Source organism: Pleurodeles waltl, chromosome 8, assembly GCF_031143425.1.
Source record: "Pleurodeles waltl isolate 20211129_DDA chromosome 8, aPleWal1.hap1.20221129, whole genome shotgun sequence".
In the NCBI taxonomy this organism is placed as follows: Eukaryota; Metazoa; Chordata; class Amphibia; order Caudata; family Salamandridae; genus Pleurodeles; species Pleurodeles waltl.
Window position 1 is genome coordinate 50,209,951 of NC_090447.1, and position 144,179 is coordinate 50,354,129.

At 47.1% G+C, this 144,179-nt stretch overlaps 1 protein-coding gene across 1 annotated transcript; it reads left to right on the top strand.

Annotated features, from left to right (window-relative positions):
- Positions 1-27,553: 27,553 nt before the first annotated feature.
- LOC138249695 (uncharacterized) lies at positions 27,554-114,643 on the top strand. The gene is made up of 2 exons (XM_069203677.1): positions 27,554-27,664; positions 110,840-114,643. The coding sequence occupies exon 2, from the start codon at positions 110,925-110,927 to the stop codon at positions 114,387-114,389; it is 3,465 nt and encodes a 1,154-aa protein (XP_069059778.1). The 5' UTR covers positions 27,554-27,664; positions 110,840-110,924; the 3' UTR covers positions 114,390-114,643.
- The last annotated feature ends 29,536 nt before the right edge of the window (positions 114,644-144,179 follow it).

A 144,179-nucleotide genomic window follows, 5' to 3' on the forward strand; every position in this document is an offset into this window, starting at 1 on the left:
CTGCTCCCGCAGACCTGTGCACAGCACTTGCATCACCCTCTCTGTGCATGCACTGCAGGTAACCTGCTCCAGCAGGCCTGTGCACAGCACCTGCATCACCCTCTCTCTGCCTGCATTGCCAGTAACCTGCTCCCACAGGCCTGTGCACAGCACCTGCATCACCCTCTCTCTGCCTGCTCTGCCAGTAATCTGCTCCCGCAGGACTGTGCACAGCACTTGCATCACCCTCTCTGTGCATGCACTGCCAGTAACCTGCTCCCGCAGGCCTGTGCACAGCACCTGCATCACCCTCTCTCTGCCTGCACTGCCAGTAATCTGCTCCTGCAGGCCGGTGCACAGCACCTGCATCACCTTCTCTGTGCATGCACTGCTAGTAACCTGCTCCTGCAGGCCTGTGCACAGCACCTGCATTACCCTCTCTCTGCCTGTACTGCCAGTAACCTGCTCCCGCAGGCCTGTGCACAGCACCTGCATCACCCTCTCTCTGCCTGCACTGCCAGTAATCTGCTCCTGCAGGCCGGTGCACAGCACCTGCATCACCCTCGCTGTTCATGCACTGCCAGTAACCTGCTCCAGCAGGCCAGTGCACAGCAGCTACATCACCCTCTCTCTGCCTGCACTGCCAGTAATCTGCTCCCGCAGGCCTGTGCACAGCACCTGCATCACCCTCTCTGTGCCTGCACTGCCAGTAATCTGCTCCCGCAGGCCTGTGCACAGCACCTGCATCACCTTCTCTCTGCCTGCACTGCCAGTAATCTGCTCCCGCAGGCCTGTGCGCAGCACCTGCATCACCCTCTCTCTGCCTGCGCTGCCAGTAATCTGCTCCTGCAGGCCTGTGCGCAGCACCTGCATCGCCCTCTCTCTGCCTGCGCTGCCAGTAATCTGCTCCTGCAGGCCTGTGCGCAGCACCTGCATTGCCCTCTCTCTGCCTGCGCTGCCAGTAATCTGCTCCCGCAGGCCGGTGCGCAGCACCTGCATCACCCTCTCTCTGCTTGCGCTGCCAGTAACCTGCTCCCGCAGGCCTGTGCGCAGCACCTGCATCACCCTCTCTATGCCTGCATTGCCAGTAACCTGCTCCCGCAGGCCTGTGCACAGCACCTGCATCACCTTCTCTCTGCCTGCACTGCCAGTAATCTGCTCCCGCAGGCCTGTGCACAGCACTTGCATCACCCTCTCTGTGCATGCACTGCAGGTAACCTGCTCCAGCAGGCCTGTGCACAGCACCTGCATCACCCTCTCTCTGTCTGCATTGCCAGTAACCTGCTCCCGCAGGCCTGTGCACAGCACCTGCATCACCCTCTCTCTGCCTGCACTGCCAGGAATCTGCTCCTGCAGGCCTGTGCACAGCACTTGCATCACCCTCTCTGTGCATGCACTGCCAGTAACCTGCTCCTGCAGGCCTGTGCACAGCATCTGCATCACGCTCTCTCTGCCTGCACTGCCAGTAACCTGCTCCTGCAGGCCTGTGCACAGCACCTGCATCACCCTCTCTCTGCCTGCACTGCCAGTAATCTGCTCCCGCAGGCCTGTGCACAGCACCTGCATCGCCCTCTCTCGGCCTGCGCTGCCAGTAATCTGCTCCCGCAGGCCTGTGCACAGCACCTGCATCGCCCTCTCTCTGCCTGCGCGGCCAGTAATCTGTTCCCGCAGGCCTGTGCGCAGCACCTGCATCGCCCTCTCTCTGCCTGCGCTGCCAGTAATCTGCTCCCGCAGGCCTGTGCGCAGCACCTGCATCGCCCTCTCTCTGCCTGCGCTGCCAGTAATCTGCTCCCGCAGGCCGGTGCGCAGCACCTGCATCACCCTCTCTCTGCTTGTGCTGCCAGTAACCTGCTCCCGCAGGCCTGTGCGCAGCACCTGCATCACCCTCTCTCTACCTGCATTGCCAGTAACCTGCTCCCGCAGGCCTGTGCACAGCACCTGCATCACCCTTTCTCTGCCTGCACTGCCAGTAATCTGCTCCCGCAGGCCTGTGCACAGCACTTGCATCACCCTCTCTGTGCATGCACTGCAGGTAACCTGCTCCAGCAGGCCTGTGCACAGCACCTGCATCACCCTCTCTCTGCCTGCATTGCCAGTAACCTGCTCCCACAGGCCTGTGCACAGCACCTGCATCACCCTCTCTCTGCCTGCACTGCCAGTAATCTGCTCCCGCAGGCCTGTGCACAGCACCTGCATCACCCTCTCTCTGTCTGCATTGCCAGTAACCTGCTCCCACAGGCCTGTGCACAGCACCTGCATCACCCTCTCTCTGCCTGCACTGGCAGTAATCTGCTCCCGCAGGCCTGTGCACAGCACCTGCATCACCTTCTCTGTGCATGCACTGCTAGTAACCTGCTCCTGCAGGCCTGTGCACAGCACCTGTATTACCCTCTCTCTGCCTGTACTGCCAGTAACCTGCTCCCGCAGGCCTGTGCACAGCACCTGCATCACCCTCTCTCTGCCTGCACTGCCAGTAATCTGCTCCTGCAGGCCGGTGCACAGCACCTGCATCACCCTCGCTGTTCATGCACTGCCAGTAACCTGCTCCCGCAGGCCTGTGCACAGCAGCTACATCATCCTCTCTCTGCCTGCACTGCCAGTAATCTGCTCCCGCAGGCCTGTGCACAGCACCTGCATCACCCTCTCTCTGCCTGCACTGCCAGTAATCTGCTCCCGCAAGCCGGTGCACAGCACCTGCATCACCCTCGCTGTTCATGCACTGCCAGTAACCTGCTCCCGCAGGCCTGTGCACAGCAGCTACATCACCCTCTCTCTGCCTGCACTGCCAGTAATCTGCTCCCGCAGGCCTGTGCAAAGCACTTGCATCAAGCTCTCTCTGCTTGCCCTGCCAGTAACCTGCTCACGCAGGCCTGTGCACAGCACCTGCATCACCCTTTCTCTGCCTGCACTGCCAGTAACCTGCTCCCGCAGGCCGGTGCACAGCACCTGCATCACCCTCTCTCTGCCTGCACTGCCAGTAATCTGCTCCCGCAGGCCGGTGCACAGCACCTGCATCACCCTCGCTGTTCATGCACTGCCAGTAACCTGCTCCCGCAGGCCTGTGCACAGCAGCTACATCACCCTCTCTCTGCCTGCACTGCCAGTAATCTGCTCCCGCAGGCCTGTGCAAAGCACCTGCATCACCCTTTCTCTGCCTGCATTGCCAGTAACCTGCTCCCGCAGGCCTGTGCACAGCACCTGCATCACCCTTTCTCTGCCTGCACTGCCAGTAACCTGCTCCCGCAGGCCGGTGCACAGCACCTGCATCACCCTCTCTCTGCCTGCACTGCCAGTAATCTGCTCCCGCAGGCCGGTGCACAGCAGCTGCATCACCCTCGCTGTTCATGCACTGCCAGTAACCTGCTCCCGCAGGCCTGTGCACAGCAGCTACATCACCCTCTCTCTGCCTGCACTGCCAGTAATCTGCTCCCGCAGGCCTGTGCAAAGCACCTGCATCACCCTTTCTCTGCCTGCATTGCCAGTAACCTGCTCCCGCAGGCCTGTGCACAGCACCTGCATCACCCTCTCTGTGCCTGCACTGCCAGTAATCTGCTCCAGCAGGCCTGTGCACAGCACCTGCATCACCCTCTCTCTGCCTGCACTGCCAGTAATTTGCTCCCGCAGGCCAGTGCACAGCACTTGCATCAAGCTCTCTCTGCTTGCACTGCCAGTAACCTGCTCCTCCAGGCCGGTGCACAGCACCTGCATCACCCTCTCTCTGCCTGCACTGCCAGTAATCTGCTCCCGCAGGCCTGTGCACAGCACTTGCATCACCCTCTCTCTGCCTGCACTGCCAGTAATCTGCTCCTGCAGGCCGGTGCACAGCACCTGCATCACCCTTTCTCTGCCTGCATTGCCAGTAACCTGCTCCCGCAGGCCTGTGCACAGCACCTGCATCACCCTTTCTCTGCCTGCACTGCCAGTAACCTGCTCCCGCAGGCCGGTGCACAGCACCTGCATCACCCTCTCTCTGCCTGCACTGCCAGTAACCTGCTCCCGTAGGCCGGTGCACAGCACTTGCATCACTCTCTGTCTGCGCTGCTGTCAGTAACCTGCTCCCACAGGCCGGTGCACAGCACCTGCATCACCCTCTCTCTGCCTGTGGCCGGTGCACTGCACCCGCATCAATCTCTCTGTTTATGCGCTGCCAGTAACCTGCTCCCGCAGGCCAGAGCACAACATTTGCATCACCCTCTCTGCCTGCGCTGCCAGTAACCTGCTCCCACATGCCGGTGCACAGCACCTGCATCAACCTCTCTGTGCCTGCACTGCCAGTAACCTGCTCCTGCAGGACTGTGCACAGCACCTGCATCACCCTCTCTGTGCATGCACTGCCAGTAACCTGCTCCTGCAGGCCTGTGCACAGCACCTGTATCCCCTCGCTCTGCCTCTGGCCTTTGCACAGCACCTGCATCACCCTCTCTGTGCATGCACTGCCAGTAACCTGCTCCTGCACTTGCATCGCCCTCTCTCTGCCTGCGCTACCAGTAATCTGCTCCTGCAGGCCTGTGCGCAGCACCTGCATCGCCCTCTCTCTGCCTGCGCTGCCAGTAATCTGCTCCCGCAGGCCGGTGCGCAGCGCCTGCATCACCCTCTCTCTGCTTGCGCTGCCAGTAACCTGCTCCCGCAGGCCTGTGCGCAGCACCTGCATCACCCTCTCTCTGCCTGCACTGCCAGTAACCTGCTCCCGCAGGCGTGTGCACAGCACCTGCATCACCTTCTCTCTGCCTGCACTGCCAGTAATCTGCTCCCGCAGGCCTGTGCACAGCACTTGCATCACCCTCTCTGTGCATGCACTGCAGGTAACCTGCTCCAGCAGGCCTGTGCACAGCACCTGCATCACCCTCTCTCTGCCTGCATTGCCAGTAACCTGCTCCCACAGGCCTGTGCACAGCACCTGCATCACCCTCTCTCTGCCTGCACTGCCAGGAATCTGCTCCTGCAGGCCTGTGCACAGCACTTGCATCACCCTCTCTGTGCATGCACTGCCAGTAACCTGCTCCTGCAGGCCTGTGCACAGCACCTGCATCACCCTCTCTCTGCCTGCACTGCCAGTAATCTGCTCCCGCAGGCCTGTGCACAGCACCTGCATCACCCTCTCTGTGCCTGCACTGCCAGTAATCTGCCCTCTCTCTGCCTGCACTGCCAGTAATCTGCTCCCGCAGGCCTGTACACAGCACCTGCATCGCCCTCTCTCTGCCTGCGCTGCCAGTAATCTGCTCCCGCAGGCCTGTGCACAGCACCTGCATCGCCCTCTGTCTGCCTGCGCTGCCAGTAATCTGCTCCCGCAGGCCTGTGCACAGCACCTGCATCGCCCTCTCTCTGCCTGCGCTGCCAGTAATCTGCTCCCGCAGGCCGGTGCGCAGCACCTGCATCACCCTCTCTCTGCTTGTGCTGCCAGTAACCTGCTCCCGCAGGCCTGTGCGCAGCACCTGTATCACCCTCTCTCTGCCTGCATTGCCAGTAACCTGCTCCCGCAGGCCTGTGCACAGCACCTGCATCACCCTCTCTCTGCCTGCACTGCTAGTAATCTGCTCCCGCAGGCCTGTGCACAGCACTTGCATCACCCTCTCTGTGCATGCACTGCAGGTAACCTGCTCCAGCAGGCCTGTGCACAGCACCTGCATCACCCTCTCTCTGCCTGCATTGCCAGTAACCTGCTCCCACAGGCCTGTGCACAGCACCTGCTTCACCCTCTCTCTGCCTGCATTGCCAGTAACCTGCTCCCACAGGCCTGTGCACAGCACCTGCATCACCCTCTCTCTGCCTGCACTGCCAGTAATCTGCTCCCGCAGGCCTGTGCACAGCACTTGCATCACCCTCTCTGTGCATGCACTGCCAGTAACCTACTCCCGCAGGCCTGTGCACAGCACCTGCATCACCCTCTCTCTGCCTGCACTGCCAGTAATCTGCTCCTGCAGGCCGGTGCACAGCACCTGCATCACCTTCTCTGTGCATGCACTGCTAGTAACCTGCTCCTGCAGGCCTGTGCACAGCACCTGCATTACCCTCTCTCTGCCTGTACTGCCAGTAACCTGCTCCCGCAGGCCTGTGCGCAGCACCTGCATCACCCTCTCTCTGCCTGCACTGCCAGTAATCTGCTCCTGCAGGCCGGTGCACAGCACCTGCATCACCCTCGCTGTTCATGCACTGCCAGTAACCTGCTCCCGCAGGCCTGTGCACAGCAGCTACATCATCCTCTCTCTGCCTGCACTGCCAGTAATCTGCTCCCGCAGGCCTGTGCACAGCACCTGCATCACCCTCTCTGTGCCTGCACTGCCAGTAATCTGCTCCCGCAGGCCTGTGCACAGCACCTGCATCACCCTCTCTCTGCCTGCACTGCCAGTAATCTGCTCCCGCAGGCCGGTGCACAGCACCTGCATCACCCTCGCTGTTCATGCACTGCCAGTAACCTGCTCCCGCAGGCCTGTGCACAGCAGCTACATCACCCTCTCTCTGCCTGCACTGCCAGTAATCTGCTCCCGCAGGCCTGTGCAGAGCACCTGCATCACCCTTTCTCTGCCTGCATTGCCAGTAACCTGCTCCCGCAGGCCTGTGCACAGCACCTGCATCACCCTCTCTCTGCCTGCACTGCCAGTAACCTGCTCCCGCATGCCAGTGCACAGCACTTGCATCAAGCTCTCTCTGCTTGCCCTGCCAGTAACTTGCTCACGCAGGCCTGTGCACAGCACCTGCATCACCCTTTCTCTGCCTGCACTGCCAGTAACCTGCTCCCGCAGGCCGGTGCACAGCACCTGCATCACCCTCTCTCTGCCTGCACTGCCAGTAACCTGCTCCCGTAGGCCGGTGCACAGCACTTGCAGCACTCTCTCTCTGTCTGCGCAGCTGTCAGTAACCTGCTCCCACAGGCCGGTGCACAGCACCTGCATCACCCTCTCTCTGCCTGTGGCCGGTGCACTGCATCCGCATCAATCTCTCTGTTTATGCGCTGCCAGTAACCTGCTCCCACAGGCCAGAGCACAACATTTGCATCACCCTCTCTGCCTGCGCTGCCAGTAACCGGCTCCCACAGGCCGGTGCACAGCACCTGCATCACCCTCTCTGTGCCTGCACTGCCAGTAACCTGCTCCTGCAGGACTGTGCACAGCACCTGCATCACCCTCTCTGTGCATGCACTGCCAGTAACCTGCTCCTGCAGGCCTGTGCACAGCACCTGTATCCCCTCGCTCTGCCTCTGGCCTTTGCACAGCACCTACATCACCCTCTCTGTGCATGCACTGCCAGTAACCTGCTCCTGCACTTGCATCACGCTCTCTCTGCTTGCGCTGCCAGGAACCTGCTCCCACAGGCCAGTGCACAGCAACTGTATCACCCTCACTCTGCCTGTGGCCGGTGCACAGCACCTGCATCACCCTCTCTGTGCATGCACTGCCAGTAACCTGCTCCTGCAGGCCAGTGCACGGCACTTGCATCACTCTCTCTCTCTCTGCACTGCCAGTAACCTGCTCCTGCAGGCCGGTGCACAGCACTTGCACCACCCTCTCTCTGCCTGCACTGCCAGTAACCTCCTCCAGCAGGTCAGAGCACAACATTTGCAACACCCTGTCTCTGCATGCGCTGCCAGTAATCTGCTCCCGCAGGCCTATGCACAGCCCTTGCATCACCCTCTCTCTGCTTGCGCTGCCAGTAACCTGCTCCCGCCGGTGCACAGCACTTACACCATGCTCTCTCTGCTTGCACTGCCAGCAGTGTGGTACCACAGGGCAGTGCACAGCACCTGCATCACTCTCTCTATGTATGCACTGCCAGTAACCTGCTCATGCAGGCCGGTGCACAGCATTTGCATAACCCTCTCTCTACATACGCTGCCAGGAACCTGCTCCTGCAGGCCAGTGCACAGCACCTGCATCACAGGATCTCTGCATGCACTGCCAGTAACCTGCTCCTGCAGGCCTGTGCAGAGCACCTGCATCACCCTCTCTGTGCATGCACTGCCAGTAACCTGCTCCTGCAGGCCAGTGCACAGCACCTACATCACCCTCTCTCGGCCTGTGGCCGGTGCACTGCACCTGCATCACCCTCTCTGTGCATGCACTGCCAGTAACCTGCTCCTGCACTTGCATCACGCTCTCCTGCAAGACGGTGCACAGCACCTGCATTACCCACTCTCTCCTTGCGCTGCCAGGAACCTGCTCTAGCAGTTGGGTGCACAGCAGTTGCATTACCCTCTCTCTGCTTGCGCTGCCAGTAACCTGCTCCCGCAGGCCTGTGCACAGCACCTGCATCACCATCTCTCTGCCTGCCAGTAACCTGCTCCCACAGGCCTGTGCACAGCACCTGCATCACCATCTCTCTGCCTGCCAGTAACCTGCTCCCACAGGCCTGTGCACAGCACCTGCATCACCATCTCTCTGCCTGCCAGTAACCTGCTCCCGCAGGCCAGTGCACAGCACCTGCATCACCGTATCTCTGCATGCGCTGCAAGGAACCTGCTCCAGGAGGCCAGTGCACAGCATTTCCATCACCCTCTCTCTGTATGCGCTGTCAGTAACCTGCTCCTGCAGACCGGTGCACAGCACTTTCATCACACTCTCTCTGCTTGCACTGCCAGGAACCTGGTCCCGCAGACCAGTGCACAGCACTTGCATTTCCCACAGCACTTGCATCACGCTTTCTCTGCATGTGCTGCCTGTAATCTGCTCCTGCAGGCCAGTGCACAAAACATGTATCACGCTCTCTCTGAATGCCATAGCACTTTCTCCATGCTCCTGACCAATGGGGAAAAAAATATACATTTGCTTATCTAATATCTGATCCTGCAACAGCAGACTTGCAAGTCCCATACACAAGAGTAACCCGATTCAGGCCCCAATAGAAGTCAATGGGTAAATACATTCTCCCGATTTCTTTCTAGAAATTTCCCACTTTTCTCTTCTAAAATGTTGGCATGTATGCAAGATATGGTACCGGCGGACGGGGAACAGGTCCAGCTCCAAGGCTGGCGTCCTCCCAGCGTGAGGAAGGGACACAACCGTGAGCCGCATGAAGGGCACAGCCTATGGCTCGGTAAAGACTCCTGGTAAAAACAGCGGCCAGACAAACATGCTGCACGCTCGCTTTGCTTCTGGGCGCTGAACCACAATAAATCATGAAACTCAATTAAAAAAAATGTAAAGATAAAATGCCTAAAGCAGCATAAAGTAGCACATAAAACAGTGTGAAAACAATAATGTTTGTTCTTTGTTTTTGTATTTTTGGAAACAGCAGTAAATTAGCAGCACATAAGAGCAGTGGTAAAGGATTGGCTGCATATAGAAGTGTTGCAGCATGAGGCAGCTGAAACTGTAAATGGAAAGAATAAAAAACACATGGAATAAAATTAAAAATAAAAGAGTAATGCATGTAAAATATGAAGTATCAGAGGAAACTAGAATCGGACATAAATGCTTAGAAGATGAATAAATGAATAAACGCAAAGAAGAAGTTATAAATCCAGGATTTCAAACATGTTTTAACCTACAAAAATGTAGAGGTATAACTGATGTTGTAGGTACTTTGGGGCATATTTATACTCCGTTTGCGCCGAAATTGCGTCGTTTTTTTTGACGCAATTTCGACGCAAAACTAACGCCAACTAACGCCATATTTATACTATGGCGTTAGAGGCGAATAGCGCCAAAGTTCCCGGAATGTGCGTCATTTTTTAGCGTGAACCCCTTCCTTGCCTTAATGATATGCAAGGGAGGCGTTCCCGTCTAAAAAATGACTCCCAGGCCTTTACGTGGTATTTATACTCCCGGGCAAAAGTGACGCCCGGGAGTGGGCGTGGCTAAAAACGGCGCATTTGCGCCGCTTTTTAACGCCTGGGTCAGGCATGGCGTTAAGGGACAAGTGGGCTCAAAATGAGCCCAGAGTGCCCTCCCCTGCCCCCAGGGACCCCCCCTGCCACCCTTGCCCACCCCAGGAGGACACCCAAGGCTGGAGGGACCCACCCCAGGGACATTCAGGTAAGTATTTTTTTTTTTTTTTAAATAATTTTTTTTGGCATAGGGGGGCCTGATTTGTGCCCCCCTACATGCCACTATGCCCAATGACCATGCCCAGGGGACAGAAGTCCCCTGGGCATGGCCATTGGGCAAGGGGGCATGACTCCTATCTTTACAATGATAGGAGTCATGTTGATGGGGGATGGGCGTCGAAAATAAATGGCGCAAGTCGGGTTACGACGATTTTTTCGACGTAACCTGACTTGCCCCATTTTAAGACGCCCATGCGCCATTTTCCCCCTACGCCGGCGCTGCCTGGTGTACGTGGTTTTTCTCGCGCACACCAGGCAGCGCCGGTCTGCTTGCGCCGGCTAACGCCATTCAATAAATACGGCGCCCGCATGGCGCTGCAGAATGGCGTTAGCCGGCGCAAAACTTTTTGACGCTAAACTGCGTTAGCGCAGTTTAGCGTCAAAAAGTATAAATATGGGCCTTTGTTCCGCACCCTAGGAGCAAAGACTGAGAATCTTCCATCACCTCCACCAGCAAACTGAGAAGAGATTGACTGATTGAGCAACTGATTGATTGGGATTTTAAAGAGCATGGCTAGTAAGCAGGCGCTATGTAGTCCCAAGAGAAAGAGTCCCAAGTGCCCTATGTTTGGCAAAAGAGAAGGGTTTTTAGGTACCTATGGAAGCCCAGATGGACCAGTCCTTGTGGAGATGGTACCGCCGGTGGATACCACTGATGGTAGATCTATCTCGGGGTAAACATTCTTACTAGTCCATGTGTCCTTTCCAGGTGTGTTGATGCCTCTCCAGGAAAAAATTTAAGACAAAACATTTTAAAATGGATTTTTGCTTGGACTGGAAGAAAATGAATAAAAAAAAAAAAAATCTAACTCGATCATTCTTTTTGCTGCATGCAAGTGATTTGTCAGTCAATCAATCAGTACTTGTATAGTGCGGTTTATGACCTGTGAGGGTCCCCAGGCGCTGTGTTCAGTCGTCGAGCCATCCCCTGAGTCTCTTCCCGAAGTCTGTCAGCGAGGGTGCTGTTCGGAGGTGGAGTTTGTATGCTGAAAAGGCTGCATGAAGTGAATTATGTAATACAAAATGGAGTCAATGACGACTGCCCACTCCACTGCACGTGATTCTTGACGCAAAATGAAGAATTTCCTTTTACATTTCTTTGAAGAAAATAGCTTTTACAACCTGGATTATCTGACAATTTATGCCCATGCTGACCTCACAAGTTGTTCCAAAAAAGAAGCTGGACGTTAGCTCTGGAGATTTCAGATTTTAGTGCAGCAATCAAGTCCCTCATTGTAGTTGGACACCTTGACACAGGGATAAAATATTATTTACAGCCTGAAGTACTCAGAGGAACCCGCATGTCATCAGCATAGAACTGACGGCTTATGAGTTTTCCCACAGCAGATCCAAGAACATTCTTTCCCATATTAAAGATGGTTAATTAGTACCATGTATTAAAGATGGTAAATTATGTCACAATGTGCCTCAAAACTCAGATATCAGCTGACAGTGAAACATTCTAGAACACCTATTGTTGGTGACTGGTAGAGATGCAGAACTAGGTAAACAGAACTGTCTTTTTTCTTGATAGAGTATGTCCCCTGTAAAGACCGTGTTCCCACGTATTATAAGGAATAAAGTACTCCCTGCCATACATGATAAGGATATTGCAAGTCACCAAAGAGTTCCATAACCGTATAAAGGAACTCAGACTCATCAGATCTCATTCTTCTATATGGTCATGGATTTCCTCAGTGACTTCCAATACCCTTATAATGTATGTCAGGGGTTAATTTATCTCATATATTTCATCTGTAGCTGTCTATCAGTCCAAATATTTGGAAACTATATTTTGACTCTTGGACACCAGCCGTATGCTTTGGTCAATTCAGGGCAGATGCTATGGCTTTAAGGTGCACCAACAGGTAAAGACAAACCAGTCAGTCAACAACCATTCTTCTTACAACCCAATATTAATGTGCTGTTAGCCTTCAGCATGAAGAGCTGCCCAATCCTGCTCCAGCGCTTAAAGCATTTTGTTGTCAGGAGCAATGCTTGGTGAGTGTTTCATGTTTTAGTTCCAACTATTGACACAGTTAAATGTTCAAGGGCCTCAACTGTGAAAGTTGTTGGCCCTTCTAAGGGTATTCCCCTGAATTTTTGAACTTTTTCCTCCTCGTCCTTTGCTGACTCATTTTGCATGGCCTTAGGACACAGGGCACTTTCCCACTGTACTGCAGTGGGAAAGTGAAAACACACCCTTCCTACACATGCTACGATGGGGCGCTTAGATGATTGGTTTAGGTGCTGTACCTCGGAGTGCCCTGTAAAAAGGTACACTACATACCTGGGGCAGGGACATCCCTGGCTACCAGTGGGACATTGCCCTGAGTGTGCCACTCACTAGAATAGCTTGATAAGCATGTATCTGGTCTGCTAACGCAGGCCTGTGGAGGTGCAGTTGTGCTTGAGCTTAGTTTGGCACAACTAACTTTGTAGCCAATCCAGAGGAGACCTCCTCCTACCCCTCGAGCACGCCCAGGAAGGGCAGAGCAGGTACACATGGGTATTCGGTAGTGAAGAACCCCCACATGGGTTTTACCTACCTAGGGGGGCTGTCTCTTCCCACAGGGTTTTGCTGATTCCCTATGCATAGGCCTTAGGGCCCTGGGCACTTTCCCCTTGTCAGTACAGTGGGGAAGTGGGCATGCCTTCCTACAAATATGGGGAAGTGGCACTGGCTAGTGTGTGCACATGTGCCCACTGGTGAGCTCAACTTGGGCTGAGCCTGTCACAGCAGGCCGGTGTTGCAACTATGCTGTTTCTAAACACGAGTCCAGCCTGTCTTCCCTGCCCTGTTTGTGCGCACTAGCACCACTGGTGTCTTAAACATGCATCCTGACTGTCTCAATAGGCCTATGTGCGCACATGCACCTATGGTGTTTTTAAACATGTGTCCAGTCTGCCAGTGCAGGCTTGTGTGTGTGCAAGGGCACATATGACCAGAGAGTGAAGAATACCCATGCGTGTTTGCACTACATATGAGAGCTGCTTGGCCCATAGGTTAACATGGGGGAAGTGTTACAATTACCCCCAGCTGCGACAGTGGATTGCAGCGAAACAGCCTCAATAGTGTTTAGTATTATTGGATTGGTCATGACAAACCCCTTTCTATAGCAATGGTGGTTTTGTCAATAATCAAAGAGAAATGACACTTCTAGAAAGTGGCCGTATCCCTGCCCTAAAACACTTGTATGCCTTTTAATTCTACAGGAGACCAGTGTCCCCTGGGCATGGCCATTGCACTCTGTGCCATGCAGGGGGCCCCAAGTTGGGCCCCTGATGGCACTTTAATTTAAAATATATATATATATTTACCCATACTTACCCTACTTACCTGGGATGGGGTCCCCCATCTTCCGGTGTCCCTCGGGTGTGGGTGGGGGTAGTCCTGGGGCTTGAGGAGGGCACCGGTGGACCCATTCCATGGTGTTTAACCATGGAAATGGGTCCACAGGTTCCCTAAAGCCTGGTCTGACCCAGGCATTAAATAATGGTGCAAAGCATGCTTTGCACCATTATTTAGCTCCTTCTCCCACCCGTTTGCCATTTTAGCACAGGGGGATAAATATGGGGCAATGGGGTTAGCACCATTTTTTAGATGGGAACGCATACCTTGCATCTCATTGACGCAAAGTATGTTCACGCATGTAAAAAATGGTGCAAACTCCAATATTTTGACGTTAGACATGTCTAACGTCAAAATATAAATATGGACTTCGTTTTGCGCCGGATTTGCGTAAAAAAATGATGCAAATTTGGTGCAAATGGAGTATAAATATGCCCCTAAGATCTGCATTCCACGGCCCCATGGCAGAAATTTAGGGGAGACATCTGTGGTTCAAAGGCACACTACAGTATATCTATTGGTGCAACACAGCAGCAAACTAGAGGCGCACTTGCGGAGATGCAGGACTGGAGCTGCTGGACAGCATCGCGCACACTGCCAGAGGACTCTGTTGTGCACCAGGAGTAGTTACTGCCTGAGAAAGGGACCATACACTCCTCCTAAACAGTGGTTGGCCTGGACGGATTACCTGCTGCTTTGTGGCACCCCGAAGTGTGCTTTCCAAGTGTGCTTTCCAAGGGCTTGTTGTCTTACCCCGTGATCTCTTGTGGAGGTCTCAGAGACATCAAAGAGGGACCTACCCCTTCTACCTGTGTCATCTGGAGCCCTTTTAAGGATCCACATCGTCTGCTGGACGTCACCTGGTAGCAGTGATGTGAGTGTGGAACTAAGTACTGTGCCTGGAGACTGGATTTGCCTGGTGTGGAGCCTTCAAAGTTCTTCTCACATCCAAAGAGTGTGTCACATTTCTCTTGTGCGACACCCAACTGCATGCTCATTGTGCGCGGTGTCCGATTCACTAGCTGCAACCTTAGGACGTGGGGGCATACCCAGAGCCGGGTTGAATTCTACCTCATGTGGCTCCGCTGAACTTATGTCTCTGTGTGTATGAGACCCGATTTGTCTGGTGTGGCTCAAGTCATTGTGCAGCAGACATTGTGACTCATTCCAAGGAGGTCTGAGATTGGAACCCTTTGTGTGTGTTTGGAATTGTCCGGTGCGACGCAAGTGATCGTGCACCAGACATTGTGCCTCATACCAGGGAGGCATGAAAATTGGTAACTTTTTTGTGGATGATCAGAATCATCTAGTGCGTCTCAAATTGTTGCACACCAGATGTTGTGCCTCATTTGAGGGAGGAACGGAATTAGCGACTCAAGTCATTTTGTCCCCAACTTTGTGCCTCAATCAAGGGAGGTGCAGAATTGGTAACAACTATTTGTGTACTGGAGTGCCTGGCTGGGCACTATTATGAACAGCGTGTGTCCTACGTTGAACCTCCCCCCCCTGCTTGGCAGACCGGGGCCCACGTCGGAAGACACGGTGCAGAGACCTTGGCAAGAATTTCCAGAGTGGTGGCCAAACCTCCATACTCCGACTGGTGCCTGATTGGCCTGGTATCTCTTCTTTTCCCTCACCTTTCCCCTGGGACCCTGAATAAGTGTCACTCTGGCCATGATTGGCCTAATATCCATTGAAATGTTTCTTTTATCTTTAATACTTGAGGGTGGGGTCATAGGGATTGGGTTGAAGGGTGGAGGGAGGTTTGGGCCCACAGGGTCTGTGAGCATAGGCCTTTAATTATGGAAGCTTAGCGTCACCTTAGCGCCATTTATTTTAGCGCTAAAGCAGCAATAATTTAACTCCATATTTATATTTTGACGCTAGACCCGTCTAGCGTCAAAATAGTGGAGTTAGTTCAATTTTTAGGATGCGCCAATCCACCTTGCGTCAATGAGATGCAAGGTAGGAGTTCCCTTACTAAAAATTATGCTAGCACCCCAGCGCCATATTTAACTCCCAATGCTGAAATGACGTACAACTGGGAGGCGGGCCTAAGTAACAGTGCCAAGCCCATTTAGTGCCATTATTTAACACCTGGTCAGATGAGGCATTAAAGTGCAGGTAGGCCCATTTCCATGGGTAAACACCATGGAACGGACACAAAATGCCCACCCTAGCCCCCAGCAACACCACCACCCACACCACAGGGACACTACAGGAGGAGGGAGCCCATCCCAGGTAAGTGTGTGTGTGTGTGTGTGTGGTGTGCAATTGGGGGCCCCTTACATGGGGCCCTTTTCCTGGCACGGGGTATGTAGGGCTTGCCCAGGGGACACCGGTGCCCTGTCGTGGGCGTTTGGGTAGGGTATTGACTCCTATCTAAACTTAGACAGGAGTCATTTTTGGGCTGCTTCTGCAACAAAAAATGACACTAGGCTGACTAGCTGCAGAAATTTTGCCGCTAACCAGCCTAACATCATTTCTGACCCACTGGCGCCATTTCCCTTAAAGACATCCCTCACTGGCTAGCATCTATTTTTGAGACGCTAGCCATTCCTTAGCGTCATCGTGCGTCATTTTTTAAATATGGCGCACGGATGGCGTTAGGGAATGGCATTTTTTAAAAAAATTACGCACAACTGCATTAGCGCAGTTGTGCGCCATTTTTCATAAATATGGGCCATAGTGACCACTGACCTGCCGGACATCAGTGCACTACATTAGGGTGCTGGGAGCGAGTGTGTGCAAGTGCATGCCATTCAAGTCTGCCTAATATCTGTGGCACCGTGTAGCATTGTGGAGTGAGTATGTGAAAGTGATCACCTGTGATTGCCTACAGCGCACGGCGGTATTTTGCCATTCTCGTTGTGTCCTTGCCAAAAGAATATCATGATTGACATTGGGTTTTATCTGTGCGGCATAGACCGCGGAGCTATATACAAGTATAGAAATTCTCTGTGTGACCACATTGCTGCTATTTTTGTGAACCGGGGTGCACCCTATAATTGTGTGATATTGACTGGGGTAATCGCTAGGGTGGGTCTCTTGCTGACAACATTTCAGCACCGCATGAGGGTGCTGGGAGGGAAAGTATTATTTTTCTCATGTGTACGTACTGCAAATGTTGTTTTAACAGAATTGGGCCTAGTACTGTTAGTGATATTTTCTAAATGTGATTTATGCCCAGATTTACATGATGTTCTTATTGTATTAACTAATGTGTGTGTTGAATACAAATGTTATTTACGTACATCTCATATGAAGTCTCTTTTGTGATGCACAGTGTATTTGCGGTGTGGTAATGATGTGCCAATGCTTTACACATTTTCCCTTGGATAAGCCTGACTGCTCCGTGCCAAGCTACCCAAGGGTGAGCGCAGGTCATACAGTGAATGTAATCACCCACTCCTGATGGGAGTGGTAGGTTCAGCCTGGCTGGGGCCTCGCCCCAGCAAACCAGAACATACCGCCTCCAATAGTGTCCCTGCAGGATCCCCGTGAGGGGCTCTTTAATACTGTTTGAGACCACTTCTAGACCTGATGTAAGTCTTGCAACCCATGCTAAAGACACAACAGCATAAACACGACCGAGGGACCATTCTCTACTGAAGCCCCCTCTCTCTGACCATTAACTGTGGGACTCTCTCATACTTCTCAAAATGGGGTCAGCTCCTGTGGCCTTCCTTGCCCACGTGGGGACAATTCCTGGTGTGTGCGAGCACCTGAACTGACTTGCCTTGATAGCTCCTTCACATCATTTCTTGTGTCCCTTTTCGTGCGCTTCATGTTCAATTTTCTCCCCTCCAACTGCCTGCCCCTTTCCTGCCCACCAGACTTGACTCTACCCAACAATGCCTGTCGACCTTCCTCTCACTCTTTTTCCTCCTTTGTCACTTTCTCTTTTCACCCTTTCGCTGTCCCTCGACTGACACTCGACAAGTTAAGAGGTGGTCAGGATGCTGGGAAGTATTCACGTTTCCTCGTTCCTCTACATGGTCATGGAACTCCTTGGTGACTTCCAATATCCTTATAATATGAGGAAGGGTAAGTTGATGCTGGTCGATTGATCTTTGGCATTAGGAATATGTCCTTAATCATGCTTCGAAAATTGCCCATAAGTACATAAAAAATAGAATTCCTCAATACCAGAGTAGCACACCTGCCCTGAGGTTGAGGCACCCTTTGGAAGTTCTAACATCTCAGTGTATATCAATTAAATAAAGGCTTTATTCTTATGATGTAACATTCTTCATATTTTCTGTGCCAACATAACTCCTCTTTGATAACTTATCTTCTGGATTGAAGACTTTGGGTCATTTTGTTGTCCTCAGTAGGGTGGTAGTCCAGTCATCTGTAGCTGCCAGAAGCATATTTGGAGCATATTTACAAGGACTGACACATTTCTGCTCTAAGGCAGCGATGCATCAAAATAGCGTGCTGCAGTAAGACAGTTTACGACGCCATGGATGCGTCATATTTACAATATGGTGCATCATGTTGTAAGGCCCCAAGGATGCGTCAGAAATTCTGATGCATCTATGGGAAGGATGCAGCAATGCATCAGCTCTAAAAGTGGCACATTGCTGACGTTGGGCTTACGACAAGCACAACTTCAGCAATGCATCAAAAAAAATATGCAATGCGTCTGTTCTGACTGACACAGGTGCCTAATGATTGGAGACCGATGTAACAGAGTGTGGAATAGTGGAAAACCCACATTGGTCCTGTATGTTCTGCATACAAGTATGAAATGTGGCTATGTGTCAAATTACAGTGGGCAGAGTCTACTGATGTGTACAAAAATACCTAAGTATGTGTGACATATTGAGTGACACTTTAATGTGAGTGCATATAAATATATGTTGTAATGTTAAGTGCCAGTTCATGTGTAACCTACCTGTTGTGCTTTGGAGTATGCTTAGCTGGACTTGGTGACCCATTGCAATATGGGGATGTGGTAATCCTGGCCTGTCCCTTACATGGAGTACACAGGGTCACATTGCACTGCTGCAGTGGATGATAATGTATCAGGTGCCACATATAAATATGTATTAAAAATGTTTTTTTTAGGCTTGGCAAAGAAGTTATTTTGCCAAGTTTAATTAGTGGTTTAAAACTGCATTTAAGCTGTAATGGCAGGCCTGATACATGTTCTGAAGGCTACTTAAGAGGGTGGCACAATAACTGCTGCAGGCCCACTAGTAGCATTTAATTTACTGGCCCTGGGTATATGGTATACCACCTTAGTAGGGGCTTATAAGCAAATTAAAAATGCCAATCAGGTGTAAGCTAATTTTACCATGTTTTAGGGAGTGACCATGAGCAATTTAACACTGGTTAGCGGTGGTAAAGTGCACCAAGTCCTATGGCCAACTATGAATTCACCAAAACAGGAGGGGAAAAGGGCAAGAGATTTGAGGGAGGACCACCCTAAGGCTGACAGGCTTAAAAGACTAGGGGGCATATTTATACTCTGTTTGCTCAAAATTTGCGCCAAAACGTTTTAAGCAAATTCGTCGCAAACCTAACACCATATTTATACTATGACGCCCGACCCAGTGAACGTCAAAATTCCTCCGTGTGCGTCATTTTTTGGATGCGGGAAACCACCTTGCGTTAATGACATGCAAGGTACGTGTTCCCGTCCAAAAAATGACTTTAAGGCCTGTGTGCCTTATTTATTTATATATGGAATTTCTGGATACTGTTAATCCTAGAATACCATACTTTTATTGTGTGCCCAAAATTCACAAAGGGAAAATTCCACCCCCGGGTCGCCCGATTGTGTCTGGGATAGGATCTATCCTTGAACCTCTATCCACATTCTGTGACCATTTTTTGCAACCCCATGTGCAGCAGTCTTCCACATATCTACGGGACACTAAAGATGTCCTCAACCTTATAGAATCCATTAATTCTGAAGGTGACGTCCAGGCATTGATCACCTTGGATGTTGAAGCATTATACACCAACATCCCCCAACAAGCTACTTTGACAATAGTAGAATCAGCCCTCCTATCGACCACACTTGACTCAATCACTCCAGTGCATTTCATTATGCATTGTGCAAATTTAGCAATGAAAGAATTTTTTTTTCAGTTCGAAGACTTGTTGTTCCACCAGATTCGAGGGACGTCGATGGGCAGTACTTTTGCTCCTAGTCTAGCATGTCTCTACATGTATGATTTAGAGAAACGATTCATACTACCCGACTCTAATCCATATTTTGGGAATATTAAATTATGGCGTTGATATATTGACGACATTTTGGTCATTTGGCAGGGTCCCATTGAGGAGGTTACAGCCTTCACAACGTGGGTCAACAATCTTGATCCATTTCTGAATTTTACCTCCTCGGTCTCCACCTCTATGATCACCTTTCTAGATCTGGTGATCAGCATCGATAGAGGCATACTAAAGACCTGCGCACACCAAAAAATCACAGACCGCAATAGTTTATTACTCTACGACATTTACCATCCAAAAGCACTTAGAGATAACTTACCTTTTGGCCAGTTCTTACGGTTACGCCGTAATTGTAGTAATATTCACTCCTTTGACACACAAGCCACTGAATTGAAAAACAAACTATATGATCGTCACTATCCCACGAGAGTGGTTAATACCGCTTATAAGCGAGCTAAATATAGTGATAGAGATCTATTACTACAAACGATGCCTAGGTGCTCAGGAAATAAACTAACCTGTGTCACGACTTTCACACCACTGTCTAATACAGTTAAAAAAATCATTAACAAAAGATGGGAGATTCTCTGCAGTGGGGGTGAGAATATCTCCAAACCACTGTTTGCCTTTAGAAGGACTACCAACTTGAGAGACCTACTGATCCATACAAGACCCAGACCCCGGGTGATGTCCAGCAGACAAGGTACCCTGTGGGAGTTACCACCAGTTGTGGGATATTTCCCATGTGGAAATTGTAATGTGTGCTCTCTCACCAAACGAACAGATTCATTGGAGCCAGAACCAATTGGACACTGGCGGTTACTTAGACATACCAACTGCAACACCCGTAACTGTGTATATGTGATCACGTGCCCTTGTGGCTTACAATATGTAGGGATGACTACAAGAGCGGTCAAATTAAGAATCAATGAACACCGCAGTAATATTCGCTGTGGTCGTACTTCGACTAAACTCAGTATTCACTACATCGAAGTACATCATAGTCCGGATGACATGTGGTGGGTTGTATTACAGACATGCCCACAGAGAGGAGCTGAGTCCCTTTTTGAATTAGAACAACGCTGGGTCTTTAAACTTGGGACCCACCGGAAGGGCTTAAATGATGATATCCCCTGGATTAATTTCTGCCTTTGATTAAGTGACACAGTGTGTTTCCACACATAAGAGTGGTGACGTCAGGATTTGATCCCACTCTCTCCGAACAATACTTGGGTTATTTTTTAATTATTTTTTAGCTACCAGTATTATTACTAACCCTGAGTTAACCTGACCTCACATTCTCTCTAGAATGACCGTACCCATATCACACTGCATTCATTACCAGTACTACATAACTTACATGTAGGAATGTCCAGGATTGGATCAGCCAGTTCTACCTTATCACACCCCATTATCGGTGTCCTACATGAGATTACTCAGATTACTTTTTCTTGCCACCTACAGTTTGACTTGCATTAGCAATAATCGAAATGTATACCTTCCATCATGGCCGCTGTGTTGTGAGCCGACATAATCAAACAAGTCCATCGTTTATTTTTATTAACGATTAGCACATTGCTGGGGGTTTGTGTTCGTTGCTTAGCAACGCGCGATTGAGCCGGCACCACGGACTTCCGGGTTCTGCATTATTTTATCCCTCGCCGTCGCGTTTCCCATGTCTTTTCGGGAATGCGACCAAGGGTAGGTGGAAGTGCCGTCTACCAGTCTTTACCAAGTAAGTGCTTCATATGGCAGTTGATGCCAGTATGTGATGGTCAGCTGACTCTGAAGCCGGCTTTACCGAGGTGCTGGTTCTCACACTCGGCACTACGAATAATGTTGTGTTTACCTCCACTAGTAACGAGTATATTTTCAATGTAAATTTGTAGTATTTGAGGTAACAAATTTATAGGAGAAGACAGCTCCAGTCTCCCTCTCCCCTAATTAGATAGATGCTTTTTATGGACAACAATGATCACTATTATACTTGCTAGTGGCTGCGCCGCCTAGTATTGGCAGCCTCAGGTGAAACGCTTACTAAACAGAGTTGAGAAAGCATGTTACATAGGGGAACGACTCCCTCATATTGTGGTTCTTTAAATGCTGGCAAATTCTCTCGTTTTTGAACTGTTTTTACTTTCCTGATGGGTGTTGGAGTGCGATTGTGTGACACTCATATCTGTTCTTTGATGATATCTTTTTCTACACAACAAACAGTGTGTTATGTGGACTAGACCTATGGTCCATACGATCCCATGAAGCCCGATCTCAATTTGGGGAGGGTAAGCACAATTTGTTTGTTTTATTTTTTGTTTCATTGGCATGGGTGTGTTACTTCAATCACTATCACCGTGTGCCACACAGCTTTATGTACATTTGATTAAATTTAATTAAATCTACATTTACTTGAGCATTAATCTATGTTGTGATATCTCTCATACATTTCCAGGGTGATGAATAGGAACGATTCACTGGGTCATAATGGACTCGTGTAAGTGACTGATGATACTAAACCCTTTTTTTGACTGTCAGTTGTTATAGGCAAGAGCCAATTGATTTTGTATATGGAGAAGCATCATTTTTTCACTAGGTCCTGAAGAAGCATCATTGGATCCTTTTGGACCACACAGACGCGAAAAATGTCGACCCTATCTTGAGGTGGGTCTAGCAGTTTCTTGACCACCTTGTTATGTGCGATACAGTTAGAGAGTGGTCGAACATTATCTCAATTTCACTCTCCTGATTATTGTTTTAACCTTGGCCTGGACCACGCATGAATAAAGATAATTCTTAGTGAGATTCTTTGAGCCAATTTTATCTCTTCCTTTTTGCACTCTCCTTTTTCCCTCTCTCCCTACTCACTTGCGGGAAAGTGTGGCATCATCAAAAAGAACTCCGGCAAAGAGCCCCCCTATGGGTGGTGCCCGTCAGACATTGCACCGCCGGTCTGACGAGGAGCTTGTCCGATGATGAAGCATGACACCCACGTGGGTGTGTGAGGACTCTTGCTCCTAGTAAATAGGACCCCCTAGTACTCACCCTGTTCTGTTCTTTTCTTGCTCTTCAGGAACAGTGTATTACATTATTAGCTATGGTTACTGGAGGGTATACACTGGACCTTTAATCCTCCAAATCCCCTGATTTTTTGATGCCTTATTTATACTCCCGCGTCACTTTGACGCACAGGGGGGGGTGGGCCTTAAAAAACGGCGCACAGCCTGATGTGCGCCATTTTTTAGCGCCTAGGTGAGGGCAGGCGTTAAGGAGGCCTGTGAGCTCACTTCCATGCTCTCTGGCCATGGAAGCAGTCCATAGGTGCCCTTCTCTGCCCCCAGGGACCCCCCCTGCCAGCCTCGCCCACCCCTGGAGGATACCCATGGATGGGGGGACCCATCCCACGTAAGTAGAGGTAGGTAGAGGTAAGTATAATTTTTTTATTTTTTTAAAGTGGCATAGGGGGGCCTAACTTGGGCACCCCTATATGCCACTGTGCCCAATGGCCATGCCCAGGGGACAGATGTCCCCTGGGCATGGTTATTGGGCAAGGGGGCATGACTCCTGTCTTTGCTAAAACAGAAGTCATTTCAATGGGGGTTGTGCGTCAAAAAATGGCACAAGTCCGGTTAGAGCCATGATTTTTGACTCTAACCTGACTTGCACCATTTTTTGACGCACAACCCCCATTTTTCCCTACGTCGGCGCTGCCTGGTTAGAGTCATTTGTTTTTTACTCTGACCAGCCCGCAGCGCCGGCTAACATCAATCCTTAAATAAGGCGCCCGCATGGCACATAGGAATGGCGTTAGTCGGCGGTACATTTTTTCACGCAAACCAGTTTTAATGTCAAGTGCTCTAAACACACCTATGACGTGTATGCATTTGCCCATTCACTTTAGAAAGACATCGATCTTATACAAGGCATCAAAACATCCTAACAGTCTAGGAGTCCAATGTGTAATAATCAAGCCATGTATATGGTTTTTGTGTTCTTTCAGCAACCTGCTTAAAATTATCAATTACTTAGATCTGTAGAGGCATATGTTAGTTCAAAGAAAGAAAACGTAGAGTAACTCAGCTGGGCCTAGAAATCACTCAGTAATGTGACATAAATTCAACATAACAAGCAGAGCACATTAAAGGGTGAACAAGAGACCAAACATAAGGAGCACAGCTCTAGTCACGGATGGGCAGGAATGTACGTGTGAATGGATCAGGTTCTGTTGTCTGATTGATGTTTGGGTTGGAGATTCTCTTGAACATGGTTCTGGTCTGCATTCATTGATGCCTTCTTCTGCTGTCACAGGTTTCCAGAAAATGTACATCCCAGTGCAGGGGGGAGCAGGTACACACTCACAAGGTACACTGTAAATTCATGATTCTTGATTATGTGATTAAAAGAGGTGTCTGAAACGTCACTATCACTTTTATCTAAGATGCTGTACAACGTTGTATGGTTCAAATAACCATCACACCCCAGTGCTGCTCACATCACCAGTTCTTCACTAGGTGCACACTGTGAGGCACATTTAAGAGCCCCTAGCGCCTCGTTGAGCCACATTAGTGCCATTTTTTTTTTTTTTATGTGGTTGAACGAGGCCAAAATCACTGCACCAAATTTACAAAGTGCAGCAATGCATACATTGTGCCACTTTGTAACCCCTTGCGCCACATTGTGCCTGCGGCAGGCATAATGTATGCAAGGGGTTGTTCCCCTATTCTGGGGGGGCAAAAAATGGCACAAAGAAATCTAAAAGATTTATTTGCGTCATTTTTTTTCGTATTTTTAACGCCTGCATCTATGTACTGTTCAGGGTTACCACCAAAATGTTGGCGCTAACCCTGAAGTACATCAATAGCATCAGAAATTCTGACACTATTGCCCCCTACCCTGCGCCGCGGTGCATCATAATTTAAATACGGCGCACACATGGTGGTGACAGGGGGGTGCAAGTGGCCACAAGAAAAGTGGCGCTACATGCAATGTGGCGCTACTTTTCTTAAATCTGGCCCTATGTCTATTCTTTGATCTAAGGTTCTCAGTTTTCCGTTTTTTTCAGATAAATATGACAGAAATCAATGTGTTTCCTGTCTGTATTTATCTTTAAAACTTGAAAGATGCAGAAAATTTGGCATATTTTCAGTGACTCTACATATTGTTCATGAATTCCAGCCATGCAGAATTTTTAAAAAAGAACGAGATTTCCTTCAGTAACTGCACATCTGAACATATGTTTGTGCTATTATGCTAATGTATTCATGTGCATTTATTATTATATTATATTTGGCCACTTAATGTGCTTCAACTGGACAGGCATCAAAGTATGATTGCACATTTATTTGGTAAATAAATGTGGAAATATACGTGTTACTGTTTCATTTATTTCAAAAGCACAGAATAGATATGGATAAATACTGATAAAATGACTAAAAAAATAAGAATAAATACAGACGGAAATGTTAAAAAAATAAATGCCATAAAACCTGGGAGCCCTATTTATAACCGTGAAAGAACATTAGTAGGTGTGCCTCAAAAATGGTGTTAACTTCTTAAGGAGCGTTTTATCACTCATTTGGAAATGATCACCTGCTCCTGGTAGGTGCACAGCCCATACACTGCTTCCCTTTCTGGAGCTCTACTGTAGTGGTTCCCAACCTTTTGACTTCTGTGGACCCCCACTTTATCATTACTGGAACCTGGGGACCCCCACTGAATCATTATTGGAATCCGGGGACCCCCCACTGAGTCATTACTGAAATCTGGGGACCTAATCTGTTAATATTATTTAATTTTCTAAGCAGTCGCGGACTCCCTGAGGACGCTTTGCGGACCCCCAGAGGTCCCCGGACCACAGGTTGCGAACCACTGCTCTACTGCATTCTCCAAGCTACTCAGGTTTGGGCTGAGCAGTAGCAGTACGTGCAGAGGGATGAACCTTGGGGAGAACATTCATTCATAGATCTCATAAGATGTACCTCAGGTGTGCTGAGAGCACCTCTCATTGTATGGGTGAAACTGGCCTTGCAGGGAATCTGGGAAGAGCCGGGCATTCCCATGTACAATCAACTCGTCTGTAGCATTGGTCTGGAAGTGGCGGGGGGAGGTATTGCTCGGTGCTAGGGTGCCTGTCTCCCACTGACCCCTGAAACATGGTGCAAGCCACGCGCATTGGTGCATTCTAGCAGAGCATTACCTGTTTGATCCAGGGTTTTCCTAAGAAATCTGATACAATTTTGGGGTCCGGAGAGACACTGATAAGAACCCAACCCTTCAAAATACAAACATGCTATGTATCCTCCTTATGTACCACCCAAAGGTAAAAATCCTGGAACAACCTCTCACATCACATCACAACCTCCCCATCCCTGCTCGAGTTCCACAAGAAACTAAAGTCCTGGCTTTTCAGCTACGAGCCTGATTGCCCTACTCATCTACTCCAGTGCCTAGATATCCCCCGGGTGATAAGTATGCTTTACAAATCCACCTAACATAACACAAACAAATAACCAGCAAATATATGTCTGGGTTGTCCTCAGTTTTGTTTCCTATGATCAAAAAGCCAAACTGATCACTAGATGCTCTTATGTGATGAATGATCTTTACAGTCTCAGTGTTAGATTGTTGACGTTTCGACCCTGGTCGAATAATTCAGTGGGTCTTATTCAGGAGAGTAGGTTGACATCTGGCTCTGTCACGTACAGCTGCCACAACAAGTCTCAAACAAGCATTTACAATGCAACGGGTCTCGCGTTTGCTCATGTTAGAGCTGATCGCGTTGTAAACTCCTAACCCGACTTTTCACCTATCGGACAAAAGTGCTTTTATGTACGTAACCCGAAAAAGTTAAATTAACTGTGTAAAGCGCTCGACTTCTGCCAAGCGAAATCGCGCTAAGAAAATAGAGAAAAAGTAGTCCATGATCCGACAGAAAACAGCGAACCTCGCATGTTTTCTGTACTTGGACGCTGCGCTCGAGGAGGGCTAACCAATGGAAAAGGCATGACGTGGGCATGCCTTCCACTAATGAAAGCAAGCAGATTTTACTAGGCAAGCCCACGAACCAATGAAACACACTGACGTGACGTCGACAGGGCTCCGAGCCCTTTTCTAATAACTAAAGCGTCTCGCTGCGATACGCATGCGCGAGCGCATGCAACGCAGGCTCAACTCTAAAAAGGGGTGAAAGGTCCGGATATAAGTATGATAAATGCTTCTCTACTAGCTGAGGATGCTGGGAACATTGGCCATGATGGGCATGGATCCACGGCTGGGCCATAGCAGACCTCGGTTTGTGAGCTGCCGACCAAAAACCATCTGGGATGTCTTCTCGTCCTCCTCTTCCCATTGGTTTATAGAAATTAAAGGGTGTGTTGGAAACCCTGCCAAAGTGCTTAGGTCCTGTCCGGGTTTCCTGGCCTCCCACCACCTGGCATCTTGTTATGTGAGCGTGGTAGCTGGAGTTAGTTGTGGTGTGGGGGGCACATTGCCTGGTCTATCTGTGCTGTGCGGGGCGGGTATGAGAAGGAATCTTTTCACCTGCTTTAGTGGTCAGGCGAGGTTCCCCTTGTGCCTTCCGCACATTAGCTCGAATCGAGGCGCTATATCTGTAATATGGTCCCAGCTCATTAGCAATAAAAAAAATAGAAAGACGTTGGCAGCAGAGCTATAGAAAAAAACCGAACCGCTCTTAAAAGGGTCACACCCCTGCCCGCCCCTCCTGTGTTGGCCAGCTCCTCGAATCTCCATCCAGGGGACTGGGTTACCCGCTCCTCCTGGTCTGTTTGTGTCGGTGAGTAAATACCCACCTCCTGCTGCCCTCTTCTCAGGGTGTGGGGCACCGGTGCCACCTGGGTGAAGGGCAGAGGCGGGCAGGCGCAGATGGCGAGCCGGCGGGGGGTGGTACTTGGAGAGCACGTGTGGGCGTGGGCGTGCGTACCTGGCAGGAGGAAGCCGCCCTGGTTGTCTGTGGTAACCAGAGGCACATCCTGGACGAGGGAGGGAGGGACAGGTGTAAACAGAGCCCGTGCCCCTGTCTGTGTGTGCCCGGAGAGGGAGCGAGCGGCAGGTGCCCTGAGTCACCCACCCTGGGAGAGGAGCTATACATCCAGGTGAGTTACCTCCCTCACCCTGGGAGAGAGGGGGGTGGGGCGGGCAGGTTTAGGGGTAAACAGAGGCTTGCCCCTGTCGCCTCCCTGTCTGTGCGTGCATGGATAGAGGGGAGAGCTTTAGGTGCCTTGAGTCACTCACCCTGGGAAGTGAGCTATGTGTTCACGCTAGAATGGGGGCGGGGGGGTCAGGGTTATACAGAATCTCGCCCCTGTCTGTGTGTGCCCGGAGAGGGAGAGAGCTCCAGGTGCCTTGAGTACACCCACCCTGGGAGAGGAGCTACATGCAGGTGAATTACCTCCACTCACCCTGGGAGGGGGGACAGGCTTAGGGGGAAACAGAGTCGCTTCGCCGTCTCCTCCCTGTCTGTGTGTGATCTGAGAGGGAGCGAGCGGCAGGTGCCTTGAGTCACCCACCCTGGGAGAGGAGCTCTATGTGCGGGTGAGTTACGCCCACTCACTCTGAGGGAAGACCAAGGAAGCGCAGGTGTAAACAGAGGCTGTGCCCCTGTCTCCTGTCTGCCCCTGCCCGGAGGAGAGCTGCAGGTGCCTCGAAGTACCCTCACCCTGGGAGAGGAGCTACACGCAGGTGCGTTAATTATACGTGTCCTGGAGGGGGAGAAGGGCTGCACCGGGTTGAGGAGTTGACAGGCGTGTACCCAGTTTCAGCAGATAACAGAACTCAAGTGGATGTGGTGGTCGGCAGAGGCATAGACAGGTTAGCCCAGGATCACACAGTTTTCGGTTAAGTGGCGATGTCCCGACGGGATCACAACCTCGTTCAAAAGGAACCAAGGTGTTCACTACGCCTCATCTCTGAGGGGCGGAAGGGGTTGGGCATTTTGGACAGAATTCTTTGAGAGCCGGACCTCTGCCCCTGAGGGTTATAGGAAACGTGGTAATAATAACGTGCCCTCTATTCATAGCTGACACCGCCTTGCATGTTTCCCCCTGTAAATGACAGTTGTTGCTTTTACCCAAGTCACCGGTAGCCTCCTCAGAAGGATGAAAGGTTGCCTCAGCACTACCGAGCTCAATGCATGGGTTGCATTGGACAGGATCTATTGGACAGGCTCTGTTTTATCAGCGTTGATCCTTCAATTTGCGGCTTGGTTTTATTAACAGCGACGTTTTGCATACATTTCCCATGTCTGATATGTCATCCATCAAGCGCCTCAATGCCTCGTCAGGGGTCGTAAGTGCTATATACATACATTTACAGTTTACATCTGACTATATCAGTCATCTTCTTCACATGGCCTAAAGCCAGGTCTGTATGATTGACTTTAATCGTCTTTTTGTAACACATCAATTTGACGCCTTTCAGCCACCCCTCGAGCTATTCTCACGTTGTTTGGACACCCTCTGGTTCCCCAAAAATATCTGTTGGCAAAAGTAAACCCCAAAATTATATCACTCCTAGTCTAGCTTTCTGTTGGATTCATTATGTAATGAGAGGACGTTGCACCTCATGGACACACCCAAATGAAATTCCCCTAAGTAGTAAGCCCCTCCCACCCTCAGCAGCTCCTGTTTTGGTTGACTCAAACCCTCTTGAACACAGTTTGCCTCATTCCAAGAGGGCTGGAGGGAGGAGCTAATTACCCAAAGTAAGCCAAACCCGGAGCACTGCAATTACCAGTAAGTAATTGAAGCATTACCTCCTTGTCCTCTCGCTTTGTTTAATTACGTAAGGCGACGCAATGAAAGAGAGCTGGACACCAGGATTTCCATGCTCAACTCGGTTTAGTTTGTGTGGAGTTGGTTCCTCCTTTGTTTCGTCACTGATGAAAGAACCCCTGATCCCAAAAAATCCTTTAGGCCCATCCCCCCTGTAATGCTCAATGAAAGTAGAGGGGCTTGCCCATGTTGCCGCCCTACACATTTCTGCCAAAGATGGTGCTTGTGGCTCTGCCAGAGAAGTAGACATGGTTGTGTTAGGTCTAATTTCCACCCCTTCTGGGAGGGAGCGTTTCGACTTCCCTGTCTGATAAATCTTTGAAAGAGTGCGCCCATCTGTTCTGGAGTGATGGCTTAAATCCCCTCCTTGCTGGGCCAAAATGTACAAAAAGAGAGGAAGAAACTGCAAACTTCAAGACCCTGACCAAGTAAATGAGAATCAAAGATTTCACATCTAAGGAGTGCAGGTTTTTTTCCTCAGGAGTCTGAGGGTTCGGACAAAATACTGGTAGGATTATCTCACGGTCAATGTGAAAGGCTGAATTTACCTTGAGGATATAAGACGTGCCTGGGAGAAGCACAACCCTGTCCTCAAACATCTGAAAAAAAGGAGTGTGTAACAGAAAGGGAGCCCAGATCCCCTAATATTTCCCCAGAAGTGATAGCCACCAGAAACAAAGTTTTCAAAATTAGAATTGTCAGGTTCGCTGAAGCTAGAGGCTCAAAAGGGGAATTCTTTAAAGAGTTAAGGACCAGGATAAAATCCCAAGAGGGATAAACAGATCTAGTGGGAGGCCCTGATGGTTCTAACATCCCTAAATAACCTCCCTATGAGCCCTTCTCATCTTAAAGTGTCCCCTAAGAGGCTCATATGGCCACTCACTGACTTTTTAGAGTCGACCCCTTAAGGCCCAAGGCAAACCCATCTTGAACAAATTCCATAAACTGTGGTAAATCAAAAGAGAGAGGCACTAGCTGTCTGGAGATATACCACCTTCTAAAAGAAACCCAATGAATATATATTAGGAGAGAGTTGAAGACCTCCTGGATGTCTGAATGTAAAAAACTACTCTTTCCAAAAGACCCCCCTTAGTTAACCCTGACCTCTCGACCTGTAAGCTGTTAGCTTGAGATTACTTAGGGCCAGATTTATGAACATTTTGAATCGCTTTTGCAACCCGCAACAGGGTGCATGTGCGACACAACCCTTAAGTGTAATTTATTAAGCCACGCAAGGCCACCTTCCGCGGCTGATAGACCTGCTAGCCTTATGGTGGTCTTCCCCAAACCTTTTGGCTGCTTGTCTCACATTATTTCTGATTTATTTTTGTTGGCCTTAGGACTCTTAGGGCCATATTTATACTTTTTGACGCACAACTGCGCCAACGCAGTTGTGCGTCAAAAATTTTACCCCCGGCTAATGCCATTCCTACGCACCATGCGGGCGCCTTATTTAAGGAATGACGTTATCCGGCGCTGCGGACTGGTATGGGTAAAAAAAAAAAGACTCAAACCAGGCAGCGCCGGCGTAGGGGAAATTGGGGGTTGTGCATCCAAAAATGGTGCAAGTCAGGTTTGAGGCAAAAATCATGTCTCAAACCGGACTTGCGCCATTTTTTGACGCACAACCCCCATTGAAATGACTCCTGTTTTAGCAAAGACAAGAGTCATGCCCCCTTGCCCAATGGCCATGCCCAGGGGACTTCTCTCCCCTGGGCATGGTCATTGGGCACAGTGGCATGTAGGGGGCCCAAATTAGGCCCCCTTATGCCACTTAAAAAAAATACTTCCCTTAACTTACCTGTACTTACCTGGGATGGGTCCCCCCATCCATGGGTATCCTCCAGAGGTGGGCGAGGGTGGCAGGGGGTGTCCCTGGGGGCAGGAAAGGGCACCTCTGGACTCCTTCCGAGCCCACAGGTCCCTTAATGCCTGCCCTGACCCAGGCGTTAAAAAACGGCGCACATCAGGCTGTGTGCCGTTTTTTAAGGCCTACCCCCTCCTGTGTGTCAAAATGACACTGGGGTATAAATAAGGCGCACAAGCTTTAAAGTCATTTTTTGTGTGGGAACGCCTACCTTGCATATCATTAACGCAAGGCAGTTTCCCGCATCCCAAAAATGACGCACACAGTGCAATTTTGACGTCCGCGGGGTCGGGCGTTAGAGTTTAAATATGGGGCAAGGTTTGCGCCAAATGTGCGTCAAAATGTTTGACGCACATTCGACGCAAACAGAGTATAAATATGCCCCTTAGCACCTTACCACTGCTGTCCAGTTCTAAACTGCATGAGCTCTCTCCCTAAAACATGGTATAATTGGTACATACCTAAGTGGTATATTTAATTTATCTGTAAGTCCCTAGTAAAGTGCAGTACATGCGCCCAGGACCTGTAAATTGAATGCTACTAGTGGGCCTGCAGCACTGCTTGTGCCACCCACTTAAGTAGCACTTCAAAGCATGTCCCAAGCCTGCCATTGCTGCCTGAATGCAGTATTACACTGTCATGTCAACTTGACATTTAAAACCCCTTGTCAAGCCTTAAACTCCCCTTTTGTTACATATAAGCCACCCCTAAGGTAGGCCCTGGGCAGCCCATAGAGGAGGGTGCTATGTAATTAAAAGTCAGTATATATACTTTTACGTTTTACATGTCCTGGTAGTGAAAAACTCTCAAATTCGTTTTTCACTACTGTGAGGCCTACCCTTCCCATAGGATAACATTGGGGAGGGTTAATAGGCTGTAATTCATGATTGGGAAGGCCTAGACCTGTCATGTTAGGACCTATGAAATTGTAATGATACATCCTCTTTATTGGTAAAGTCAGATTTATTGTTACAATTTTGAAAATGCCACTTTTAGAAAGTTGGTATTTCCTGCTCTTAGCCCTGTGTACCTGCAGCCTGTCTCCAATACACGTCTGGGGTGAGGTGCCAGCTGGACTTGTGCATTCCCTCTAGACAGCCACACATAAAGGGAGCTTAGGTGTGATTGATGGGCCATCAGCATCCTGATAGGCCATCCTGGGCAGGAAGGGAGGGAGGGGCTGGCACACCTGAATAGGCAGTGTCTTGCCCCCGCACAAAGGGTTGCATACCCCCCTGAAGTGAGTCTGGAGCCAGAGCAGGAAGGGAGGACCTCTGTGCACTTCAAAGCTCTTCTTTGAAGTCTGCCCCACTTCAAAGGCATGACTGGCTATAAGAATTGGACTTCTGACCGTACCAACTCAGTACATTTCTGGACCTGTGGATACTCTGCCAGGAAGAAGGACTGCTGCACTGCTACAAAGACTGCTACTCTGCTGTACTGCTGCTCTTGAAGAACTGCTTTCTTGCTGTGCTGACCTGCTGCACTCCTTGCCTGGGTGAGAAGGACAGGACCCACAACACTGGAACTCAGAACCAGATTGACTCCAAGGGCTTGCTGGCTTGCCTCCTGTTCTTCTGAAGTCTCGGGGATCGAAAAGACTTCAACCTCATCACCTACCGCACCTAGACTTTGCTTGCTGCATGTTTTGCTATCCAAGTGGTGCCAATCCAATCCTTGGAAGTGGGTATAAAGTGCTGCTCTAGTCCAAAATCCACGCATTAATGCTGTTGCACAGCTTGGAACTGGCGCATTTCAGTTGATGCCAGTGCATTGCCACTTCTGCAAGAATCTAGGACACCACATCGCTGTCGACACCCGTGCTTCGCTGCTGTTGTGAGGATGGGAAGCACTGCAATGCTGACTCTGCGATGCATCACATTTATTCCGAACGCACCCCTGACTTTGCACAGCTCGGAGCCGATGCATCGCCTACATCTGGGGGATTGATGCCAACGCATCACCTCCTGTGCTCCTAGCATCTTGTCATCAACATCGCCGCAACTCTGAACCAAAGTACTGCTTTCAGCGGGCCAACGCTGGTCCCTGCATCCAACCCGCACTCCATCATTGTTGGCCAGACTTTTCAGATTTGATTCAGTCTAGCGTGACCAGATAGCCCCAATTGGCACTTTGTGCTTCTAAGCACTACAACTAGGTTTAGTCCTTAAAAATTCATATTTAGAGTTCTACTAACTCATTAGCAATAAAACATACAAAGACGTTGGCAGCAGAGCTATAGAAAAACAACTAAGCGCTCTTAAAGGGTGCGCACGCACACCCCTGCCTGCCACTCCTGTGCTGCTCAGCTCCTTGAATCTCCATCCAGGGGACTGGGTTACCCACTCTCCTGGTCTGTTTGGGTCTTGTTTTACTCACACAAATATGGTCTATTTTTCTAACCTGGTGTGGAGTATTTTTGTGGTGTTTTCACTGTGTTTTTGCTTGAAGTGTTGCACAAATACTTAACTGCCTCTTAAGTTAAGCCTGCCCACTCTGTGCAAAGCTACCAGGGCTGAGCACAGGTCAATTTAGGGTGTGTTGGTAATTTACCCTGACTAGGATAGTGATTCCTGCTTAGACAAGGTGCATACTTCTGCCAACCACAAACCCAATTTCTAACAGTGGCCTTGATTGGCTTGTTAAATCCAGAGTGGCTCAACGCATCACACACTGCTGCGTTGCGTTACTCTGCCCCAGGGAGGCGTCCCATGGTTGGTGCGTGGGTGTTCCCAAACAGCATCCAAGGATTTTGACGCATTCCCAGATGTACCATTAGTGGTAGACCTTCCTGCACAAAACATTCCTGCATACAACGCAGGCACCTTTGAGCCATGTAGCAAGATTGCCTGTATTGGCACTAGGCAGCACATTGTGCACCAGCACTGGGGAAAGACAGGAATGTGTTGCAGTATATTGAATATGGTGCATTCCTACCCTTTCCCTGTCACGCAGCACAGCTCAGCAGTGTGGCTTGTTGCGCTGGGTCACATATTGATACATTTTCCCCTTCTCTTTTTTCTCTGTAGGGAAGGACACAACAGAGAAGAGGGAACCATCAGAAGGATCCGCTTCCCACTTTTCTTCATTGCCACAATTGGATGAAACCATGTAGAGTGGGGCCAAGCAGTGGTTTAATCCAAAATGGTCGCCCCTCTTCCCCACTGAATGTAATGAGTAGCCGCTGAGTCTCCCATATCTCACAGATATTCATTGGCCTGGGGCAGAATAGAGGCCCACTGAAGGATTGGGGGGCCCTTAAAGGTTGAGGACCCCCCTGAACTGCAGGGGCTGCAGGGGCTGCAGGGGCCTGTATTACACCCTGGGCCAAGCAGGAGCTATCAGGATTACTGTCAATCTCTCATGTCTCATTCTGATCAGAAACCTCAGAATTAAGGGAGGAGCAGAATTGAGACCTTTCACATAAGAATGGCAAAGCTCATCCACAGCCCAGGAATTGCTCTCTCTTGTCCTCAAGCAGAGGAGTGGAAGTAGAGCATTCTGGGCCAAGGCAAACATGTCCAAGAGTGGACAACCCCACCTCTAACAGATTGGAGCAAAGGTTTGTTGACTAAGGCAAAATTATCTGGAGGAAGGAATTTCCCTGCTTAGCCTGTGCTCTCTTATGTCCTCTGACTGCTGTTAAGGAGGCGATTCTGCTCTGGGTCCACAGAAAAAACTGATCCAAAACACTAGACAGGGCAGGAGATCTCATGCCCCCTGTTTGAAGATGTATACTTTGGCCCTATTTTCTGTTATGATAGCTACAGCTCTTCCAAACAGATGATGGTAAAAGGCAAGTAGTGACAGCCGAATAGCCTCCAAATCTCTCCAGTCAGGTATTTAATCTGCGGAACCCTTGATCGATGACCCTGGATCTGCTCGGAACCCATCCAACCTCCCACTTGGTTGCACTGGCATCGATTGTCAATATTGCTGGTTATTGATGGGGAGAACTGGACCCCCTTCAGAATATCTGAAGACTCTATCTGTTCTGAATGTTCCCCTCTTATGTCCTGTGTCATTAGGATGGTCAGAGACAAGTTCTAGATGACACAGACCAGTGGCTCAAGATGTGTTATACAAAATTTTTCAAGTGATATCTGGCCCATGGTACTAAGAAGATGCTCGCTGCTAAGTCACCCTGCACCTGTAACCAGTCTGGCACCGTTGGATTGTTAAATGAGCTCTGCCACATCATGAATTTTCTCGGGCAACGTAACTAGACCCTTTCTGACTCTGAACATGGCCCAGATGAAAGTTTTGTCATCGTGTTGGGATCAGATGAGATTTCTTCAGGTTCACTAGAAACATCAGGGTGAAATCACTCTTGTGACCTGGATCTCTGTGGTGTTTCTTGATGGCAAAGACACTAGACAATTGTCTAGGTACGGAAGACTGGAGATGCCCTCCTGACGCAGAATGGCCATCAAGGATGCCAGCATCTTGGAAAAAACTCTGGGTACTGATTTTATCTCGAATAAATAACAGCACACAATTGGTCCTCATGGGGTAAGTATATACCTAGACTTACACCGCATTCATTTTGGATACACCTCCAATAGATAGGGTAGGATATTAAACAAATTTACTATTATGGAAATAATATTTTTAATCAAACATACAGGAGAAATGAGGCCCACTTGCCTCCTGCGCCTGGCTGCCAGAAAACATCCAGTGCAAGCCAGGTGATTCAATCACCGACATCCCACCAGGAGACAGCTGTGCACCCCCAGAAGCTCCGAACTGAGATCAAGAGTTTCAGAAGCTTCTGAAGGGATTCACATTGTGGACCCTCCATCCCTTCCATGAGTCACTACAAGTAGAATTGCCCATCCCCCTGAGATACATTCATCCACTGATACCACCATTGAGTTGCTGGACCACTTGCCTCTTGTGTGTCTCCGGTCAGGTTTTGTAGTCCTGGTGATGTCCCTATGCTAAATTGCTTTAAGGTCGAAACATCGACATTTGTTTGCAATGAACTGTTTCTTGGGAGAAGCTATTTGAAGGATTTCATCAACACTTTCATTTTTTGATTGTTGGTTGTTTTTTTCCAAAATACTGTTACCAGGCATTTGCATATATTTTGGTCTTGTATAAACACTTACACACTTTAGTCTTCAATAAATCACTCGCACTGTGCCACATCACCAATAGGTCCACCTATTTCTGAGAAGTATTAACATTTTGATACATAAGTGATGTCTGATTGAAAAGATTATTTCCATAATATTAAATTTGTTTTATATCCTGCCCTGTGTATTGGAGGTATAGTCCAAATCATTGCTGTGGAAGTCTAGGTATATACTTCCCCCTTCAGGACCGGTTGTGTGCTGTTGTTTATCTTACCCAGGTCCTAGGGTAGCCCCTTATATTTTATTATTGATTTTAGCTCGAAGGGCAGAACCCTGAGATGGAAATGACTAGGACCAGTGGTATAAACACAGAAACTTCTGATAGCTCCTATGAATGGGGATGTGAAGATAGGCACCCTGAAGGTCTATCATGGCAAGAAAGTCCTTTCCAAAAAAACAACAGAATATCCTTCTGTAACAACAGTTTCCTAAAGTGAAGGGTCTTCACCCGAGAGTTTACCCGCTCCTTCAGATCGAGTAACTTCATTTTTTGTTGTTCATGAAACGCATTTCCTATTGTAATTAATTTCCCTCCTACGCGCATCCTGTGAATATGTAAATACTATTGCTGTTCCCTCCCTTACTGTTCAGTTTACTACTGAATCAATCAGGTATAGGATAGGCGTGCACAACCCTGAGTGAAATACATTGCATAATGCTTCAATTACTTACCGGTAATCTTTATTACTCCGATTCCTCCTTCCTCATCCCAATACTTACGCCCTCCCTCCCACCCTGCTGCCTTCATCAGCCTCTGGTCAGGGAAGGGTTTAGGGGGAGAGGTGCTTTATGGGTAGATTCTCTTCCTCAGTAATAGAAATAAGAGAAACAGCTTGGAAAGTGGTGGAACGTTGCGGGTGAGTGGGCACATTCACTCAGAGTGAGTAGTACGACGAGGAAGGAATTGAGGAGGATACAGAAGTACCAGTAAGTGAGAGGTCACCTCACAGCACTAGTCTTCCTTGGCCACTTCTCTTGCAATCCTGGAGAATCGCCCACTTCTACTCACCAAGCGGGAACATGACTCCTTCATTTATGCTTGCGTGGGCACCTTAGAAGTGTGTTGTGTTTGGAATCAGCAGTAAATTATGCAAGTGGAAAGTCTTTTTCCAGGCATAGGTCACACCCACGCCTGAGAACACTCAGAACATTTTTGTGAATCCTTTTTTCTGTTGCGCTGCATAGTTGAGTTAGTCCCAAAGCGCTTTCTCAAGGCTGAGTAGGTCGGTTGACATTTTGTCTTGTATAGCAGAGCTGCAGTTGCAAAAAAACAAACAATCACATATTTTAGTTTTGGGGGGGCTTGTTGGATTGATCTGGTTAGACATGACTAGCGAGCTTGATGGGTGGGTTTTGGAACTTTTTAATTTGTTAATAATTTTTCAAATTTGGATGTGAGATAACGGACGGCGCCAAAACACTGTACAATTAAAAACAATGGGAACAATATGAAATAAAAGCCTCATAAAGAGTAACCCTTATATCAAAGAGAAAATTATAAATCCAAACAAAGATGCCCTGAAAAACACAACAGTAATGAGCTTAGTGAAAGTTGTCGGCGGGCTTGGCGGTCCCTTCAGCCGGTCCAGTGTTGGACCAGCAAAGAGCGCGGACTCCTAGTCCCACTAGAAATAGACGACAGACTCTTTTCAGCTGCCCAAACCCTGGCAGCACAATTGACTGAAGACACTACCCCCATTGGACAAAAGTTGGGGAGGGACACCAAAGATGGATAACCAAAGGCAGGGATGTCAGAAGCTTTTTTTTAGGCCAGAGGCAAAATCTTTTACGAGGCCACTTTGGTTTCTAATCCAGGCAGCATCTCGTAATTGAAAAAAAATCAGGAAAGAGAAAATGCAGAATTTAGAGCCACGAGATGGTGGGGTTGCATTAGGTGTCCCTAGCAATTGGCAAGGCCTGTTTTATTTACTGTTAAAATGCATTTTGTAAAAGGAGCCCTGGGTGTCAAAAAGCACAGGACCTGGGACAAGCGCATCAGCCGGCCTCTTCTCGCCATGGCCCTGCCTCAAGTAGAGACGCATCTTTTCTGGATGATAAATTCAATCAGAGATATCCAATGTTAATGCAGGAGGGGGATCCAGGCCAGAAACTCGGGATTTCCACTTAAGACTAATCTACATACTGTAAATCTAAATGGAACTAATATATATATAACATAGTCAAGGGTCATCCTGAAGGTTTGGCATGGAATGGACATGGCTGGTCCTATGGGAGACACCTGAGTGAGAATATTGCTCCGCTGCCATCTTACAAATAAACAGCTTCTTTATGTAGGTTTTGGGTCGCCCTTGTGCCATGCAAGGGTGACGTAAAACCTAAGTCAGATTTATTAAGCCCTTGCATGGCTTGAATAATCCAGAGGAACGCAACACAGTGCAAATCTCTGTGTTGCGTTACGCTGCCCGAGGGAGGCGTTCCATGGGTGGAGCATGGGTGTTCCACACATCCCCCCATGGATTTTGTTGCATTCACATTACTGGTAGATCTGGGAATGCGTCAAGATGGTATGCCTCCACAGGTAAGGCGTAACAAGAATAAAAAAATTATTTTATTCTTCAGCACACATAAAAAGAGGAAAAAACCTCAGAGAATTGTTTTTGTGCAGGAAAATGCCCCTTCCTACACAAACAAAATCCTGTCTGCAACACATGTACCCTTGCACCATTACGCAGGCACCCTTACACCATTGTGCAAGGGTGCCTGTGTTGGCTCCAGGCAGCACATTGAGCGCCAGGAGAGGGAACAGACAGGAATGTGCCATTTACTGTAAACTATGACACATTCCTGCCTTCTCCCTGTCATGCAGCGAGGTGTGTTCCTGCACTGCATGATTTTTCAATAAATTTGCTGCTAAGGGGCATATTTACAACAAAGTGGTGCAGCCCTGCGCCAAAATTGGCAGCGTCATGCTGCATCACTTCAGAAATGCAGGGATGTGCTGTATTAACAAGAATACGGAGCACCCCTGTGTTTCGCTGTGCACCGGCGCTAAATTTGCTGCCTAACACCAACGCAGCCACTCTTGCGCCATGGTGCAAGGATGGCTGCACTGCGGAGGAGATTGTTTTTGTGCAGAAAGGGACACCTTCCTGCACAAAAACAATCTTCGATGGAGATTTGCTCTTTCTATGCGTGCTGCATAATGCAGCGCACATAGAAAGAGCAAAAAACTAGAAGAAATAAAAGCATTTCTCCTTGTTGCACCATGCTAGCGACACCCCTGGGATGGCTGTAGATTTTGGCGCTGCCTCAGATTAAAAAAAAATTGTAAATCTGGGGCAGCGTCAAAAGGCAATAGGTGCTGCTGTGTACGTCCACAGCCAGTGCTTAATTTGCGCTTGTTGTTTCCGGTGCTGAGCACCAGCACTTATTTTTGAGGCCCGGGGCTTATTCTTCTGCCTCAAGCATTTGCTGGGAGCAAAAGACGCATATGGGAAAGATGGAGGAAGGGAAAAACGAAAAAGCGTCACAAAGGGAGAAAGCTGCAAGAGTGAGCTGAAGGGGCAGGGAGTGGCTTTATATGGATTGAAAAGGCCCGAGATGGCTTCAGGTTTACTCCGCCTCAGTATTCCGTGTTACCACATTTAATTGCAACAGCCACATGTCTAAGAGGATGGCTTTGGGCACTAGCACATTTTTATTTAAAAATTAAGCACTGTCCACAGCAACACCTATGCATGCCCCTTCCATGCAAAGTGTTGCGTGTTAAGGAGCCATATTTAGCAGGTGGCGTTAAGCCACAAAAAGTGGAGTGCACAGCGCCACCGGAGTGTCACAAAAAGCTAGGGGCTTGTAAATATGCCCCTAAGTGTCGGATGTGAATGCCTACACATTAGGTCATCTTCACAAATGAGTTTCAGTTTGCCCAAGAATCCAGGAGTGTTTACATATTTACCTGAAACCAAAGTGCAAAGTTGGAGTTTCTCATTTGTTTTTCCCAGTGTGAGCCATCCGGGACTGTGGCCAACAAAAACACATGCAATACCAGCCTGGGAGTGGTTGGTCACAGACCAGTAAAATCTGCTGTCCCGCCACACCCACAGTAGTCAGGGTCTGGTTGTGCAATAGAGAAAATCCTCAAAGAACATCACAGTGAAGTCTGCGAAAATAGGATGTGGGAGAAAAATAGTGGAAATGTGCTTTGTGACGAGCAAAGGCACGTGTCCAGCTGGCAAGGTTACATAAACCATTTGTCTCTTACATAACTAACAGAGCAGCAGTTGTGCAAGGTAGGCCTAAGTTTGAGGCAAAGCCAGCCTGTTCTAGTTCTTATCACAGCGATGGCTAAGGAGTTCATTTGAGAAAAATGCATTCATGGCGTAGGGAATGAATGCATGCATACTCCTTTCCAAATGTAGAGTGTTGTTAAGGATAAACCGAATTAAATGGAACAGCATAAAAGTGTGACTGTTTGTATGGTGCAACACTTTCAGTCAAGTTGACATTTGTCAACTACAGAGTTGCCATGGTGATTGTCCAAAGTGAAGGCGCTGTGCTTGTACGTATTGAAACTGAAACACAAAAATCCAACTTTTCCTACCTGGAATGGTGAAGGAAAGTCCTGATTGTATACAAGACAAAGAGGAAAATATTTTTTTCCTAACTTGCTGCTACTTTTTAATATTGCAGCCAGAATCAAAACAAAAAGTAGATTTTGCATCTGGATCACAAACTGCAGCTTGAGGAGAAGTGAAATCACCAATCAACCATGAGCTTTGTATGTATCTGGCAGTCACCAGGAAGTTACAGACAAATTAAAGTCCACGGATGAAGCGGAACATCAAGGCATAAGGACTCCCCAGAAGACTCATCAGGGATGTCCGGAAGTCTGGAGGTGTGAGTTTCCTACTTGTCCTGTTGAGATGAAGCCATAAGAAGAACCAGACGTTGTAGCTAATAAAGCTGAAAGAAAGACTCCAGAACATTCGCAGCACGGGGCGTTTAACAGGAGGGAAGCAAAACATCTGACAAGATATAGACCATGAAGGGATAATATTTGCCTCCATCTTTAATAAAATCAGGACTTTCCATCACTAGTCTTGCTAGGAAAATATGCATTTTATTACAAGACCAGAGACTCCTAATATGCTTGTTTAAAGCCCATTCATTGCTATCACAGAGGTGTGGGCCACCGGTTTACAATAAAACGTCATGAATGTTTATACTCTGGACCAATCAGCAGATCTAAGAATGTCTTTCCACCTTGCATCAGCCAGAAAAGACCCGGAGGCCATGTCTCCTTAAGTAGAACGATGGAAGGTTTCTGTATCCTTTTCAGCCAAAGACATCGCCTTGGCCTATCTGACTAGAGTAGGAGAAGATAACAGAGCATGGGTTTTCAGAAAGATTAACGAATGAGGATAGGACGTTCTTAAATCAGTAGTCTTTATTTCACTGCAGGAGCATAAAAACTGAGGAAAGGCTATCTACTGAACCAACTCCACACTTCATCACAGGGCCGCGCAGCTTCTAGGAGCCCAGGTAGGATTGTAGAATGTTTCACTGTTGAGAAGTTCATCGATGCATTCAGGACACCAATGACTTTCCTGCAGTGATATTGCACCAATGAGCCTGTATTACTTACAATATGCAGTGGCATAACATGAACCCCCGCAGTCCCTTCGGTGCAGAGTGGCCCCACGAGCTCCAAGGGACCCCTGTAGCACAGTACACAGTGCACAGGAGGGAGGCCCATGGCCTGAGAACTTCTGACTGGGTCAGGGGGCCCTCCATTACTTTGCAGGGGCCCTTAAGTTTCATTACGCCACTGGCAGTATGATACCCTCTGTGATGCCTATGTCCCACAAGACTACCGTTTTTCAGGGGCAGCTCCTTCGCTATGGTGAAGGAGCGTCGCCCCACTGACTGAACCAAGAGCAGAAAAATAAAACAGTAGAGCAGTGCAGTGCGGTAAGAGGTGGGGCTGGGCCACGGGAGGCGGGAGGGGAAAGTGGACCTAAGTGCACATGTGTGTTTGACCGGCTGTCTCAGGCCGGCCGAACACACATGCACACTTAGGTTTCTCCAACCCAGCTGTGTTTAACAGCCGGGCTATGTGTTTAACAGCCGGGCTGGTGAAACTGCACAGACCCCAGGGCTGTGTCTGAGCGGCAGTCACTGACGCTTAGACTGACGCTAGGCTTTGCATGAAAGCAGTGCCAGGATTGCTGGGGAGCCTGTGGTGGTGTCCCAGCAGTGAATGCTGGGACACTAGAAGTAGAGGAGGCGGCAGGGACGGAGGCAAGGTAAGTGCTTTTTTTATTTTGACCTCATCTCTGCCCCCCCCTTGAGTAATGTGGTGGCCGCTGCTGCCCTTTTTACATATAAATTGTGTAATTGCCTTCAGTGGCGGCTGGCATCTTCAGAGGAAACGGGGGCGGACAAACGGGTGGATGTGAGCGCACGCGTGCAAATAAAATAGAAAAAAATAAATTAAAAAACACCTACTGAGTCACATTCTCCTCCCGCTGGACATCTTCTGCTGAGACTGAAGTGCCAAAGCAAACTCCCTTGACCAATCCTGCCGCCTCCTACATGCTGTAAACCAGCATGTGAACAGCACCCTGATTGGAGGGAGCGGCCTCTCTCAGCGCTCCCCAGTGCACTGGAGGCCTGCACTTGCTCTCAACCCAGCTTTCTTAAGACAGCTGGGTTGAGAGGTTTAAAGTGCACGTCAGGCTGGCCATAGCAAGACGGCCGACCAAAGGGACATGCGCATTTTAAACAGTGCACGGGGAGCCCTCTGGCCACCACACCTCCCTGCTGCCACTCAACAGGCCCCGCCCCGTCCTGACACTCGGTTCAGGACGTGATGATGAAAAATAAAAGGGTAATAAATTACCTTTTTATTTTTCATCTCTTGGGCTTTGGGGGGCATTTAAGTGGGGCGACGCTCCTCTGCTCCAATGGAGGAGCCACAACAGATTCCCTTTGGAAATCTAACAAAAGTGATTTTTCACAAACTAAGGAAGGCAAATGTTCCTTTAAGAAGCTTGCACTGCTATTGTCCTTCATGTTTCGGGCTTGGCAACTTAAAATCTGAGAGCAGGTATCATAATGTGTCATTTATGAAACATCACAGAAAGTGCACATCGGACTTGAGTGCAGGTCTGTGTGTTGGGATCTCAGAGGTTTGTGACCACGTGTTTTTCTGTTTTTGCTCTTAAACTCTGCCTGACATATGGATGTCCTTGCCACCTCCTCCTATGCTGATCTCCACTCATACTCAGTGCTTACAGGATCATTCCTTTCAGAGAGGGCAAAAATAAAGACAGATAGCACTTGCGCCCATTATAGTAATTGTAGCCAAACTCCCACACTCGTTCTACGCAGGCATTTACCACCAGCTTTTAGCTGTCAGGAAGGGGCCATGCAAACAATCCCAATGGCCAATCAGCACGCAGAATGGGAGCAAAAACTGTTTTCCACAGGTTTAACATATCGGCAGCACCACTGGAATTATGCAATTTTGCAGCTACAGCATTTTCCACGTAATTATGAATTTGCCACATAATCTACCACCTGCTACATAATCTGCAGATATAAAAAAAAAATCTAGCTCAATTGGATCAACATTTTCTACAAACTTAGTTCCACGTGCTGCCACCAAGTGGAAGGCCCTTTGCAAAGGGTGACCAGTCACCTTTGTGTTGCTTATTGCTGTACTTGGGTGTTAAACTGGAGAGGCACAAGCTTTCCCCAGGCAGGGTGTTAGTATGTGTACAATCACAACATAATAAAATAATACTATCGCAAAATGTGCAGCATTACAACCATAACTCACTTTTTTTGTGCCAGATTATCTAGTCAATCCTGCCACATAATTTGGTCCTCCCATGCCGCATAATTCAAGCGACCATCCAATAGGTGTTAATTGGAGAAAAAACACACACCTAGGTGCATATCGCATATCGGACGCACTTTCCAGATCTTTGGCGCAGCAAACTCGTAATTGTGTGTGCCCAGCGCAGAGTGGAATTGTGCGACCCCCATTGCACAAATGTGCTATTTCCTGAGGGGGCACAAACTCTGGGAACAGCACAGTAGAGGAAGGTGGACAAGCTGTTGAAACTCTGATCTGCCTTTCCCTGCAGGCAGTGGATCCAAGGAGCTCAGGGTCCCTCTACAGGTGGGCACCGTGTGTGTCTGCAGCCGGCTGTGGTACAATACCTAAAGTGGGTGGGACCTCTGTGCCCATCACATCGGGCGCCATCAACAAGTGCGTTGGCTGTGCTTAGCGTTTCATATTTTCATATTTTCAGCTTGTATTTGTTGCCAATGCTGGATTCTGGTGGTGGTTTTTCATTGCTTTCCAAAGTTTTGAAAAATTGTAAAAATGAGTGATCATCAGTTTTCACTCTTTTTTACTCCTTCAAAACATAGTTACAAAGAATTTGGCTTTATTTCAGTCATTCCCTCATTCAGTCCGTCATTCTTTCATGCTCTTAATTGCCCTCTCTTGCTTGTTCTCGAATTTGCTCTTACAAGTGACTTTTCATAAGAACATCAGCGTACGTGTTGTGGGTCTTCTGTTACTCCAGGCCTGTGTCATACTACTGCATGTTTTGTCTCGAGGTACAAAGAAATGAAAGAGCTAATAAATGTGGCGAAAGTGTCTATTCTGGGGCTATTTTCTGATCTATCTGGTGGTCGGAGAGCTGTCTGTTAAGGAATTACTACACATAATATTAGTTATGAGGTCTCTTATTGGTCGTAAACCACTGCTAAATTTGAGCTGGTGGTTTCGGGTGTGGAGCACCAGCCCTTATTTTTATGCCTCAAGCATTCACTGCGAGCGAAAGACGCATATGGGAAAGACGGAGGAAGACAAGAACGAAAAAGTGTCACAAAGGGAGAAAGCAGAAAGCTGCAAGAGTGAGCTAAAGGGGCAGGAAGTGGCTGTAAATGGACTGAAGAGGCCCGAGCTGGTTTCAGGATTACGCTGCCTCAATATTCCCTGCTCGCACATTTAATTACAGCAGCTGCGTGTTTCAGAGGAGAGCTTTGGGCACCAGCACATCTTTATTTACAAATTAAGCACTGCAGTAAACTCGCGATATAAAGAAGCATAAAGTATGCATAAATGAGTATTCACAACATGAATGGGATTTATTTTACATTGTTTGGCCATGGGCATGGCCTTTTGTGCTTATTAGAAAGCAGTGCAGCGCCCACAAACATTGATTCATACCAAGCATGTGTGCCATTGTTTACTTTGAAAGCAGCGCAGGGACTGTGATCCTGCCTGGCATGGGTAAGAGTTGCACTTTCCTTTGTGTTCTGTGCAGTGCTCACTTTTCTAGTGCATTTATTTTCTGGAGGGAAACAACAAGTGCAGTCCAATATGGTCCATTAAATGTGGTCAATGTGGTTTGTACCAGTGAGTTTGCCACGTGCCTAGCCTTGTTTCAGTGCCATACCTTCCAACCTTCACTTTGAGATGGAGTCAGTAGCAATGAAAGTCGAACTTGGTGATCCAGAGGCTGAAACATGAGCATGTACTTCTGTGTGCACGCCAGAATGGGCCAATGGGCCTTTCTTTGCCCACATGATGCTGCCTGCACCACATACTAGGAAACAGAGAGCAGGGCCACCTCTTCATGTTCATGTGGGGAAGCGTGGCACAATGGTTAGAGCAGCAGACCCTGATGCAGAGATCTGGCCCGGGACCAGGGTTCAATTCCTGCCTCGGTGACTAATCTAATTAATGGGTCCCACTCTGTTACTCTGGGCAATAGTTTGCTTAATCTCCACAACGGCCCTGACAGCGCTTGGATGCCTGGCTTCACCCTGGGGGTTGCCTAGGAGTGTGTGCCTCACAGGAAAAGCCAGAAGGGGTTCCACAGTGGTATGCGTACAGCGCCTTGAGACCCTAACAGGTGAGTAGTGTGCTATACAAGTGCGAAGTTTACAGTCTCTGAGCTGCCCTCTCTGCAGCTCACACAGTGTCTTGTGCATTGTAGACAACACTTCCAGCACCAGTTGTGCATGCATCCTCTCTGAGGTTGCGAATGGTTGCTAAAGATGTTCATGATATGGTCCATGCTCTCTGTGAAGGGATGCGGCCACTCAGGTGTGCTTTTCAGACCACCACAATGTAAAACTAAGAACAGGCACGTGCGTACAGTGCTGGATTGGAGGACATTGGTTTTAGAGGTATCTGTAGGCACAGTGATCCTTGTTGCCACAATCCTGATACCTGAGCTTTCATGAAGCAAAGCTTTATCCCACTCTCAGTGAAGGAGCATGACATCAATGCAGTGCCTCGTGCCCTGGGCAGAGACCAGGCTCATGGATGAGCTGTGAACCTGGTGGTCACTACACCGCATTGTGCAGTGGAAAGTGAGCTGGATCTTTATGAGATGAGCCATTCTCACGAAATGAAATGAGCCATTCTCACGAAGCGAGATGAGCCATTCTCACGAAACGAGATGAGCCATTCTCACGAAACGAAGTGAGCCATTCTCACGAAACGAGATGGGTCATTCTCACAAGATGAGCCATTCTCACGAAATGAGATGTGCCATTCTCACGAAATGAAATGTGCTATTCTCACGAAATGAGATGAGCCATGCTCACGAAATGAGATGCCATTCTCACGAGATGAGCCATTCTCATGAAACGAGGTGAGCCATTCTCACGAAATGAGATGAGCCATTCTCACAAAATGAAATGAGCCATTCTCATGAAACGAGATGAGCCATTCTCACGAAGCTAGATGAGCCATTCTCACAAAGCGAGATGAGCCATTCTCACAAAACGAGATGAGCCATTCTCACAAAATGAAATGAGCCATTCTCACGAAATGAGATGAACCATTCTCACAAAACTAGATGAGCCATTCTCACAAGATGAGCCATTCTCACGAAACGAGGTGAGCCATTCTCATGAAATGAGATGAGCCATGCTCACGAAATGAGATGAGCCATGCTCACGAAATGAATAGGTAGTTCCAGGTTATTCAGGGAGTTCAGGGACATCCGGGCTCATAAAAGGGGCATCCTAAGCAGCTTACAATGGTCTAAATGGGTCAGTGTAACAAGGAGCATCTATCACAGACAAGTACTTAGAGGTAAAGGCTGGACAAATATTGCTTTGACACCAGGAGGAACTGCAATAGTAAGAGTTTGCAGCAAAATCCAGTGTAACAATATAATATGTGTTTATTTGGCATGAAATATGATATTCTAATTGTAATTGTATTTATATAGCGCTTACTACCCCTAGCAAGGCGTTGAAGCACAGTACTCTGGAACCCAAAAGGATTAGTGGTGGATTAGTATAGGGAAATATGAGTACAGTATTAGTATTAGTATAGGGAGGTATGAGTTAATTTGAGCCGAGGACATGTGAGTCTGTTCATTGGTTTGAATAGAATAGTGGAGGGACAGAGGAGGGAAGAATCCAGAAGTGTTAATTGGGGGATCATAGTAGTACAATGAAGTTTGGGAAGAGTAAATGTGAGGTGGAGGATTGAAGAGTCTGAATCATAGTACTTAAATGGGGTTTGGGATGAGTCAAAGGAGAGATAAATGAGGGAGAATTTAGTACAGTTGTTTTGGAGTTCATAGTCGTAAACTGAGGTTTGGGGTGAGCCAGGAGTGGTATAGGAGGGAAGAGTCTAGGAAGAGTTATTTTGGAGATCACAGTAGTAGAATGGGTTTGGGATGAGTCAGAAAGTGCAGATAGAGGATAGATTGATAGAAGTATAGGGTGATGGTCAGACGGAGTAAAGCTTTCAAGAGAGTAATTTTTTTTCTTTTTTTGTCTTGTACAGTAGGATAAGAGTAGTAAATATACAGATACTTGATTACATACTAAGGGACTATGGGCCTGATTACAACTTTGGAGGAGGTGTTAATCCGTCCCAAATGTGACGGATATACCACCAGCCGTATTACGAGTTCCATAGGATATAATGGACTCGTAATACGGCTGGTGGTATATAGGTCACATTTGGGACGGATTAACACCTTCCTCTAAAGTTGTAATCAGGCCCATAATGTATTGAGATCTAAAGTTGTTTTGTATAAACACAGGCTTTTAAGAGTTACAGTATTTAAAGTTAATTTATTTGTGTACTTTTATAACATTATTTTATATTTTCTCAATAGTGAAATGCTTTTATATAAGTAGTTAAGATAATATTTATCTATTGTGATAGATAAAATGAAAACAGAGACTCATAAGCATCTCATTAAACAACTTATATAGAAACTATGCAATGACCTATGAACATGTCAAGTGTAGAATATTATACATAGAAACATACACATATACATAATATATATACACATACATACACCTACACATTCAAATATATACATATATATGTTTAATTGAAGTAAAATATACATTTGTTAAACAGGCCTAAAGAGTACGTATATAATTTAAGATAAAATAATTATTAGACGGATTTCTATAAAGAAATACACATATCTAGATCTATACACATATTGAAATCATAACATAATCATGGCTATTGTCTTGTTGAAGTGCCACCACATTTTTTCAGAAATGTCTGTTTCAGTTTACTCCAAACCTTCCCAGAGACCCTCACCCAACCTTCACCTGCAGAGTTCTGGCCCTCTTCTTTGTCAGTCCCCTAAGGAGACGAGGAGTCCTCCCCTCTGTCAGTTTGTAAACCAGTGCTTAATTTGTGCTTGTTGTTTCCGGTGCTGAGCACCAGCACTTATTTTTGAGGGCCGGGGCTTATTCTTCTGCCTCAAGCATTTGCTGCGAGCAAAAGACACATATGGGAAAGATGGAGGAAGAGAAAAACGGAAAAGCGTCCCAAAGGGAGAAAGCAGAAAGCTGCAAGAGTGAGCAGAAGGGGCAGGGAGTGGCTTTATATGGATTAAAGAGGCCAGAGATGGCTTCGGTTTTACGCCGCCTCAGTATTCCGTGTTCCCACATTTAATTGCAGCAGTCGCATGTTTAAGAGGAGGGCTTTGAGCATCGGCACCTTTTTATTTACAAATTAAGCACTGGTGTAAACAGGTTCTCCCCCTTGCCGGTGTTTGAGACAGGAAGTCTCGGATAGCTTATGGAATCAATGGTTGCAGTTTCTGACAGTCCAATTGGGCATTTACAAGTCAAAAGAGGAGTTGTGAAAGCTGCACTTTGTTCTGCCAGATAGTTAATACCTGCTAAGTGATCACTGGTTGACAATACCACTGCTGTCCTGCTGGTGGAGGCCAGGTCTGTTGCCTCCCAGGAGAGGGCTGTTAGGATTCAGTGAAGGATGTGTATTCACTGTCTGGAGCAGAACTGAGAGTCAAACCAATTCTAATCCAGTTCATTCTTCGGAAGCACAAAGCACACTGTCCTAAATTCACTTTTGCACAAAACATATTAGAAATCTACTTTCACTAGTGAATTCGATTACTTTAAATAAGTGGAAAATAACTTTTAATGGCTACTCTAATTCTTTCCCATGCTTACATATGGAAAGGGAATTTTTTATTTATCACTAGGCCTGTTCCTAGAAATACAGCTTTACCTATACAGTGAAAACAGCATTTTACAATTGTTCACGCTGAAGAAATATTTTTATAAAGATCACGCACATCACATTTTTGTATAATAAGCACCCAGTCCCATGGGCTTACAAGGTACACTTTACGGGTAACTCAGCTACATGGCAAAGGCACTACTCCTTGTCACGTGGCACTGCAGTGTTTTTTTATAATTTATTTTTTTGGGGGTGGTGTAAGTAGGCACTACAGTCCACCTATGTCATTTAATTACCAGTCCACTGGTGCATTTCCTGTGGCATCTAATGTGGTCTTACTCAAATGTCAAATAAGCACTATAGGTGATGCCAATACCCAGGACATGTTTTCGAGTGGAATACGCAGGTGGGTGCCCCTGGTTAGCAGTGGCATTGAAGCAGAGTCTAAAAGCCAGCAAACTCAGAGAGAAACAAGTGAGGGGTCACACTACAATGTGATATGAAGTGATGAGTTTTTGTCTTCTAAAGCTCAACATCATCCACCACAGTGGCCTCTTAGCACTGTTTGGGAAAGCAAGGAAAAGAAAACTCTCGAGCAGTCTCCAGTGTGGTATGACACAGTAATAATGTGTTTTACACACAGCTTCAGACCTCAGTTTTGCTGTCTGTGAGTGTTGTAAACAGTAGGGCCCATATTTATACTTTTTTGCGCCGCATTTGCGTCATTGTTTGACGCAAAAGCGGCGCAAACTTACAAAATATAATTGTATTTTGTAAGATTGTGCCACTTTTGCGTCATGCCACTGGCATGAGAGTTGATGTAGGCGTTCATGTTTTGCACTGATACGCCACCCAGTGGCGAGGGCAGCAGGGCTCTTCACTCTGTGGCTTTGCACCCACCTCTGTCCCTGTTCACGCTGCTTTAATAGCTGGTGTTGAAGGTCCACCAAGTCCTCTAGGCTTCTACAGCCAATGGCACTGCACATGATGGGAATGTTGAGCCAGGATATAATGTAATGCTGATTTATGTAGCGCTTCGGGCCCCTGACAAAGCTGGGAAGCACTTAGATTTGCACAGGTCCTGGCCACCTTTTCTCAGTACATGGTTTTAGTTTGGCCTACGTGAGATGTGCTGAGTGACATGTAAGGTTTTGAACATTGTGCAACATTCCAGTGGTGGTGAGTGAGGAAGAGGTATTGCAGAAAACTGTCAGATACGTTTTGGTCGCCCATGTGGATGCAGAGCTCTTGTTTCCTTTATTTTTCTTATTTTCAAGGTTGTCTGAGACATAGAGATTAGTGAGTTGAAACCACAAGGTTTTCAATATATAGTATGACTTGCTGAAGCCGTGAGGTGAGTGCAGCCAGACATGTAGAGCACAATGCTTGTGTACCAGCGAAGGTACCAGCTTGTGCCAACTGTGTCGTGTTATGTTACTTGGTGTTTGTACAGTACACTTCTGCCATTGTTATGACCTTACAGCACTGCCATCATGCCTCACCCTGTGTTTTCCAGGTAGCCTAGGAGCTTGAGAGGAGGTTAGTAACACACGTACATTTCTCACCCTGTGGTTTACAAGTAGCCTCAGAGCTTGACAGGCGGTTAGTAACGCACATGCATGCCTCACCCTGTGTTCTATAGTTAGCCTCAGAGCTTCACAGGCGGTTAGTAACACACATGCATGCCTCACCCTGTGTTTTGTAGATAGCCTCAGAGCTTGAGAGGAGGTTAGTAACACACATGCATTCCTTACCCTGTAGTTCCAGGTATCCTCAGAGCTTAACAGGTGGTTAGTAACACACATGCATGCCTCACCTTGTGTTTTGTAGATAGCCTCAGAGCTTGACAGGTGGTTAGTAACAAACATGCAGGCCCATAGTCCCCTGTAAGTAACATCACTGGTTTTCTTTTAAAGAAAGCACTACTTTAATAGCTGAATCCTGGAAGTTGGTCATAGAGTTCTTGATGAATTATTGCTCAAAGCTGGGCTAACTACATGGTGATCTTCACATAGAATGGAAGTTTGCCCAAAAACATGGAGTCCGTCTTAGGACATAATTACATTAAACATAACACAATGGCCCGTATTTATACTCCGTTTGCGCCGAATTAGCGTCGTTTTTTTCGACGCAAATTTGGCGCAAAACTAACGCCATATTTATACTTTGGCGTTAGACGCGTCTAGCGCCAAAGTATGGGCAAATAGCGTCATTTTTTTGCGTGAACGCCTTCCTTGCGTTAATGAGATGCAAGGAAGGCGTTCCCGTCTAAAAAAATGACGGCGACGCAAATGCGTCGTATTTATACTCCCGGGCAAAAATCACGCCCGGGAGGTGGCGGGTCAAAAAACCCCGCATTTGCGCCACTATTTAACGCCTGGGTCAGGGTAGGCGTTAAGGGGCCTGTGGGCTCAAAATGAGCCCACAGGTGCCCTCCCCTGCCCCCAGGGATCCCCCCTGCCACCCCTGCCCACCCCAGGAGGACACCCAAGGATGGAGGGACCCACCCCAGGGACATTCAGGTAAGTTCAGGTAAGTATAATTTTTTATATTTTTTTATTTTTTTGGGTGGCATAGGGGGGCCTTATTTGTGCCCCCCTACATGCCACTATGCCCAATGACCATGCCCAGGGGACACAAGTCCCCTGGGCATGAACATTGGGCAAGGGGGCATGACTCCTGTCTTTACTAAGACAGGAGTCATGAAATGGCGTCTGGGCGTCGTAAAAAAATGGCGCAAATCGGGTTGAGGCGATTTTTTTGCCTCAACCTGACTTGCCCCATTTTAAGACGCCCTAACGTCATTTTTTCCCAACGCCGGCGCTGCCTGGTCTACGTGGTTTTTTTCCACGCACACCAGGCAGCGCCGGTCTGCTTGCGCCGGCTAACGCCATTCCATAAATACGGCGCCCGCATGGCGCTTCAGAATGGCATTAGACGGCGCTAAATTTTTTGACGCTAAACTGCGTTAGCGCAGTTTAGCGTCAAAAAGTATAAATATGGGCCAATATTCATTAACAAACACACATGCGCCTAATTATGCTAAAAAAATCCAGAATAATAATCTACTTGCCACCGTCCTATGTAATCCATCTCTGAACAATGCATTAATGTTCCCCAAACTGCACAGCGTCTCACCTAAAACAGTACGAATCCCAGAAGCGTACAAGGCGCCAGATTCCAAGAGTGCTTTGAGGTGGACGGCGCTATTTGAAAGCCCTAACATAACATATTTACTTTGCTGTAGCACTGAAATATTTGCAGAGATGTCACCCCATCTAGAGCTCTCACAACCTTCCATAAAGCATGGACTTGCTGTATGTATCTATATGGTATTTCTATAGCGCAAACCTAGCCAAAAGGTAGTGGAGAGCTGTTAATGGTCAAAGGCTTAAAGCCTGCGAGTAATAGGAGGCGAAGCTGAGTTGGGTACGGCTAATGCATTCTAATGTAGCCTACTTTAAAGAGGTGCATCTTCAACTCTTTCCTAAATTAGAGCATCGTTGGGATGTTCCTGATGAACACAGGCATGCTGTTCCAGATCCCCGGTGCATAGATGGAAGAGGCCTGCTGTTTTTTTTTTACACTTCTTAGTCTGCAATCTGGTGCTGTCCTGGCTGCGGGTGTGCCAGGGACCACCAGAGATGGTGATCATGTCTACAGAAAAAGTAGGGGTGGAGGTGGTGATGGCTTTGTAGATGATGCAGCTGGTTTTGCAGATGGTGTGGAGCTGCAAGAGGAGCCAACAGAGGTCCATCAGGGTGGGCGGGGAGGGGGGGTGATGTGATCATATTTCTTCATACCCTGGATGAGTCATGCTGCAGATGGAGAAAGGCATTACCACCATCCTATATGCATACACATGAATATATATATATATATATATATATATATATATATATATATACAGTATACACAAAGGTTTAAACTAACACTATATTCCACATTCTCACCCTCACTCACACTCCGTGACAAAGCAAACAGCCATAGCCTAGAATATACATATTTGCTTGCTTGTTTAGCGCTGAACAAACATGAAACAAAAATATACTGAGATTAAAGTATAAGCCTTCATTACATAAAGCAGTCCCTTTCTACCCAGGTGGAAAGAAAAAGGTTAGATAGCGCATAACATATTCCTGCTTGCCAGGCTATTTTCAGCTGGCTAGTGAAAGACTTTCCACCTGATGGAACATGGCCTTGAATTTTGCTTCCTTTGCTCATGTTTGGGTACCTCTGGAGGCACACGGGTGCTCCCAGCTAACACCACCCAGCTGACTGATACAGATTTGGGGGCATATTTACGAGCCCCGTGGGCTGCCAGAGCATAACTGTTTTTTTACGCTCCGACAGCTCAGACTGCAGAACCATATCTATGCGGCCACGCAGAGCCACTTCGGGTAGCTTTTCAGCGCCTCATAGATACATAGTAAGGCAACGCAGCGCAAGTTGCTGCATTGTCTTACTCTGAGTCAGGGAGGTGTTCCATGGGCATTGTGAAGGCCGTTACCACGCAACTCCCATGGGTTTGGAGGCATTCCTAGATTTACAAGGACATGTAAACCTGGAAATGTGTAAAAAAAAAAACGTACGCCTCCGCAGGAGAGGCGTAACGAGGAGAAATATCTCTATTTCTCCTTGTTGTGTGCTTTTTCTGTGTGTGCTGCATTCTGCAGCACACATAGAAAGAGGACAACACCTCCATGGACTGTTTCTGTGCAGGACACTGAAACAATCCAACCCCACTCCATATCTATGAGGCCATGAAAAGCCATGCAAAGTGGCTTTGCTTGGCGTCATAGATATGGTTCTGCAGTCTGTGCTGCTGGAGTGTCATAAAAAGTAACGCTTCAGCAGCACACAGGGCTCATAAATGTGTACCCGGTGTGGTATAGGCAGAATAATACTGCACGCGGATTGGGTGCTGCCTGCCCATCCACTGGCCGACATCGAGGGGTGTGGACTTCGGCTGGCTTTCTGCTTGTGGGGAGTCCCGACATATTGTAATGGGATGGAATCCTCTGGCCCACTGTGTAACAAAGCAAAGCATGTTAAGATTTGTACAATGTTGTTTTACCTTAACTTATCTGTACCTTGGAAGTGGCTACTTGGAACTACTAAGTAATTCACTGCATAATCACTGGGTTAAAAGACATTTCTTACTCATCGTCCTGCGCGCCTGGTGAAATCTGTAGGTCTCAGGACTTAGGCTGTGGGACGTCTAAGTCCATAGAGGTCCCTTTTGTAATTGCAAATGGTGTATTATTTTCAAAAAGCAAAAACCATAACAACTAAATCCACAATGAACTTCTGACACAGTGCACACAATGAGGCTGTTAATAAAGGTGACAAAGAAATGGTCTAATGCTCAACAGCAATTCTGAGACTGGATTTCATAATTATTTAAACAGAGAGCACATAGATCTTAACATAGATAAATCACAGTATTCAATGCAGGTGATGTGATGTAACCTGAAATAAGTGGCAGAAATGTGAACAGTATTAGAACAACATAAGGGAAAGGAGACAAAAGAAAGGAAAAAGAAAAAAACAAGAAAAGATAGAGGAAACGAAAAAAGAGGAGCCTCCTGTAAGAGCAGGAGGAAGAAAAAGCATAGAAGAGACAAGAGAGAGGCGGCAAAAGATGGCTACCTTATTATAATGTCTACCACCTAATATACCAGAAAGAGATCAAGAGGGCAACTATGGGGGTTTTCATCAAAAGCATTCCATAGATGTCTTGAGCGAGAGGTACCATGTAGTTCAGCATAAAGAACAATGGGCCAGATGTATCAAAGTTCCATTTTGCATTACCTAAATAGCGAATTTTAGGCAATTGCCATTTAGATAATGCAAAATGGAATGTAACAAAATAGCGATTCCCTAATAGCGATTAGTTCAAATTTGCAATCGCTATTAGGGAATCGCTAATAGGGAATGAGACTCCATTCGTTCCTATGGGCCACAGGTGCGAATGGGTTTGCGTTTCCTAGTTTGCAAATTCCTTTTAGGAATTTGCAAATTAGGAAATGCAACACCAAGGGTGCTGAGAGCAAAGCCCCCCTATGATGCATCCCCCAAAACAATTGTGCACATAGGAGCATGTGTGCGCTACATGGCACTTTAAAAATGCATTTTGAATGCATTTTTTTTAAAATGCACATGTTTACCACCAAATTGGAGTTGGCTGTAATTGCATTTCCTAAATGCCCAGTTCGCCTTTAGGGAATGCATGATACATATGCATAGGGAATCGCAAATAGGAATTCCCTATTTACGATTCCCCTATTCGGAGTCGCAATTTTAGAGAACTGCAAAAAATTGTGATTCCCTAAAATGGGACTCTGATGCCTTTCATACATCGTGAAAGGCTATTTTGCATTTGCAAACGGTGGAATTTACGGATTTGCACCATTTGCAAATGCAAAATCCTTTGATACATCTGGCCCAATATCCGCTCCTCTAATAGAACATAGTAAATTCCACCATCTCTCAAATGAACTCACAGAGGTTAGTTTCCAGTCAGAAAGAGGGAGAGAAGAAGGTAAACCAACAATAAAGTTTGACCCGAAAGCGCCGTAGGAGGGTGAGCTGCATGAATGCCTAAAGAAGCGCATCGGCAGTGGATCTGAATGGGTACGCCACGTCTTACTGAGGTCCCTAACATTATTCTGGCAGAGTTTTCTGCTGCCCCATCCTTTCACCTTTTCTCTCAATTAATCCACATCAAGGGCCATATTTATACTCCGTTTGCGCCGAAATTGCGTCGTTTTTTTTGACGCAATTTCGACGCAAAACTAACGCCAACTAACGCCATATTTATACTATGGCGTTAGAGGCGAATAGCGCCAAAGTTCCCGGAATGTGCGTCATTTTTTAGCGTGAACCCCTTCCTTGCGTTAATGATATGCAAGGGAGGCGTTCCCGTCTAAAAAATGACTCCCAGGCCTTTACGTGGTATTTATACTCCCGGGCAAAAGAGACGCCCGGGAGTTGGCGTGGCTAAAAACGGCGCATTTGCGCCACTTTTTAACGCCTGCTCAGGGCAGGCGTTAAGGGGCCTGTGGGCTCAAAATGAGCCCACAGGTGCCCTCCCATGCCCCCAGGGACCCCCCCTGCCACCCTTGCCCACCCCAGGAGGACCCCCAAGGATGGAGGGACCCACCCCAGGGACATTCAGGTAAGTTCAGGTAAGTATAATTTTTTATTTTTTATATTTTATTTTGGTGGCATAGGGGGGCCTTATTTGTGCCCCCCTACATGCCACTATGCCCAATGACCATGCCCAGGGGACAGAAGTCCCCTGGGCATGGCCATTGGGCAAGGGGGCATGACTCCTATCTTTACAATGATAGGAGTCATGTTGATGGGGGATGGGCGTCGTTAAAAAATGGCGCAAGTCGGGTTAAGACGATTTTTTCGACGTAACCTGACTTGCCCCATTTTAAGACGCCCATGCGCCATTTTCCCCCTACGCCGGCGCTGTCTGGTCTACGTGGTTTTTTCCCACGCAAACCAGGCAGCGCCGGTCTGATTGCGCCGTCTAACGCCATTCCATAAATACGGCGCCCGCTTGGCGCTTCAGAATGGCGTTAGACGGCGCAAAACTTTTTGACGCTAAACTGCGTTAGCGCAGTTTAGCGTCAAAAAGTATAAATATGGGCCCAAATGTGGAAAAGACTTATGATCTGACTTTACAAGATTGGAAAGAAGTAGGATTAATATGATGAACATGAATATTTAAAACAGGATCATAAACATAACATTTGACATCTAACATAACATGTTCTACCTAATATTCATGTAAATCAAACAAAGTCCACAGGGACCACTGCTGGAAAGTCTTTAAGTATATAGACCAATTCCTGGCTCCACTAATTAGAAGATTACCATATTTTACTAAGAAGGTTACTGTAGTCTCTTAAACTTATTCAAAACATACCATTGAACCCTAATTATAAATTAATTACGATGGGCCTCTCTATACACAAGTGTGGTTCATGGGACTGCGAGTACTTTCTGATAGACCACGCCAGAAATTAGAAAATACAATAATGTTACTGGAAATGCTTTCAAGTTTATGGAATAAAAACTATTAAAAAGAAATTGGAGTCATTCACAAAGGTAACTTACACTTGTGAGTAATTTACACGTGTACGTTTGCTCTTGCACATTTAGGTAACTTTACTACTTTTGGCTATAGCTAGTCACCACTTACGAGTGTAAAGTTACTCAAAGGTGTACTCTTACATGCCTCATCCCACTGAAACAGGGGGTGGAGCCAAATTTACAAGTATAATTACTAATGCTGTTTAGGAACAATAGTACGTCCAGCATTACAGACTGCAAACCCTTGATACTGCAGCACCCTCCTATTGAAAATAATGGAGGCAGGGACTTAAAATGGAACCCCATATGAAGTCATGTTAACTGGCATTGAATTAGTTAAAATAGTTAAAAATATAGATCAATTTAATTTATTTTTTTACTTATCTAAAATAAAGCATGTTTTAAAAATTAATGTAACATTATTTTTAATAAAACATAATTAAATGGCTTTACTAAGTTAACACTGTTGTAGCATTTTATTTATTTTGTTACACATTTCAAAAAATAAATATATAAAATTCATTTACAATAACATTCAACATAAAATATGTTACTTATTATTTCAAGTTTAATAAACGTTTCCCTATACCTTACCATAGGCAAATCTCCACCTTGGTGGCAACTACATGATTGTTTTCTTCACAAATTTGTAGTTCTTCTCGTACCACATCGCTGTTAAGTTTGCCTTACTAGCAGCAAATGAATTTCAATAAATAAGCTTCTGAGGGATTTATTGACAAAGTAAATTTAATGGTATGTTTAGTACTACTAAAGTACTACAAAATGCTATTCACAAGCCTCCCAGTGTAAATCTCCACCTTTCCCATCTTTTCTATGGGAAGATCCTCACACGTGTACCTTTACTCCATATAACCGGATTCAGAGTTTGTCGTAACAAAGGTGCTATTTATCACACCTGATGAAAAACTATACTGCAGCTTTCGTTATTTACTGGATGTCATAAATAATGCCCATCACAAGTTTTTGGGGAATAACATGTGGATGTTGGTGCTTACCACACCAAAAACTGCATGGTAGAGTAAATACCGTATACATTACCCCTGTAAAATTCAGGCAGGTTTGACCCGCTGGAATAACTCAGGGTGAGATATTTAACGAACCAGTGATTTCTGGGTGTGTTAAATAACATCCAACTTATAATTCTGACATACTACTAATCAGAGCCCCATTAGTAAAGTAGAAGTGACTGGGGGAGTGGTTGGAAACTGGGGCGTATTTACTACACAATAGTTGGGGTTTAAGGAGGAGTAAGGAAAGGTTAAGGGGAGTTAAGGAGGCGTTAGGGAGGGACAGACACTCACACACAAAACAGGAACTGATTGCTGTTCACAAACTGCATTTCTAAGATTACCTCAGCCAAAAAGGACCAAAACATTAGTAAATGTACTCCTGCTCAGAGTTGGAGTAAGTCCAGCATCACATATGGCCACTGGTATTCAATACCCTCTCATAGAAAGCAAGGGAGGTAGGAACTTAAAACATACCCCTAGAAAATGTTAAATTAAATTAGGTGAACTTGTTAGAAATATAAATGCATTTGATGAAATGTAAAAAAATTATAACAACAAAAAGCAATTATTCAATCTTAAAACATTTTAATGAACTTTTTTAAATGTAAAAATAATGCAACACGAATTTTTAATAAAATATTAAATTACTTTTAATTAATTATATGCATTGCTTTTCATAATTATTAATGCATAAAATAAGTGTACATTTTTGTTTTTCTTTTTAATATCACAAAAATAATTACATTGATTTAATTTTTATAAATCTTTAAATTTATATATATGTATATTCTCACTGAAAAAAAAAAGGGTACTGGGGTGTTATAGTTAGGTACTGAATTTACTCACACAAAATCATAGAAATTCAGCAGCCCTACTATAACTTATGCACCCGCAATGCACTGCTTATGACCTCACATATAACACCACTCATGACATTGTCAGTGACATCACTATGACATCACTGATGACATCTCAAATTATATCACTAATGACATCATTCACCTAACCACACTCGCACCCCACTGACAGGCCTATATAAAGCTCTCATACACCCACTCACTCCCTCACACAACAAATCACATACCTATTCACACACGTATACAACTACACACAAAACACTCGCTCATTGTAAAATGCACTCACACAGCCATTTACTTTTTTCATATAGCCAGTCACACAATCACTCACTTTACCATACAATTACTCACACACTGACGTATACACCCATAAACCCATTCAGACAGCTAAACAGCTGTTAGAAATGAGGTCTCTGGTTGCCAGTCAGTTTGCACTCTGTCCAGTCAGGGACCTCACTCTAATTAGGGTAAGGGAGTTACACTCCTAAGACAACCCCTGCTCACCCCCTTGGTAGTTTGGCACAAGCAGTCAGGCTTATCTCAAAAGCAATGTGTAAAGTATTTGTACCAACACACACAGTAGTACAGTGAAAACACTACAAAATGGACACCGCACCAGTTAAGAAAAATAGGTAATATTTATCTAAATCAAACAAGACCAAAATGACAAAAATCCAACATACACAAGTACAAGTCAAGATATGAATTTTCAAAGTAAAAAGAGTCTTACTCCATAGAAAATAATGTAAAAGTTGATTCTACACAAAGTACCTAGCTTGCGTAAAAAATAGAGCCGCACTGGCGAGCGTGCATTGGAAAAGTCAGCGATGCGCTGATTCCTTACTCGCAGGTGAGGACGTGCATCATTTTCTTCTCCAGTCGGGTAGGCGATGGGTTGTTTTTCTCCCCTGCAAGAGAGCGATGCGTCAATTTCCAGACAGGGCACCTCGGATCTGTGCAGGTTCACAATGACTTTGACGCTCAGCGATGATGTGTGAGGAATCCAGTTGCACGGTGTTGGAAAACCGAGCTATGTCGTGTTTGCGTCGTTATCAGCAGCCGCAAGCGGGTGTTGCATCGTTTCTCCAGCCACGATGCATCGATCTCCTAGCCGCGATGCAGGTTGAGTGTCGATTTCAGCCGTGAAGGGGGTTGTTTTTCAGCCGCGTTGAAGGTAGTGCATCGAAGTTTTCCCCACGCGGCTTCCTGTCTGAATTTCTGTCCTTTTTCTACCAGCTTCACCTTTCAAGGGCCCAGGGACTGAATAGAGCACCACTTGGCAGGGCAGGAGTCTCAACAGAGAGTTCAGGTGCTGGCAGAGGAAGTCTTTGATGGCCCTGAGACTTCAAAACAGGAGGCAAGGTCAGTTCAAGCCCTTGGAAATTCTTTACAAGCAGGAATATACCACAAAGTCCAGTCTTTGTCCTCTTTCAGGCAGAAGCAGCAACTGCAGGCCAACCCAGCAAAGCACAGTCCCAGACAAAGGGGTAGTACTCCTCTTCCAGCTCTTCTCCTTGGCAGAGGTTCCTCTTGGTTCCAGAAGTGATTTAAAAATCTGGGGTTTTGGGTCCACTGTGTCGAGACGGTGCCACTCACCTGAAAAGCAGGATGTCTGCAGGGTCGATGGTAGACCCCCGACCTCCTGGAACACCTCTTGGCACTTCCTGGTGGACACAGAAACCCCGGCAGGTGTCCCAAAAGGAAAGGGGGAGTTGAATAGAAAGAGACAAAACACTGCCACGTCTTGCCGGTCCAGCCAGGCACCCTGTATCTTTGGGGGGTCAGGTCGTTGTTGACAGAGTGATAGTAGAGTTAGTGCACTCAACTTCCTTGAAACTGCATCTCTCTTTCTGATATGGGCACAGGAGCGGTAGAAGAACACCGGGATGCTCCTGCACTTTTCTTGGATAATAATAACTGTTGGCACAATTACTAACACTGCATTACCAAAAACCCAAACTGAGTACCATAACAATAAGTACTGTGACACTAGGGCTGGCTTCACAGAGATTCACTGTTGCACACTACAATTAGAACTGTGGTTGCACTTATCATGCACAAGAAAGACAAACAAGGGCATTAATTATATCACATATCACTTTCCTGCATGCATAGGGTTAAACTAAAAGGAACAAAAACAATCCAAGAAATACACATGTCCACTCTGGGTTTAAACAGTTAGGGTGGCACAGTTTGGTTTGGTTTCACTGTGTGTGTGAAAAACCCTTCAAAAAGCAAATTCCTCAAACCTGAAACACAAGCATGAATGACACAATTTAAATCCAAGAGTTATGCTATTAGAGAAAGAAAAGTCACGTAAATGTTCTTTTAAAATTGCACTGTCACTTTTTGTGGTACTTGAGCTCAAGCTAATTTCCTGAAGCACATTTAGGCAAGTAACCACAATAATAATGTAGAATGTTCAGAGATGCATTTGTCTCTTCAAGATAAGCACTCTGCCAAAATAGGTCTGAAATACACCAGCTGTTCTAGGAAAGCGCGGCGCTCAAAGAACAAACTCCCTGGAGAATACTAGTCACTTAGCTGCAGTCTTTTCCGGACTGCTGGAAGAATGCCTGGTGTCAGCTGGTACAGGAACGAAGAAGAGAATTGCCTCAAAAGTCCTGAATACGAGGATGACAGCAGGGGCTGGACTGCCAAATCAGATGCTGAGATCAGGAAGCAAAAACAAAGCCAAGCAGGGAGGCATGCTTCACTCTGCTATTTATAGCCAATCAGGAAAGCAGTTGAGTTTCCACATGTGGATGAGTCACCACACCCAATTAGAAGCACATGTCTACACCACACCCAATTAGAAGCACATGTCTACACCTGCTCACATTAGCAAACAAGCATTGATAAAACCAAATGTGTAACACAGCATATTATGTTTACTTAGAAACATGAAGGTTTAACCAAGAACAGAAATATGAGTTAACCCTAATCTCTAGGGATGCTGACAGATAACGCAGGAGGCACCTTCGGGATTCCTGACACACTGCTAATACTCCCTTTCTGCCTTTTAAGTAGGCAAACTTCAAAGGAAAGTCTCTGTTTTTGACAAAATCCTGCCTTGCCGAGGCCTGGCTCCAGACTCACACTAGGGGGTTGGAGACTGCATTGTTGGGAGCAGGCACAGCCCATTCAGGTATAAATGACCACTCCTCCCTCCACTCTAGCCCAGATGGCTCATCAGGCTATGCAGGCTACACCCCAGCTCCCTTTGTCTCACTGTCTAGTGGGGATTCACAAACAGCCCAACTGTCAGTCTGACCCCGACAGGGAATCCACAAATAGGCAGAGTCACAGAATGGTTGAAGCAAGAAAATGCCCACTTTCTAAAAGTGGCATTTTCAAACTGACAATTTAAAAACCAACTTTACCAGAAGATGTATTTTTAAATTGTGAGTTCAGAGACACCAAACTCCAAATTTCTATCTGCTCCCAAAGGGAAACTAAACTTAAAAGATATTTAAAGGCAGCCCCTATGTTAACCTATGAGAGAGATAGGCCTTGCAACAGTGAAAACCGAATTTGATCATATTTCACTGTTAGGACATGTAAAACACATCAGTACATGTCCCACCTTTAACATACACTGCACCCTGCCCATCGCACTACCTAGGGCCTACCTTAGGGATGCCTTACATGTATAAAAAGGTAAGGTTTGGGCCTGGCAAGTGGGTACACTTGCCAGGTTGAATCGACAGTTTAAAACTGCACACACAGACACTGCAGTGGGAGGTCTGAGCCATGTTTACAGAGCTACTTATGTGGGAGGCACAACTAGTGGTGCAGGCCCACTAGTAGCATTTGATTTACAGGCCCTGGGCACCTCTAGTGCACTGTACTAGGGACTTACTAGTAAATAAAATTTGCCAATCATGGAAAAGCCATTTACACATGCAATTTACACAGGAGCACTTGCACTTTAGCACTGGCCAGCAGTGGTAAAGTGCCCAGAGTACCAAAAACAGCAAAAACAGAGTCAAGCGCACAGTCAAAACATGGGAAGCAGAGGCAAAAATACAGGGGAGACCACGCCAAGGATGCCAGGTCTAAGATAGATAGATGTGTCTTAGTTCGTACTGTCAACAAGAGGGTTTGGGGTGATATAGAATCTTCACTCTTATAAGTGTTGTTTTCCAGTTTGTACAGTATTTTTAGATTCTCAACATCCTGTGTTACATTGCTCTGTTCCTCTTTCCTCAAGGATGTCGTGAGTCCTTATGGGTCGTCATCAAATGAAATTCAGATCATTTAAATTTCCTGACAAACCTATGTGTGTCGGTGTAAGTTTCTAGAAAATTGTGGAGTTGTTGAGGGTAGAAATGTAATCCTTTAGATGGCACGACCATTTTATTTTTATTTAGTTTTCTACTTGATAAATAATGTTATTATAATTTACTATAATTTCCTCATCATCGTGGGTCTCTTTTCTTGGTCCCCTTTAGTTTGTGTTGTTTCCTTTCTTCCTGCCAGGGTTTATCTCTAGTACTCTTTCTCCTCTTATTGTTGATTTGCCTCTTACTTTTGTTGTCTGTGCACATAAAGAAGTCTAATTTCATCCAAAAAAGGCATTGGTTGTGTTTCCTGTCTGTGCATTGTTGTGAATTATCACACCGTTGGAGTTTTCCGTTGATGAATCCCAGCAGGTCAAGCCTGCCAAATGTATCTGCAGTAAAGGCTCCGAAAAAAAGGCAAACCATGCAGAATTTGTATTAAGAACTGAGTCTGCATATTCTGTCCCATTTTCCATTTATTTATCCCACGTGGTAAATACCTTATCCTGAAGGAACAGTATTTACCATGTCTTGTAAATACCCCACCCTATTCCATGAAACTCATAGGAGTCTGTACAATAACTAGTAATAATGTTCAGCGCTCAGACCTTGTACACAATAATAATAAGAAGAACTATTATTACTACTTCAGCAGCCAAAATATAAAACTGAATGGCTACTAGACAAACACAAAACAGTTTATCTTGCACACTCTTGTTGTTTACAGAACTTAGCCCCTCATTATGAGTTTGGCTGGCAGAAGAGGCCGCCCATCACACTCATTCGCACGGAAGACCATCATGTGGGTCTTTTGCCCGCCGGCCCTATTAAGAGTTGTCTGCTGGGCCGGCGGGAAGAAACATTGTCTCCGCCCCCCAGCCCAGCGAGGAACAGGACCCTAACAATGTGGCAGTGCGTTGGGCGGCAATTTGGGCAGTAAAATGCACAACGGACTGTCCACTGGGGCCTCTGGCAGCCCCTTTCTGCCAGCCTTTGCATGGCGGGGCTACCGTCATGCAAAGGCTGGCAGAAAGGAGACTTGTAATCCCCAGGGCAGGGCAATCAGCGCTGCCCTGGTGTACTGAGACCACTAGCATCGCCACGCAGGCGGGTCCCTGGAGGACGGACTGTGGGGGCTCCACCACGGTCATAATAGTGCAGTCAGACCGCCCCTGTCGGCGGCGGTCCGAGCGCTACTGCGAGTCTGGCGGTCCACAGACCGCCAGAATCATAATGAGACCCTTTGGCCCGTATTTATACTTTTTTAGCGCCGCATTTGCGCCGCTTTTTGACGCAAAAGCAACGCAAACTTACAAAATCCAATTGTATTTTGTTAGTTTGCGCCGCTTTTGCGTCAAAAAGCGGCGCAAATGCGGCGCTAAAAAAGTATAAATACGGGCCTTAGTCTCAGCCGTCCCTATATACTATCTAGATTATTGTCAGCTTCCCAATTATGACTTTGGCTGAATTTTAAACGTCATCTATTTTGATATAATAAATGGAATTCTGCAATTCCCAGATAAAAAACAGTCTCTACTTTCTAAATAATAGGCAGCTTATGACGCATCCACTCACCTATTATAAAGAAACAATGGTTGAACTCAACTGTAATAGCTTATTGCAGGTGCTTACTGACATCACAATGCCTGCTGCCAGAGACAGCAACCGAGCAGAAAGGCAGGTCAGGTCATAGACCATAACGAAAGCGTGGCTTCTCTTTCTTCTGCTTTGTTTTTTTTAGCTGTACATTGACAAGGAGAAAGGAGATATTTATTATAGCATGTTTATTTTTTGCACTCCTTGGGTAATGGAAAGGTTAGACTCTTTCTGCATGTTTATACACATTCTGAGGTTCTGCGCCCTTTTTAAAAAAATGACTTTTATTAAACTGATCCTAATATCTTTTTGCAACAAACATCTAATAACTTTTTTGATGTGTTTAAAATTGCACTAGAGATTCTGGGCCAGATTTATCAAACTTTCACACAGTGCAACTCAGCATGACATCTTGCTGAACTGCGCACCTTGAAAGAGGGTGGGCAGGAATGCACCATCCCTACTCTGTCCTCTGCCTACATTGGTGCACAATTAGCATCCCAGCACCAATGCTGGCACCTTTGCGCCATGGACCAAGGGTGCCTGTAATACAGGCAGGATTGTTTTCATGCAGAAAGCACACCTTCCTGCACAAAAACAATCCTGAGAGGCATTTTCCTCTTTCTACGTGTGCTGAACAATGCAGCACACATAGAAAGAGGAAAAAATGTGCCAAGAAATAAACACATTTCTCCTTGTTAGGGTTCCCATGGGGAGGCATTGAATTCTGACACCTTCCGAGGTCTACCGCTAATGGCAAATCTGTCAATGCACCAAAATACATGAGTGGATGCATGGGAACACTCATGCTCCACCCATATAACTCCTCCCCGCTCTGTGGCAGAGTAGCGCAAGGCAGCCGTTTGTGCTACCTTGTATTACTGCAGATTTATCAAGCCATGGAGGGTCACATGGCTTGATAAATCAGAATTAGGTTATGTGTTGCTTTGTGCCCCCTTATGTGGCACACGGGCGACACAAAACCTTAACACATTCTGGCCCTCTATTTTTATTCTTCATGCTTGCAAACATTTTCTCCCTTTCATATGAAAGAGCTACACACCACCGATTTAAGTGGTTTGTAGGGACAGTGATGGTGTGGTAATGTATTATAAGGAATAAAGTATCCTCAGCAGCACATGATAAGGATATTGCAAGTCACCTCGGAGTTTTATAGCCTTCAGCCTTGTTCCTCTATATGGTCGCAGAACTCTTTCCTGACTTGCAATAACCTTATCATGTGCAACAGGGGGCAATTTATCCCATATATTATGCAAAGCCATGTATTATCCCCACATACCTCTCCAGCATTCTCATAAGCTACCAGTCTTTTTGTCTCCCCTCCTAAATTCTTACGTCTCTTTATACCTTCATCCTCAATGATTCTCAATGGAGAGGGGTGGAGTTGTGTGTGCAGCTTCATGCATCTGTTTTTCTGCATGAACCATGCCTCATTACAGACATAGCTGAAAGACAAACAATTGTATCAAGAACATGGTTCCTTCTACATTAGCTCTGTGCTTGACCAGACCAGCTGGGCGGCTTTACAATGTTGCCTAATGCACATAACTCCCTAAATAGCCAAGTGGAAGATTTTCTCTTTTCTGCATTTCTGTTATTTCTGTTAGTGCTACTAATGTCAGCCTGTTTATAAAAATGATGGCCATCTTGCACCCTCTGTTAACTATTATCACAGTCCCAAATATTAGTTTTGTCGGCTCTAAGTGTTTCGCATACACACCCTCCAGGATTGCTGCAGTCATTTTTAGCTCACAAGTAGCCCTCTTTTGTGAATTACATGCACATGTTGTCATGAAAAGGCCTGGCACTTACATTCTGTTATTAAAATTATGACCCTCAACATGACTTCGGCGGCCTTTTCCAAAGACTGCCGAAGCCATGTGCACTAAAATACCTCCAGTGCTGGCAGTCTTAAGACCGCCCTAAAACAACTGATCTCTGAATTCTTCCCGAAATTGGATGGAATTCCGAGACCAGTCGTGCTGGCGGTAGGCGGTGCAGAAGTGGTACGGCCACCGGTACCGCCACGTCACAAAGAGACCGCACACCTTATTACAACCCGTAATACGGTGTGGCAGTGTCCAGATGGTGAGGCGCTGCTGGCGTAGAAGCGCCAGGACCCGTCTCCTCCCGGACGACCTCCTCGACAGACGAGGTAAGTGGATCGTCTGACAGGGGAGGGTGAGTGTGTGTGTGTGTGTGAGTGCGTGTGTCAATGTTGTGAATGCAGGGGGAAGAGGGAGTGCTTGTGGGTGCGTGTCTATGTGCGTTGTCGGGAGGGGGTAAGTGCATTTATGCGGAGTAGGGGAGGTAAGTGTGAATGTATGTATGTGCTGGGGGAGTGAATGTATGTATGAGCATGGGGGTGTGAATGTACGCGCATGGGGATGATGGGGGAGAAGGGTGTGAATGTATGTTTGCGCTGGGGGAGGGGTGTGTGAATGTATGTATGTGCATAGGGGAGGGGGAGTGAATACGTGCATGAGTTCAGTGTTTGTGTATGTTTGTCAGTGTGAATGGGTGCATATGTTGCATTTGCATGAGTGAGTGGGGGTGTGTTTGTGTGTAGAAATGTGTGAGTGCATTTGTGCAGGTATGTGGACATGTGTGCAAGTGTATCATGGCGACAGGAATGCTTATTCCTGTCATCAGGGTGCATGATTGACAGCTTTTTCTGACGGTCAAAATGCTGGCGGTATCACGCCATCTGCCGTGCTGGAGGTGCTCACCTCCAGCCCGGCAGAACACAGTAATGTGGGGCGGGACGGGTGGAGGCTCGGCGGTTTGGCATCGGCCAAACCTCCAAACTCCTAATTTGCTGGGATTCACCGCCGCCCGTCAGCGGTGACACCGCCTCAGCAGCGCTGTCGGTCTTCCAACCGCCAGGGTCATGATGAGGGCCTGAGTTAGTTCATATCAAACTGCTGTGTTTATTACATGTATATAATGTATTTTTGTGTTAATGGAAAGGCACTAGAAGTATAAAAGGTAGCTCTGTGGGTTTGCATTAATACTCAGAGTCGTATTTATCAACATTTCATGCAACGCAGCAAGACAACTTGCTGTGTTGGGCTGCATGAAAGAGAGAGGACAGGAATGTGCCATTTATATCAGTATATGGCGCATTCCTGCTCTCTGCCTTTGCTCTTGCACAACCTGCTGCCTAGTGCCAACGCAGGCACCCTTGCAGCATTGTGCAAGGCTGACTGCGTTAGAGGCAGAAGGTGCCTCTTCCTGCACAAAAACAATCCTCTGAGGCTTTTTCCTCTTTTTACGTGTGCTGCAGAATGCAGCACATTTAGAAAAAGGAAAAAAAGGAGAAATATATATTTTTCTCCTTATTACTTCTGCCCTGGGGAGGCGTAGCATTCTGACGCATTCCCAGGTCTGCCACTCATGGGAAATCTGGGAATGCTTCAGAATCCATAGGTGGATGCTTGGGAATACCCACGCCTGCCTGGGGCAGAGTAGCATAAGGCAGTGACTTGTGCTGCCGTGCGTTATTCCAGGTTTACCAGGCCACGGAGGGCCATGCATGGTGGCCTTGTGTGGCTTGAAAAATGTCATCTGTGTTTTGTGTCACTCTTGTGTTACCTTGCGTGGTACAAGGGTGATGCAAAACTTTCATAAATATGCCCCTTAGTGCTTTCAATCATTTTGCTTCAGGGTGTTATTCTTCAGTGAGTAAGCAAAGCACCAAGGGGCATATTTATAATGCCCTAGCGCCACCTTGTGCCACATTAACGTCATTATTTTTTAAGTTAATCTGGCCCAACGAGCCCGAAATCCCTGTGCCATATTTACAGCGTGGCACAATGCATGAATTGCGCCACCCTGTAACCCTTTGCGCTACATTATGCCTGCGCCAGGCATAATGTATGCAAAGGGGGTGTCCCCGCATTAGGGGAGCCGGAAAAATGGCTTAAAGATATCTGTGAGATTCCTTGCGCCATTTTTTACGGCATTTTTAACACCTGCTCAAGAGCAGGCGTTAAAAGGGGGCTTCCATTCTTTAGAATGGGTCCCTGTTTACTCTGCAGGAGTAGCGCCAATATTTTGGCACTACTCCTGCAGAGTACATCAATAGCATTGTGAAATTGCGCTATTACCCCCTACCTTCCGCCATGGTTTTAAGTACGGGGCACACATGGTGGCGGTAGGGGGGTGCTAAGAGGCGCAGGAAAAATGTCGCTGCACCCAAGTTGTAATCTTCAGGAAGATAACTCTATTTCAGAAGCAGTTGCACTCTCGAGAGATAGATGTATGGTTGTATGAAAGCCCATTTTTCCCAAATTCAACTGACTCACATCTGCACACCTCTTTTATGAGTCTATGTATTACTTCATCAACAAATCACAATTAGTGCGACTGTACCCACTATTATGACTGGAGTCAATCCTGTGAAAAATATACCCGAGTGAATGTGAAGCAGATCCTAGTGGATGTTTAAATAATTGTAGCATTTGTGTTGCTGCCTCTATGTGTTTTATTACACCTTATGTGTTAGACGCATATATTTTCTAGCCCTTCATTAAATAAGATGGATATGTAGTGTCTAGTATCCATGCAATTTTGTTTGCACTATGTGCAATCTCTGCTTCCTAATAATCTGACTGATTTTAAATTAAATCCTGTTTACTAACATCGCAACTATGCTTGTCAACTTACTAAGACAGACTTCTCCAACCAGTCGCTCGTGAGCTTCTGGTAGCTCTCCAACTGCCTGTAAGTATGTCTCCTGTGTGAAGTCCAGCTTATTAAACCAGAAGCTTTTTTTGGTTTAATTGATATATGTATACCAAATTTAAAAAGCATGTTTTTAAGATGAAAAGGTGTGTATTTTCAGAATTGTTTCAGAAGCTGATGTTGAAAAAAATGGTTGACTTTGCAAAATATACTTAAAGGTGATATATAAGGGATAAATCGTGTGGCATCTTGTAAAATTATTCCTCATATTATTACCCTGGTGACGGGGCGCTGCAGTGATGAGTCTATGCATTATCCATGTGCAGGCTTTCCAGACTGATAAAGCCTTTTTTACGTTCCTTATAGCAGCCTTCCCTGATGCTCTGAGTTGATCACTGCTGACAATCTTGCATGCTGTGGCCACTAATGTAATCTTGCCTTTATGGTCACCATTACAAGATCTATATTATTGGTAGCTTGGGATTGTTTTCATTAAACATAAGTAGCTCTCACTACAGAAAAGGTTGGAGACCCCTGTAGTAACATTTGCACGCAAGCATTTATTGGTCTTTGGCCAACGGAGTGCACTCTTCACTTCACTTCTCCTGTCATTAGGTATATTACATAACCACAACATTCAATCAACTCAGTCACCTTTACTGAATCAGTCATTCTTTTTTTAAGCAAACAGCAATCTTCCCAGCTGATCCTCTCCCTCACCAAGGACTCCGCCAAGACCACCAAAACCAACCTCCACGAAGGAATGAAGGCCATCGCCGAATGGATGAAGAGCAGCTGCCTCAAACTCAATTCCGACAAGACGGAAGTCCTCATCTGTGGCTCCACCTCCTCCGCATGGGATGACTCTTGGTGGCCTGCCACTCTCAGAGCCGCTCCGACTCCCACCGACCACGCACTCAACCTAGGATTCATCTTGGACTCCTCATTGTCCATGACCCAGCAAGTCAAAGCCATCTCCTCCTGCTGCTTCAACACCCTTTGCATGCTCCAAAAGATCTACAAATGGATACCCAACAAAACCAGAAGAACAGTCACCCAAGCCCTCGTAAGCAGCAAACTGGATTAGGGCAATGCCCTCTACGCAGGAACCACGGCCAAGCTCCAGAAGAGGCTGCAACACATCCAGAACGCCTCCGCACACCTCATCCTGGACATCCCCCACCACTGCCACATCACAGACCACCTGAGAAACCTGCACTGGCTCCCAGTCAACAAGAGAATCACCTTCAAACTCCTCACCCACGCTCACAAAGCACTGCACAACACCGGACCAGAATACCTCAACAGACAGCTCTCTTTCTACAGCCCGACCCGGCATCTTCACTCCTCCGACCTCGCCCTCGCAACATCCCACGCGCCTGCAGAACTACAACCAACGGTAGATCATTCTCGCACCTCACTGCCAAAACGTGGAACACTCTTCCCACCCACCTGCAGCAGAAACAAAGTCCTCCTTACCTTCAGGAATCTTCTCAAGACCTGGCAGTTCGAGCAGTAGCAGCAACTGCCCCCATTTTCCCCCCCTCCTCAGTGCCTTGAGACCCTCACGGGTAAGTAGTGCACTTTACAAATTCCTGATTGATTGATTGATTCTTTAAACCTCCCAACATAAGAATCATTTTCATTGTGTCTAAAATCTTTGAAATGTTTGCTTGCGGTGACACTTGAGTTTACAAATATGTTCAGCTTTTTTGTGTTGCAGAGGTGTAACGTGAGGTTTGGAGGGTTCATCATGAATGAAGGCCCTTAGTTTAAGTCTGCAAATGAATTTAAAAACGTCAATATGTGTATGAGTCAGGTCCCACGTTGCCGTGGGGCAAAATGTTAGATCATGAGTAAGTAGTCCTATTTCCGCTGGGTCTAATTCCTATTGTGAGAGGTTAACCACTAGGTGGTTGAAGTGGGGGCCCACATTCTTGCTCCTTTCTTCTGACTCGTGTTGTCACCCCCAGAGATGGTAGGTTGGATTCGGTGCTCGCTCTGGATTCCTGGTTTGGATTTGTATTTTGGATGTTTGCGGTTCTTATACCTAGTCTGTGTCGCTGGACTTCCTCGAAAAAATTCACCTTGGAGTTTAATGGAATCATGCCTGGACCCGATTCCAAAGATTCTAAATCTGAACTGGAGTTGACTTCTGTTTGAGAATCAACCTTTGTTATGAGTTTGGACATGGAATCGTATTTTTGGGTGACTGTATAGACTCTACCAAGTTGATAGTCTTTTTGGTCTCGTCTGAATTTCCAATTTTTCCTCTTGATCAGGTCCTCCTTGAACTCACCGATGATACTGTTGAGAATCTCCTAAATCTTTTTAGTTATCTCTCTCCAGTTAGCCTCATCAATCAGTCATTGTCAGACCATCTACCTCCTGCTTGGCTTTTTCATATTCCTCATTCAAGATATCAATCAGTTGTCTGATCATCTTGTTTGAGGGTTCCATAAGGTTTTGTTCCCATTTGAGAATGTGTTCTGGATTTCATCTATCAACTGGAAAAAAAGACCAGGATTCTTAATCCTCAGGGTATTCTGTTGGCCTTTAGGTGTTTTTTTAAGGGATGTTGCGTCCCACCATTTTGAAGTCTCCTTTTTTAAGGCTTTCTCCAAAGCTAAAAAATGTGCAGCAGCCCGATGAAGGGTTGGGTTTTGAAGTGTTTTTTCTCATTGGAGATCTTCAACTGTAGAATAATGGACCCCGCAGCATCAGTCAGCATGCTTGGACCTCACAGATGCACATGCATTGGAGATATATGACTGTAGAATAATGGACCCCCATCGTCAGCCAGAGTGCTTGGACATCACAGATGCTCATGCATTGGACATCTTCAACTGTAGAATAATGGATCCCGCAGCATCAGGCGGAGGGCTCGGTCCTCACAGATGCTCATGCATTGGAGATCTACAACTGTAGAATAATGGACCCCGCAGCATCAATCAAAGTGCTTGGACCTCACAGAAGCACATGCATTAGCGATCTGAGGCTGTAAAATAATGGACCACAGCAGCATCAGTCAGTGCTTGGACCTCACAGATGCACATGCGCTGCAGATCTACGACAGTAGAATGGACCCCGCAGCTTCAATGGAAGTGCTTGGACCTCACAGATGCACATGTATTGGAGATCTACGACTGTAGAATGGACCCCGCAGCTTCAGTGGGAGTGCTTGGGCCTCACAGATGCACATGTATTGGAGATCTAAGAATGTAGAATAATGTACCCCTGCAGCATCATGCTGCGGGCTTGAACCTCACAGATGCATATGCATTGGAGATCTACGACTGTAGAATAATGGACCCACAGCACCAGTTAGAGTGATTGAACTTCACAGATGCACATGCTTTGGAGATCTAAGGCTGTAAAATAATGGGCCCTGCAGCATCAGTCAGAGTGCTTGGACATCACACATTCAAATGCATTGGAGATCTGTAGAATAATATACCCTCCAGCATCAGTCAGTGTGCTTGGACCTCACAGATGCACATGCATCGGAGACCTGTGCTGTAGAGTAATGGACCATGCAGTTTCAGTGGGAGTGCTTGGACCGCACATATGCACATGCATTGGAGATCTATGACTGTAGAATAATGGACCCTGCAGCATCAGTGAGAGTGCTTGAACCTCACTGATGCACATGCATTGGAGGTCTGTAGAATAGAGGAATAATTAACCCTGCAGCATTCAGTCATTGTGCTTGGACCTCACAGATGCACATGCATTGGAAATCTACAACTGTAGGATAATGGACCCTGCAGCATCAGTCAGAGTGCATGGAGATCTACGACTGTAGCCTAATAGAGCTCGCAGCATCAGTCTGAGAGCTTGGACCTCACAGAATCACATGAATTGGAGATCTATGAATGTGGAATAATGGGCCACGAAGCATCAGTCTGAGTGCTTGGACCTCACAGGTGCACATGCACTGAAGGTCTCCGACAGACTGTAGAACAATGGACCCGCCGCATCTGTCAGAGAGCTCGGACCACCCAGATGCACATGCATTGGAGATGTACGACTGTAGAATAATGGACCGTGCAGCATCAGTCTGAGGGCTTGGACCTGACAGATGCACATGCATTGGAGATGTACGACTGCAGAATAATGGACCCCGCAGCATCAGTCAGAGTGCTTGATACTCACAGATGCACATGCATTGGAGATCTACAATTGTAGAATAATGGACCCCGCAGCATGAGTCCGAGGGCTTAGACCTCACAGATGCACATGCACTGCAGATCTGAGGCTGTAGAATAATGGATCCCGCAGAATCAGTCTGAGGGCTTGGACCTCACAGATGCACATGCATTGGAGGTCTGTAAAATAAAGGAATAATTAACCCTGCAGCATCAGTCATTGTGCTTGGACCTCACAGATGCACATGCATTGGAGGTCTGTAGAATAAAGGAATAATTAACCATGCAGCATCAGTCATTGTGCTTGGACCTCAAAGATGCACATGCATTGGGGATCTATGACTGTAGAATAATGGACCCCAAAGCATCAGTCAGAGTGCTTGGACCTCAACAGATTCACATGCACTGGAGATCTGTAGAATAAAACACCCCTTGCAGAATCAGTGAGAGGGCTGTTTGATGCCATCTTGAATCTAAAATAAAAATGCTGATGGCAGAAGATGGAGATCACATGTTTGATGCAGGTAACAGGAAGTCTCGTCTTTGAAGCCTCCAGGTCAAGCAAAAAGTAAACTTTTCAAATTGTTAGTTCTTGCCTGGAAAGGAGAAGCCGCAGACCACGAAGCAGGCACGTATCCCAGGTCCTGGAGGGCTGGGTATCAAACCCCAGGGCCCCGGACTACAGGACAATGTAATTACGTCAGACACACTCCAGTTCACGCTATGACGCAGCACCCATTGGTCCACCCTAGAGGACTCCAAGCCCCACCTAACACCCAGTGTGTTGTCCAAGTGCTGTGTCTGTGGCCCCTTGTCACTCTGGCAGGGAGGCCGGCGTGCTGTGCTAAAGTGAAACAAGACGCCCGCCAGGGGTGCTCACCTCTCCCCTCCCCTACCTCCCGAGGTATGCACGGACCTGCCACAACCAGTGTGCCTCGCTGTGCCCCTGCCATGGGAACCGGGGCAGCCAAGCGCAAACACTCCACACACACCCGGATGTGACGCAGGAGCTTAGCTTCTGTCATTCCTTGAAGGATGACCAGGGAAGGCCTGTTACCCATGCTTGGGGAGGGTGTGGAGGGGGGGGGGGGGGTTGTGCAGTAGTAGAGCTCCAATGCATGTCCTAAGAAAGATAAATTGGGAAACCGCTGTGTTAAATGATCATAGGTATATTTATGAGAGCCTCGTGCCACTGGACACTTTTGTGACGCTCGGGGGGGGTGCCAGCTTCTCAACCATATCTATAAGGCCACACAGGCCACTTTGCGTGGCTTTTCATGGCGTCCTACATATGGAGTAAGGCAAAGCAGCGCAAGTCGCTGTGCTGTCTTTCTCAGCGCCAGGGAAGCGTTCCCTGTGCCTTGCGGTGGGTTTTTCCACGCAACACTCATGGATTTTGCGCTGCCCCAGATTTAAAAAATCACCTAAAGCTAGGGTTACGTGCAAACCTTACGCCTCCCATGGTTAGGCATTATGAGGAGAAATATTTTAATTTTTCCTCATTTTCCCTCTTTGCATGTGTGCTGCATTCCGCAGCACACACTGAAAGAGGAAGAGGCCTCTCAGGATTGTTTTCATGCAGGAAGGTGTCCTTCATGCCTTTCGACCATTGGTGATATCCGTGCCGACAAGAGTCGAGAGGCTTCTCGACGAGCACGATCCACAACGATGATCCATTGCAGGGATCCACTGGACCCCATTGGTCATCGGTTCTCCTTCATGCCCAAGTACATCTATAGTTAGGGCTCCCGGTTTTATGGTATTCCCGTCACTGTTTTCCTACATTTTTATTCTCGGCCATCTTACCAGTATTTATCCATATTTATTTTGTTTTAGGGAGTAAAGGAGGCTGTGACATGTATATTTCCACATATATTTACCTGATAAATTTGCTCTCATTCTTTGATGCCTGCTGATTTCAAGTACATTAAGAAGCCAAATATAACAAAATAATATACCCACATAAAATGTTTAGCGGCATACTACAAAATAGATGTACAAATGTGCAGTAATGTTAGGAAATCTCATCCTGTTTTACCTCTCCAGGCTGCCAGTCTGCTCAGCTGTTGGCCTGGAATTCATGAATAGCAGAATTTGAAACTCATTCAAAAGAATGTAGGAGCCATTCAAAGGAGGCTCAATTTTCTCTATTATTCCACTTTTAAAAATAAGTACATACGGGGGCGTGGCTTCGGGCGTCAAGATGGCGGTCGCACTCTGAGAGTGCTCTGGACCCCTCCGTCATCCGCCCTTAACCACTGTGGTCCAAAAGAGCGGAAAAACGCTGTACATGGCGCCCCGGTGTCCCGGGGACCCGTAGAGAAGTTTGTTGGGGCGAATCGATGGAAAGCCGGCGGCTCGCCCTCATACGGCGACCCAGCTGCTCCCGTGAAGAGGAGCTCAAGATGGCGGCCGCTGCGAGATGCACCCGGCGGATCTGAGGTGGGCTTGGGGGCCCCGACGAAGTTGACTGCCGCGGGCTGAGAGGTGGCGAGAGGCCCGGTGAGAGCTGGGGGCGTGCCCCGAAAGTGGTTCCCTGCCGCGGGGGCGCCGGCGGACCCCCCCCTCCTGTCGTGGAGGAGGACGCGGGGTGAGCGGCGCCGCACCGGCGCGCGAGGCGCGAGTGTGACCCGGAGGACCGGGAGCCCTCCCTGACCGCCTCGGCGGCTTGCAGTACCGCGCTGGGGCCGTGGCGGAGGCCCTGGCCCCCGAGATCCCCCTGCTGCGGGGAGTTTAAATTTGGAGGCGAGAGGCCCGGAGAGAGCTGGGGCGCGCCCCGAAGGTGGATCCCTGCCGCGGGGGCGCCGGCGGGCCCCCCGCCCTCCTGTCGTGGAGGGGGGCGCAGGGTGAGCGGCGCCGCACCGGCGCGCGAGGCGCGAGTGTGACCCGGAGGACCGGGGGCCCTCCCTGACCGCCTGGGCGGCTTGCGGTGCTGCGCTGGGGCCGTGGCGGAGGCCCTGGCCCCCGAGATCCCCCTGCTGGGGGGAATTTAAATTTGAAGGCGTGCTGGGGACCAGGACCCAGCTGAAAAGCGGAGTGGTGCCCAGGGGGGCAGGGAAGTGAATCGAAGACCGGGGGGGTGGAAGGAGAAGACGAGCGGTGACGCCCCCGCCCCCCCGTCCCTGCAGCAACAAGAGGGGACTCCGGGGCCTGGGGACTTGGCTCCGGCCTCTCTCGGGCCTGAGCCCAGGTGGAGCGCGAGCTGGACTGCGGCAAAATCTGGACTGCGAGCCGAGCGGTGGAGGGCAACACCTTGAGGCAAGTGGATACCCTGGGTTCCGGGTCGTGCTTGGTTGACTTTAGACCCTGGTCGGAACGACCTGAGAGATCAAGAGCGCGATCGCGACGGCACAAGGCCTACAATGGAGGCGCAGAGCCCTTAAGGTGGAGAGACCTGGGTCTGGGTCTCGGACGGGTCCCCCCCAACTGGTGGAGAGAGCGAGAAAAGGAGCTGAAAAGAAGGGGCCAACGGTGTCATTGCCGGCCGTCCTTACGTGATCAGACACAGCGAACCCACCCACAGTCCATGGTACTTAACAACGCACTAAATTCTCAGGCTTGAAACCGTGTTAAGGAAGGTGTGGCCCACCTGACGCCCGCCTCAAGTGCCACGATGGGGAAGGATAAAACGAACAAACAACCTCCGCCCTCCCAACAAAAAATCGACCAGTTCACGACTGCGACGGGCCAACGAGGAGGGGGAGAAGTGGCTGGTGGGGGTTCAACCCCGGACGGGGTGAGTGCCATTCTCCAAGCTATTCAATCATCGCAGATAGCCGTGGAAACGAAAATTGGTGAGGTGCGAGTGGACATGGGCCTCATCAGACAGGACCTTAGAAATGCTGTAACCCGAATTACGGAAGTGGAAACCCGAGTCTCCCAAACCGAAACTGATTTGTCTGACCTCAAAGCCAAAGTAGCCCAGCTGCAGTCCCGAACCGGCGAGCTTCACCGTCGTGCAGAAGATGCGGAAAACCGGGCCAGGCGCAACAACCTACGCTTCATAGGTTTCCCGGAGGGCATAGAGGATGACAAGGCCGCCGAATTCCTGGAGACGTGGATCAAATCTTGGATGCCTGACCAATCCCTCTCGCCCTTGTTTGCAATTGAAAGAGCCCACAGGGCGCTCGCGCCTCGCCCACCTCCGGGCGGTCCGAAGCGCCCGATGATCGCACGATTCCTTAACTTTAAGGACAGAGACAATATCCTCAGGGAAGCAAGGCGGCAAGATGGTACGCAGTGGGAAAACCACAAAATCCTAATTTTCCCGGACTACACCAGAGAAGTCCAGACCCGCCGTAGGTCGTACGAACATGTTAAGCAAAAACTAAGGGCAATGCAGCTCTCGTACATGCTCCTTTTCCCTGCTCGCCTCAAAGTCCTCATGACTGGGAAAGCTTACTTTTTTGATTCCCCGGAGGAGGCTTGGGACTGGCTGACGGAGGAGGGCATTGGAGCCCAAAAGGGTCCCCCCGGGACCACTGGAAGAACCCCACATGTCGGGCCCTCACCATCAGAGGGGCCCCGGAGGAGCAGGCGTTGCACCAGATCCCGGAGAGGCAGACAGAAAGACACGATCGCTCCTGCAGAGAACGAAGCAGCCCGGGACTCTGGTCCTCAGACTAAATCTAACATTGAGACTCTTCCGGTGGCCCGAACACCGTCCCAACCCGCCGAGGATGGGCGATTGAGTCAGTCTCCGGTACTCGGCTGACAGGAGATGTAGGACCCCTGCGCGAGACGTAAGGGGATTCGGGCTTCGCCTGATCCTCTCAGGCGACCCCTAGCGAGATTAACATTGATGACTCCGGAGGCTTCCTAGAGTATGGTGTTGAACGCTTGTTTTGTGACTACTAATTGCAATTGATCCGAAAGAAAGGAGGGGTCCACCACTCCACCCCAATGACAGTTTTACTGGCTGTCTGGTTTTGGTTGGGTACATGGGCGACAGATGCTTCCGGGGGGGGGAGTATGGGGAGGGGGGGAGTTTAGGGGGGAGGGGAAGTTCAAGTTAGGTTTAAGAGGCGACAAGTTGGTTAGCCTGGTTTGTAGATTTAAAATTTTACGGTCATGTCCGAAACGGTCATCCCTGGGCTTGCTCCCGCACATCCAAACATGCCCAACAGTGTTACACCTCACGCTTGGGCCTCAGTAACCCAGGTCCTCTCCTGGGATGTAAACGGCCTGTTAGACAAGATCAAACGATCAGCAGTATTTAACACCCTCCGCAGGTATTCTCCCTCAGTAGTTCTACTACAAGAGACCCATCTTCTTGGGTCCAGATGCCCTATGCTTGCGAGAGGAGGATACGATAGGGTATATCATGCAGGGTTTTCCAGAGGCTCTAGAGGAGTGGCCATTCTGCTCCACCGATCTCTGCCCATGGTAATCACTTCCACGCAATCTGACTCACAAGGTAGATTCATGGTGGTCACGGGGACTCTTCACGGACAACCGCTAAACTTGGTGTGCGCCTATGCGCCCCCGGCAAATCACGACTCCTTCCTACTTTTGCTCCACCGAGTAACCTCAGGATTACCCCAAGGAACTACCCTGCTGGGAGGCGACTTTAACGCGGTCCTTGACCCAAGGCTGGACATTTCTGGGGAAGCTACCATACATAGATCCAAGCGGGCCTCAGCCCTAAGTAGTTGGGCGGAGAGCCTTGGCTTGTGTGAGGTGTGGCGCACCTGGCATCCCAGGGAGCGCCAATACACACATACCTCGGCAGCCCACCAGACGCAATCCAGAATAGACCTGGTATTCATGCCCGCCCTAGATTTCTTAAAAGTAGCAGGAGCTGAGATTCTTCCACGGGGGGTCTCCGATCATGCGCCAATACGGATCCGGCTGGGTAGAGCAGACCCTGCCGGACGGCCTATGTGGCGCTTGAACGCGTGGCACTTACATGATACAGAGTACACCCAAGAGATCAGGTTGCACCTCGACCAATATTTCGAATTAAATGAAGGCTCGGTTCGATCCCCAGGAATGCTATGGGCTGCTTGCAAGGCCACTATTAGAGGACATGCCAGAAGCATTCTTCGGTCCCGTGAACAAGATCATAATTCCCAAATCACCGAGCTAGAGAACAAGGCCCGGGGACTCGAATGCCAACATATAAACTTGGCATCGGCCACGACCATGAGGAAACTGACCAGGGTAAGAGAAGATATTAAACATATAATGCTAGATTCAGCCAAGCACATGTGGAGAGCCTCAGCAAGCCGAATTTATGGATGGGGGGATAAAAACGGGAAACTACTGCATTGGCTGGCCACCCGCCCCATGGCTAACAGTATTATACCGGAGATCTTAGATGACTCAGACACCCTTGTCAAAACAGCAGTGGAAATCGCACATAGCTTCGCCTCCTACTACGCCCGTCTATACGCCAGGCATCCACGCCCTGCTGTTGAGAGAGAGTCCCCCCTACTAAATGAGATTACCCTTCCCGTGGTAACTCCAGAGGCGAGAGACAGACTGGACGAGGCCATCGTCTTGTGGAAGTCTGCAGCGCAATATCGGGACTGGCATCAGGCAAAACACCAGGCCCGACGGCTTTCCAGCGGAATTTTATAGTAAATGTAGCGATATTCTGGGTCCCCACCTGCTCAACATGTACGAAGAAGCGGAGAATCAAGGCCGCTTCCCAACAGAGATTGATCAAGCCACTATTGTGGTGATCCCCAAAACTCAACCCCCATCACGACAATGTTCAGCGTACCGGCCTATCTCGCTCCTAAATGTGGAAGTCAAGGTGCTCTCTTCGATCCTTGCTTCCAGACTGAGGGAGGTAATGCCCACGCTGGTGCACCCTGACCAGTGTGGTTTCATGCCCACTCGTAGCACAAGACACTGCATCAGACGATTACATCTTGCTTTGGCGCACCGCAAAGTGCTATCGCATACGCAGTTGGCACTGCTTTTACTCGACTTCGAAAAAGCCTTTGATACGGTAGATTGGTCCTTCCTCAATCAGGTCCTATGTAAAAACGGGCTCGGACCTAAATTCCGGGGACTGGTGAAACTCCTATACTCTAACCCGACGGCTCGAATCAGGGTGAACGGAGTAGTCTCCGACCCAATCCCCATTGGTCGTGGGACTCGACAGGGATGCCCGTTATCTCCCCTGCTCTTCGCACTAGTGATAGAGCCACTGGCGATATTAATGAGAGGCGACCCACTGATCGAGGGCTGGCATTGGCCCTCTGGTTCGGAAGACAGAGTGGCTTTGTACGCAGATGATGTGCTCCTGTATATCTCTAATCCATCCAAAAGCGGCCCACGCGTCCTAGAGATCCTTAGACTTTTCGCGGAAGCCTCAGGGCTGACCCTGAACCCAGCCAAATCTTTACTGATCCCCCTTCATCGCTCACACGACTGTATAGATTGGCAACGGAATATCCCGATACGGAGAAACAGCTTTAAATATCTTGGGATACATATCTCACTTCTCCCCGAGCTAGCGTGGGAACTCAATGTCACGCCGCTATCAAAGAAAATCAAAACCGACCTTCTGCGCTGGAGGGCCCTCCCCCTGAATCTACTTGGTAGAATAGCGCTGTACAAGATGATGATTCTCCCCAGGATCTTATACCTCCTGCAGAATTTTCCACACCCCTTCCCCGTGAGATGGTTCAGGGAGATGGATTCTTTAGCACGCCAATTCATATGGAGTGGCTCACGTACAAGACTGTCGCTAAAAACCTGTCAGAGGGATGTTTATGAGGGTGGACTGGGCATGTCGAATATTCAATACTATTATCTAGCGATGCATATACTTGTAATTAATGACTGGATGGGAGGTGGATGGACAGACCCCGCATACCAACTAGAATTGCAGACAATGGGCTACCCACAGATCCTTGACATACTCTACGGGAGCCCGATACCCCGGGATACTCCAGATGTGACCAAAATGGTACTTCTGGGATGGCGTACAGCCCAGAAAGTGACGGGGTGGTGGGGGCGCCTAACCCAACAAACCCCGCTATGGCAGGGGAAGCAGCTGATACATGTAGCAGGTCTGGAGGGCTTCCAGAAATGGGACACCATAGGGATCTCCACGCTGGGAGATATTTGGAGAGGGACACATATACGATCTTTTCAAGACCTCCAGAAACAATATTCCTTAAACAAAACACAATTCCATTGATATCTCCAACTACGTCATGCCCTACTAGTTCACCTGCAGACAGGAGACACCATACCTGAGCACAGCCCCATGGAAGCCAAGGCACTGATGGGAGTCCTGGGAAGGGGAGGGGTTTCTCAGATTTACCGCTCCTTAATCACCGCCACTGGGGGACCCCTGAGAGAACTTCGCCATAGGTGGGAGAGTTGGGTGGGACCCATGGAGGAGGCGGACTGGACAGAAGCACTAATGGCCCCACGCTCCCTGACAATGGCCACACGCTTCCGTTTAATACAATCCTATTTCCTTCACGCCGCATACCTCACACCCGCTATGTTACATAAGGCAGGCCTCCGCCCCACAGCGGAATGCCCCCGCTGCAGGTATCATACAGCGGATTTCTACCACATGGTATGGACATGCCCGATTATAGTGGCCTATTGGGAAAGGGTGGTGCAAGAGATATCTGAGGCCCTACAGAAGGAGGTAAAGAGGTCGCCATTGCCCCTCCTTCTCGGGGTGATGGGAGATACAGAGCTACGAAGAGCAGATCGGTCCTTCTTAGGGGTGGCATGTCTGGTGGCCAAAAGGGACATAATGGCAGACTGGAAGGCCAGGGTGGCTCCGGCACTGACTAAGTGGAGACGGGGAGTGGATTGGTGTGCGCAGCGAGAGAGACTTGTGTACGAGGCCAGAGGTTGCTTACACAAACACAAGAAGATATGGGGGAAATGGGAGGATGTAGCGGGCCTTTAAGAGGGGATGGTGAGTAACATTAGTGATGAAAGCAGCAGGGACCGAGGACTTGACCATTATTGTATTGTTTTGATGCCCGTTGGCATCATGTTGTGCTGTATTCATAATTGTTCTATGCAAAATTTAATAAAATTTCTTTATCAAAAAATAAAAAATAAGTACATACAGGAAACACATTGTATTCGGTCTGTATTTTTATGTAAAAATCATAAAAAACGGAAAACTGGAAGGCTAATTTATAATCTATATGAAACCCCTACTGGATCTTGTTGCGGAGTCCTTTCTGCGCTATCCTTTGTATGCCGACTACACGCAGAGCTCAATGAAGAGTATTGGCCCTCCCTCAAATCTGATCATCTTATTGGATGCTGAAAGGATATTAAAACATGGATGGTCAGTAGCTGACTCCAACTTTATGGAAACATAAATTTGGGGTCATAGTGTTGGGAACAAGAGCAAAGATTCCTTCCCTTATTTTCCACTTTAACAAATTTTGGGCACAAGCCCCTTGTTAAAATAGAGATGAAACTCTATGGGTAATCATAGAAGATGCACTTCATAAGGCACTTGAGGGACCCTTGTAATGGAAGTCTTTCCAATTGTGTTCCATCATTCAGCAAGTCCTCCCAGGTTTAGATTCATCTGGTCCACAATTAAATCTACCCTTTGCTAATGCAATGGGCTCCTTCAAAGAGCACCAAAGGGCAGGCCTGCCCAGTTACAGAGGGTTCAAGGGGCATATTTATACTCCGTTTGCGCCAGAATTGCGTCGTTTTTTTTGACGCAATTCCGACGCAAAACTAACTCCATATTTATACTTTGGCGTTAGACGCGTCTAGCGCCAAAGTCCATGGAGTTAGCGTCATTTTTTAGCGTGGACACCTACTTTGCGTTAATTATATGCAAGGTAGGCGTTCCCGTCTAAAAAATCGACTCCGAGGCATGTGTGTCGGATTTATACTCCCGGGCAAAAATTCACGCCCGGGAGTGGGCGGGTCAAAAAAAATGACGTACGGCCGCTTTTGCGCCGTTTTTTAGCGCCTGCAAAAGGCAGGCGTTAAGGGACCTGTGGGCTCTGAAGGAGCCCAGAGGTGCCCTCCCATGCCCCCAGGGACCCCCCCTGTCACCCTTGCCCACCCCAGGAGGACACCCAAGGCTGGAGGGACCCATCCCAGGGACATTAAGGTAAGTTCAGGTAAGTGATTTTTTTTTGTGGCATAGGGGGGCCTGATTTGTGCCCCCCTACATGCCACTATGCCCAATGACCATGCCCAGGGGACAGAAGTCCCCTGGGCATGGCCATTGGGCAAGGGGGCATGACTCCTGTCTTTGCTAAGACAGGAGTCATTTCTATGGGGGTTGGGAGTGAAAAAAAATGGCGCAAATCGGGTTGAGGCGAAAAAATTGCCTCAACCTGACTTGCCCCATTTCTTGACGCCCAAGCCCCATATCCCCCTACCCCGGCGCTGCCTGGTGTACGTCGTTTTTTTTTAACGCACACCAGACGGTGCCGGCGGCTAACGCCGGCTAACGTCATTCAATAAATACGGCGCCCGCATGGCGCTTCAGAATGGCGTTAGCCGGCGCTAATTTTTTTGACGCAAAACTGCGTTAGCGCAGTTTTGCGTCAAAAAGTATAAATATGGGCCCAAATCTCACAAGTCAGTTTGGCCAAGGGGGAGCGAAGAACCCTACATTGGCCTTGTTTTTTTTTTTATCTCTGCTTTGTCACTTTGCCCCTGGTCTTTGGGTCAACATCTGATGATGAAAAATATGTCCCGGTGACTAAGAATGAGTGTCGGTGGCCACCACCGGTATCCACCATTCCAGTTAAGCCCACTGCCCATGGAGCTCCACAGTTGTTTGTTGACACACCTTTTGTTGTCTTTTTTCAAAAAGATCTGATTAATTTCTAAGGTCATTGATACTTTGCATCATTGAAAGTGGAAAGTAGGAAAGACAATGGGATGGCTTCAGGCTTTGGCTTCAGCAACTGAGACCCGACAGATGATAAGTTTGCTTCAGCGATTGAGACTGGACAAATTCAGGATAGCTCAAGGCCTTGCTTCAGTGAATGAGACTGGACAGATTCAGGATAGATCCTTGCCTTTGCTTCAGCAATTGAGACCAGAGAGATTCAGGATAGCTCCTTAACTTTGATTTAGTGATTGAGAACAGACAGATTCAGGATAGCTCCAGGCCTTGTTTCTGTGATTGGGACCGGACAGATTCAGGAAAGATCCTTGCCTTTGCTTCAGCAATTGAGACCAGAGAGATTCAGAATAGCTGCTTAACTTTGATTCAGTGATTGAAACCAGACAGATTCAGGATAACTCCAGGCCTTGCCTCAGTGATTGAGGAAGGACAGATTCAGGATAGCTCCTTGCCTTTACTTCAACAATTGAGGCCAGACAGATTCAGGATAACTCCAGGCCTTTGCTTCAGCAATTAAGAACGTACAGATTCAGGATAGCTCCAGGCCTTGCTTCAGTGATTGAGAATGGACAGATTCAGGATAGCTCCTTACCTTTGCTTCAGCAATTGAGACCGGACAGATTCAGAATAGCTCCTTAACTTTGATTCAGTGATTAAGATCAGACGGATTCAGGATAGCTCTTGGCTTTTGCTTCACTGATTGAGACAGACAGTTTCAGGAAAGCTCCAGGCATTGCTTCAGTGATTGAGAACTGACAGATTCAGGATAGCTCCTTGCCTTTGCATCAGCAATTGAGACAGACAGATTCTGGATAGCTCTTTGCCTTTGCTGCAGCGATTGAGACCGGACAGATTTGGTTTAGCTTCTTACCTTTGCTTCAGGGATTGAGGCCAGACAGATTTGGGATAGCTCTTTGCCTTTGCTTCAGTGGCTGAGAAGGGGTAGATTCAGGATAAATTCCTTAGCTTTGCTTCAGCAATTGAGACCAGACAGATTCAGGATAGCTTCTTACCTTTGCTTCAGCGATTGAGACCGGAGAGATTCGGTTTAGCTCCTTGCCTTCGCTTCAGGGATTGAGATCAGTCAGATTTGGGATAGCTCTTTGCCTTTGCTTCAGTAGCTGAGAAGGGCAGATTCAGGATAGCTTCTTACCTTTGCTTCAGTGATTGAGACCAGACAGATTTGGTGTAGCTCCTTACCTTTGCTCCAGGGATTGAGACGAGGCAGATTCGGTTTAGCTCCTAACCTTTGCTTTAGGGATTGAGATCAGGCAGATTTGGGATAGCTCTTTGCCTTTGCTTCAGTAGCTGAGAAGGGCAGATTTGGGATAGCTTCTTACCTTTGCTTCAGTGATTGAGACCAGACAGATTTGGTGTAGCTCCTTACCTTTGCTCCAGGGATTGAGACGAGGCAGATTCGGTTTAGCTTCTAACCTTTGCTTTAGGGATTGAGATCAGGCAGATTTGGGATAGCTCTTTGCCTTTGCTTCAGTAGCTGAGAAGGGCAGATTCGGGATAGCTTCTTACCTTTGCTTCAGTGATTGAGACCAGACAGATTTGGTTTAGCTCCTTACTTTTGCTCCAGGGATTGAGCCGAGGCAGATGTGGTTTAGCTCCTTACCTTTGCTTCAGGGATTGAGACCAGGCAGATTTGGTTTAGCTCCTTACCTTTGCTTCAGGGATTGAGACCAGACAGATTTGGTTTAGCACCTTACCTTTGCTCCAGGGATTGAGACGAGGCAGATGTGGTTTAGCTCCTTACCTTTGCTTCAGGGATTGAGACCAGGCAGATTTGGTTTAGCTCTATACCTTTGCTTCAGGGATTGAGACCAGACAGATTCGGTTTAGCTCTTTACCTTTGCTTCAGGGATTGAGACCAGACAGATTTGGGATAGCTCTTTGCCTTTGCTTCAGTGGCTCAGAAGGGGTAGATTCAGGATAAATTCCTTAGCTTTGCTTCAGCAATTGAGACCAGACAGATTTGGGATAGCTTCTTACCTTTACTTCAGCGATTGAGACCAGAGAGATTCGGTTTAGCTCCTTGCCTTCACTTCAGGGATTGAGATCAGGCAGATTTGGGATAGCTCTTTGCCTTAGCTTCAGTAGCTGAAAAGTGCAGATTCGGGATAGCTTCTTACCTTTGCTTCGGTGATTGAGACCAGACAGATTTGGTTTAGCTCCTTACCTTTGCTTCAGGGATTGAGACAAGGCAGATTTGGTTTAGCTCCTTACCTTTGCTCCAGGGATTAAGACAGGCAGATGTGGTTTAGCTCTATACCTTTGCTCCAGGGATTGAGACCAGGCAGGTTTGGTTTAGTTCTATACCTTTGCTTCAGGGATGGAGACCAGACAGATTCAGGAAAACTCCAGGCCCATGCTTCTCTGATTGAGCTCGGACAGACTCAGGATAACTCCAGGCCTTTGCTTCAGTGATTGAGACCGGACAGATTCAGGATAACTCCAGGCCTTTGCTTCAGTGATTGAGACCAGACAGATTCAGGATAGCTCCAGGCCTTTGCTTCAGGGATTGAGACCGGACAGACTCAGGATAACTCCAGGCCTTTGCTTCAGTGATTGAGACCGGACAGATTCAGGATAACTCCAGGCCTTTGCTTCAGTGATTGAGACCGGACAGATTCAGGATAGCTCCAGGCCTTTGCTTCAGTGATTGAGACCGGACAGATTCAGGATAGCTCCAGGCCTTTGGTTCAGCAGGCAATGTGGAGATCTCCTTTCTTGCTCCATATTCTCCTAGGACACCCGAAGAGAGGGCCTATGGCACATGACAGCATCAATCTGCCCCTGTAGAGTGACAGCCTTTCATAGATGCAGGTTTACATCTATTTTACAATTCACAAAACTTTCTTGAGGTACACCGAGGAAGCTGCCCCAGTTCCAGACTTTTAGGTGTTCCTGAGTGGCGTTTTGAACTTTTGTGTTGCCTTTTCCACCCGTGTAAATGCATCTTTCTAAAATGCCTTTGCGTTTCTGCCAAAGCATATTTTTTAGCGCATGGACCCTATGGGAACCCCACTGACCTATATTGCCACCAGCTCCTCTATCGACTAAGGAATTGCATTTTCTCCTTCTTTTACTAGGAGTAGACTTTACTCCTGTCTTTACAAGTTGTAAGTCTCCGACTAATTCCGGGGTTTGAAGGGGGTCAGAAAGAAGCCCACAAACACTGGTCCTTCTGGGTGCACCAAAATGTCCTTGGAAGGCTCGTCCTGGAATACCCACCCCCCGCCCCGAGTGAGATTTACACACCTTTAACCGTACACCTCTGTGAGTAATACTGCTCGTCGGCAGCAGGATTTACCAGGGCACAGTAACCTTGTGTGAATGCCAAGTGCTCGTAAACCAGGGCATTTGCCAGTGGAGATCCGATTTACATGCACAGATGCCTCTAAATCGGTCCCTGACAGTCCAAGAAAAACAAAGTCTATCTCCCTAGGTCACGGGGGTCATTGTTAGTTCTAGGCAACGCTTATCAATGCCTCCGGTGCGTAGAAAGCCTCGGAGGCCTGGGAGCAGCAGCTCGCCACCTCCCGGCCATCTACCTCACCTAATTCATTTCTCTCCACAGCACGGATGTACTTAATTGAAATAACACTTGACTGACACATTATACAGACCTTCAAAGTCATCACTGCCTACGCTGGACTGGCCATATCGATTTAGACCAATGATACGTATGAGTAGAGAGGGAGCCGCGGGCCCTGCGTGACCCACATACATGAGGCATTTATGGCTCTTGGGAAAGTATCCTCTCCAAAGCCATGTAACACAAGGGGCTGTGTGCTAAAACTGGTAACTTGTGACATGCTGGCTATCCCAATGTGACACCGCTGACACAGTGTTAGTCCAGCCAGGAGGTGCATCAAGATGTGACACCGCTGACACAGTGTTAGTCCAGCCAGGAGGTGCATCAAGATGTGACACCGCTGACACAGTGCTAGCCCAGTCAGGAGGTGCATCAAGATGTGACACCGCTGACACCATGTTACTCCAGCCAGGAGGTGCATCAAGCTGTGACACTGCTGACACCATGTTAGTCCAGCCAGGAGGTGCATCAAGATGTGACACTGCTGACACCATGTTAGTCCAGCCAGGAGGTGCATCAAGATGTGACACTGCTGACACCGTGTTACTCCAGCCAGGAGGTGCATCAAGATGTGACACCGCTGACACAGTGCTAGCCCAGTCAGGAGGTGCATCAAGATGTGACACTGCTGACACCATGTTAGTCCAGCCAGGAGGTGCATCAAGAAGTGACACTGCTGACACCATGTTAGTCCAGCCAGGAGGTGCATCAAGATGTGGCACTGCTGACACAGTGTTACTCCAGCCAGGAGGTGCATCAAGATGTGACACCGCTGACACCATGTTAGTCCAGCCAGGAGGTGCATCAAGATGTGACACCGCTGACACAGTGTTACTCCAGCCAGGAGGTGCATCAAGATGTGACACCGCTGACACCATGTTAGTCCCGCCAGGAGGTGCATCAAGATGTGACACCGCTGACACAGTGTAACTCCAGCCAGGAGGTGCATCAAGATGTGACACCCCTGACACAGTATTAGCCCAGCCAGGAGGTGCATCAAGATGTGACACTGCTGACACAGTGTAACTCCAGCCAGGAGGTGTATCAAGATGTGACACCGCTGACACCATGTTAGTCAGCCAGGAGGTGCATCAAGATGTGACACCGCTGACACCATGTTAGTCCAGCCAGGAGGTGCATCAAGATGTGACACTGCTGACACCATGTTAGTCCAGCCAGGAGGTGCATCAAGATGTGACACCGCTGACACAGTGTTACTCCAGCCAGGAGGTGCATCAAGATGTGACACCGCTGACTCAGTGTTAGCCCAGCCAGGAGGTGCATCAAGATGTGATACCGCGGTCCTAGTGTCAGCCCAGTCAGTCGGGGTGCATCAGTTCGTGATCCAGCTGACACAATGTCAGCCCTCTCAGGGGGTGCATGAATATGTGATACCGCTGACACAATGTCACCCCAGTTAGGGGGTGCATCAATGTGTGATCCCGCTGTCCTAGTGTCAGCCCAGTTAGGGGGTGCATCAATATGTGATATCACCGAGCGTTGGGCTAGTGCCCCCACACAATGTCGGCCCAGTCAGAGGGTGCACTGGATTTGAAGGGAAGCACACTTTTACAAAGTGCATAGACTGGCTTAGGCCTGGTCACTGGGATGGAAACAAGGCGGGTGTGGAAATACAGTGGAGGAAAAGCAAACAAAACTGGGACCAAAATGGCCCCACGGAATTGCCAAGAATTACAGACCCGAAAGCATGAGACATTCGACGTGACAAGTGACAGCTAAAACACGGAGGCGTGTAAAGCCGGCTCTTTGTGCTGAGGTGTGTGTAAAATGAGCGAGGGAAACAGAAAACACACAGCATTGAAGTCTCTGACTTCCGCTTCCTGTGAGGCTCACCCCCTAACTCTATCTGCACCGACTCAACAGACCACACAATGAAAGGTCAGGACCTACTCGTCTGTGGCCAAAACTTAACATTCCCTGAACCCTGACCCATCACGATCCAACTATAGGGTTCCAATAAATTAGGAACAAAATTCTAAGTCCAGCTCTGAAAAATCTGCGTTTTTACGTTTGTTACCACCTCGCTGCAGAGTCCACACCTCATGCCACAATGTGTGTGGGCACTTGACAGCCGTTTGTAAAATGCCATGGTTAGACTTGGCATGCACGTTAACACGAATAACACGTGAAATATGCGTGCTTTCATAACAAATTACCGTGTGATATATGTTGTGGCCCACGGGCCTGCTGAGAGCTTGTCCTCCCCCCTCGACCACCCACCCCTACTCCCCAGGACAGGGTTTGTAGGAGGGGGGTGTGGGGCGGTGGCTGCACAGAAATTGGGGCATCTTCCCTCCTCCACAGGAGTCTCCATTTATCTTTCAGAAAAGCCCAGGAAAGGAGGCCCTGCGCCTGTCTACATTCTAGCGCGCGCCTTGTAAAAGTCACAAACAAATAAATAATTCAGATATGCACGTTGATGTATGAATATATTAACCGAGCCCCAGAATTCGGAGACAGAGAAGGTGGGGAGAAGGGAGAGATCGGCGGGTCCAGAGGGGTTAGGGGGCTGCCCCCATCAATAATTGATGGCAGAACGTGCAGCTCGACCCTCCGTGGAGGCTGCTCCAGTTACTCACTCCCGTCCCCCACCTGAGGGGCTCCTGCCCTACTTTCGCGCCAGCGGCTGGCACAGCTGCCCCCGCACCTCACAATCACCCAAAGAGCTCATTCAAAATGGATGAAGTGTGGAAAGAACAGGCATCCGGTGTCGGCGCCATGGCAACGGTGGGATCTCAGCTCTCCTCTCCGGCTGTGGGTGCTGCTTGCTTACCACTGTCGGCCACCTCTAGGGCGTGCTGCCTTGTGTCCCGCCACCAGGGCCCCACCCCTGCACAGGTGGACCCCACATCCATGGATGGACCACCTCACCCACAGCCAGACCTCCTCATCCAGAGCTTGACCCCTTACACCCACAGCTGGCACCACACCCCCACACCTGGACCCATGATCAACAGCTGGACTCCCTCACCCACAGCTGGACTCCCTCATCCACAGCTGGACCCCACATCCATGGATGGACCCCCTCACCCACAACCAGACCTCCTCATCCAGAGCTTGACCCCTCACACCCACAGCTGCAACACACCTCCACACCTGGACCCCTGATCAGCTGGACCCCCTCACCCACAACCAGACCTCCTCCTCCCCGAGCTTGACCCCTCACACCCACAGCTGGCACCACACCTCCACACCTGGACCCCTGATCAGCTGGACTCCCTCACCCACAGCTGGACCCCCTTACCCTAGCTGGACTCCCATATCCACAGCAGGACACCCTCATCCACAAGTGGACTCCCACATCCATGGATGGACCACCTCACCCACAACCAGACCTCCTCATCCAGAGCTTGACCCCTTACACCCACAGCTGGCACCACACCCCCACACCTGGACCCATGATCAACAGCTGGACTCCCTCACCCACAGCAGGACACCCTCATCCACAAGTGGACTCCCACATCCATGGATGGACCACCTCACCCACAACCAGACCTCCTCATCCAGAGCTTGACCCCTTACACCCACAGCTGGCACCACACCTCCACACCTGGACCCCTGATCAGCTGGACTCCCTCACCCACAGCTGGACCCCCTTACCCTAGCTGGACACCCTCATCCACAGGCGGACTCCCACATCCATGGATGGACCACCTCACCCACAACCAGACCTCCTCATCCAGAGCTTGACCCCTTACACCCACAGCTGGCACCACACCTCCACACCTGGACCCCTGATCAGCTGGACTCCCTCACCCACAGCTGGACACCCTTACCCTAGCTGGACTCCCTTACCCACAGCTGGACACCCTCATCCACAGGTGGACTCCCACATCCATGGATGGACCACCTCACTCACAACCAGACCTCCTCATCCAGTGCTTGACCCCTCACACCCACAGCTGCACCACACCTGGACCCCTGATCAGCTGGACTCCCTCACCCACAGCTGGACACCCTTGCCCTAGCTGGACTCCCTTACCCACAGCTGGACACCTCATCCACAGGTGGACTCCCACATCCATGGATGGACCACCTCACCCACAACCAGACCTCATCATCCAGAGCTTGACCCCTTACACCAACAGCTAGCCCCACACCTCCACACCTGGACCCCTGATCAGCTGGACTCCCTCACCCACAGCTGGACCCCCTTACCCTAGCTGGACTCCCTTATCCACAGCTGGACACCCTCATCCAGAGGTGGACTCCCACACCCATGGATTGACCACCTCACCCATAACCAGACCTCCTCATCCAGAGCTTGACCCCTCACACCCACAGCTGCAACACACCTCCACACCTGGACCCCTAATCAGCTGGACACCCTCATCTGCAAATGGACTCCCACATCCATGGATGAACCACCTCACCCACAACTGGACCTCCTAATCCACAGCCTGACCCCCCCACACCCACAGCCGGCCTCATTCCTCCACAGCTAGACTCGCTCATCCACAGTTGGAGCCCTTCATCCACAGCTGGAACCCCACACCCACAGCTGGCCCCACAACTCCACAGCTGGGCCCCCTCATCTGCATCCACAGATGGAACCCCACAGTTGGACCCCTCCCTCCACATCAACAGATAGGCCTCCACACCCATAGCTAAACCCCTCATCGACAGCTGCACCCTCTCACCTACAGCTGGACCACCTACCAACAGCTGGGCCCCTCATCCACAGCTTGAACCCTTAACCCACAGTTGGACCCCCTCACCCACAGTTGGACTCCCTCGCCCACAGTTGCACCCCCACATTTACAAATGGAACACCTCATCCACAGTCCATGGTCCCATGCAAGATTCTGTAATGTAGATCCACAGTACAAGAACTGGTAACATGGATCTGGTACGTCAGCTTGCATGGCACCACAGCACTATGGTAGGGAAGCTTGCTCCCAAACCATGGATCAAAAAAAAACGAATGGACTGCTGGATTCAGCTGTGCACAGCGGGGATTGGCCCCCCACAAAGGATTGGTTGCATGCAGGGCCGGGCCATCGACTAGGTTTTGCAGCCAGTGCCTTCTGTGTATACATCCAAAGGCCATTTGCAGAGGCGGTTGGTCGCTCATGGAGGGTTTGGTGCAGCGCCTGGTGGACCTTAGCCATTAACAGAGATGAGGTCCCACAAAAATCCATTTTAGAATATGATAAAAAAGCACATAAATTCACAGGAAAAGCTAAAGGTTAAAGTTACATTATGGTTAGGTTTGGTAATAAGACCTTAACATATGTTAAAATAACTCCAGAAAAAAATTAAAATGCCATTATGGTTACAAAACCAAACCTTAAACTAGTGAAATTCAGCAATTATAGTTCAGTGAACTAACTATCACTTGTGCCCCATCATGCACTGCTTATGACCTCACATATTCCAACACTCATGACATGTTAAATGATATCACTGATGATATCAAACATGATACTATTATTCACATTACTCCATAAACCCATACATCCTTTAAAAAAACGAACATTGGTGGTAAAGGGCCTACAGTCATATTCAGCATAAAATTACTGTGTACATGTGTGGTGCATATAATGTACATAGTGTACAATCTATGGCCAAGTGTGGCTGTGCATGGCAAATATGGGCCTTTATTTTTTCTATTTGGCAATAAATGCATGGGTGCTAACAGCATGAAGCTCTAACTAACCGTTATTCTGATCACATGATAAACAAATCAACAGTGCACCAAACATCTGGGGCCGTATTACACAAGTGCCCCGGGAGTGCAACGGGCACTTGCGTCTGCTTTGTGTGTCCTCTGGGCAATTTGTTATTACAGAAGGGGCTGCAAATGCTTGTGCAGCCCTTTTGTACTACAGATAGTGCTGGAACACATATAGCCCCAGTGCAATCATTAGAGGGCGTTACCTCATTTGCATGGGGGTGTGGCCCCCATGCAAATAAGGGAATCTCTTTATCTCTGTGTCTGCACTGTATTACTGACACTGGCGCAGAAGCCAACATGCCTTTAGGAGGTGCATTGAAAGTGTGCCACAAAAAGGTGGCGCACTTTCAGCGCGCCTTCTAAATGTAGCCCCCTAAAGGGATTGAAAGGGGGTCCCCCGAGACATCCCGTTGTATGCGGGTGCAGTCACTCACTGCACCCGCCTGAAAGGGGATCTCCAATCCCTATAAAAAGTGTAGCTGGGCTGCCGCCTGCACAGAGAATCACAGAGCAGCTTTTAAACAGCTGCTCCGTACTTCTCTTGAATGCGCTACCCTGGCGGCAGCGCAAGTTTGGGGCTACCCCAAGGGCAGTGCATTCCTCCTGATAGGGTGCATTTTCTATGTTTGCACCTGGCGCACCTGCTTTAAGATGCGCCGTGGCGCAAACATGGAAATCCCGCCTTATCTGTAATAGAGGTCCTGGTTCATTAAGAAAAAGGAGGTTATTCTGCTCCTGAAAGACCTTCAATTGCAGTTTTTATTTAATAACATTGCTATAGTTTATTTCAAGTGAATTTAAAAACTCTCCTTGCATTCTTCCAGGGCCCTTGTGGTGCAGTGTTCCCATTTTAACCCTAGGTGGTGCTACAGCTTTATTTTGGTGGCTTCTGCAGTGTCCAAAGCGTCTGCGTCAAGAGGAGTCCCCTATGTGTCAGCTCCTTAGCATCAGCCCCCAGGCCTGCTATTCCTTTAGTCTAGCATTATGGGCACTGGACAGGACACTAGTGTAGAAAGTGGTGCTGTAATAATTGTCACAGTAGGAGTGATGACATCAAGGTTGTGTAACTTAAGTGGGAGAAATTGTGAAAAATCCAAGCGTTCCACAAAGAACAAGTGCAGCAAATGAGTTGCCCTATTCAGCAGGAGGGTGGTAAAGATCTGGCACACGGTCACAAATATATTACTGAAGCATGGTGTGAGACCACAGCGTCATTTACAGAGAGCACATTTTCCATTGAAATGGCCACAATATTTGCACTGGTATACAATTGTATTTTGTACGTTTGCGCTGCTTTTGCATCAAAAAATGATGCAAATGCGGCACTAAAAAAGTATAAATATGGGCCTGAGTTCCTTTATAAGGTTGTGGAACGCTGAGGACTTGCAATATTCTTATTGTGTAAGTCGGGGATACTTTAGCCCATATAATACATGGTCAGACTATAACCTTTCCTACAATCCACTTAAAACCTTAGGGGCATAGTTACACCCTGTTTGCGCTGAATTAGTGTAATTTTTTTACGCTAATTCAGTGTAAACCCAATGCCATATTTATATTTTGACGCTAGACCCATCTAGTGTCAAAGTATTGGTGATAACGTCATTTTTCGGATGCGTGAAACCTCCTTGCGTCAATGAGATGCAGGGTAGGTGTTCCCATCCAAAAAATTACTCAAACACCCTAGCGCCATATTTAACCACCCGGGCAAAAAAGACGCATGGGTGGGAGGCGGGCCCAAAAAATGACGTTAACACCGATTTGCGTCAAAATTTAACACCTGGTTCAGGGCAGGAGTTAAAATGAGGCAAACACACCACTACTTAAGGAAAACACACAGAAGCAACATTACAACCCACAGGAGAAGACGGAGGTAATACTGATACATCTTGCAAGACGGCGCAGAGGACAGCAACAACTCCAGCAATCACTAGCACGACAACGCGGCCCACAAAGGCAATGCAGAAGGGAGGAGAGGGTCTTCAGAACCAGGACAAGCCTCCTTGGCCTCAGGGACTTGGACATAATTCGGATTTATAGACTCAACCTGCAAGCCATACTACATCTGCTGCACCACATTGAGCCACAAATTGCAGCCAGCCTGCACACCCCACACAACATACCACTTATTACAAAGCTGCTTGCTGTCCTGCACATTCTGGCAAGTGGCTCATTCCAAACAACAGGTGCACTGGTTTCTGGTGTTTCACAGCCGTCGTTCTCTGCATTCCTGCCAAAGGTGTTAGACGCCATCATCTCCCTGACACCCGCCACATCAGATTCCCTGATACCCAGCAAAAGCAGCAGGAGAGCAAACAGGGGTTCTATCAAATCCATGGCTTCCCGCATGTGCTAGGTACAATTGACTGCACCCATGTCCGGCTCGTATCACCTGCAGCAACAGAGCCCCTATACCAGAATCACAATCACACGCATTCCATTAATGTTCAGGCCATAGTGGACGACCGCGGATTATTCATAAACATTTTGGCCAAGTATCCTGAGAGTGTCCATGACCCCTACATATTCCGGCACAGTACGATCAATGAACAATTCCAGGATGGACAATTTGGAAATGGCCTATTTGTGGGTAAGTCTATAAATCTAGTAATGTACACACAAAACCCCAACCCTGTCGGACACACAAGACATACACCACTACAGTGACATATGGCCAGGATTACACACATGTGCATGTGATAACACATATGCACCGTGCCGTAGTACAGCATAATCAGTGCACAACACTAACACATACACTCACATGTACGTAACACACCCACAACTTGACAGGCACACCACAGGAAGGACAGGTACAGACATGTACCCTTAGAAAACGGCAGAACTACACAGACCACCACAAGTGTCCTAAGGTTGCCTACTATGTACACATCACACACACTACACTAAACAAACAATAGCACAGACATGTCAAAGGCATACACCATGCCCATGTCATGTAACTTCCAAATAGGCACAGATGTCTCAAGTCATGCCGTGCAAATCACTGTCAGAACAAATATCAAACCCCACACAACTTGTGCCTATATCAACTGCATCTCATCAACACATACCTAACTTATCTGTAGTGTGCACAGACATCTGCCTGACGCATTGGCTCACACACATAGGAATACAAGATCAATGCCCATCACATACCATGTGCCAGATGTGTGAGAAGTGGATCCACAGTTACTGTAATGCAACCTCACATGCAACACTCACTGACTCACAATACCATCATGGGGGTCATTACGACCTCGGCGGTCTTGCAAAAAGACCGCCAAGGCCGCGGGAGACAGAATACCGCCATTGCCGGCGGTATTCCTGGCTCCCTATTATGACATTTCCGCTGGGCCAGCAGACGGTAACAGTGTTACCGTCCGCTGGCCCAGCGGAAATGTCACATCAACATTGCTGCCGGCTCGTAATAGAGCCGGCGGCAATGCTGATGTGCAGCGGGTGCAGTAGCACCAGTCGCGCATTTCACTGCCCGAAATTCGGGCAGTGAAATGCGCGACGGGGCTATGCCTGGGGGCTCCTGCACTGCCCATGCCAAGTGCATGGGCAGTGCAGGGGCCCCAAGGGGCACCCCAAGTCCCCTTTCCGGCAGCCTTTCAATGGTGGTGTTTACCGCCACGGACAGGCTGGCGGTCGGGGACTCATAATCCCCAGGGCAGCGGTGCTTGCCCTGGGGATTATGAGCTTGCACCGCTGCCCTGGGGATTATGACCGCCAGGCGGAATCCTGGCGGGATATTGGAGGGGCCGGCGGTATGGCCGTGGCAATTCCGCCACGGTCATAATTGCTGGCGGAACACCGCCAGCCTGTTGGCGGTGTTACCGCCAACTTACCGCCGGCCGCCAGGGTCGTAATGACCCCCCATGTCTGTACCTGATACAATAAATGGCCTAACAGGGTGCAGAGGCACAGTAAGACAGTGCAGATCATGGATGTCACAGTGGGACCCAGTAGGAGACAACAGGGCATCACTGACCTCACATGCACAGTGCCAAGGGCCACATTTGCTAACTAGCTGAGCTACATCCCATAGCGTGCACTGTGCATGTGTCGACAGTAGAAATGCACATTAATGTTTTGGAAGATAGGAGAGACACTGCTAGTGGTGTTGATCATCCTGTGACAATGGGATACAAACCATTGGACACCTCATGGCTGACACAAACATTAGCTGCCACTCAGCAACACTAAGGGAACAATGTAATAGCCCAGAGTTCCATAGTCATGGCCTGCACTGTATGTACATCTTGGCAGATGACCATTTCATCATTACTTGAAGCCACGTTGTAAATTGGCCACCTTCCCATGCTGTATGTATCGTGGAAGGGGTGTGCAATGTTTCTCGCTGCAGGTCTGTCACCACAAGATACATTGCATGATGATGCAGACTCACATGTAGCTGCTCCCTCCAACCTGAGGAAGTGCCAACAACAAATACCACCCCAGGGGTGCAGTATGCAGGTTGCAAAAAGAAAGTAGACTGTGCTATTAACTCAGATGAATGTGGCACAAATGCATGCTGCACACGGCTGCACACAGAAAGAGCCAATTGGCCATCAAAAAAGCATATGTCCAGGGCGGTGTACTGTCCTGCACAGATACATCCACCTCCACCAGGCAGATAGCCTGGTGTAGTGTAGGTAGCGTTGGTGCACGGCTACACATGAGCAACTGGTGCAAGGGACAACAAAGGGTTGCCAAGTAACATGTCACACAAGGTGCATTCTTGCATAGTTGAAATGTTGCAGGACACATCAGCCAATTTAGGGAACATGTAGTGCATTCACACTAACCAATTTCACAGGCCCTAAGTGTCACACCTCATCTACAATGACACATGTCAAAAGGGATGGGATATCCAGGCACTGTAGTGCTACCATTTTGCCACCACATCTGACCCCATTGTGTTGTTAGGACGTGTCCTGTCCCCTCTAGTGATAGCACACTGATACAAAGGTGCACTACACAACGCATGGTACATACAGAATGACTATCAGTGTGGAATCCAAATCAAGTGTTCTAGGTCCTTGACCCAAACACAGAATTGTCATGTCCAACAACCTAGTGCTGAGGAAAGATCACAAAAGGTTAGGAACTCACACCAAAACACAAATACATACAAGCCACAACCAGCTCCTAATATCAACTGCCATGCTATATGACTTACATGTTGCTAGCCCTAACAACAAATTACTCCTGTAATCTTTTGCAGTGGATCTGGGTTATGGCATACAGCCATGGATAATGACCCCATTTCACAACCCAAGCACAGCATCAGAGCTTGCATATAATGAGGGACATCGGAGGACACGGACCATTGTGGAAAGGACATTTGGCATCCTGAAGTCCAGATTCAGGTGCCTGGGCATCACAGTAGGCACCCTCCTCTATGCCCACAAATGGTCTGCAAGATCATATTGACTTGTGCTATCCTGCACAACATATGTGTACAGATGAATGTACCATTATATGAGCAGGCCGATGACATGCTAGAGGAGGAGGATGGTGGAGAAGAAAGAGAGGGGGAAGACCACAACACAGCTTCTGGGATACGCCACAGACTGAACATTGTACAGAACTTCTTCACATAATCATCACATAACTCACCTTGTACATTTTGTCAATAAACATCTCACTTATTCACACAATCCGGCTTTGGTGTCTTCAATCTCTTAAACATATACTTTAGGATTATGAGTCTAACCTCAGGGAGCATGTCACAAACACTAATCTGAGGAGTACTGTAGCAACATCACATGTGAAGCGTAGGAGTGAACTGCTACCATCACACACATCACAATTAGCCCCATCACTTGAATGTAACAACTGAAGGACACGGTTTATGGACCACAACATATTAATTACATCCACGGTGTCAACTTGTATAACAATAGCGCATCACAAACAACAACATGTCGAAAAATAGGCTAAATAAGGGTCCCACACATGAGGCAGTGGATGTCAAAATATGGTGAGACTGTAATGTTTGAACAGACCACTAACACAACTCAGTGTGAGAGTTGCAATGGCTGCATGGAGCATGTGTGACAAGGTGGGGACATCATTGGTGACAATGCTCAACATGATTAGCCCAGGTATGACAAGCAATGGACAATATGGAGCATGTGCAGTACATCCCTGGAAATCGCTCCTGCAACTGCCATGGCGCCCAATCCTGTCACAGGGTACACATGACCTCACACTTTGCACGGACATGTCTATGGAATGCACATCAGAATGGATGAGAACATATGCAGCTAGGGCTCAGGTCCACCACAAAGTAATTGTAATCACAAAGTAAAATGTTATGATTTCCAACTGTCTATTGTGTTCAATACATGATATGGTTAGAATGTAGGCAGAATGTGTCAATCACAGCATGTAGCAAAGATGTACACGTCAGACATATGTGTCGTCCACACACATATGTATGTATGAAATGTGATGCTCTGTAAGACAACTACATACAGCACATAAGTGAACACAATTCACAATCACATACCATGACTCTTGCATAGTACTGACTGCCATACATATGTGGATACACTGTTGTCACCCATACAAAAATATGCATGATGCGTATACATCTGCATGCTGTTGATTCTGTAACACACACATTGGTTTAACACACCAATCACACAAAAATCACATTGTGCAATGAACTACCACATATGGCCATACACAAAATGCCATACTGCAGCCCCGCACATACAATATGTATGTTGATACAGGGTGCAAACATTAAGAAATGTCAAAAAAACGCAATCAGGAATTGAGTAAAAAAAAATGATGCAAATGCGTAGAAAATATCCGCAAACACAAAGTACATGAGCCATGGGCCCTTAGCGTATTTTGCACCTTCGCACTCATCACAATGCTGATTTACTGTTAATTCGACGCATAAGGGTAATGCATCAATATAAATAGACGCACGTAAGTAATGCATCAGAAATACTCACACAAATATTAGGGGCCATATTTATACTTTTTGAAGCAAAACTGCGCTAACGCAGTTTTGCGCCAAAAGAATTAGCACCGGCTAACGCCATTCTGAAGCGCCATGCGGGCGCCGTATTTATTCAATGACGTTAGCCGGCGTTAGCCGCCGGTGCTGTCTGGTGTGCGTTAAAAAAAACGACGTACACCAGGCAGCGCCGGCGTAGGGGGAAAATGGCGTATGGGCGTCCACAAATGGTGCAAGTCAGGCTGAGGCAAAAAAGTCGCCTCAACCCGATTTGCGCCATTTTTTTACGACGCCCAACCCCCATTGAAATGACTCCTGTCTTAGCAAAGACAGGAGTCATGCCCCCTTGCCCAATGGCCATGCCCAGGGGACTACAGTCCCCTGGGCATGGTCATTGGGCATAGTGGCATGTAGGGGGGCACAAATCAGGCCCCCCTATGCCACAATTTTTTTTTTTTTAAATACTTACCTGAACTTACCTTAATGTCCCTGGGGTGGGTCCCTCCATCCTTGGGTGTCCTCCTGGGGTGGGCAAGGGTGGCAGGGGGTGTCCCTGGGGGCAGGGGAGGGCACCTCTGGGCTTATTCTGAGCCCACAGGTCCCTTAACGCCTGCCCTGACCCAGGCGCTAAAATCTGGCGCTAATGCAGGTTTTTTAGACCCGCCCACTCCCCGGCGTCATTTTTGCCCGGGAGTATAAATACGACGCATATGCATCGGAGACATTTTTTAAGACGGGAACGCCTACCTTGCATATCATTAACGCAAGGAAGGTGTTCAGGCAAAAAAATGACGCTAACTCCATGAACTTTGGCGCTAGACGCGTCTAACGCCAAAGTATAAATATGGAGTTAGTTTTGCGTCGAATTTGCGTCGAAAAAAACGACGCAAATTCGGCGCAAACGGAGTATAAATATGCCCCTAGATGTGTCACAAAAATACATGCATAACAGAAAACATGATGCAAGGGCACAGGAAGTGACGTAATAGGAAATCCTGTTTACAGCCATGGTATAGTGGCTGAACTTTCACCTTCTCTTTACAATCTGTGCCTCTTTTGGCTGCCTGGTTGTGTTTTGGAGTTGGTGGTGTCTTCTTGCTCTTTATTGTATCTCGTGGTGTCCCTCCCGTTGTGTTTTCTGTTGTATTTGATTGCTATTAGTCCCAGTGTCTGTGAATTTGTGTGTCTAGTGTATTTTACCTTGTACCTATGCCGTGTGGTGTCTGTCTGGGTTAGTTCAATAGGTGGGTTAGTTGGATTAGTGAATTTTTGGGTGTTAAGTTTCCTTTCATTATTTCTGTTTCTTAATACTACATTTTACATTTTTTCAACCTTTGCCCCAGTGCAATGTCTGGCAGGGGGAGGCAGACCAGAATGGGGGAGGAGGAGCTGGGAGGCTTTATTTGGCTGGTAACCCACTACGTCCCATTGATGCTAGAGATTTGTGGCCGTGTAATCCAGGGCTACCGTACAGAGGCGAGGTGGCTGCGGTGGGGCAAGGTGCACCAACACCTGAAGAAGGAGTGCCACAGCAGTCGCAACGACCATCAGCTGAAGCATCGCTGGGCTTATCTGGTGGCCAGGGAGCAGGATCTTCTGGACCATCTTGGTTGGAGATTGGTGGCCCTGTTGGTGAGTACATCATTGGCTAACTTATTACTGTTCACTGCACTTGAATGACAGAAGCAGATGTGTTGGTGTGCTGCATGCAATGCTTGTGGACTGGTTACATGCAAGCAGAATGAAGTGTCACTGTGCCACTATAGACATGGGCTTCACATATCCTACCATTTTACCAATGTAAGTCAGATGTTAGAAGAGTCATGCACATCCATCACTGAGTCACACATTTCAGGGTTCACTGCAACATCTGTGCCCCAGCATTGTGGCGTGTATGATAAGCCAAGACACTGCCAGCATACCATTTGTAAGTGGATTGGGATAACAAAGTACGACAATCCATTTATGGTGCAATAATGTCAGATTTTCACATACATCACCCCTGCCATTATGTGTACAAAGGGTGCATGCCGGCCTTAGGGGGCACGGGCAATGGGCCATTTGATGCCATCACCCAAATGTGACACATCAGTCATGGATTACTCAATGCATGGAAATTGCAGACTAACTATTTAGCCGCTTTTCTTCCACAAAGTGCCTCTGTGTGCCTTACAGGACACGCCGGAATACCTGAATCAGTTGTCTTCCAGAGCACAAGGGTAGTGTCATTTATCTGTCACCCAACTCCCCCTCATTTCATGGAGTTCCATCTTCTACAGATTGGCCACACATGGTTGTTGCAGGGTGTAGCACTACATGAGTCTCAGACCCAGTGTAAGAGTGCAGATGTATGTCTCTCATTCACCAGAGTGTCAGTCTCATTGTTACTATGCAGTGGTGTGTCTGTTGCACTGTCCACAACCTGGATAATTACCTCACTCCTCTGAAATAGTATATACTGCCATATGTTGTCTACTAGTAGTGACAGTGATGTGATACTAACCATGGTTTTCCATCCATATATTTCAGGTGGACCTGCCCCCTACACCATAGGCGAAGTGGCAAAATTTGAAGACCCAGATGTATCCAGTAAGTGTCATTTTGTCTGCCCTGTGTAGTGTTGAAATGTTTTGTGTGAGTGAGTCGTGCGTTTTGCACCCAATGCTAGAAGTGATGAGCTGTAAAATGATCAGAAATCAAAGTAGGCTGGGTAGTGACACTGTGTCACATTTAAGTGGTTCCCCAGGCACATGCAGAGTCATATCCTGTGAGGCCTCTGGTGCTCAATGGCCAGCATTGTGTAAACAAGGTGATGACAAGCCACATGTAGCTATATATGTGAATTAGATGTTCACCGTTGTGTATATAATGGCACTGGAACACACAGTCATTCCCACAACACAGTGATGCACCATTTTGTAGACAAATTGGTGTGTCCCTGTATTGTAATGTACATGTAGGATTGTGTGCACATTTGTACCGCAGCATGGTGCCACTAATTTAGTAGTCCACTTACGTGACACTTACATAGAAGTAATAGGCGTGCATGCAGGTCAAGTCCAATCATGCGCTGGCATGGTTATAGGTGTGTGAGGAATGGTATTGGCTGATCAGGCATTGATGGGTGTCTACACCTGGACACATGAATGTAGAAGTGATAGACCTATGGATACCAGCTTCATTTTTGTCATCACCTAACTTATGGTCCACTCCCTAACTCCATGTATGAGTGGGCATGCATTGGTTGATGACCTGGACAGTTGAGATGTTGATCTGCATGGCTATACCCCCTGAGGCACAGGGGGTGGGAACAACAAATTTGTAGGTAGATGTGATGCTCACAGTGTAGGTGACAGTCATATTGATCAGGCTTGCATGTGTACCTATCAGCACTGACCCTTTATGGTTACCAACTGCATCCCATCCTCCCAATAAGTATAGCTGCAACATCCCTGTGGTAGGCAGCCACGTCTGCCATGAGGGAGACCATTTCCCAGTGCATGTAGTCCTTATTGTCCTCAGGTACACTGCTGCCAGTTTGGGAGGGCAGTTGTTGAGGCCTCTCCCTCATGGCAGCAGCTATGTCCCTCAGAAACTCCTGGACTCCACGCATTGGGGAGTGTGTGCGTCGGTCGGCTGTAGTCTGTTCTGTTGCTGTGACCATGCACGTCCGCATCCTCTCAAGGCTGGCTGCCATCATTTGCATCCCTACCCGCACCTCCTTGGCCAGCTCACACTGGACTCCTACCACTGCCCCCTCAAAGCTGATGCCCCGGTCGGAGTCCTCTGCTGTGTCGGTGCTGGCAGGGTGTACTATTGGGGTGCTAAGTGGGGCCTGTAGTACTATTTCAATACTCCTCCTTGCGACTGGAGGTGGGGTCTGCAGGTTCAAAGGACTTCTTGGAGGGTCTCTTGGCTGATAGTTGCCAGCTGGTCATCCAGGTCATCAGGGTACTCCAGGACAGGCAGATCCGCAGGAGAGCCATCACCCTCTGCAATGAGATGGTGTAAAATCAGTCTATCTGTGTTGTGGCAGGTGACAAGTCACGTCACTGACTTGCTATTTGAGGCTCATTGTCATAATAGGCCCATGTTGATGTAAATGTGGTGCAGCACAGTGCTGTGCAAAAGTAATCAGTGCCACACTGCTTCACTTTGGTGACACAAGGATGCACCATATGTAAGTGAATACGGGACACCCCTGTGTTGTCCCCCATGCTGGGGCAAGATTCAGCTGTCAGCGTCATCGCAGGCATTCTTGCACCATCATGCAAGGATGTATGGGTTGAGGGGTGTGACTGTTTATGTGCGTGAAGGTGTCCCTTTCTCCATATTAAGAATCACCAATGGCACTTTGGCACTTCTGTGTGAGCTGTAGAATGCAGCACTCTCAGAAGAGCCAAATCGTCATTTACAAATGATTGTTTATGTGCATGAAGGAACACCTTCATGCTCATAAACAATCATTTCTGGCATTTTGCTCTTCCAATGCATGCTGCAGAATGCAGCACACATTGGAAAATCAGAAATGAAGGAGGTATTAATATATTCCTCCTCGTTGCACCCTGCTAATGCCACCCAGGGGGCTGGCGTAATAGGTTTGGCACTACCTCAACTTCACAATATTCCACTTATCTGAGGCAGCATCTAAATTTAATGTGTGTTGCTGTGGCACACCGACGGCAACACCCATTGCACCACCTTCCACGCACAGTCATGATCAGGAGGCTACATATTTACAAGGTGACATAATGCCACAAAAAGTGGCTTGACGCTACCTTGTCAATACAGCGCAGTGCTTAGCGTCACAGGAGCATCACTGAAAGTGACGCTCCAGTGGTGCTAGGGGCCTATGAAGCACTCATTAGTTCCAAAGGATTGTTCCAGTATATCATAGCTGCAGTCTAGAGCCCTATGCCCACCTGCATGTCACATGAATGGAAGCCCAGTTGCCATTATTGGCTGCGTCAAATCTTCTAAGTGTGTTGTCTATCGTTATTGTGTCTTAATGCCCTCTTATCTTGTTCTACCATCCCTTTGCATCAATTTGCATGGTGAGGCCTTGCAAAGTGTGTTGCTGTGCTCATGCCACAGCACCACACATGGCAATTTTCACCTGTCCCAGTCTTACATGTTACACATACGCCCATGCTGTGCTGAGACCTTGCACCACTCCATGGATGGCATAGTCACCACACTGTGCTCTTGTTGCCATTGATGTCTCCTCATGTTGTCAACCTTGTTTGTGTGCTACTTTACATAGCACTCATGGACCTGGCAGAGTACTGTTTCAACTCCTGTCTGTGTATGTTGTTTGCCTTACTAAACACCTCTGTCCTCCCCCTCCAAGCAGCTCTCCTTGCACTATGATACATGAGTGCAGCATGGTGACAGTACAGCTCATGTGACAAAAGCACAGGGTTGAACCCAGGGATGGGCAATATGTGTATGAAATGTCTGCTGTGTACCTTATTCTGTATGTGACAGTCCCTGATGGTAAATGTGTCTATGGACATTGCCAATTCACACTGAGGTCAGGGCTTGAGGCAAGTTCATATTTCATGTGCATCAGTCCAAGGGGCACCTGACTGCCACTGTGTAATTGTTCACCCCCCTACAGCACAGGTGGTAGTGGCAACTGTTGTCAAGGTGTAATGCCCCATGGGCCAATGGCTTGTTACCAGCAGCTTACAGACTGGCTCTGGCATCTGCTCTGTGACACCAGACCAGTGATACCTTCAACACTACCCTCCAGGTATGTTTCCACATTTCCTCCAGTCTTTGCATGGCAGTGTAACCCCCATGAAATGGTTGTTGGTGAAGTGGTGTGGTGTGCCCATGGGGGCCCCTGTACAGCCCATGCATTTGGCATGGGCAGTGCAGGGTGTCCCATACCTTGGCCCTTTCCCCTTTCCACTGCCTGATTTGCAGGGCTGAGTGCACCGTGTCCTGTTACACCCAATGCAGGCCAAGACTGGCACTGACTCTATTTGATCCATCTATAATGTCTAGTGTGTGCCCCACAGATCTACCATGTGCAGACATATTACCAGCCACCATCCCAACGTGTGACTCATACTGCCAAGTGCAATGGGTACACTGCACTGGCAGTCTTACCAACACTGGGCTTGCCCATGAACCATCCCCTGCCTGTTGATGTGGGGTTAACCGCCATTATGTGACCCCATGTGTTGTATGTGTATGTTTATTTCCCCATTCCCTTGTGTCTGACATGGTTGTGTCCAAATAGCTGTTGGCTCAGCCTGTGACTGTTGGGACCTACTGTTTGCTATCTGTGGTACATATTTTGTGTATTGGCACATTTCAGTTCAGCATCAATATGTGTGGTTGAACACAACTTCAGTTTAATTGGTCTGGGTAGTGGCATGTTACCAATGATTCCAGTCCAGCCTGCTATTCTGCCAGCACCTATTGAGTTAATTGTTCCATGCAGCTAGGGGACACCCTGACTGCGTGATGTAGGGGTAGATGCCTCATGTGGATGCGTTGTCTAAGTGTGGTGGTGCTATCGGCACATGCCTGGGTACTGTTGGGACAATTGCAATGGCTAGTGTGCTGTGAGATGCAGCACACATGCATTTGGGCAATGAGTCAAGGCTCTTACAAAATTTTACAGCAAGGGACACCACTATGTAGTAGCCCCAGGAATGGTGTTGACTGACTACCTGGTCTCTCAGGTCTTGGTCGTGTTAGTGGCGTTGATGTGACTACATGCAAGGGATTTAGTGGTAACACAACCAGTGGGATAGCGATTATACATGCCATCCATCCCATGTGCTGCATTTGTACATGTGGGTATTTAGGCCTGGTTTTCTTAATATGTCCAGGTTGTGTATGTGTCAATGGTGCATGGCACTCCCAAGGCGTAGGTATATGGGTAAGCTTACGTTGGCATGGTGCAACTTGCTTAATGTGCACTCTATCCCTCTGTGCTCCTTTGATATACATTGTGTGAGTCCTATGTGCCTCCCCCTTCTTGGACTTGACATTTAAGCATATATTTCCCCCATGCAACTTACCCTGCATTTGAAGTGTTTCCTGGTATTCTTCCCTGTCCTGTTCTTGCATCCCTGTGACGCTTTCCTCTGGTATGGCCCCTGCAACCATCTCCTCCATCTCATCCATGTCCTCTTGCAGTGCTGCCTTCCTGTTCCGTGCCATTTTTTCCTTGGTCCGTCTCTTGCAGTCATGCCATTTTTTCTTGTACTCAGTCACAGTTCTCCTGACCTCTGCCACACTCTTGATCTTACCTATTATCTGCTGCCAGATTGCCTCTTTACTTCCAATTGGCAATTTAGAGGTGACGAAGAATTGATTTTGATGCTCCGTCACCTCTCTCACCAGTATTTCATGCTCCTCTGCGCTGAAGCAACACTTCCTCTTTTTTTTCTCCATCCCCTGGGTCTTGTCTGTGTCCTGCTGGCTGGTTCCTGGTTGAAATGGGTCTCCCTGGGGTCTCTCCTGGCTTCAGGGATCCATTTTGGGGCTCCTTTGCACTGTTTGCTCTGTTAGCGTCTGTTTTTGACGATATTGCGGGCAGAAATCGTGCATTTCTGTTTTGCGTCGTGTTTACATGTCGTAAACCGGATTAGAGTAACTTTTCCTCCGTTAACTTAATTATGACAATGCCCAATGGTTAACATCGGACTAAAGCCCATATTTACACTTTTTTAGTACCACATTTGCATAATTTATTGACGCAAAAGCGGTGCAAACTTACAAAATACAATTGTATTGTATAAAAATGCGGTGCTAAAAAAGTATAAATATGGGCCTAAGTCCACATAGGTGACCTTCCAGTCAGGGAGAGGGGCTGTGAGACAACAAAGGTGACCATGCATACAGGGTGAGGGGCATTGAGGTTACCAGACTCAGGAAAGGCTTTGAGTTCATGGACGTGACTGTGAGGTTAGAGGGAGGGGCTGTGAGGTCAACAGACTCAGTACAGGCTGTAAGTCCATGAAGGTGACCACAAGGTCAGGAGAGGTGTTGTCAGTCCACAGAATTGACCAGGAGGTCAGGGCAGGGACTGTGAGGCCAAGAGTAGGGACAGGCTTAAAGTGTAAGAAGATGACCATGAGATCATTGGGAAGTGACCATGCGGTCAGGGCTAGGGCGTGAGGTCAATGAGGATGATCTACATCATTTAGAAAATGGTGGAGTTACAGTACTTATGTATTACTTTGCTGTATGCTATATTACCCAGAGGTGGTTGCCACTGGGTAGTTATAGTTAGGTCAGCATTTTGAATGCCTTTTTTGTTTTGCTTATAACTTTGGCTTCATTTTACGAATCTTCACAAAATATTACAAAAAGGTGCTCTTTTTAGGCTAGTTCATGCATGAAAACTTTCAGGGTGATCTATCAAGTGGGGGCCAAGAAAAACTGGCGGTCCCAAAATGCAAAATCCCCATGCATTTTTTACAGATTTTGTCAGAAGTGTTTTTACAAAATTTTGTCAGAAGTGTAAAATCTTTCAGTATTTCTTGAGAAATTAAGGTTACAAAATAATTGTATTACAAGCTAAATTTAAACTACATAGATGGTTAAAACTGCTTTTCTCATGCTAAATGTTCAAAATTACATTGAACGTCAACCTAAAACCTTCCTACAAAGAATCTAGATTTGTTAAAATGTTGTTTCTTCCCCTCTTGTGTCCCAGTAATTTCTTCTTTCCATTCTCTAGTACCTCTTCAAGCAACAATTCCATGGTTGGCTCTTTACCCTCAGTGCATCCCAAGGATGTTGGCATCCAGGCCCCTGTAACTAGGTTAGATGCTATGCTTTCAAGAGGTGGCTGAGAGGCCCTTCCATATTTTACTTTTTTAGAAACTAACAGCTGCTATTAGCTTCTATCCAATCATGCTGCATTTCAACCTGTAAAGTGGTGATTTAGAGATCTAGAATTGTCCACTTTTGTGGCCCCTCATTCACCATTCTGCCTCGTGACCACTCTAGTGCAGTGAATGAATCTGTCCACTTCAGACCTCTCAGAGCACCTTAGGAGAAGCATAGTGCACCCTACTTTTGTTTGCTATACTTTTAAGATGCTGTTCATTTGGTTTAATTGATATGTAGAAATACAAGTGAAAAATTAAATGTATGTCTAATTAAAAATAAGAGTGACTCACTGTTTCCTTCTTCCTTCATAGAGTTGAAAATGATGGGATGTAACCTTTGGACATGAGCCGAAAAGGAAACCATCTTACCACAACAAAATTCAACTGAAGCTGAGAGATGGACTCGGCGATGGATGATTTTGCTGCTTTGTTGGGGAGCCTTAGCAGGACCTGCCAGGAGCTGGAAGAAATCAAGCAGGAGCAGGCCAAAGACCACCAAAGGATCTCCAAGTCTTTCGAGCGGGCCTTGCTGGGTATCCTGCACCAAGAGCAGAGTATCATGAAGCAGGTGGAGCAAGAGCACGGGCAGCTCAGGGCAAAACTCACATCCCTCCAGAGAGTTAATGAGCAGGCTCTCCAAGATGGAGTCTCTGAAATCAACAGCATGGTTGAACAAATCTCCAAGGTCTCGTCTCAGCTTCAGGCCATGAACAGCACTAAGTGCAATGTGGTCACCATGCAGGAGATCCAGGAGAAGGTTGCAGAGATATTTGATCGGAAAAAGAGCATCATTATCCGGCTGAAGAATGTTCAGTTCTCCCCCTGCCAGCTCCAGACCCCAGCGCTCGGTGAGGTTCACTATGAGGAACAGACCTTTGGCTTTTCCATCCCATATTTTGAGGGACAGGGATCTACATTTCTTAATGGCTCTGAAACATCAAACACACAACTCTTGAGTGAGGAACAACCACCATGGGATGTCACTTCGTCTGATTCTGGATCAACAGACAATAGTGGTATCTCTAGTCGAAAGAAGAGTCTCGAAGTAAGAGAAAGAAATATTGGTGAGCCCAAAAGAAAGAGCAGCAGACACCAACCTATCCAGAAGAGGTTGAGTAAGGAGAACACCATGGTAAGAGGAGAGCAGACCTTTGTCTTATCGCCCACAGCCAGCCTGGTTTCTGATTCTGAAACCAAGGCGTCAGGTCCAAGGACTGTGAACAAAATTAGGATTTCCGATTCTGACAGCAGCTCTTCTGTGCCCGAGTCAAATGAAAAAGCAGCACATGCCAGTGGAGCAGATCCAACGTTTCTGAGACGCAAGCCTTCAAAAGAAGACAGAACTATACACAACCGCGGACTGCCAATCCCTAGACGTGTTAGTGAAGAACCTGTTCTAACAAAGGCATCGCAAAGTGCAGGAAGGGGTGTTTCAACACATCCATCAGGACGACAAACTCAACAAAGAGATGCCCCAATTATGATTGAACAATCACACACCACTAAAAGTGCTTCATTATTTCCAAACAATCAGTCGCATTCCTCGATGAATGTCCTGAAAGATGTTATTGTGGGTAATGCCCAGTCTCACATGAAAGAACATCCAAATGGGACTAGGGTATCTAACCAGAATGTGATAGGCTCCCAGTTCTCTAACTGTCTGAATGGAAAACCACCTCAGTGTCTTGAAAACACTAACATTCATCTGTCATCCTCTAACTATTCTAAGGCTTCAAAGAGGGATCAGGACGAATGTGACTCTGAGACAAGACAATTCAGAAACGGAGAATCCACTGCACATATCACTAAGCAACAAGCTCAAACCAACAGGATGCAACCTCTCCCCATCACCGAAGAGAACCAAGATGGCAAAACCATGCATGGGATGCCACTGGGTTTGGCCCTAGTGCCTAACCAAGACTCAGTATTCCGGGCAACTACGGCCTTTGTGTATGAAGACGATTCTGATAACTCTGATGATGCACCAGATGGAAAAACTTTGAAGAACAGCGAGAAAGACCCCAAGGCCTGTAGAGTAGTCGCTATCCGGGCCAGCCGGGTACCATCAGCCAAAAAAGTTAGTAGCATTGAACAGTTGTCTAAATGGAATTCTATGGAGTTGATCAGTAATGTGGAACTATCCTCTCCAGTAGAGGAGCTTGCCTATGATTCAACTGCAAGTCCCATCGCACTGTCAGACTCCATCAGTTTCCAGGCCAACCTGCTTGGTCAAAACTATGCAGATCTGCTGTCTCAGAAGAAAACAACTCTTCTTGCACAACCAGAGCAAACAAAACCCTCAGAGAGATCCAGTACGCATGCACTTGACCAAGATTTTGCTGATGCAGAAAGGTCACCATCTCCAACAGAGAGCATTAAGTCATCCTACACATTCATCCTTGACTCGCCCAGAGAAGACAGTTCTCAAAATTCAAGCTCTCGGGCGAGCAGACTCTCCTTCTCAGAGAGGAAACGGTTACCTCCAACGCCCAATCAAAGGGCAACAGGGGGACGACCAGTCATTGCTTCTTGCACAGAACCTAAAAAGGATAGGACCCCACCACAAAACTCTAGAAAGAAGCAGATGGACAGAGCTCTTTCTGATGTTGCAAACAGTCAACATCCTGGTGCTTCTGTGGTCATCACTAAAAGAGACCACTATGCAAATTTTAACAGAGGGTCTCAAAGCAAATCACGGGACATTTCTCAGTGCAGAGTAAAGAAATCGGTGGGGAGGTCCAGTTCTATGCCGGTTATAGATGGGCTACCCAAATCAAAGATAGAATCATCAAATGCCTTTTGCTCGAAGTCTGTCAATGACAGGAGGGACTCCGTTTCCAGCAGCTCAAGCAGTAAGACATATTCAAGACCTTGCAGCAGAGCAACGGCATCAAGGGCTGTCAAATCCGCAATTAGCAAAGGCAAAGCTTCTCAGTATGGGAGATCGAGAACCCCATCTTCAGAGAATGTTCAGCGGCCCTTCCAAAGAATGAGAGGCCTCAGCAAAAGTGAGTCCAACCTCACTGGCTACCCTCTAGAGGAAGATGAAGGCCCTTACTTTAATAAGCTGATTGGGCAGTTTAGCAAGTATGGCTCTGGACGAGGAGAGTTGAATCTCCCCCATGGACTACACACAACGCTGATGGGTGCCCTGTATGTGGTTGATTACGGCAACAGGAGAGTGCAGGTGATGGATTGGAAAGGTTGCATAATGCAGCAAATCACCTTAGAAGCCAAGAACTACTTTGATATAGCAGTCAACAATAAAGGCCTGGTGGCACTGACCAACTCTTCAGACAGGACTGTGGAAGTATACAGCAAGCATGGGAAACTCTTGCAGGTCTTCTCGAAGAACCTAAATACACCTCGTGGCATCACCTCTAATTTTCGGGATGAGTTTATTATTGCAGACACAAAGTTGGGCACCCTTTCTGCCTTGACTCTAGATCTGACCACTGGGAGAACTGTAGAAAGTACCATTGTGCCAGGGTTCAACAAGCCCTATCTCGTCAGTGCTAACAGCCAAGGGTTGTTGGCTGTTTCCGAACGAGGCTTTGATGGGGGCTGCTGCGTGAAAGTCTTAAATGATGACTGGCAAGTCTTACGGGTACTGGGCCTAAAAGGTGGGATTGGCCCTGTGCTTTTCAACCCCTGGGGGGTGTGCATTGACAATCAAGGGGACATTCTAGTGGCAGACTGGGGACAGACTCACTCAGTTGTCCACTATCCCATACAAGGATCTCCGACGGCGGTGGTGACAGATGGACTCAGCAGCCCAAGAGGGATCGCCGTCTTGCAGGACCACTACGTGCTAGTAGCGGACAGTATGCACAACTGCATCAAAGTGTTCCAGTATAAATGAAAAAAACATATCTGCAGAGGAGCCTAACAAGATAGCTGGTGTGTGATTAGAAGCTATTTCACAGCTCTTCTTGCAAACAATTTTTAGAACAATATTAGAAGTCACTTCTATGTGTGAGCTGGTGTTTATCTTTACATTTATTTATTCAACCACTTTGCCTACAGTCCCTGATTTGAATTTAAAAAATAGCACCATATCAAACTGGGGAATGATTGTCTCAACTGGGTTGGATTAAAGTAATATGTAATACTCGATTCTATAAGGTGCATCTATTGGATTCAATTAGGTGGATCAAAGTAATATTTAATATTGGATTCTACAAGGGATTCTATAAGGTGCATCTATTACATTCTGCCAGGTGGGTCCAAGTAATAAGTAATATTGAATTTTATAAGATGCACCTATTAGATTCTATCAGATGGATAAAAGTAATATGTAATACTAGCTTCTATAAGGTGCATCTATAAGATTCTATTAGATCAATCCAAGTAGTATGTGATATTAAAGTCTATTAGGTGCATTGCTTACAGAGATGTTCTTGAGTACCCTCCGTTAGGTCATCGCAGATACTTTCATCAGACGTGGTTTATATAATGCCTGAAGCACGGCCTAAAAACACATTTTCATGGTTCCTGTGTTTGTGTAAGGCATTCTATATGTGAAATCACTGTGACGCATACATTCAGTAGTTTTGAAAACTCAGAAAAGTGATGTCTACTAGTTTGTCTCTTCAGCAACACATTTTTAGAGCAACCTCAAATCATAATGAGGAGATTGTGTTGGCCAAGATCACTCTACAAGTCAAGCATGTCATCTGATCTATTTAGTGCCTCGTATCACCCTGCCTGTCAAGTGCCCCACTCCACCTCGCCTACCTAGTACTCACCTTGTCTACCCAGAACACCCATTTAACTGTGCCTATCTAATGTTCCATCTACTGCCCCTTGTCAATTTTCCTATATAGTAGCCCGTCATCTTGTCAGCACTGTCACCATCTCTACCTAGTTCAGCATCCACCTGATCACCTATTTCACCTTATCCAGCTAGTACCCCACATAATCCCCTGTATCTAGTGCTCCATGTCTCTATCTAGTGTACCATGTCACAGCATCCATCATCCATCAAGTTCCACGTGGTACCTTTTCCATCTAGTGCCCCATCTCATCTTGTATACCTACTGCCCCATCATCTTGCCTTTCTACTGCCCCAAGTCATCTTTTCTGTCTAGTGCCCCATGTCACCTCGTGTACCTAGAACACAAGGTTGCTTTCTCCCTTTCGTTTCCCATGACACCGGCTCTCCTTAGCGTACCTTGTCTTTGTAGTGCCTCTTTTCTCCTTCTTTAGCGAATGCATGTAATGCAGTGTGTCACTTTCTGTTTCTATCTCTATCTAACATCTCGTGCCACCTTCTCTATCTCGTGCCCCATGTCAATTTGCCTGCCTAGTGCAGCATATTATCTCTTCCTTCTAATGCCCCATCCTGTCCAGTCTACCTGGATCCTCATCTCCTGTTGCCAAACTAGTGCCCCATATTCAATTATCCATATAGGCCCAGATTTACTAAGCCCATTGCATTACGCAGGGGCTTATGTGAGATTTACTAAGCCAGGCAAAGCCCCCTTGTGTGGCTGTGTGTGACTTAGTAAATCCAGAGTAACACAAAGCAGAGCAAACCAATGGATTTTAGCGCATTCCCAAATTTACTAAGAGTAGTAAACATGGGAATGTGTCAAATTGCTATGCCTTCCCAACAGAGGTGTAACAAGGAGAAATATGTTTATTTCTTCCCGTTATTTCCTCTTCTACATGTGCTGCATAGTGCAGCATACGTAGCAAGAGGAAAATGCCTCTGAGGATTGTTTGTGTGCAGGAACATGTCCCTTCCTGCACAAAAACAATCCTGCGCATAACACGGGCACCCTTACACCATGGTGCATATGTGCCGGTATTGGCGCTAGGCAGCACACAATGTGCCAGCGAAGGAAAGAACAGAAATGCACATTAGCTTAGTAAATATGGTGCATTCCTGCTCTCCCCATTTGACGTATCGCAGCACAGGAAGCTGTCTTGCTGCATTGCTTTACATCAAATGTTAGTAAATCTGTGCCCTAGTGTCTAAGTCAGGCTCCTTCATACAGAGTCCTAGGTTGCCTATACACTATCTCAGTGTGCCCATTCAGTGTGCTATGTCATCTCCTTTGTCTAGTGCTCTATGTCATCTTGTCTATCATTTGATCTAGGTAGTGTCCTACATCACCTTGTCCATCTGGAATCCTAGGTTGACTATACACCATCTCAATATGTCCAAGTAGTGTGACACGCCATCTTCTCTAGCTTGTTCTGCCACATCATCTCCTATGCGTACTGCCCAGTATCGCCTTGGATTTAATCTTCTGTCTAGGGACCTATGTAGAATTGCCTATCTAGAGCATCTTGTCATCTTCTCTGCCTAGTGCCCAAGTTGCCTTGCCCATGTCATCCCCAGTCTAGTATCTCAAACAGATTTGCCCCTCTGTTGTATCATGTCCCTTTAGCTATCTAGTGCAGAATGGACATTGTTTTTTGAGTGACACATGTCACCAACTCTGTCAAGTGCCTGTCCCTTTGTTTATCCACAGAATGAGACATTGCACAGAGTAGCCTTATTTTTCAATTTCATGCTCTGGTGTCCCAAGTTGTCTTGTCTGTCTAGTCGCCCAGTCTGTCTGGTCACCCAGCCTTTGTTGGTTTATGTGCACTGTTTGTAGGAGTTGTAAATGTGCAGAAGACCAGTTGGTTACAAAAGGAAGGGTCAACGTGCAGCATATAGCAGGATCGTGGTCAAGTCTGCGCACAGGGGAAAACAAACAGTTTCCAGTGAAAGGTTTAACGCCAGAGTAGTGTCACAATGTTGCTTGAGAAACTGGTTCTAGCAATTTCATTTTAATTTGTAAGGCCAGATTCACTAAGCTCTGGATCTGAAATCTGTTAGTTAAGATTACTCCCACATTTGTAGCAATTGTTTGACTTTCTTCAATTCACAATAAATCCTGGAAGTACACCAAAATATTTACACCACATTGGAGAGTCCCACAAATTTCCAGAAATACTTGCATGCATACATCTTATGCATGATTAGTTTTCACCGTGTAGAAAACTCTGTGTGTGTAAATCTGACGCAACAAGTATAATACTTCTCCTGGGGAATATATTTGTCTTACTAGAGAATACATTATCCCCTCATCCCACTGGCGAGGAAGTAAAGTTTAATAACATACAGGATAATCCAATCCATCACATTCAATCAGATTCTTGAAACTCATAGGTTAAAAAATACAAAATGTAAAACAGCTTAATAAAATGAATTAAATGCAAACATTTATTAAAACTGTGATGAGCCTTCTTTGTAGCAGGGTTGAACTACTGAATATCAATCCCCAGAACCTACAAGAATATTGTAGACAGTAAATTGAGGGGTAAAACATTGAAAGGTAAGTACGTATATGGATGTATTGATTTACTATTTCTAAATCCACATCTATCTCCCTTGAAGATATAGGTATATATTGCAAAGATACATATATGTAGAGTGAGGCAAAAATGAAGCAGAGAACTCTGGGTAGTTCCCAAGTTTAGGAGGAAAGCAGCTCCTGTATACTGTAGAACACCCTACAACACCCTAAATTTGCTCACCTCAAATGCCTGTTTTTCTATACAAAGGTTTTAAGCATAGGATTAGTGTAGCGCCATCCACACCGAGCTAGAAAGGGACAAAGTCCTATACCATTTATACAGCAAATTCTTTAAGCATGGGGCTAGTTGGTGCCATCCGTGCTGAGATGTAAAATGACAAAATCCTTTTACCACTCCAGGTACAGTATTACAGCTTTTTATTGGTAAAATACCATCCCAGCAAACCTGGAATTAAAAAAGCAATCCATGCCACGTGTTTTGGTGTCATTACAGCTCTTCAGAGAGGTTTAGCTTTGTCCAGACACAAGGTAGTACCCAGTATAAGTCAAATTAATATTCTTTCAGGCTTAGAGTGTTGCATAAATTACACAAAAAAAGCAGCAGAAAAATCTGGATAGTTCCAAAGTTTAGGTGGAGAGCAGCTCCTATAGAGAGCACCCTACAGGACCTGTAGCACACTAAATTTGCTCACCTCAAATGTCTGTTTCCTAGCAAAGTTTGGAAGCATAGAATTAACACAGCGCCACCCACGCCGAGCTAGAAAGGGACAGAGTCCTTTGACATTCATAAAACTAAGTGTTTGAGCATAGAGTTAGCTAGTCTCATCCATGCCGAGCTGTAAAATGACAAAAGCCTTTTACCACTCCAGGCACAGTTTTACACCTTTGGATTGGAGTTAGATATAAAAAATCTATTGTTAGTTACTTACCTGTCGATATTTCAGATTCAATATTTTGTCAGGGATATTCTTTGCTATGGATATTCTGAAGGTGGGTTAGGAGCACACTGCCTCACATCCCAGCACAGTTCGCCCATTTGCGTCCTGGCCATTGCAGTACACAATTAGTGCTTACTTCAAAGTTAGCTGTAGTTTTTTATCAAAGTTGGTGCAGACATTGCTGTATATTTCAAGACACCTGTTTCTGGGTTTAGCCCTTCATCAGTAGAGAGCAGAAGCAGTAGAGAGCAAAGAAAAATCATCTGGGGTTGCTGGAAATGCTGCAGAATTCCTCTCAGGTCACAGTACTACTCACAGGCACACAGATGCATCTCCAAAGGTCGTCAGCTTGCTGGGTCAAGGAAGCCTTTTAAACAGAAGGAGGGTTGGGAGCACACCGCCTCACATCCCAGCATAGTTAGCCCCTTTGCATCCTGTTAAATGCAGTACACAATTTGCACTTATTTCAACTTTAGCTGTAGTTTTTCACCGAAGCTGATGCAGACATTGCTGTACATCTCTAGACACGTGTTTCTGGGTTTAGCCCTTCATCAGTAGAGAGCAGAAGCAGTAGTATCAATATTCTGATTTCGATATTCTGGGTGCACATCGCATGACAGTGAGTCATTTTCCTAGTTTCTTTTCAAGCATACAACCCCTCTCAGGCCAAAGGGGACGGGACACTCCTGCTTCTCCTAATATGCTGCATGCCGTGTTTTCACCAGTGGAAGTAGTTTTTGAGCTTTTGCCCCAAAAATGATGGTAGATCGTCCTTTCAAGCAGTGGGATATTCCTAGTTTTGATCTTCGTAACCTATTCTCTTTTCCTTCTTTTCTACTGGAATAAAGGTTTCCTGGAATCAAGGTGAACGTGTGATATATAAATAAATGAACTCTACTGCATAATCGAGAATTAAATGTGCCTGTATCCTGTGCAGGTTTGCAGCTGGGGCTGCAGGAAGCGTATTTTCATATGTAAGCTACATGTAAACAGCTCCAACCCCAGTAAAAGTATCCTTGGGGTTTCTGCAAAATGTAAGAATCACGCAGTCTAGGGCCAATTTGAAATTCTGAAAGTGAAGTGATGTGATCGATAAAACTGCTCTGACATTTTTTGTTCGACTATCCTTCAGGTGACGCTTCAAGTGATTATTCCCAGCAAATATTGATGGAATTTTAAGGTTTTCCAGTAACTCACAAATAATGAGAGCCAGGAAGCAAGGCCACAAACCCACTCACTGGTTCCAAAACAGCTGAAATCCCTAGTTGAAGACCCACCAAGCTTTCTGAACTGGAAGGACTATAATAAAGCAGTTTTGAAAGGATGTAACATCCAATAGTGTCTAGGTATTTCATTGAGTTATTACAAACATAAGGAAATAACATAAGCCTCATAGACCTTGAAGAAGGTGCAACACATCCATCTCCATGGAGGCCACTGAAACCATGGATCCCTGCACTGTTCTTACAGTGAGGGTCACCTTAGACAACTATTAAAATTAACGAGTAAGCATTTGTATCCAGATACCACTTCTCAAGCCCCCTCAGGCCTGGTGTAGTCAGTGCCTGGATACCCTCATGGGTACAAATCCACATAACATAACATTAATTTAGGACCATTTTCGAACTCGGACCAGGAAGCTCACTCAACAAAATGACCTGTAAATCTGCATTCTAAAGCAGGGGTCTTCAAAGAAACCCATCGCTATTGAAGTGCAGGTATGGCTTCACTCCCAGGATAGATGACGAACCCTATCAGCCCAGGGCCGATTTGACACCTGGACATGCAGGAAATTCCATATTCAGGGAGGTGTGTGCAACCCCTCAGGTCAGTCACACCCCTGAGGTGAACTGCTCAAAGCATACACACATTTTAGAAATCTGCCATCTTGGTGTTGGCAGATTTTGGAACTCTGGGACAGGGTTATGCCCCCTTCTCATAGGAAGTGGTCATATAGGGTATGTAATGACCCCAAAGGTAAGTAGCCCATAGGCTACTACCTTGCACTACCCAAAACGGCATGAACGCAGTATTTAGGCGAGGCCCTGACACCAGGAAATCAGATTCTGGTGACCTAAGAAGAAAGACACTGAAGAGCCACAAAAAGCAAAGGAAGAAACAAGTGACTGGGAACCAACCCTGCTGGCCTGTCTACTGCTCCTGCCACAATGTACTAAAGTGGACTCATCCTGCAGCTGTTGTGCCCCCAAAGCCTGCAAGGACTGCCTGCCTTCAACAAAGACCCTGGAATTCCCATGGAGCAGTGGAACTACTTCCCTGCATTCCTGCAGGTACCCCAAGACAAAACTGCGAGAACCCTGGACCATCGAAAAACCAGACACCCGAAAGCACCACTGCACCTGTGCCTCACAGTCCGCATTGAAGTAGGCTAACGGTGCCAGCATGGTCGCCAGCCCTCCAGAGACAAAGCCACTGTGGACTTTCCCACTGTGGACCCCAATACATCACCCGATGCCTCTGCATACAGGCTTCCTAAACTGCGAGTGGTCCGGACTGCCAAAAATCCAACACCTGAAAGCACCTTTGCACCTGGCCCCTGGAGGAGAGGGCCTAAGTTGGCCAAATGTTGCCGGCAACTCACGACTGAAACCCTCTTGTTGGTTCCTCCTGAATGGATCCCCAGTCCTCACCTGCAGCATATTCTCCTATGGATCAATCTCCTCAAAGCAACATTGGGCACTGATGCCGTACTGCACACCTGCACCCGGCTGCCACAGGACCGGCCAGTGTGACCTGTTGGTGTGGTCCTGACTCGTTCCCAGAACCTATCTAAGGTCCCGGATATTGGCCTCATAAGTTGCTGTACCAAACCTGAATGCAGTACTTGTTGTTCTCGTCCTAGGATAACATTGCCACTTGTGATAAATGCACTAAGTATTGACTCTCCAAAGTTCCAAAGATTCTCCATTGTGAAACATACGTAACTGAACATGATTCCGGTGCCAAGCCATATATAAAAATACTTGTTATTTTTTGCAAATTGGTGTGGATCTCCTGCTTGAGTCGTGTGTCTCATTTATTGACTGTGCGTATTTGCAGATGTCTGACACTTCTCTCTGATAAGCCTGAGGCTGCTCGACCCCACTACCCCCCTAAAAGAATACCTTGGAATGCTAGAGCAAACCCCTGTCCACTACTAAGGAGAACCCCCGGACTCCTTGCACAGTATATCTCCTTTCGATATACCATATAAAGAACCAGCTTCCTACACACGTGACTCTCCAAGGATAGCAAATCTAAGCAGTCAAGAAACAGATTACTTTCCCTTGCCAAGTGTTTTATTGCTACAGACCCAGGATGATTGTACTGTAAACTGTCAATTTCTTTTTTGCTCTCTCAAGTTCTTCCTTCATTAAAGCTCTATTTCTGAATTTACCAAGCACACAATGTTATTAGGTGACTCCTGTATTGTGGGCTTCTTGAATACCCTTCTTAGGCCACACCCATTTTAGAGCCCTCTGCCCACCACACTGGTAGATCTGAGCAGTATGAGACCTAAGAGGATACGAACAGCTATGGGAAGGATTTGTTTGGATGTAACTTTGCATAATTTGCAAAGAGCAATGTACCATTCTACACAGAAGGCTTTGTGAGGAGTTCTTGGGATGAAGAATTGCGGAATTAACATGTTTACACATTTTTCAGTCACTCAAAGAAGCAGATTTGGAAAATGTTAGTTATATGTGAATTGAAACCTACCCTCGGTGCAAACAAGCCTCAATTGTAAGAGGAGGCAGCAGTGAAAGAGAGGAATGAAAAAGAAAGTCGAGGAGCCCCTTTTTCTGGCAGAGGAAAGAGCCCAGGTCACAGCAGGATAAAGAAAAATGAAATTAAGAAAAAATTGAAATGCAGTGAGGATTGAAATTCCACTGAGGTTGATTTGTAACTACTGCAACTCACCGGTGGGGCAGTTGATGTTTTGGCACAAAATTGTTTATAACATTGCAGTATTTGTTCCAATGTTTTTCTCTTTTAAATTTAGACCTGTGGGTGGGCATTTGTCGAACTATCACAGTTCTACCATTGGCACCGGTTAGCAATAAACTAAATATTTCTTGGTGCTAAATAGCCTGCAAAGAGTCTTACATTTTAAGAAGTGAACATTGGTTATTATTTTAAATATGGAAATGACCAAGGTGCTTATTGAAGCGACCGAAGAGAAGCTGAATAGAAAAACAAAGAATATGTTTATATATATATATATATATTTTTTTTTAATCATTTGATTTATTTGCACTGTGTGAGCACTTTTTGTTTAAATCTGTTTGAAAAACAATTATGGTTCAATTAAAGCAAGCATCCTTACTTTCGTATAAAGGTATATGTATGCCATTGGGTTTTGTGGAAAATGTGACATTTGTTGCTTAGTTACAATCTATAGGTGCAACACAAAGGCCCATATTTATGCTTTTTTAGTGCCGCATTTGCGCCGCTTTTTTACACAAAAACGGCGCAAACTTACAAAATACAATTGTATTTTGCAAGTTTGCGCCGTTTCTGCGTCAAAAATGACGCAAATGCGGCGCTAAAAAGGTATAAATATGGGCCAAAGTGTTTACAAATGATGTAGTTTGTGCATACTGCAGTGAACACCTGTTGCTCACACGTATTTATGGATCCAGGTTCATGTTGGTTCACAGGGCAGGCCCGGTTCATTTACAATAGGTTTGGTTGTGCCAAAACCTGCTTTTGCTCTGCTCTGTCCCAAAAAACATTGTTTACATTAACAAGGGGTGGCACGAGACCTTTTTCTCAGTAAAGTTGATTGCTGCTGCTCTTTGCACCACTTTGTGTTGCCCCAGCAAAACCTTTTCTCTGTCTGGCTAGTGCACTCCTTTGCTTGTGCTATGGCCTGATGCACTCAGCACTGTGTTTCATGAATCTCAAGGGTCCTGGTTTAAATGTGTTGCCTGCCTTAAAGCCTTGGGTTAGGGGTCCTTTCAAAGGCGAAAGTTGTAAACCTTGAATGTGTCTTTTGTCCCAGTTTGTGGTGGCACTTTGAGCAGAACCTAAACAAAGTATTTCCAGGTTTCTTCCTTTTATAAGGTGAGAAAGGTAGTGGTTGTATATAGACATCACATCCCATACAAAACACAAGCATGGGGCAAATACAAACAAGCAGCAAGAGTTATAAAGCATGTGTAGAATAGGGCATCCTACTGCCAAAGATACCTAAGGGAATGAGCCAAATCCCACTAACCACCTATAAATACAAAAGAAAATACCACTGCACACTCAAGAGTGAATGCAATAGTGCATATGAGAGTCTTGGTCAAATAAAGTTCCGTAGATCAAAGTTCCAAGAATTGTGGAAGTGGAGTAGGACTCTGTTCTGAACACAGGACACCACCGTTCCCGCAGGATTCCATGACTGGCCTATCACAGCCTAATCCGCTTCGCATTTTACTGATTGATGACGGGTTACTGGAAGATCTTCCAAAAGGATTGCTTCTACTCTGATTACCACCGAGCTACCTTTCCGGCAGCATTGCTCACATACACACCGTGGCATTTGTTACTTTCTGTGCTCCCGTACACTCCAAGGCGTCGTTATTGGATTCATGCAACTTGACTTAATTTGTGGAGGCATACTGGATCTCACTACATTGGACATTGTTATGAAACTTCTCTGTTCCTCCGCTACTATTCTAGGCTTGAGAAAGTCACCATACGTGACCAAACATATGTTGGCTTTTTCTTGGAACTTGACATATTCAGAAGAATATGTGCAGCTGGACTTGGCTTTCAATAAATCTTCAAAGCAAATCTCGGAAATTTGGTCTACGGAACTTTATTCGACTAAGACTGTCATATGCACTATTGCATCAATTGTTGAGTGTGCTGTGGTATTTGTTTTTGTATTTAAAGGTTGAGAAGGGGTCTAGAGATTACAATTGGCCCCAAAACATGCATTCTCCAGCCCGCATGGGGTGGAAAGCAAAAATAAATACCTGTCTCTTTGGTCTTTTCCATGTCAGCATCATCTGTCAGTAAGAGGTTCTTTGTCCACTGTGATCACGGATGATGGATTATATTTCTCTATGATAACTCTTCAGGATGAAGTTTCTGTTTTTGCCTCTAAACCAGTGGAAAAAAGGAACTGAAGATGGTGTCAATGGTACTGGGGCACTTTGGGCTTATGCTCAACATCATAGTTTTTTGGGCCGAATCTTCCTATGACCGACACCGAAAATCATAAAGTTAGGTTAAGCATTTGAAGATTTCCAGATCAAAAAACTAGGTGGCGGAATAATACATAGCATGTGAATCTAGAAAAACTTCGCACTTGTATAGCGCACTACTCACCCATTAGGGTTTCAAGGCGCTGTACGCATACCACTGTGGAACCCCTCCTGGCTTTTCCTGTGAGGCGCCCACTCCTGGGCAACGCCCAGGGTGAAGCCAGGCATCCAAGTGCTGTCAGGGCCATTGTGGAGATTAAGCAAGCTATTGCCCAGAGTTACAGGGTGGAACCCATTAATTAGATTAGGCACCAAGGCGAGAATTATCTGGTCCAAGGGAATTGAGCCCAAGACCTACCAAGGCGGGAATGGAACCCTGGTCCCGGGCCAGTTCCCTGCATCAGGGTCTGCCGCTCTAACCATTGTGCCACACTTCTCCGCTTCTCCAGAACAGATTTGAGCTGAAAAATTGTGAGCTTCAGAAGGGCCCTGATTAATACCACCAAGTTTAGGCAATCCCATTCTCATCCATGTTGCCCAGATGAGAGTCTTATGCTTCACTTACCATTGAAAAGCTTGAAACACTACAGTGGAAATCTCATCCCTCAGCAACCTTTGACCCCTGTACCATGGCTTTTACAGAACAAAGATAATGGATCAAAAAACAGGGTGAAGGAGAATTTCAGTGCTGCTCAGGGTGGAGCGACTATACTTCTATGTTGGAAATGACAGGTAGGCAAGTTAGCTCTTTAAATTTAACAAACCTTTTAGCCTTAAGGACATAAATCCCTGACCTTTCACCTGGAAAATCTGTTTGTATCTTTCCATGAGTCAGACTCTGGGGTGGTGTCAAGACTGATTTTACTGACCAATGATCCTTAAGGAAGTGATGCGACTCATCCACACCCAACATGACCGCGACCCCCACAAGGATCATATGAGTAAGTGTTGATGGGATTGCATGGAGTAAAGGGTTTAGCTATTGCTATTGTGGATTTTGTTGTACATCTGTTGGGTCACTGGGCATCTTGCATCTGTGAAAGGTGTCTGAAGAAGTGTCTAAGAGGCTGACATAGATGATCTGTTATGGTTTTTTGATGAATAGTTATGGTACCAACAATGCCTATATAATACAGAACCCCAAACATGCTTAACTCCTCTGTCAGTACCTTATTAGGTGGTATCATTGAATTGTCTTTAAAAGTGCCACCCGTAGACCCTATTGTCAGAGCACCTATTACACACAACAGAGGATTAATAGCAAATTATATACAAAAGATACTCAGGTTCACTACTGTTGATATAGAGTAATACCTGCACATTAAAATGTCTCTGAGTATTTGTAGAGTATCACTCTGGAGTTCAGCTATTGAAAAATCATGTTGACATTTTTCCTTTAGTTGGAAACATATACAAATCTACTCCTGACAAGGCTGCGAGTATGTGCATCTCCATGGTGGATCTGCAAATGGGTGAGTTTGTCTAGGCCATGGGTTTGAGCCAGGAGATGGCCGTGGCTGCTGTCTGACACTTGCTGTCCTTTTCCTTCAGATCTGGGACCAGGAGGAGTGCGGTCTTCTCTACTCAGTTGGTTCACGTGGTCATCTTGTGGGCCTCTGGGGGCACATAAGTCAACTAAGGAGTTTACTTCATTGATCTTTTTTAGGTCAGTTTGTGGGGCATGCCCTTTATCCCCAAGTGCCTGAGGGCACAACAGCATCTTGACGAGAACTTGGCTGGCACCCAGGTCATCAATATATTTTCTATTCTCATATTTCTACTCTTTCAGTAGGCCCTGGCTTGTCTAAAGCCTAGCTTTCACCTTGCACATTGGAATGCTGGCCATCTGCGTATCCTTGTGCTGAAAAACGTGGGCCCTGCTGGGCTCCGTATCTATCTAGGTTGGAAATCTGGGGTATTGAGATCAGCTCAGGACAGTTCCTCTTAATGTGCAGTTAGAATCCATCATTCTGAAGTTTTCTTCTTTCTTGGTAGAAGTGGAAATTCTGTTGCCATGCTGAGGTCTGTTCAGGTCATTTTATTGCAGGCTCTTAATTCTCTTAAGTGTGGCCTCCTCAGCACCCTGTCCTTTCTGCAATAATCAGTAGTTTGTGACCCAATTATCAGCTGCTATGGCCAGCTTAGCACTCTACAATTCCGCGAGATGCTGTTGCAACTCCCGTAGGGCAATCAAAAGTCACTCAAGGTAGTCACTTTCTTAAAGTCAGTCAGAATTAAATTTTTGTGCATTCCTGTGTCTTTGTCAAGCAGTTCTAGAATCAAATTATTCCCATTCAACAGAGCTGCTGCCTTCTGTTCCATCTTCTGGTCCTGACATGACCATGCAAGCACGTCTGTTCCAAAGATGTAATTCTGCACAAGCCAGAGATAACAGATAGTTATATTACATGGTGAAAACACGACATTCCTAGGGGCCGTGGTAGCCTTATCCAGGTCTTATGTCTTTACCCCTAGGTCATCTTAGCCCAAGCCTCTCTCACTCTTTCATTCTTGTTGCCCATGTCCACATGCATCAACTTAATCTCTGTATCCCAAACCCATTATGTAGCATTCTACAGTATGTTTGCCTTAAGCATCTCCAACTCCTGCTCCTTAACCCCAAGGGAAGCCTTCTCTGAGAATATTTGAATGGTAATAATTACAAGGCTTCCAACCAGCTTAATTTGTGGTTGAGGAGCCAGATCAGGGACGGTATTGTGACTCTCAGCAGGGTCCTGGACTATACCCTTCGGTCTGTGGTTTAAGAGACACCTCCTGCAAGCCTGCACTTGATAGTTTGCTTTATTGATGCTTCTTACATCTAGGCTCACGGCTCTCAAATCAAGATGGTTGGCATCTTTTAAGTGGCACAGAATTCTGGTCCACACCCTGTGCCCTGAACTACCGGGTCTTCCTTCTGATAGAAGCGGCACTGTGATGAATTAATATTCATCAGTGTCACTCAATCAATCAATCAACCAATCAATCAGGATTTATAAAGCACATCACGTTACCCGTGAGGGTCTCAAGCTGATAGGTCTGCTAGCTACTTTGAGCTGATATGTTAATTCGAACAGCCAGTTCGTGAGTCCTTTCCTGAATTCCCAGAGCCATGAAGCAGTCCTGAGGTGCAGTGGAAGGTCGTCCAAGTTTTGGCTGTCAGGTGTGAGAGGGAGCATCTTCTGCCACTCACACTCTGAGGGGACCAGATCCGGTGATACTTGTCCAGCCAAAACTCTCTTTGGGGACTTGACTCTCCAGTGATAACTGCTGAAGAATGGTCCCTCGAGTTTTGGAAGAGGCCTATCTTTGGTGCAGTAGGATGGATATCAAGCTCAATAATCATTAACTTACTGTCATGTCTATTCTTTAACAAGTGATTAACATTCTATTTACACATCAAAAAAGTAAGATGATTATAATAACGAAGAATAAGATAAACCCATAGGTTTAAGTGCCTTCTGAATCCTGGATATAAACACAAATATCTTCTGAGGACTAGAAGCAGCTCCCCGCTGAGTTATTATTCACAAGTTGGTCTCAACACAAATCCATGGGGGCAGCGACAGTGAGGACTCCACCTTCCCAAGTTCCCTTAGATTGTTGGCCGATGTCAACTTTGAGGAAGATTACAATGGTTCATCAATGATTACAAACGAATAGACTCATAGTCTCTGACCTTGATTCTAGCTTCCGTCACAACTCTAAACCACTTGCAGTATAACTCAGTGGGTTCAGTCACAACTATGCAGTCCGGGCCAGTCGCCCATCATAATTGATGAAAATGGTTGAAAACAGAATGAGACTGCTTCAGGTTGATGGTCCACATGCAACCAACGGCACCCACTGGTGCAGGGAGCACATGCTGAAAATCCAGGGGACCTTAGTTTTGGGTGCTTTATCTGGGAATAACTTTGTAGCAAGAGGGGTCCAACGCTCTTGAGCTCAGTGCGACCAAGGATAGCACATAAGACATCCTGTACAGAAAAGGAAACAGGAGTTCTACCCAGGCCGGACAACATGCCGTTGTGTACTGCCTGGACTTCCCTCTTGGTTCAACAAAGTGACCAAAAACCCAGGGGCCATCAGGGTGTACATGTGCTCTGCAGGACAAATAAAATATAACAAAAAAAACACAGCAGCCTGTTTGTATTCAGGGGTGCAGATGGTAGTATAAATACTTCTGGAATTCCAATGGATGTAGGCATTAGGGGCCACATGCACAAAGGTAATTGTTTGCGATTACCAAATAGCGAGTCGCTATTTGGTAATCGCAAACACCAATTTGCAAATGTGCTTTCACACATTTTACGATTACCAGTGAGTCGCAAATAGACCTACCTCATGAACATTAATAAGGTAGGTCTCGCTTTGCAACCTATTGGGAATCACTAAAATCACAGGGATGGTGGCCTGCTGGGGTCATCAGACCACAATGTCTGCGAATGCTTTTCAATAAAGCAATTTTTTTTTAATACAGCCCATTTTCCTTAAAGGAAAACAGGATGTGTTTAAAAAAAATGAAAAGATTTCTTTTCATTTTTTAAAGCTTTGCCTTTTAAACATTTTCAAAGGGGAAGGGGTCCCTTGGGGCCCCATCTCATTTGTGAATGAGTTACCACCAACTTTGAGTTGGCGGTAAATTGCACATGTTTTGCAGTCGCATATCGGTCGCTAAATATTAATACATACCACTGTGATTTGGTATTAGGAAGGGACGCCCTAAACACGCCCCTTCCTAATACCGAATCTCAAACTCAAATTGCAATTCTGTAACAGGTTACCGAATCGCTATTTGGGCTTGGTACATGCAAAAATGCATTTTAGAGTTTGCAAATTGGCCTGTTTGCGACCTCAAATTTGTACATGTGGCCCTAGGCTCTTTCTGCATCAGGAACGTATCAATAGCAAATATTTATCTGAGTTTAAGTGAATTTATAGTTTCATTATTAATAGTTTTTCAGAGAAATACTGAGTGGTAGGAGGAGGGAGTTGCTTACAGGAGTGGCAGCAGCTGTGCGCATTAACGTGTCCCAATTGTCGCACACGTCAGGTGGCATTATGGAAAGTCAAAGGCTGTCGACGTACAATGGTGTCACAACAACAGGCAGCGCTTGGGACGTGAAGCTAATGGAAGGTAAGCACAAAGGGCCAGATTTACTACGGGTTGACACTAGTGCGTCATAAAGGCTGCAAAGCACTGCAAACACCAGCAACGGATCAACTTTCACATGTAAAAGTTATTTTGCGCTGAAGGTTTAAACTTGCACTATGCCCAAAACCCTTTGAGCCTGCCCCTGCTAATGTATGCAGGGAGGGGCAAGTCTGGGCTGGGCCAGCGCAAAACCCGTAGTGGCATATTTATTAAAACATCACGCAGCACAGCAAATCACTTTAGTGCGTTGCGTGATAGGGAACGAGCAGGAATAAGCCCTATTTAACACTGTACGGTGCATTCCTGTCTTTTCCCTGTTCTGGCAGACAATGTGCTGCCAACGCAAGCATTCTCGCAACATGGTGCCAGGGTGTCTGCATTGTAAGCAGGATTGTTTTGTGCAGGAAAGGACAACTCCCTGCACAAAAACAATCCATGGAGGCGTGTTTTAACAAGGAGAAATGAAGCGATTTCTCCTTGCTACGCCTCACCTGGGGAAGTGTGGCATTTTAATGCATTTCCAGGTCTACCAGTAATGGAAAATGTGGGAATGCGCCAAAATCAGTGGGTGGATGTGCTGGAACACCTACACTCCACCCACCAAACGGCTTACCAGGGCAGAGAAATGCAACGCAGTAATCGTATGACCGCAACGTGCAAATCGCCCAACCTAAATGTTCCTCGCTGTAATGTTTAAGGAAAAGACTCCGAATAAGAAGTTTGTGGTGTTGCCCACGGTGCAGCCTTTTATTCACATCCACACATTAGACTTGCTCATTAAAAATCAGTCAAGAAATCAAGAATTCTTTTAGCAGACAAACATTTAGGAGATAACAATAATGTACGAGGGAAGAAGGTTACACTGGGTGAATGACCACTTACAAATTCCAAGTAACATCACCATCACCAACACGTTGTCATGAGATCTGGTGTGTGCATTGTGCCAGAAGGCCCCAGCTTGCAACATCCCTGTGGGTACCACCCAGGACATCCATGCACAATTAACAGAAGGCATTTGTCAGGCAAACATTGGACCCACTTTCCACACCCCTCCATCCAATAGGGGTCCTACCAATCCAGGCACCGCATAGCGCCCCAGCCTTGCCCGGTGCCTGAACACAGACGCAGCACCCAGAGTTCCAAAACCAGGCATCGGGGGTTTGGGCAGGAGAGTCCAGGACCAGCGGCAGGTCAGTCCCCCCTCCCGCCAGCCCTGCGCCAACACAAATAACACCACACCCAGGGGTCAGTCCAGTCCCAGTATCTGACATTCTTGGTATCCCCCACTAATTTACTGCCAGGGACCACACCAGACCAGAGATGGGTGGGTGGTGACGATTGATGCTGGCCAAACTGCACGGGACGTGCTGGGGGAACAAAGAGACCCTCCCCTCGCGTTGTGACGCCTTAAATGGCCCCCGGAACTCCAGCGTGCCTCATGAAGACATCGGCACATAACCCTAAAACGTTTGCACTTCCTGTGCAAGGGCGTGGCTCCTGTCTTTGGCGCAACGAAGGGCGCTTCGCCTCGAGTTGCGGGTGACGGCTGCTCATAATATGCGCACAACGTACAAATCGCCCACCAACCTAAATGTTCCCCGCTGTAATGTTCAAGGAAAGCAATCAAGATAAGAAGTTTGTGGTTTTACCCACGGCGCAGCATTTTATTCACATCTACACATTGGACTTGCTCATTAACAAACAGTCAAGAAATCAGGGATTCTTTTAGAAGACATACATATAGGAGATAGCGATAATGCATGAAGGAAGAAGGTTACACTAGGTAAATGACCACTTTCACATTTCAAGCAACATCAGGAACACGTCATGAGGTCCGGTGTGCACATTGTGCCAGAAAGCCCCAGCTTGCAACATGCCCCTGGGTACGACTCAGGGCATCCATGCACAATTACCAAAAGGCTTTTGTCAGGCAAACATTTGACCCACTTTCCACACCCCGCCATCCCAGGGAGGGCACTACCAATCCAGGCACCGCAAAGCGCAACGGTCCGATGGTGTACCTGAACAAAGGCGCAGCACCCCGAGTTCTAAAACCAGGCATCGCTGGTTTGGGCAGGAGAGTCCAGGACCACCGGCAGGTCAGTCCCCCCTCCCGCAAGCCCAGCACCCACATGAATATTGCCCCCCCAGGGGTCAGTCCAGTTCCAGAATCCAAAATTATTGGTATCCCCCCCTATTTTGCTGCCAGGGACCCCGCCACAGGGTGGGGAGCTTACTGGTGCTCTCAACCCTCCCCCCACCAAATGACACTGGCTGAGAACACCAATGGCACCTAAAATGATCAGTAGTAGGAAGGGATACCTTTAATCATCATATTAAAAGTGACAGTTATCCCGCCCCCCGGAAATGACGTCATTTCCGGTGGCTGGGACTTCCGGTGTCCCTGAAAGCCCTCCCCGGAAGTGACGTGTGTGCATGGGGGTGTCAAGTGGGATGTGCCCTCATGGTGTCACGTGTTAGCCCTGTGTCTGGGTCCTAGCCCCTGGGTTTTGGCCTATGAGATGTGTAAAAAGTATGACTTAGTGATGTGCACGTGGTTTCAGAGCTTGAGAGGGACTGGTCTGGACATGTCAGACATTCATGCCCAAGTGGCTGTTAGGGTGCCTCTGCATAGGGCTGCAAAGTGGGCGGTCTGGTCAAACCTCCACACTGTTGGCTAATCCAAAAAAAAGTGGGAATGGTCAAATGCTGCTTTTGTTAGAGCCAGCCTATCAATTTAGAGAGGTAAATATAAAACAGCTGTGTGCCTATAGGGTTTCCCAGGGACACAGTGGGGTCTAAATTAGAAACTGGCCCAGTAATTAAAAGTTTGAAACACAACAGAGGATGAGGGGCATAGCAAATCTAAAACAGATGTGTGCCTATAGGGTTTCCCAGGGACACAGTGGGGTCTAAATTAGAAACTGGCCCAGTAATTAAAAGTTTGAAACACAACAGAGGATGAGGGGCATAGCAAATCTAAAACAGATGTGTGCCTATAGGGTTTCCCAGGGACACAGTGGGGTCTAAATTAGAAACTGGCCCAGTAATTAAAAGTTTGAAACACAACAGAGGATGAGGGGCATAGCAAATCTAAAACAGATGTGTGCCTACAGCCTTTTCCCAGGGACACAGTGGGGTCTAAATTAGAAACTGGCCCAGTAATTAAAAGTTTGAAACACAACAGAGGATGAGGGGCATGGCAAATCTAAAACAGATGTGTGCCTACAGCCTTTTCCCAGGGACACAGTGGTGTCTAAATTAGAAACTGGCCCAGTAATTAAAAGTTTGAAACACAACAGAGGATGAGGGGCATGGCTAATCTAAAACAGATGTGTGCCTACAGCCTTTCCCAGGGACACAGTGGGGGCTAAATTAGAAACTGGCCCAGTAATTAAAAGTTTGAAACACAACAGAGGATGAGGGGCATGGCTAATCTAAAACAGAGGTGTGCCTACATTCTTTCCAGGGACACGGGGGGGGGCTAAATTAGAAACTGGCCCAGTAATTAAAAGTTTGAAACACAACAGAGGTTGTTGTGGCATGGCTAATCTAAAACAGAGGTGGGCCTACATTCTTTCCAGGGACACAGAGGGGGCTAAATTAGAAACTGGCCCAGTAATTAAAAGTTGAAACACAACAAAGGCCAAGTATTGCTAACCTATAACAGATGTCTATTTCCAGGTCCCACCAATCATAGAGCACAGGCATAATTACCACGGTGAGCATGGTATAAGAACCCCCCACCTTTACAGACCTCTTTTTTCTGAACTACATACTGACATTTGTGGCAAGCAGGGCTGTATCAGGACATCATGGCTGGAAACATGAAGGGCAGAGCTCAGACTGGTGATGCTGAACATCTTCTACTTAAGGTCTGTAACAGTGTGGTGTGTGTATGTGTTTTACTAAAGTTTAACAATGACATTAGCCCCAACCTGTTTAACTATACATAGATATGTAAAATGCCTGCTTTTAAAAAATAAATAAAAACAAATACAAATTTAAAAGCTATTAGTGTATTTTTGAGATACTGTAATTACTTTATGGGATGGTTTTGTTTAATTGGTATTTGTAGGGTCGTGGGCTATGAATTTGTATTTTTACAGGGGCGCACTTATTTTGGGGATTGTGTTGGTACTGCTTGACTTGTACCTGCTGGTTCTGGGCCTATGTATGGGACCTGTATTTTTGAAGGTCTGCACTTATTTTGTGGGTTGGTATTGTTTAATTGGCTCTAGTGGAGTCATGTGCTCTGTATTTGTCTGTATTTTATTAGCGTGAGCGCTCGGACTCTGTGGGGTGTATTGGTAGTGCTTAATTTGTACATGGTGGTTCTGGGGCTGTGTATCTGTAGGTATTTTTTAAAGTCTGCACTTGTTTTGTGGGTCGGGGTTGTTTAATGGGTACTTGTGGAGTAATGTGCTATGTATAGGCATGTATTTCAGCGCGAGCGCACTTGTGATGTGGGGTGTATTGGGACTGCTTAATATGTACATGGTGGTTCTGGGGCTATGTATGGACATGTATTTTTGAGGGTATGCACTTATTTTGGGGGCTGATGGCCATGGTTAATTTGTACTTATGGGTTCTGGGGTTATGCATTTGTATGTAGTTTTGATGGGCTGCACTTGTTTTGTGGAGTGGTGCCATGGTTTAAATTGTACTTGATGTTTCAGGGGTTGTGTATGGGCGTGTATTTTTGGGGGTCTGCACTTATTTTGGGGGCTTTGGGCCATGCTTAATTGGTACTTGTGGGGTCTTGTGCTATGTCTGGGCCGGTATTTTTGTGGGGTTGCACTTATTTTGATGGCTGTATGGTGGGCTTATTATGTACATCATGGTTCAGGGGCTGTGTATCTGACTGTATTTGTGGTGGAGCAAGGGTTTAATTTTTACAGGGTTGTTGTGGGGATCTGTATGTATTTTTTTTATTTTTTTTTATGTGTATTTATTGTAGGGCCACAGAATTCTGGGTTCTCACATGTAATGGCCGCTGTAGGGTATTTAGACGGAGAGCTTTGGGGGTGCAAGGTTATTCATTTTAGAACTCTGCTATCAGCGTTGCTGGATGCAGAGCTCTAAAATGAATAACCTTGCACCCCCAAAGCTCTCCAGAGCTGTCCTGTACTCTGGGGAGGCCCATTATTAACTTTTTCCAAGCTGCTCTCAGAGCCCCTAGGGGTTCTGAGAACAAATCGGTAAAAGTTAACAACGGGCCTCCTCAGAACCGCCCTGTACTCTGGGGAGGCCCATTATTAACTTTTTCCAAGCTGCTCTCAGAGCCCCTAGGGGTTCTGAGAACAAATCGGTAAAAGTTAACAACGGGCCTCCTCAGAACCGCCCTGCACTCAGGGAAGGCCCGTTATTAAGCTTTCCAAGCTGCTTTCAGACCCCCTAGGGGTTCTGAGAACAAATCGGTAAAAGTTAACAACGGGCCTCCTCAGAACCGTCCTGCACTCTGGGGAGGCCCGTTATCAAGGTTTTCCGCCTGCTCTCAGACCCACGGGGGTCTGAGAGCAGCTTTGAAACCTTAATAACGCGCCTCCCCAGAGTGTCGGACGGCTCTGGGGAGACGCGTTATTAACGTTTTCAGCCTTACTCTCAGACCCTCGAGGGTTTGAGAGTAAGGCTGAAAACGTTAACGCGTCTCCCCAGAGCTGGCCGGCACTCTAGGGAGGCGCGTTATTAACGTTTGCAGCCTTACACGCAGACCCTCGAGGGTCTGAGAGCCGCGTTATAGCTAAGGCTAAAGCGGCTCTCAGACCCCCGAGGGTCTGAGAGTCGCTTTAGCCTTAGCTATAACGCGGGGCTCCGAGGCCGTAGAAGCCCGGAGCCCCTCGTTATCAAGATAACGGATCTCTCTGCCTCTGAGCAGAGAGATCCGCTATCATGATAACGCGGGTCTCCGGGCTTCTGCGGCCATGGAGACCCGCGCCTCAGGGTTTCAACAAGGCGGCTCTCAGAAGCCGCTGGGGAATCCCCCAGCGGCTTCTGAGAGCCGCCCCGTGAGGTTTAATTACAGAGAATGCCACGTGTGTTTCAGCGGCATTCTCTGTAATTAAACCTTCTTCTGACCGGCTCACGGAGGCCTCGGGGAGTCCCCGAGGCCTAGGTGAGTCGGTGCTAGCCGCCATAGTGCGGTGTTTGTTTTAAAAAAATAAATAAATAAATAAAAGGGGGTAATGGCGCGTGGCCAGCGCCTGTGGGGCCCTGACCGCGCGCGCTAGGGCCCTAGGGGCCCGTACATATATATAAAATAAAAAATAAAAATAATAGCGTTTTGGGGGCCTTGGGACTCCCAGGGTCCCTTAGGGCAGCATTTTTTTTTTTTTTTAAATACAAATAAAGTTAGGGTGGCCATGAGGGCCCTGAGCACCAGGCTCAGAGACCCCAGGTCTCCATGGGGCATGCTTTTAAAAAATATATATATATATATATCAAGTGTGACCAGGGGTTTAGGAGACCCTGAAGTCAAGAACATTTTAAAAATAGAAAATCACATAAATTAAAAAATAAATAAAAGCTGTTGAAATAAATAAAAAATAATAATGATTAAAAAATAACTATCCCTGGTAGGGAGCCTCAGACCCCTCAAGTACCCCACACCACTCACCGTAGTTCAGGATGGCATTGGATCTGATTTTGTTGCCCTGAAAAACCCAGGACCTCACACATGTTGCATCCACATCCGGCCATTTTCTTTTTTTCTTCAAACAAAGACTGTGTGGTGTTGGAATTGGCTCAGCTTGGAGTTTAGACTGAGCTCCGCCCCCCACACATGGTTCACAGCCTTGTTCAGCTAAGGTGAAAACCAGGCATGGCTCCTAGGATCCGGTTTCCTGGCTATGTCTTATAGAGACAATCTTAGAGCTCGTATTATGCAAGAGCGCCACCATGTGGAATTTGTTTATTAAACCGTGTATAGTTTTTGAGAAAAGTTTTACAGTTGTCAATATGTATTTATACTTACAGAACATAGGGATTCAACAATTTGAATCTTGATATATATATATATATATATATATATATATATTTCTTTTTTTTTTTTTCCTCAAATAAAAAAATAATAATAATAATAATAATTTCAACACTCGGTGTGCTTTTATGAAGGGTTCTGACCTAGAAGATTAATTGTGGGGTGCTTAAAGGTAAATCTGTCTCTCTTGTACACAGGACTGTCAAGAGTCTGGGGAATCCCATGTGGAAATGGAGACCGTGCAGCAAGGTGAGTTACAGGCCCTTGGTCGTTCTGAACGACGTTGTCAGGAATGTTATTTTTTATTTTACTGCTAATGGGCACCCATGTGTTTGCATAGGTTATGATGCTGAACTCAGGTGTGCGCTTGCCTCTCTCCAACAAATCCTTCATGTTCAAGATGGGTCAAACACCTTGTCACAGGATAACGTTTCTGCAGGTAAATATTAGGGTTCTTTTTGTAACCCCTCTGAAAACCTAACAAGCCCTACAATCAGACCTATATTTGGTCATCTTAGTGAGTTCGTATAGTCTATGTATTATCTTGTATGTGTAACATTATTTTTTATGTTTTTTATCCCGAGGGGTCCCTATGGATGAAGCGATCCGGAATTTGGATGCAAAGCTTAAAAGCCATCCCCGCAAAAGGAAGTCCCCTGGTTCTAAGGACGGCCCGCCTATTAAGAAGGGCCCCTCAAGCCGAAAAACCAAAGGTGATTTTTAGAAAATGTAGAGTCTGATGTATACTGTCCTTAGCGTGTCTAAACGTCTTTCACACCCACCGGTATAGCAGCTATAACCAACCCTAATATGTATTTTGCTATCTTTACATCCTAGAATCATCACACCAGAGCTCCGGAGACGCTGGCCCTCAGCCTAAGCAGCGGATGTCGTCTTTAAAGGTCTGCACTGGGACTGCTCAAAACCCCACCGCGTCATCGGTACACGTGAACCAACCCGAACATCAAGACCCACCCTGCAATCTCTCTACAGCCACCGATCATGGTCCAGGTACAACTCTTAACGGCACCACACCAACCGTCATAAAGGGAATGCCTAGTACAGCGAACACTTCTGCAACAACTATCCCGGGGATGGGGCATGGACAAACGGACATTATCGATCGTACAACACCAAACGCCCAAATGTTTGTACCGTGTGAGGTCTCTGGAGGGTCCCCAAAACAGTGCAGTAGTCCTAAAATAAATCGGTTGTCCTTAAAGAGTCGTAGGAAGAAGTTCCAGACCCCTGAGCTGCAATCTGGGCCTTTAGACCTGTCTTTTAAAAATTTTGTTAAGGTACAACCGGTTCCCCCTAGGGCCCAGAGTTCTAATACCGGGGTGTCAGGCCACACCCTAACCCCTACAGGGTGTACAACTATCCCCTCCGTGTTATATGACTCGTCATTGGAAAATGATCACCCTGCAGAGGATCCTTACTCCCACTGTATAGGACTTCTTAAGGCTCTAGCTGGTACTACCCAAAGTTCTGAAGCCCCGGCATCCCCTTGTGATACTTCTAAGATGATCCCCTCAGGGTTACAATCAGTAGAGTCTCAATCAGTAGCACCCAGCCACAACACTGCCTCTACATCAGCGGCCATCCGTTATGGCGATAAACATTTAACCTCCCCATGTCTGATGTGCCCCGATACACCCCCGGGGGCATACGACCCCACCAGTCCTTCGCCTAGTGCCTGTGCGCAGTGATCTTCACCCTCCTCATCAATATACCCCGACAGCAGTATAGGGTGTAGCGGAACGCAAAATCAGAGTTTTGGAACACCCTCGAGCGATGATCAGGGCTCTCAAACTCCTGGGTGTTCACACTGGAACCCTGTTTTTACGTCCCGCTCTGGTCCATCAACAGTGAGTGGGGGTGATAACGCCAGCCATTGTCCTATAACCGGGGTGGCTCAGGGAGTTGGCAATCATACCTCTAATGTCATAAGTACGGGCCTTGAAACCAACCTTTCAAACCGTACTAGAGTTCTAGACAGCTACATTAAAGAAATCCATCAGTCGTTCAGACAATTAAAATGCCAGCTCCGTCTAAAAACTTTAAAACTGTGTAAGAACGGCGGTAATATAGCGGCATCCAGAGCTAGCATAAAGGCTTTAAAACAGCTGATGGCTCGGTGTAGAAACACAATGGCCCAAACTTGCGCTTCAACAGTTATAGCCATGGGTAACATACCATCATGACTAGGCGCGCGTACATACACGGGGAATGTTAGAGGTACATTTACCAGTACAATGGGCCGTAGGTCTAAATATGAAAAGAAGCCACAGCACCTACTTAGTAGAGCTCTAAGAGTTTTACGAGCGTTCAATAGTCAGAGGTCATGTCAACCCCCAAAACCAACACCCATAAGACCTCAAAATATAGAGTTAGGAGGTGCTGATGGTCTTTACAGGCCCTCTGGGGGTGACGGTCCGAGCCGTCTCAGCCTTAAGCAGTCTGAAGGAGACCCATCCGAAGTAGGTGTAGGGTCAGTGTCACCATTTGTAAACAACACAAATATTGTTCAGATCGGTGGGGGACAGTTACCAAAAACCAGATGGGCCCATAAGAAGCCAAAGTGGCTTGGTAGCTCTAGAAAACGCAAGGTTGTAATAAAAAAGTTAAAGAAAGCCAGACTCTGCGTTACCAGAAGGTCTAAAAACACATCTACATCTAACCATACCCCTGTGAGCTCTCCAACAACCAGTAATTCTCAAACTGAGGCTTCAGAACCAGTATTTATGGAAAGTGTGAGACGGTATAGTCGAGTTGTAGAGCGGTTTAACGCTACAGAACACTATGAGGAGTTTAGGTTTGTTAACCTAGATCGCCTACACTCCTCAGATCATGGCATTATAGCTATACATCAGGCTGTGCAAGCGCTAATCGAACGATTGTTACACGATGTGGGTCCTAATGATTTCTTTCAGATGCGTTTTCAGGGACAGGGTCTCAATAGTCCCCTGTTCACCAGACGGTCATCTCGGGATGTGTTTGACGCTGTAACGTTTTTAGAAAACCTATCTAAACTTTTACAGAGCAAGGCTGAATTATTGGCGTACGGGTCCTTTAGAATCATCGCCCTCGTTGTTAGGGGTCGCGAGGGTGGTGCTTCCAGAGCCTTAAAGAGCGTTATGTACAGTAAAATCATTGGCAAGAAATCTCGGTGGTTGCTCGATTTTAATACCGGAGCTACCAACATGTGTCTGGCCGCAAGCATTGCGGGCTTATTGATGGACCGCTCTACCCCAGACGCCGTCATTATGTCGATGGCTGTAGCGGCACATGAGGCACTTCAGATACCGGCTGACAAAATGGTAGGTTTTGGGGATCTGGGCCTTTTTGAGAATCACTTTGCCATGACGGTTAAAGTTCTATACCATGCCGGTTCTTGGAAGTACTTCACTACCAATGAAGGTGTGAAAAACAAGACCGTGTATGTGCTGCATCATGAAAACCACTTTTACGGTGTCTTGAACCTGAAGGGTTTTCTAGGGGCCAAGTATGTGTGCGAGCATTGCGATCATATATACAACAATCGGACCAAACACCAGTGTGAATTTCACTGTAAAATGTGTCAGAGGGACGGTTGTGTCAATGACAATGCTCAGAAAGTGAACTGCACAAAGTGTAAGCTGTTTTGTCGGTCGCAAGACTGCTTAATCACGCACATCGGCCTAGCCCAATGTGGTTCTTAAAGCCGACTGTGGGACATGCGGTCGCTATAAACCTGTCGACCACAAATGTAAAGGCATGGAATGCCCTAGGTGTACCGAGGCTTTTATAGCCGGAACAACACATGAGTGTTACATGCTCAGAAGTCACTACCAGAAAAAAACAGAAGACTATATCGTATTTGATATAGAGTGTACGCAAGAGACGGGTGTGCACCAGCCAAACTATATTTACACCCACCATCTAACAGGTGATGAGAGCTGGGAGTTTGAAGGACGGTCATGCGTGAATGATTTCCTCATCACGTTCATGCAACCTCGATACCAGGATTATACATTTCTGGCTCACAACTCCAAAGCATATGACTCATTCTTCATTATCCGTGACCTGATACATGAAAAGCTGCCCATTAGTCTCATACCCCAAGGTTCCAAACTAATGCTGCTTAAGGTTGTACCTTTTGACATTAGGTTCATAGACACCTTGAATTTTCAGCCCATGAAGTTGAGCAAACTGCCAAAAGCCTTTGGGTTTGAAGGCTGTAAAGGTTATTTCCCTCACTTTTTTAACACCTGGGCTAATCAGAATTACAGCGGACCTATGCCTCCGCCCGACAGTTATGGTTGCGAGTACATGATGCCCTCTGAAAAAGAGAGTTTTCTACAGTGGTACGATGAAAACCGTGAAAAATGGTTTCATTTTCAAACTGAATTGAAAGCATACTGTCAGGCGGATGTTATGATATTGCGAAAAGCATGCAACCTTTTCAGAGATATTGTGGTGGTGATGACAAAGCGTGTCCTGTTTGTTGAAACCGAATCACTCAAGAGTAAAGAAAAAATAACTGTATACCTGGACCCATTTCAAAACATTACTCTGGCTTCAATGTGCATGTCTATTTATAAACACATGTTTTTATTGCCTGGAACTATCGCCTTAGTACCACCTGACCTCTATAACGGCAAGCAGAAACGTTACTCCACCCCCTCTATTCAGTGGCTCATGTACGTCTCTGCGAATGAGAGCATCTTCATTCAGCACGCTTTGCAGGGCGGCGAATACCGGCTGGGTCGCTACTATCTAGACGGGTATGCATTAATTAGCGGTGTACCAACGGCCTTTGAGTTCAACGGGTGTTTTTACCATGGATGCCCTCAGTGTTACAAGCCCCATGAGTTTAATAGACTGCAGGGAACCACGTTTGAACATCTGCACCGCAGGACTATGGCGAATGCGCAGTATATTGAGAGTTGTGGGTTTGTTTTGAGAACTCTCTGGGAACATGATTGGGTAACTGAGCTATCGAAAGATGGTTAACTGAGCACTTTTATTAAGAGCCAGCAGTTACCTTCACCGCTGGAACCCCGTGACGCCTTATTCGGTGGTCGTACAAACGCCATTCAATTGTACCGTGTAGCTGGCCCTGGTGAGAAAATACATTACTACGACTTCACAAGTCTGTATCCGTTTGTGAACAAGGTGAAGTTGTACCCTATGGGCCATCCTACAATCATATACCGGAACTTTAAACCTCTCAAAGAGTACTTTGGAATCATTAAGTGTCAGATTCACCCACCGCGGAAACTTTACTTTCCGGTGCTCCCTTATAGAGTCGAGGGTAAGCTAATGTTCCCCCTATGCCGTACCTGCGCTGAAAGTAAACAGCTTAGCGAATGTCTGCATAGTGATGAGCAGAGGGTGCTGGAAGGGACATGGTGTACCATCGAGGTGCAGACGGCCCTAGAGAAAGGGTATCGCCTAGGTAAAATCCTGGAAGTCTGGCACTTTCCAAACACAACAACCCAGCTCTTTTCTGAGTACATCAACTTGTTTCTCAGAGACACGCAGGAGGCCTCGGGGTATCCAGAATGGTGTGTCGATGAGCCCTCAAAGAAAAAGTATATCGCTGATTACAAAGCTCGCGAGGGTATTAAACTGAGACCTGCGTTCATTAAGGTTAACCCCGCCCGCCGTCAGCTAGCTAAGCTCTGTCTCAATTCCTTGTGGGGAAAGTTCGCACAGCGTACCAATTTGTCAAACACATCCATCGTCACAGATCCAGATGAGCTTTTTAAGTATATATTCACACCAGTTTATGACATATCCAGTTGTGAATTTATTGACGACGAGACGGCCGTTCTATGCTGGAAATACGCCAAAGAGTACCCCACAACGTGTAACAATATAAACATCTTTATAGCCTGCTTCACAACCGCTCACGCCAGGCTAGAGCTTTACAGGTTGCTGGACAAGCTTCAGGAACGGTGTTTGTACCATGACACTGACTCGGTTATCTTTGTGAGTAAAGAGGGTGATGAAGATCCTCCGCTGGGTGATTATCTAGGGGATTTGACCAGCGAGCTCGAAAAGGGGGAGTATATACAGGAATTTACCTCATCAGGCCCTAAGACATACAGTTATAAGACCTCAAACAACAAGGTTTGCATGAAAGTCAAAGGTATCACTTTAAACGTCAACAATACGATTAAAATAAACTTTGACAGTCTGAAGGGTCTGGTGCACGAATACTCCGCCTCGAGCGATCACAAAAATAGCAAAGCCATTGTTGTAAACTACCCGAGCATTGTCAGGTCCAAGAAAAAATGGGAAATTACAACCCAACCTATGTATAAAACCTTAAGAGTAGTGTTTGACAAACGGGTCCTCACATCGGACTACAAAACACTGCCTTACGGTTACTAAAAGACATTAGAGGCTCGAACTCCACCCAGATATGGACACTAGACTACAACACCCATTCTCCTGCGTTTTAGCAGGTCCCTCCAATAGCGGTAAAAGTTTTTTTATAAAGAAACTGCTAGAAAATGCTCCCGGTGTTTTATCTCAGACCCCTAACAACATTGTGTGGCTTTATTCATGCTGGCAGGATCTTTACACGGAGCTCACCCTAAAGTTCCCCCACATTCGGTTTATAGAGGGTATCCCCGATAATCTCAACGACGATGATTTGCTACCAAAACAACTTGTAAACATGGTCGTGGTGGATGACCTCATGCGTGAAGGCGGGGACCACCCAGAGATTGAGCGGGCTTTTACGCAATATTCACACCACCGTAATCTGAGCATATGCTATATAGTGCAGAACCTGTTTTACAAGGGCAAGAGCAGCCGGTCCATAACTCTCAACGCCTCATACCTGGTCTTATTTAAAAACCCCAGAGACAAACTTCAGATCTCAATTATAGCTAAACAAATGTACCCCGTAAACACCCTGTTTTTCATGGAGGCCTTTAACGATGCTACAGCAAAACCCCATGGTTACTTACTGGTGGATTTGAAACCCAACACTCTTGAAGACTACAGACTACGAGCCGGCATACTACCACCTGACTTCCCTGTCGCCTACACGCCTAAAACAATGC

Bases quoted from the DNA above. Each gene is read 5' to 3' on its own strand.
- LOC138249695 (XM_069203677.1), top strand. From the start codon at position 110,925: ATGGACTCGGCGATGGATGATTTTGCTGCTTTGTTGGGGAGCCTTAGC.